General features: G+C 43.2%; 8 protein-coding genes and 1 non-coding gene across 25 annotated transcripts in view; 6 read left to right on the plus strand and 3 right to left on the minus strand.

Annotated features, from left to right (window-relative positions):
* The first annotated feature begins 17,704 nt into the window (after window positions 1-17,704).
* On the plus strand, window positions 17,705-17,777 carry TRNAV-AAC. Its single transcript has one exon. It is a non-coding gene; the product is annotated as a tRNA-Val (tRNA).
* Window positions 17,778-18,172: 395 nt separating this feature from the next.
* On the plus strand, window positions 18,173-28,527 carry MYNN (myoneurin). 2 transcript variants are annotated; one of them, XM_042820573.1, is made up of 8 exons: window positions 18,173-18,223; window positions 18,569-18,862; window positions 20,080-20,879; window positions 22,390-22,549; window positions 23,420-23,598; window positions 23,880-23,963; window positions 24,379-24,465; window positions 24,773-28,527. In XM_042820573.1, the coding sequence occupies exons 2-8, from the start codon at window positions 18,597-18,599 to the stop codon at window positions 25,039-25,041; spliced, it is 1,845 nt and encodes a 614-aa protein (XP_042676507.1). In that variant the 5' UTR covers window positions 18,173-18,223; window positions 18,569-18,596; the 3' UTR covers window positions 25,042-28,527. The 2 variants fall into 2 exon arrangements, with proteins under 2 accessions (XP_042676507.1, XP_042676506.1); XM_042820572.1 differs by lacking the exon at window positions 18,173-18,223 and having other exon boundaries at window positions 18,499-18,862.
* On the minus strand, window positions 23,151-39,420 carry LRRC34 (leucine rich repeat containing 34). 2 transcript variants are annotated; one of them, XM_042820581.1, is made up of 11 exons: window positions 38,382-39,420; window positions 37,434-37,558; window positions 37,163-37,227; window positions 36,405-36,488; window positions 35,474-35,602; window positions 33,916-34,011; window positions 32,306-32,460; window positions 32,054-32,209; window positions 30,846-30,972; window positions 30,527-30,731; window positions 23,151-28,006 (listed from the first exon to the last, which is right to left on the minus strand). In XM_042820581.1, exons 1-10 carry the CDS (start codon window positions 38,558-38,560, stop codon window positions 30,528-30,530), a joined length of 1,320 nt encoding a protein of 439 aa, XP_042676515.1. In that variant the 5' UTR covers window positions 38,561-39,420; the 3' UTR covers window positions 23,151-28,006; window position 30,527. The 2 variants fall into 2 exon arrangements, with proteins under 2 accessions (XP_042676515.1, XP_042676514.1); XM_042820580.1 differs by having other exon boundaries at window positions 37,118-37,227.
* Window positions 39,421-39,982: 562 nt separating this feature from the next.
* On the plus strand, window positions 39,983-44,254 carry LRRIQ4 (leucine rich repeats and IQ motif containing 4). The gene is made up of 5 exons (XM_042820579.1): window positions 39,983-41,068; window positions 41,944-42,117; window positions 42,439-42,577; window positions 43,110-43,375; window positions 44,114-44,254. Exons 1-5 carry the CDS (start codon window positions 39,983-39,985, stop codon window positions 44,252-44,254), a joined length of 1,806 nt encoding a protein of 601 aa, XP_042676513.1.
* On the minus strand, window positions 40,035-62,594 carry LRRC31 (leucine rich repeat containing 31). Of its 4 annotated transcripts, none has more exons than XM_042820576.1 (12): window positions 62,502-62,594; window positions 58,245-58,529; window positions 56,973-57,230; window positions 55,619-55,768; window positions 55,115-55,282; window positions 53,235-53,402; window positions 52,413-52,580; window positions 51,480-51,647; window positions 50,274-50,441; window positions 48,892-49,059; window positions 46,898-47,826; window positions 40,035-41,385 (listed from the first exon to the last, which is right to left on the minus strand). In XM_042820576.1, the coding sequence occupies exons 2-11, from the start codon at window positions 58,255-58,257 to the stop codon at window positions 47,507-47,509; spliced, it is 1,749 nt and encodes a 582-aa protein (XP_042676510.1). In that variant the 5' UTR covers window positions 58,258-58,529; window positions 62,502-62,594; the 3' UTR covers window positions 40,035-41,385; window positions 46,898-47,506. The 4 variants fall into 4 exon arrangements, with proteins under 4 accessions (XP_042676510.1, XP_042676511.1, XP_042676508.1 ...); XM_042820577.1 differs by lacking the exon at window positions 62,502-62,594 and having other exon boundaries at window positions 40,035-41,029; window positions 41,253-41,385; window positions 58,245-58,584; XM_042820578.1 differs by lacking the exon at window positions 62,502-62,594 and having other exon boundaries at window positions 41,032-41,044; window positions 41,253-41,385; window positions 58,245-58,584.
* An 8,496-nt stretch (window positions 62,595-71,090) lies between these two features.
* SAMD7 (sterile alpha motif domain containing 7) lies at window positions 71,091-77,503 on the plus strand. Its single transcript, XM_042820863.1, has 8 exons — window positions 71,091-71,193; window positions 71,834-71,960; window positions 72,102-72,238; window positions 72,564-72,642; window positions 74,354-75,033; window positions 75,923-76,044; window positions 76,463-76,573; window positions 77,231-77,503. The coding sequence occupies exons 1-8, from the start codon at window positions 71,091-71,093 to the stop codon at window positions 77,501-77,503; spliced, it is 1,632 nt and encodes a 543-aa protein (XP_042676797.1).
* Window positions 77,504-84,937: 7,434 nt separating this feature from the next.
* SEC62 (SEC62 homolog, preprotein translocation factor) lies at window positions 84,938-100,381 on the plus strand. The gene is made up of 8 exons (XM_042820724.1): window positions 84,938-85,012; window positions 91,077-91,185; window positions 91,550-91,655; window positions 94,205-94,409; window positions 95,850-95,942; window positions 97,268-97,328; window positions 98,139-98,258; window positions 98,795-100,381. The coding sequence occupies exons 1-8, from the start codon at window positions 84,977-84,979 to the stop codon at window positions 99,256-99,258; spliced, it is 1,194 nt and encodes a 397-aa protein (XP_042676658.1). The 5' UTR covers window positions 84,938-84,976; the 3' UTR covers window positions 99,259-100,381.
* A 7,069-nt stretch (window positions 100,382-107,450) lies between these two features.
* On the plus strand, window positions 107,451-111,272 carry GPR160 (G protein-coupled receptor 160). Of its 2 annotated transcripts, none has more exons than XM_042820463.1 (2): window positions 107,451-107,516; window positions 108,028-111,272. In XM_042820463.1, the coding sequence occupies exon 2, from the start codon at window positions 108,816-108,818 to the stop codon at window positions 109,833-109,835; it is 1,020 nt and encodes a 339-aa protein (XP_042676397.1). In that variant the 5' UTR covers window positions 107,451-107,516; window positions 108,028-108,815; the 3' UTR covers window positions 109,836-111,272. The 2 variants fall into 2 exon arrangements, with proteins under 2 accessions (XP_042676397.1, XP_042676398.1); XM_042820464.1 differs by having other exon boundaries at window positions 107,456-107,516; window positions 108,766-111,272.
* The window catches only part of PHC3 (polyhomeotic homolog 3), a 30,680-nt gene continuing 664 nt past the window's right edge, over window positions 110,812-140,827 (minus strand). For 2 of the 11 annotated variants that reach the window (XM_042820454.1, XM_042820453.1), the window contains 15 exons: window positions 139,936-140,827; window positions 138,072-138,219; window positions 137,132-137,290; window positions 135,624-135,701; window positions 133,966-134,124; window positions 132,673-132,771; window positions 131,864-132,104; window positions 129,774-130,651; window positions 129,187-129,337; window positions 128,677-128,930; window positions 127,750-127,906; window positions 123,785-123,899; window positions 122,349-122,499; window positions 122,026-122,257; window positions 110,812-118,821 (listed from right to left, as the gene is read on the minus strand). The exon at window positions 139,936-140,827 is cut by the window's right edge. In XM_042820454.1, coding sequence (XP_042676388.1) covers window positions 118,667-118,821; window positions 122,026-122,257; window positions 122,349-122,499; window positions 123,785-123,899; window positions 127,750-127,906; window positions 128,677-128,930; window positions 129,187-129,337; window positions 129,774-130,651; window positions 131,864-132,104; window positions 132,673-132,771; window positions 133,966-134,124; window positions 135,624-135,701; window positions 137,132-137,290; window positions 138,072-138,219; window positions 139,936-139,943 — 2,985 coding nt within the window. In that variant the 5' untranslated portion in view covers window positions 139,944-140,827 and the 3' untranslated portion in view covers window positions 110,812-118,666. The other 9 variants (XR_006169125.1, XM_042820458.1, XR_006169126.1 and 6 more) reach the window with 9 other exon arrangements.

Genomic DNA, 140,827 nt, shown 5'->3' on the forward strand with positions numbered 1-140,827 from the left:
GCGGCGTTGCGCGGAGCCCCGACGCGTCTGCGGGGAGCGCTGGGCAAAGCGGCGGCCGGCGCTGCGCTGCGCTGCCCGCTGCGCGAGGCCTCCCGCCCGCCTCCGCGCTGCGCGGCACCCCGCGGTCTGCGGCGCCCCCCTGCGGCCGTGCCGAGGAACTGCAGGGCGCGGGGACCGGAGCCGGAGTGGGGCTGGGGGGCCGGAGCCCAGCGCTGTGCGAGTGAACGCAGCTCTGGGGCTTGCGCTGAATTTTCAGTAGAGCTGGAGTTACGCTGCCCTGCCGAAAGACGCTGGAAACGGCTTCATCTAAAGCAGAGGCAGGCTTGACCAAACCGAGGACTCCGTCTCTAGGGAACACGCAGGGAGGTTTAAATCCCAAAAGCCCTACAAGACGCTCCAGAGAGGCACAGACAGCCCCTCTCTGGAGAACTGGCTCAGCACTGTCCTACAGGAAGGCGGCGGCAGGGCAAAGCCAGCCCCAAACGTGCAGCAGGGCTCCCGCATCACAGCCTAAACGTTAATTTCTCAGTTTACTCCAGGCACAACAAATGCCCTCAAGCCAAGCTCCCATCAAAGACTTAAACTTTTTTTTTTTTTTTTTTTTAGGTCAAAAAAGTCCTATATTCACATCCTCTAGGGATTATCCTTAGTCTGCCCTGCTCTTTAAGTAGCGGCAGTGGAGATGTAGGAAGAAAAACTAAAGAGGAGGAGGGGAAAATAATTACAGGCCACTAGAGAAAAACAAACATGTTCTGAATGTAGACAAAACATCGAACAGTGGGGAATTAATAGCATGACAAATCAAAAGGGAAAAATGCCAGCCAAGATCAGCCGAAAGTGAACATCCTATTAAAAGCAGAAATAGAACTAATCAAAATTGCAGAGCAACACAGAAAGGAATTCAAAAAGCGATCTGAAATCAAAACGAAAGGATGAAGTAAACTAGCCCAGCATTGGGCAATGGTTAAAGCTGACACATACAGGTTAAAAGAAGCCTCACTGTGCTGGGTGAAGGTTTGATGCCACAGCTGTGATTGATACCAAGAGGGCCAAGGCTGGCTCCCGCTATGCAAAATGCCTGGGCAAGGTGAGAAAAACCCTGCAGAAGGAGGGGGGCTCTCTGGATCCCCCAAGCCAGCAGCCTTCCAGGGCTCTGCAGAAGGAAGGAGCTGGGGGGGCTGGGCTGGAACTGGAGCCCCCCAGGTGGTGCCCACAAGGAAACGGTGTAACGAGCACCGAGTTGCTGCAACAGGGCAGCACTGCTGTGCTGGGAGGGCTCCTTCTGCTGGAACTGCATTGGGAGCATGCTGCTCAGTGCCAGGGAGGCTGGGGAAGCTTTCGGTTATCAAACTGAGTGAGATAATGGGACTAAATATAAGGGCACAACTGGAATGAGAGGAGAAAAACCTCTGGCTGGTAATGCTGAAAGAAATGAAATTTCAGAAGTCGGAAATAAAATCATCTCTTTGTGTCAGTGAGAGAAGGATCTGACCAAGGATTGTCAGCAAGAACGTGGGACTTCTCTTCGTTGGTCCTTTATCTGCTTTCATTCGTAGCAACACTGCCAGCAAAGAGGGCTTCCTTCTGCTTTTCTTTAAAGGAACTGCCAAGACAGGTGAACATATCAGCCCTTGTAATATCCACAAGCCCATTTTTCCCTTTAAAGCATAAAGAACACGTTCACATTTCACTCCCATTTCTTTCCAGTACAAAAGCACGGGGTCGGAATTAATGAGTAAAGCATTTGTGTGACGTTTTACATCGTATTGGCATTTATATAGTTCTTTTCACAGGCTTCGTGTCAAAACCCTTTACAGGGCAATAAATCATACACCTTTCCTGATGAAATTGTGTGTAGGCAATTGGGCACCTATCCTGCCCTCAGCAAGGTCCCACGTGCGAGACACGGGCAGTGTGATGAAACCTGCAGAAGTGAGGCTGAACAAATGGATGGAGGTCAGACTTTCCCCCCCTCAATATCCTGCAACATGTTCAAAAGTCTTCAGAGCCCACTTGAAGGGCCACAGGAAAGACCTAACCTTAACATGACAAAGCTGCTGTTACAGTCTGGATTACTCAACATGCAAATTGAATTGTGGGGCTTGCACTTAACCCCAGGATTTTTGCCTCTGAATTTAAACAAGATGTCTGTTTCCATTGAAAATAAGGATGTTTAAAACGAGTTTCTGTTTCTGAAAGCCACGTTCTCTCCCAAGACAGAACGCAAGTGCCAAGTGCCAGATTTTGGAACCCGTGCTTTCTGTTGGCATTCCCAAATATTTCTTTTAATATGAAGGGCAGGAAGTGACAATGCACCTCTGGGCTGCTGTCATTTACACCTGGACTTGCAGTTTTTTGGATAACAAAGAATAACGGAGTTCTGACAGCAGCATTCCTGATTAGACTGACTTGCACGTGTTTATTTGCATTGCTCCTGTGTTTCTAAAGCCTCTTTTGGGTACGCAAGAAAAATGGAAAGTCGTTAAAAAAACTGGGGGGAAAGATGTCAGAGATCAGTAAGAACAAGCCATAGGTCTGCTCAGTCCTGCCCAGTGCTTCATCCCATTAACAGCTTGTTTGGACCCCAGGGATGGAAGGAAGCTTTGCAGGGCTCCTCCTGGCAGTGCAGCTGGGTGCAGAGGCAGAAGGCAATGGCTGGGACACGAATGGAAATTAGCAGCAGCTCAAAGCAGCTCTGAAGCCACATTTCCACCTTCCCTATTTGCAAAGTATTAAAAGTGATAACATTCTGCACATACAGGCTGAGAATTAAAATGCGTTAGAAAGAAACTTGTATATTTATCAGCCGGAAGAACCGAAGGAATGATTTCTAAGCATGGCATTGAAGAATTAAAGAAACAAAACAAAACAAAACCTGTTCTCTACCAGACATTTAGATTGAGTGATTTAAAATTCAGGTGAATGAGAAGTAAAACAAAGGTGAACAGGTGGTAAAAGCACATTCGGGAGCCCTGTTTGGAGGCCCCCAGCACCCCGTGGAGCTGTGCAGCAGCCCAAGCACTGCCTGCAGCTCACACTGCCCTCTCCCAGCTCTGGGTACAGCACCGCAGGCTCCGAACTCCCAGAGCTCCAATTCCCTCTGCTGCCGTGCCCCGATGGTAACAGCGTTTGAAGAACGATCTGTAAATAATACACATGTGTGGACTTCACTGAGATGGATGACAAAGATAATTAAATTGGTCTTTTCAGTGGGAAATACTACCAGCAGCAATAGCTGAAGTTGAATTTTGTGAGTAACTAAAGCATTAAAGCCCGTAAAGTCTTTTCTTTCTGGCAGTAATACATTCACAGATTAAATCAGACTAAATGTTTGCTACAACAAACGGATTTATGTGAGCAGTCAGTGTTTATTATGCTTTTGGTCAGATTTATTCTAAAGGTCTCATTTTCCTACCTCCAAATTCTTCACCAGGTTTGTTTAAACCAGAAGCCTTTTATTTTCACTTTAAAAATCATTACTTCTTCTGGAAACTTCTCACAGGTTACGATATCTGAAATGAGCGCTAGGAAAAAGTAAACAGGCTAAAATGAACGAGTATCTAATCTAACCCATCTGCCTATTGCTGAGGCACCCATTGCTGCCGTGTCGAGGCACTGAATCTCTGATAGCAGGTGATCTTTGATCCTAAATCGGACCTCCAGTGACATTTTTTAATTAAACACTGCATTTGATGCCTGCTGTAGTTTACTTGCAAATCACAGCACAACGGAGCAAAAGTTAAGAGAACAGGGAAGGGAAAACGACGCTTAGATGCAGCATGCTGATTGCAACAGAACCCAGCGCCCAGTCCTCCAGTCCCTGCTGAATCAAGGCTATCGAAGGCTGAGGAAGAATTGTCCAGAATACATAAATAAACAAATAAAACTTTCAATCTATTAAAATTAAACATGAAATTAAGATTTCTGTCAGAGGCAAGTTTGAGATTCACAAATAATTCAGATTTCTTGGCTTGCTTTGCTCTCCAGCAAATATTCTGCTCTGTTGCAGCCCTTCACTCTGCTGTTAAGGCTGACATAAACCACATTCTTTCTTTGTTCTCTTTGAAAAATGTTTTTTAATCTTTTTTTTTTTTTTTTTTTTTTTTTTTTGGCATAGCATTCATTACAATGAGAGCATAAATGCATTGAAAACGTGGTGAGATTATATCCAACCTTGATTTAATAGGTAGTTCTAAGTGGTGTTAAGGAGGAAGACAAGGTTAGAGCAGTTCCTTCAGGTTGTGGAGGTTTGCATCAAGAGGCACATTGGGCAATGCATGACAGCAGTAAGGGCACACACAGACTGCACCTGCAGTGAGTTCCACTCCCTCCACCCCCAATAGGAATCACTCACACCTTCCAGCCTGCAGCATCAGTTTAGGAGGTCAGCACAGGTACCACTGCTCAGACCTGCTACTAAGGAACCCCAAAAGACTGGGTATCAACACCTCAGACGCAGTTAAACCCGACACATTTTCACGTTCCGTTCTCCTGCAGCATTTCACTACCAAGCCTTTTTCAAAATGCCATTGCAAATTTTCTAAAATATTCCCATTTGCTGCTCTACGTTGTCTCTTCCATTTGCACTCCTCACCATACCATGGGCACGCTGTTCAGCCGTTCCTTCCCCAGCACCTTCCCTGCAGGGGATGCTTCACCTGCACAGAGATCTGCAGGATTCCATCCAGCCTGAGCTCAGCTACCACCAGCAGTTCCCTGATGACTCTGGAGGAGCAGCCTTGTGGTAGAAGTGCCTGTGAGAAGGCAGGGTGCAGCCATCTCACACCTCTTTGATGTGTGCCCTCTATTTCAGCCTTCAGCTTTTCCTACAGCAACCAAGAAGCCCATGGAGCTGAAGAGACAAGTCAGCCTGTGGCTTCCTTGGGCAGGTGTGCTCCGTTTCTATTTTCTGATGAGAAAGAGCAGGCAGTCTGCAGCACCTGGATCTGGAATGAGTGATAAAACCCAAAAGAAGAGGCAGGAGAGCAAAGATCTCCTCTTTTCTCCCTCCTCACACTCCCTACAGTGCCTGCGGTCAAGCCTTTCGGTTTCTATGTTTCAGGGAAGTCCTTAAGTCTCTTCCACTGCAGCCTTTAAGGATGAGAGCTCATTCATCAAGAGCCAAATCTCAAATGCAAAGTTCATGACAGAGTGCCGAGGTATAAAGAAGAAAAACAATTTTTCCCATCCCAGAAATCATTTCAACATGTCAGAAGTTTTCCCAACTGCATGAAGATGAACTCAGACGTAGGTTCTGTTTGTGGGCTCTTTTTCTTTGCTTGTTTTGTCTCTCCAAAAGGACAGGATGCTGTGACCAGAGTTAGAGCTCTCTGGATGCATGAAGACTTCGGGGTGAAGCCCTGTTCTCAGACACACGCAGTCAGAGCACACTCCCTCTCAATTCTAGCCTGAAAACAATCTTTTTATTACAGAAGTTTCACTGAAACTGGCATGTTCCCACCAAATGTTTCAGTGGTGAGAAATAAAGAGTTCCCGAGTGAAAAGCACTGCCAAAAAAATTCTCAATCATTTCTAGCCTGAACAAATGTATTATTTTACCATCAGCAGAGAAGGGTCTCTCTGTCCCATGGTGCCATAAGCTCATGCCCCAACTCACCCCCAGCAACTTGCTTGTGCACCCACCCAGCTGGCTGCCTTAAACAACCAATGCTCATCTTCAAACATATTTGTGCATTTCACATTGTATGTGCTCAAAGCAAGGAGTTTGGTTACAGGGCACAGAAAACTACTGTGACATCCTAACGGCCCTGTTACAGCAATTCCTACCCTTTTTCTTTCATACCTACACATATATGTATGCATATGCACTCATTTATGATGTGTGAAGAGATTTTGGAACTAAATCTCTCATAAATATTTACAATTCAAACCTATATGCTTTTTAAGAGAGGTGGGATCCAGGGGAGGCATGAAGATCCTTGGTACCCTTCTCCAGAAACAGTTTATACAAACGTACGTATGCTTCTACCTTTAATTGCAAATAGTTTCCTTACAGAAGCAAGGGGTGAAAGATTAAAATTTATCAGTCAACTGCCCTTAATTGTGGTTTATTTTGTTGTTTTAAAAATAAAAAAAAAACTAAAAACAATGTCTGTTTAAACCATTTCATGGTAACTCCCCAGTATGTTGCAACTCGAGGTCTTTCTGGAGGAGGACTCCTGAAAAGGAGCTGGTTAATTTGGCACAACTGCAGCCGTGGATCTGATGAAAGATCTGGTGGATCTGAAAGAAAAGGGTAACGTGAGCCCTCAGATCAGCTGAGCTTGTTTCAAACCAGAGCAAGCAGATATTTTGGAGAAGGGGATTCTTTTCTTGATCAGATTTAGAGGGGTGGCCATTTGAGCAGTCGGGGTGCTGAGCCAGCCCTGCTCAGGAGCACCACTGCCTTCTATCCGCTGGGAACGCTGGCTGCAGTGAAGGATTTCACACTGACATCCCCATGCTGACGCACGCCACTCCTCATTAGAGTCGACCCACAGAACTAGCAGTGCTTTGCAGCCAGAATGCAGGATCCAACCCGTGCCATCTCCAGCTTTTTCCAAATGCTTTTTTCTCTCCCCAAACTCAGCACAGCACCTGCCACGATCCCATCAAAGCAGTTCCTCCAGGAAGGGAACAACTCCTGCACACAGGCAGAACTCCTCCCTCGGCTGCACCTGGAGACAGGCCAGCTGAGAAAAGAAGTCCTGCTTTCTCACTGAAGAGGCGTTGGTGCTCAAAACAAAACAAAAAAAATCAAGCACTTCAAGAATTAAGATCGAGTTAATTCAAAATAATACCTCAGACAGCAGTCTGAGAAGCTGCAGCATTACATACATATATCCTCCTTATGTTTCACTGTTTGCACCGTGTTGTTCTCTGGCTTTTTCCCAACTTTATTCACTCACCCTAGAGATCAATTTGTGCACCAAAATAAAGTATGATCTTATCTTCACACTGCACAGAGCAGCAGAGCACAGTTTCTCACGGGAGGCAGGGGTTAAGGCACAGCACTGGGTGTCGGAGAAGTGCTGTTCTATTCTTGGCTCTACCACTCACTTGCTGTGGGAGCTTGTAGAGCAAGATATAGAGCAGGAATGGAGACCGTAGCCAATAAATTCCTCCCCTGAAACTTTTCCTCTTTCATTATGCATGAGAGTGAGTCTTTCCAGCATTTGTGCATACGTCTGAATGCTGGGGAAATGCAACTCAACCAACATACAGAACCAACAGAGAAAGAAAAGGAGTGGAAAACATCAATTACAAAATTTCTGAGGAAGCTTCTAATGCACTGGGACGGGACACCGAGCCACACAGTGAGAACAGAGGAACAGACTCTGTGCTGGCACAAGGGCTGGCCTGCTGTGCCACTGCTGCTGCAGGCAAGTTTTCTGGGACAGCTAACAGCACAGACTCAGGGCTGAGTCCTTCATCATAAGAGATTTTGTTTTGTTTGTAAAAAAGAAAAAAAAGGAACTTATGCTTCGATTTTTAAGCATAGAAAACTGAAATAGTACAAACAGTAGTTAGGGTAACTTGGATTCAAAACCCCAATGTCCAGATCTGGAATTCAGGCAAAGTGCCTGAACCAAGAATGACAACTCAGCTGACTCCTAGTGGAGGCAGCACCTCCATGTGCTCCAGCAGAACCTGACCAGAGAGCAATTCCTGTCAGCAGCTGGGATGTAGTGCACAGCACTGCAGCATCCCTTACCGGTTTGGGCAAATGAAAGAACAAGCAAGCACACATGTCCAACTGGATGCGTGGCCGGGGAGGGCTCTTACATCACTGTCCCAGCTAGCGATTAAAGGGAGATTTTGGCAGCGATGGTGTTCTGTGTGTAAAATACACCACCATGGAACCAATCCATCCCAGCCATATTTATTTTCAGTGGTTTTACCACCTACTCAGCTCTGTGCCATCCTGCTCTGCACCACACTCTGGATGCTTGGTGCAGGCTCAGCTCGCTGGCTGACAGCTTTACCGCCTGCTCTTGGACCGTTTAGGTTGAGGGAAGAATATTAACCCAGATGTATGATGTTGCTCACTACTAACATTTCTGTAAATTTTGCATATGATATATGGGAATAGCACATACCTTATTTTAAAATGTTAGGAGTCATATGAAATCAAATGCTGACCAGTAACCTCCTAAAAGCAACTGCTGTGCAGCATCAGCTCTCAAATGCCAGTAACCCAGGTTCTATTCTATAACAGAATGAAATATTTTGGCCAAGATGGAAGAAAACTGATCAACCTGAGGCTTCCTCAAACCATCAAGTTTTCAGAAACATCTGGCCTGAAAGTCAGGCCAGCCAGGGCTCCACTAAGGCAACCAAATATCTCAAGTCAAGGCAACACTAGAAGCAAAGAGCCTCCTTACAAACAAAGCCCTCGTTCCCCCCTCCCTTGTTACACCCAATCTCTGGCTGTCTTTGTTTTGCAGGGCCCCTAACAAACCGAGCCACTTGCCCAGGAAAGAGAACTCATCTCTAGGTACTTAGGAGCAATCCTTTTGCTTTCATACTTCTGAACTTGTTCTGTATTCTAATTGCTGAAATATCAGCTGGCCACGGGCTTTGATTGCTAATCTCACTGCAGTGTGCATCTTGCATATAGCAGCTATTAATAAAAAATAGAGTCATAAAAAAAAAAAATCAAGGCAATCTCAGAGAACGTGCAACTGAAAGTGTCAATGTACAGCAGAGACATTATTTCAACACTTAGGTACATTAAGCATTGTATAAAACACAGGATTTCTTGGGACATATTCAGCAAAGGCAAATTTCTTTTAGACCTACTTTTTACTGATTGAATTATCAAATTCAATTTTATTAGCTTGAACTTTCTGGGAAGGAAATGATTTTAATAATGCATAAAAGGCTGGCCTAGGAGTTGGCTGTTGGCTTTTACTTGATACTTAATGTAATCTGTAATTACTACAGCAAGCTCCTACGCTGGCTGGAGCACTAAGGTCGCTGGAAAGCCGCACTGTGTTGTGCTTGGTGCACAAGAACATCCCTCTGCACATTGATGGCTACGCCCTACAGAAGCATTTCAGTCTGTCCTTGAAGCCACAGGGAGTGCTGTCAGTCCGTGTTCTTCCTTGGGAAGCAGCACATGGTACTGAGGGATCTGCTCACAGCCCCACACCTACGTCTTTCCACCAACACGCGTTCAGTTACATCTCCTTTGGGTTTCACATTTGGTTCCCAAGTCTCCAGCCAGTGAACTTACATACCTCTCTCTTATTTACTAGCTTAAAGGCACACTTATGACATGGAAATTCCCACGAAAAAGCAGCAACAGCTGCTAAACCACAGATCCAAATATCAGATTCCAAGAGGTTGTGTGCAACCTTCTCAGTTGGGTAAGTTGCTCACAGTTACTCAGTGCCTAAGCCACGGCCAGTGTCTTATCTCTGATGCTATTTGCTACAGCAATCAGCCCAAAAATCCAGTCAAACTGAATAGATGCATAGAAGGACCATGAGGAGAATAATAGCTAAGGCACTTGTGCTTAATCACTGATGTTTTACATCACACACTTATTAAGAAGGATAACACCAGAAGACATTGCTGCACTTATTAAAAAAAAAGTTACAGAACTTGGTTTGGAGAAGGCAGGATTTCACCTTTTTATGGATTGTTCCCTTTTGCAGTAACTTCTCTTTAAACTGCATTTCTGAGCAGTCTGGAGCACTTGGCCAGAACTCAGCATTGAGAGGCACAGTTAAAACACTACCTGAACTGCCTTATATTACAAGACTAAACTGCATCATAAAAGAGTTTAGCATTACTGCACTGTAGCCAAGTCCTACAACAAAGCAGGCTTGCAAGCCAGCAAGTCACCTGCAGCTTCACATCTCATCTGCTCCAGTGACAGCACAGAGATGAACTTGAAAATAGCAGCAAAGCACTGGAAATCTTCCAGCACTGCAGTATATCCCAAAGGTTATTAAGGCTGGACTTTGCACTCAGAAGATTTCCACAAAATAGATTGGCAATTAAAACGGTGGTCAATATTAATCACAGAATTGGTAGTTTAGCTATTAGTGCACATCTGTTTGTGATCCTCACTGGATGTAAACCAACATTTTGCCCTGGTGATACAACTTTGCTATATTAAATAAGGCATTCCCACGGGAAAAAATCAGTATGGAAAGTACTCTGCTGGGTGAATAAAAAACCAACTTGATAGAAGAGATAATTTTGAAAGGCTGATTAATTGGTAGGTTTTTTTTTTTTCTATATTTCATTGCAATTTCTGTACTGGATAACATCAGTTTGACATTCTATTAGATTTCTATACGTTTTTCAGGAAAGTTGATGAGTGAAAGGTCCCCATGCTTTCACAAGGAAAACCAGGAGCAAGGCTTCCCTTGCCATGCACTGCTGTTTGCCATTCCCTGTGCTGGATCCCTCTGTGGGTTCTGCTCCCTCCACAGGCAGTCAGAGCACTGATTGGTGAGCCAAAGGAACAGAAATGTCTTGGTATTAAAAGCACCAACAAAGAATTACCTTCACCTCCAATAAGACAAACAAGAGGCACTCTGAGATGGCTTTTTATCAAGTGTGGGGTTTTTTTCCTCCTCTTTTTGACCCTTTTGTAAGTGTGTGCGTGTGTAGAACTTCATGTTTTACCCTGTTGTTCACCTGTTTTCTCAGTGCAATTCACTCGTTTCATTTTTGTTGAATGATCCACTCCTCTATGGAGATGGCTGTCCCCACCTCCAGCCCTGCCCAGGGGTACCTGTGGTTCTGCTGCACCTTGCAGCTCCCAGTGACAATGATGGAGGTACTGCTGGGGACCAGATGCATTTCAATTGCAGGGAAGAGTTGGCAGCATTTATTATAGCATCGATCCCTCTGAGCATCTATTGCAAGTTCCAACCTGCTGCAAGACCAGCAGAGATGGAAATTAAACATTCTCATTCACGTCTAATGAAAGAGGAAGGAGCTTTTAAGCACCAATATGTGCAACTGCTAAATGAGACTGCCCTGTTCAGACAACAAACTGTCCCTGCACAAAGCCTCGTGCTTAGCTCTGCTGAAACTAACTTTGTTGTCAGCTCTACTGCATCACTTTTGTCACCAGAAAAACACAAGCTCGAGAAACTGAGTAACAAAGCTCACTGCATTTCTAGACCCTAAAGAGCCAAGTCTGCAAGTTAGCCTCCTTTTTCCTTTTATTTTTCCTGTAAATAAATTAAGAAGAAAAATTCACCACTGTAAATGAAGTAACATTAATACAGAATAAAGCTGCTATTGCATACGGCAATGAGCAGCCACCTGAAAGCCACTGCTGTAATCCCCAATAATTTTTGGGAGCCAAATCAAAGGGCTACAGAGTGCAACCTCTACAGCATGAAAAACCCAGCCAAAATAAACAGAGAAAACATGAAAACAGTGATTTTTTTGGCATTCCCCTTAAAAGGAAGAGTTAAATTAATACATGAAAAGATCCTATCGGCTCTGAGTCATCTGAGTTATTAATTGAACACCTTCTTGGAAGAGGGTAGATAAAAATGTGTGCCTTAGAGAAGGAGATAAAAGTGAAAAGAAAGGGAGAGAACTGAGCAGAGTTTTGCCAGTTCACTCCCCTAATTGTCAAGCTAAGCCTGCTCTAAGCTGCTTGGAGAAGCATAACATGAAGTGGTAACTAAAGTGCAGGCCGATGATGCAGAAGATAAAAACTTCAGGATTATACTTAAACATACTTATCTCTAGGCTCAGAAGAGGCCATAAAGCCAGCTGAATGATATAAAGCTGCTCAAAAAGACGACAAATGTATACTCCATGTGTTATAAGCAGTTCAAGCTGCTTCCTGTGATGAAAAACATGGACTGTACGGTAGACACAGCGTAGCTAAGCACAATAGATCCCATGATACAGTTGTTTAAAGGAATATTAGAGTGATGAAAGAAGTGATGGAATTCCACTCTTTAGGAGGCTCAGAGGCTGAAGCAGAAGAGAAGGTCTAAGCTAGCAGGGCTGCACTTTCCTGGCTTTACACTGCAGAGGACTGCATTATGCACGAGCAGCTTGCCATGCAGCCAGCCATGGAGCTGGGGGCTAAAGCCAGAGGGCTGGCAGCACTGCAGCCTCCTCCCCAGTGCCTCTGCTCTCCGTTCCATGGATGGGAACCTGTGCAGGGAATGCAGCCAGCACTGCACACCTGCAGCCAGCCTCAGCCTTGGGACAAACCTTCTGTCATTTGTGCCAGCTTCCATCCTTCCTGCTGTATTTTGTCCCCCACAGTGCACAGAGAGGCACCCAACTGTAGGGTTGGATACCCAGACGTTGGAAACAACTTCACTCAGATGCTAATTGCTGCACTGAAATGTTTCCTACCAAATTCTCACGGATGCAAATATTCCATCATTACTGTACAGAAGTCTGATTATCTTCTCAGCAGAACCAGAGAAACACCAGCCTTTAAACTCGTTATCATTGCAAACCAGAACGCTGCGATAAAGCAGAAAACTTTGGTTTGCAGCTGTGCAATCCCCCAAAGGCCCCTGACTTGGTTATAACATGGTTATAGGTGCCCACCTTCCTCAAGCACGTACCTCCCACGTTCACCTTTGGGAAACAAAACATACATTCCACAAAAGCAAGCAGCAAATAAGTGAGAAACGAGGAGGACAGTTTGCCTTGCAACACACCATTGTACATTGACAAGGCCAGTATTTGCACTTCTAGTTTCAAATCATACAGTGCTTTTCTAGAAGCAAAAATGAAATTAAGATCTCCAAATGCTGAGCTTATATGTATATATATATATATATATATATGCACACAATTTTCTTTTTTTTGGGGGGGGAGGGGGGGCGGCGAGGAGGAGGATGTAAAGATTTCAAATTCATCCCTAACATTTATGAAGAGGAACTGAAGTTCTTTAAGCCAACAAGACAATCTCTAATTAACTTCTAAAGCAAACACGACATGAACATTATGGCTGTTCTGAGCAAGCTTGTGAAGGAATGAAAATCGTTCACGTCACATTCTTTACTCACTTGAGCTTTGCTAGAATGTACATAAGAATGCATTTGTAATGCCTTCTCATGGAGGGGTGACAACTCCTTGCGGTACCTCATGTGTGTGTCTTTCACATGTTTTACTTTGAAGTGGATTTCACAACATTTTCATCAGCATTAAGCTAATTAGATTGCACGGGTTGCTATTTGACGGCAGTTCACCTGTACTTGAAAACAAGGAAGTTTTTCTATATAGTTCTGCTTAGGATCCTTAACCAGGAATGATCCAGCTTACCCCTTAAACTCCATAGTGCCCTGCTCAGCTCGTTTCACAAATGAATGGCTATTGCCATCTACTGTTGGGAAAAGATATTATCAGCAAGAGCAAACCTAGCAGACCTTCACAGCATTGACGAAAAGCAAAACGATTTTCATCAAGCCACAGGATAGCAGCTTTCTCAGCTTTCTCTACTGAAAGCTTCCAAACACGGTATTCAATCAAACAGAGACAGAAAAACTTAAATAGAGACTCCTAAGCCATTCTCATTTTAGGTCTGATATATAGAGAATGATACACACATCCCAACTTTACTCTCTGTTTCGCACAAGTCTGACTCTGTACAGCTTCCCCAGTCACTCTGGCTAGAGCTAAATCATGTAAAGAAAAGCTTAATGTTAAGATCCTGCTAGAGCCAAGCTATTATCACACCTGTGTGAGAACTGAGAATTACACCTTTCAGTGCAAGAGCCACACTCTGCAGAGCCCCTGCAAGCAGACAGCCCAGCTGCAGCCATCAGGCAGTCAGTGCCACCCAGCACGCACCAAAACCCACATCACTGCATTCTAGGAAGCTTCTTTTGGAAAAACCAACTTCCCAGTTCTGGAGTGTTGTGCTGAAAATGCTATGAACAGTGTAAAGAAAAGCACAGAAATTGATTCTGTGCTTAACCCTTCTTTGGTCCATGTTCTCAGCACAAAAAAGATTAGATGGCATTACTTCACGGTGCCATTGTGTTTCTTTAAGATGGCAGACCTGTGCTCCTCACTGATAAGCACTCCTAAAGCAGCATCCAACCACCTGCTGACAGTGCTCCTTGTTGAGGCAAGCGACAAACAGAATTAGGGGAGGTTCTATTAATGTTTGCCAGACTTGTCAGAAGTTAAACAGCCTTTGAATTAAACCATTCTTTACTCTTTGATAATTGTTATTTCTCCTTAAGACAGTTTTTGTTGTCTCTTAAGCAAGGTCAGCTTGAACTGTTGTGTTAGCCTCGGTGCTGCAGTTCAGTGTTAACTCCACTGTATTCTTCTTAACAGCTCTGCACACACTGTCATCATAATCTATACTACTGTACTGTGGCACCTCATCCCTTCCTCAGGGATTTAACCCACACCAAGCTACTGCTTTTAGGTTGTGGACAGAAAAGGAGCAATTTCCCAAAGCTACAAAGAACAAAAGCCCTCTTGGGCATTTTGAAAAAGCACACAATAGACACAACCACGCAGCAGGAATTCATCTCTATGCACATTTCAGTATGGTGACACCGTTTCTTAACACTAGCATGACAGAAATTGCTTTGTCACCTTTGGCCAAAGCATTTAGCACGTAACCTACCTGATAACACAAAAGTCATCTGAATGCCTTAAGTAGACGTGAGTAAGACATCCTTCAAAAGTTCCCCGTCTGTGTCTTCCTTAGAGAACAACCTGACTTCTCTGTGCTAAGTTCCAGACAGTGACACCCAACAACAGGTAAGCCAGGACAACCCCAGTGCCCAGGTCATCAAATGGCAGCCAGAGCCTGAGCTGCAATAAAGCACGCTCACAGTGAGCACAAGCACTCCTCCTGGACACCATCACCTTTCCACGTTGTGTTGTCTCTCAGAGAGCACTGGTAAACTCAACTCAAGCTTCAAGCAAACCATTAGATTTAAAAGCAAACAAATAAACAGACAAAAATCTATATATATATAAATAGAGATATATTAGTAGGATCACTCACGTTTTGCAGGGAAGAACATCTGCTGAACGCCACGTGGTCCAAGCGCTGGAACAGCTCTGCACCTCCAGGAGTCGCTTTTGCTGTTGGATGAGTTCTGCTCATAGGAGAGCCATTAGATGTGTTTCCTTTCACAGAGCCATAGACTACCTTGAGTTGAAGGGACCCATAAGGACCACGGAGTTCAAATCTGGGCTCAGTTCCTGGCTCAGCAGCAGCAGGGGGCAGATTCAGTTACATTTGTGGCGGCCTTCACAGCAAAACTATTGCACGAAGTTCTCCTCATTACCAGAGTCAAACAGTAATAAAGTAAACCAAGTTTTGAGTTTCTGAATATTCTGCGGTACACAAATAAGCAGAACACACCTTCACTTTTTCACATAGGATGGTAGTGGAAGCTCATCACCTCTTTCAGAAGCAACGGGGACGAAGTGTTGGAAATGCTGCAGGAGATCCGTTCTGGTAAAGCTTTTTTACGGGCCGATCAGAGGAGCAACGTTTGGAAAATGGCGGCCGGCACTCGGCCTCGCGCTGCCGGATTGCAGCCTCAAACAAAGTATCCGGTGCTGAGAGCTGCTCGGGAACAACGTTTCTGCTGCCGTTACTGGGCAAGCAGAAGGAGCGCTGCTCGATATCGCCCAGCTGCTACTACACTTCCAGCCCTATGGATTTAAGTGCCTCGACCCGCCGGACCGGCACATCTCCGAGCATATCGGACTTCTCCATCTCCACGTGGGCCGTGGCTTTCCGCCGCCCAATTAAAACATAATTAAGCACCCAAGTTCACCGATCCTTCGTGCGGAATGGGATAAAAGTGAAGCCGAGCCCAGCAGATGGCAGCGGCCACACGCACGTGGCGGGCGGAGGCATCGCGCCGCTCCCAGCGCCATCCGCAGGGCCGCCTTTTGTCTGTGCCGCCTTTTGTGCCGTCCCGTCCCCACGCGGCCGGGCACGGCTCAGCGTACGGAGCGGGTCGGCCTCCCCGAGCGGCCCCCTCGCGGTCCGCTCGTTCCACGCCTTCACCGAATGTCCCCCGCCGGGCGCCCGCGTGCTCCCTCGTGCGTTCCCTCGTGTTCACCTCTGCGCTTCTCGCCCCGAAGCGCGACACCGTCCGTCTCCCCGGGACGACGCGGGGCCGCCCGCCTCCTGAGGGGACGAAAGAGCGGCCCGGGCCCGCAGCCGCACGGCTGACGCCCGGCGGGCCGCACCTGCGCGCGGTCCTGGTCCGACCTCCCGCCCACCTCGGCGCGGGGCGGCCCCGCGGGTCTCCTCGCGGCGCCCAACGGCCCCAACGGCCGCTCGCGCGGGGCCGCGCGTGTCGGAGCGACGCCGTCCGCGCGCCCCACGGCGCGGGGGAGCGCGGGGGTTTCCCCGGGGGCGCCGCTCCCGTTTGCTCTGCTGGGGGCGCGGGGCCGCGCGCCGCACCTCCCGCGCGCCGCCGAGGCTGACAGAGGCGAACTCTTCGCGGCGGCAATGGCGGGTGCCGGCCGACCGCGGCCACGCGAGCGGGGACCCCAGGGCGGATCGGGGCGAGCGGACCCCTCGCTGACGTTTTTTTTTTTTCTTTGGTCGCGGAGCCTCTTTCGGCCCATTCTCTTCCCTTCCCCCCCTTCGCCCCCACCGCCGCGGCGCCCCGGCCCCCTCCCACCGCCCGCCTCCCCCTGGGGCGGCTCCCCTCGCCCGCTGAAAGTCAGCGAGTAAAACAGCGGGCGGGCGGAGGGAGCGCGGCGACAGCCACCATCAATTCCCCCGATTAGGGTTAGGCACAGCGGAGCCTTCCACCCGCCACGCGTGCCGGGGGAACCCCGCGTGGGGCTCTTGTAGCCTCCTCCGCCTACGCCCTCCGGGCGCCCATTGGCTGGGCTGCACGCTGCCGCCCCGCCATTGGCCGCGAGGAGCGGAGAGGGCGGAGAGGGGACGGCGGCGGGAGTTTGGAACTCCGCGCTCATTCGTCTCCCGCCGCACCGCGTGCCGCCGGGCCGGGCCTGGCCGCGCCCCCCGCACGCGCCCCCGCGAGCGCCCCGCCTCTTCCTGTGGGCCGGGGGCTGCGGGGTCCGATCCGGGGCTGAGCTTTACGGCCCCGAATTTCGCGAAGAACGTCGTTAAAACACGTCTCGTATCTGCCTGCACAAAGAGATGTGTGCTTGGGGTAAGGAGGAAATAACCTTGTCAAAAGTTATGATTTGAGCTGCGGATTTGCCCCGGACGCCATCATCCAGGTAGCTGTAATCTCAGCTTCTTCTCCGTGAAGCGTAAAGCTAAATACACGTTAAAGCGCGTTTAGTCCAGAAATGCGTTCTGTGCACCACGTGCGGCCCAGTCCCCATCCTTTGCTACCACGACTCGGGGATGTGAGGAGCTCCGGAGCCAAACTTGAGACCTTCCCTACGGGGCAGCACCGAGCTCACCTGGGACACACGGCCACCTCCCGGCCTCAGCCTGGCGAGGAGCCGAGCCCTCCAGAAAGGCTTATGCTGGAGCAGACACAACTCCTCGGGCCGATGGGCCGTTGTCACGGACGTCATCCATACAGCCCCCACCACTCCCAGGATGTGACGATCCGCGCACTTTATGTATCAAACAGAAGGAACGGCAAATCTCTTCAGCCCATTGAAATGCACACCTATGGTACCGCTGCCGTGTGCGGACCCGGAGCTGCGGGCGATCTTGGGCGGCGCGGCAGAACTTTCAGGAGAGCAGCTGGGAGACCAAGGCGCAAGCGGCGTTTCCGTAGTGTAGTGGTTATCACGTTCGCCTAACACGCGAAAGGTCCCCGGTTCGAAACCGGGCGGAAACAGCGGCCATGAGCGGTGATTTTGCTCCTGGAAAGTGATTGCGTGCTGCCGCTGTGGTTGCGGGCCGCAGCCTCTGCTCCGCTCTCGCGCTGTCCTTTTAACGCCACCGTTTTTATTACAAGAGGCGACAGGAGAAACGCTGCGGGTTCTCAGCGTTACCGCACCCACAGCCGCGCGCCCGCCACAACCGCGAGAGGCTGCGGGGACTGCGCGTCGCGGCACGCCCTTCGGCACAACAGAAGCCGCAGTCCGCGCCTCCCGACCTCCCGCAGCGTTCCTCGCTGCCCGGCCCCGCCGGGCACGCCGACCCCGCTCCTCCCCGCCGCCCCCGCTCGGCGATATCCAGGCTGAGAGGCACACCGGAAGTCCCTGGGCGGAAGCGGCGCGCGCGGCGTCACCGCAACATGGCGGCCTGAGGCGGGGGCGCCGCTCCGCCGCTTCTCCGCAGGTGCGTGGGACGCCGCTCCGCGCCCGCAGCGGAACCGCGGGATCGGGGCGGGCGGACGGCGCTCGGACGGCCGGGGCCGGGACGGCGCCGCGTGCGGGAGGCCCGTCGCGGGGCTGGGCGTGGGGGGCTCGCACGGCTCCGCTGCCGCGGCTCCTGGGCTCTGGCGGCGGATCGACCCCGCGGTCAGCGCTCCCGCGGGTGCGGGACCGTGCCGCGCGTCGGAGGCGCCGCATCAGCGCTGCGCCGCGGCCATCGTGAACGCCGAGCCCTTTGCAGTCGTTAATTCGCCCCGTTAGGGGGTGGAAGCGGAATCCCGCAGGTAAACCCGTCGCTTTCCTCTGGCAGGACGGGCAGGCCGCGGCTCGCTCTCGCCATGCAGTACTCCCACCACTGCGAGCACCTCCTGGAGCGGCTGAACAAGCAGCGCGAGGCCGGCTTCCTCTGCGATTGCACTGTGGTCATCGGAGAGTGCCAGTTCAAGGCGCACCGCAACGTGCTCGCCTCCTTCAGCGAGTTCTTCGGCGCCTTCTACAGAGACGCGACCGACAGCACCGTCGTTTTGGATCAGGCTCAAGTGAAGGCTGATGGATTCCAAAAGCTCCTGGAATTCATTTATACGGGAAACTTAAACCTTGACAGGTAATACGTGCTGCCAAAAGGGGAAGGCGATCGGGAAGTGCGCTGTTAAGGCAGCGCTGGGCTTCGTGTTCTTGTAATGCGTTCAGGAGGAACAAATAACAGCAGACGAGATGCACACTGACAACTGGAGGTGGGCTGTTTGCATGCTTTACAACAGCACGTGAGTGCCACAACAGAAACGTTCCCCGATATTTTGCTGATAGTTTCAGTCTATTTGAGTCTTTCTGTCTGGCTCCAGAAGGATGAAACCTCATGTGGGTACGGCAGGACAGAGGGACAGCTGTGTTCCTTCTGACATCGGGTTATAGGAGCCCATTTTTGCAGTGAGTGGAGGAGACTGAAGCCTGAGGAGCAGATGAGTGTCAGCGCTGATTAAAGAGGTGTTTGGTGGAGTTTTTGTTTGGTAGAGTTTACGAGGTCTGTTGTTCCAAAGCAAAGTTCCTTTTGGCAAAGCAGCCAGGTGCAGGAAAAGCTTTTTCCGTTGGCTGATTTTGTGCATGTTGTGTTACTTTGTGTGCAATGAGGATTTCTTGTAGCATACTGCTCTCACAGGGAAGGAAAGTATCTCTCAAGTGTGACCGCATCCAAGTGTGTATCCCAGAAGTGTAACTCCTTTTGCAACACCTGGTTCTAAGAGCACTTTAATAATAATCTTCCTTGTTATTGATACCTGAAAACTTCTATTTGATGGCTGAGTGCACAGGTGCGGGGTGTTTGCTTTTCTTTAAGATTAGCTGCAACTATTAACACTAGCAAAGCAATGTACGCAGCTACCTCTTAAGGTTGGCAATTTATGGCTTGCAAATTATGAAGTGTGCAGCATTCTTGGTGGGGCTACAGCAGGAGAGTTTCTGGATTCATTCTGAGCAGTTGAGGTCTGTGGAGGAAGTGGGATGTGAAAGCTCTGTTCTCACCCAGGAGAATTATTTGATAAACAACGACAGCAAGGTCTGACAGCGTGTCCCCATCATTTTGTATTGTGACCCTCAGGTGGCCGCCACAGCTTCTGCAGTTGTGTTGTGATGAGTGCATGAGTGAAACCAGGAGGGTTCACTTAGAGCTCAGTGCTAATATAATGCAAGATACTAAGCCAGCTGTCTTGTTTTGTCCAGCAGCATAGCTTTTCTTAGCTCTGCTGTTTGCATTTAACAGAAATGGTACAGAAGGAGTTTTTGCTTTGTCCAGAATATCGTCACCAAAGTCTGGTTTTCTTGCAGCTGGAATGTTAAGGAAATTCACCAGGCTGCTGACTATCTCAAAGTAGAAGAAGTGGTCACCAAATGCAAAATAAAGATGGAAGACTTTGCGTTTATTGCTAATCCCTCTTCTACAGAGACATCCAGCATCACTGGAAACATTGAAATGAACCAGCAGGCCTGCCTCCTGACCCTGCGAGATTACAATGACCGGGAGAAGCCAGATATTCCTCCTGCAGAGTTGGTTCAACCTCAAGCAAAGAAATCGGCTTTAGAAAAGAAATCTGCTCAAACCAAAAAGCGAAAAAAGAATTTCAGCTCCCCAAAAAGCGTGCAGAATAAATCAATACAATACCAGAACGATGTGACTGAGAACACATCCATTGAAATGTTTTTGGATGCAAATAAGCTGGCAGCACAGATAACAGAGCAGGCTGCCCAGGGCAGCGATAGCTCTGAACTGCAGCTGGCAGCCGTGGTGGAAAACGAAACGTTGGCAGCACAGGATATTTTAGTTCAGACTATTGCAGCAAAACAAAAACAGGGAAAGCCTCAGCAAAGCTGTGCACTGAAGGAGCACTGCATGTCTAACATAGCCAGCGAAAAGAACGCTTACCAGCTGGAAAGTTCAGAAGAGCTTGACCAGAAGTACTCCAAAGCAAAACCAGTGTGCAACACGTGTGGAAAAGTCTTCTCAGAAGCCAGCAGCCTCCGTCGCCACATGAGGATACACAAAGGAGTGAAACCTTATGTGTGCCAGCTCTGTGGGAAGGCGTTCACACAGTGCAATCAGCTGAAAACACATGTAAGAACTCACACAGGTAAGCTGTGGGCTTTGTCTTCCTGAGTTGTGTAATAGCAGCATGTGGATACAGCACTAAAAAGATCTTTGCGTTTCAGTTTTTCAGTACAAAATCACAGTTCCCACTCTGAAAAATCTGAAAGAGACTGGCTTAGTCTGAGCATCTTGATTCCTGGAAAGATGCAGAAGGGCTGGCTGCCCTTAGCTCTGTAAAGTGATTACATGGAATTGAGCACCAGAAACTATTGCCTGTAGAGCATGAAAAGCTCACGGTACCGGATAGCAGAATTTCTCTTGCTATTTTTGAATTCTGACATATATTTGATTACAAAGGTGGAAAAAGAACCTTGCTTGTTTTTTCTAAGTTATTCCCTAGAGAAGGAAGACTTAATACTGGTTTAGTTCTTTCTTTAGTCTGATCCAGCAGAGCTGTTCTGCTTCGGCTTTTGCTGCTGTACTTAACCCAGTGAGCAGCAGAGGGACACTGTTTGCATAGCTTTCTTCCTTTTATAGCTGGCATTCAGAACTCAGAGGTAACAGTGAAAGAGATTACAATTGTTTACTTTTGCTCTTTTTTGGAAAACGGTGAGCAGAGATCAGCAGTGGAGCTGCTTTCCAGCAAGCAGAGAAGATGCAGAAGAGGTGAAGTAGGAGTTGTTGAGGTACAGCTGCAGAAGAACACTGTGCTCATTCAGTAACCAAGAGAGAGGATTTCATATATTACCAGCTATTGGCAAACCAAAGTTGATATGCAAGATGAAGCTTGGGTGCAGTATTCCAGGACAGTGTTCTGGCAGGAATGTTAGCTGCTCTTTTGAGGTGCTGCTATTGGAATTTTTGCATGTATAAGCAGGGGATCTCACTGTGCTGGTTGCTAGATGGCAGGTGAGATGCTAGAACTTTGATTTTTTTGAAGTTTTTATGTGAACAATATGCTTAATAATTGTCCTTAGTTTGAATTTGCACTGCTGGGGCAGCCTCTTTTATGCTGTTGTCTGAATCTGAGTCACACAGTCCATTTGATGAGACTGTACTGATCAGTCAGAAATCCCAAGCAGTTGAAGAAGTGCATGTGGCATTCTACAGCAAACACTCGTGAGACATTCATGAACACTAGAGAGAACACTGAAGAATTTCTGAGATCACTGAAGACTGCTTGCTGTTTTACAGGCAAGAACAAGCACATGATTTAGAGGTTGTTCATCTCAAATACTCAGAATAGTGAATAGATATATAACCAGCAAAAAAGCCTGAAAATGTAGCAATAGCTCTCTCAAAATAATGTGGAGGAAGTGGCTTTATTAAGAGGTAATAACTATTACCTATTCTTCTTAAATGTTAGTATGTTCATAAACAGTGTGTTATCTGCTGTTTTCCTGGCACGTCCCACCTCAGCAGACGGGTACAGGATGTTACAAGATGTTATTTGTAAGAAGAGTTAGAACAGACACTTGAGCTTTGGTCAGGTAATGGATTGGAAAGCTTTCTTACGTAAATGCAGACAGTACAAAGGTTTTGTTCTTTGCTAGGAGAGAAGCCATACAAATGTGAGCTGTGTGACAAAGGCTTTGCTCAGAAGTGCCAGTTGGTGTTCCACAGTCGGATGCATCACGGAGAAGAGAAACCATACAAATGTGATGTGTGCAATCTGCAGTTTGCAACTTCAAGCAATCTGAAGATTCATGCCAGGTAGGCAGAAGTGAGATCCTGAAGGTGTTTATCCATACATTTATTTAAACTTTTATCATTTTAGAATGATTAACTCTGGTGTTAGCAGGAGTCACGTGTTCACATAACTTGGTCATTTCTGCATGTTTTATCTTGGGTCTTGCTTCACCCTGTGTAATAAATTGTGTATCTGTGTAGTCACTCATTAGGGTTTTGATTTACACATTTTATGAATTTATGAATGTTACAGTGTATGTACTGGTATCCTTATGGCAATGGTGGCTGTTTTGTTTTGTTTTTAATTGTCTGTAGTACTCGTAGAGGAAAGAGGATCTTGATAGGACGTGGTACAAAGTGAGTCTCTCTGCTGACTGCAGCCTGAATGGAGCTTTTGCATTTTTGGCAGGAGTACAAATTATGTTTCCTTGTTAGGAGGTCATTGTCCTGTCTTTAGGAGGAAGTTTTTCAGCCAGAGGGTGGTGAGGCACTGGCACAGGTTGCCCAAGGAGGCTGTGGATGCCCCATCCCTGCAGGCATTCAAGGCCAGGCTGGATGTGGCTCTGGGCAGCCTGGTCTGCTGGTTGGTGACCTGCACACAGCAGGGGGTTGGAACTGGATGAGCACTGTGGTCCTTTGCAACCCAGGCCATTCTATCATTCTATGAAGTAAGGAGGAAGAAGGAATGAAGAAGGAATCATTGATGCCCTCATTCCCAGTGAATTTCCCTCAGTGAGAAACTGCGGACTCAAAATCAGCTCCCAGTTGATGAGGTGTTTTAGTTCACAGAACACCACTGTGAGGAGAAAGCAGAAGAAACTTGAGGAAAATCACTGAGCAGTGAGGGTGAGTTCCCTTTGTGCCAGCAGACCCCTGATGTCTGTTTGTTCCCAGGAAGCACAGTGGTGAGAAGCCCTACGTGTGCGATCGCTGCGGTCAGCGCTTTGCTCAGGCCAGCACGCTCACCTACCACGTGCGTCGCCACACCGGGGAGAAGCCTTACGTGTGTGACACCTGTGGAAAAGCCTTTGCTGTCTCAAGTTCTCTCATCACCCATTCCCGAAAACACACAGGTAAGGGGAGACCTTGCATGGAGATACCCAACCAGGCCTGGCAGGAGATGGCTGCTGCAGAGGGGTTGGGGATGGGTAATGAGGAGGAAGTCAGCATTGGGAGGAGCTGGGGGTCACCTCTCGTGTTCTCAACCAGTTCTTTTCTCGTGTTCTTTCTCTTTGACTCTGGTTTAGGGAGCTCTTTCTCCCATTGGATATTATCTGTTTCATTTTAATTTGTTCTTTATACTGTATATTCTGGTTTATATGTTGAAATAACAAACTCCTTGTGTTTACTTTAGGAGAGAAGCCATATATCTGTGGCATCTGTGGAAAGAGTTTTATTTCCTCTGGAGAACTCAATAAACATTTTCGGTCCCATACAGGTCAGTTTCCAGACAGGCTGCTTCCTGCACAATAAATAAGATTCTACTTCTTCCCTTTTGCCTATAAAAAATACCATATTGTGTTGCACTTAAGAGTAGTAATTTCTTAATGTATGTATTTCAGCATGAAAGTAATTTAAAGAAAATGTCTGTGACTTTTTTAATTGCCTATTTCAGACACATGTCTGCATGTAACAGTGTAAGTGTTGATGTAAGGGCTTTACCTTGAGCATTGAGGCTTTTTTTGTTTTAATCTACTGTTCTGGAAACAATCTTATTCTGAATAATGGCACAGACAAAACAGCTTGCAGTTATGATGATGCATTTTTAAAATACAACTTAGAAACCCATTATCCTGTGTCAGCAACTGCGTCTTCTTTCACTTTTAAGATTATTCTGTCGAACTTTTTTTCAGGTGAAAGACCATTCATTTGTGAACTGTGTGGAAATTCTTACACAGATATAAAAAACCTTAAGAAGCACAAAACAAAAGTTCACACAGGTAAGTTCCTTGTGTAAAGAAAGGTTCAGAAGCAGCATCAACTATTGACTTGTCATCAACAGTCATCATCATGTCATCAACATCAACAAATTTGTCTGTTCATTTTTATTCCTCCATGTAAGGACACTTCTTTCTCTTGTAGAGTTTTGCCATCTGTAGCAAGACTTCTAATAGCAGTTGCTCATGCTCTCTGGAAACAAGTCCTCCTTAGCTCTTGCTAATAACAATTCCTGCATCATTTGCTAACTTGTTCCATATGCTAATTGCTGGGGAAAATAAATGATTGGGAATTTTTTTTTTTTGCCAGGATCTGAAACTCCCCCTGATTGCAATACACTTGATAATTCTTTCAATGATCAAGAATCCCTTCAGAGTCAGAAGAGTCCTTTATCAGAGTCTGTAGATGTGAAACCCTCTGAGATGTCTTTGCCGCTTCCTCTTCCCATTGGTACTGAAGACCATCAGATGCTTCTTCCTGTGGCAGGCAGTCAGTCCCCATCATCAGAAACATTACTGAGATCTGCTGTGACTGGATATTCAGAACCTCAGTTCATTTTCTTGCAGCAATTATACTGACACTGTAGAGCCAGCAAAGAAATCCAGCAGAGAACTCGCATACCTTTGGTAAAGATGAACGTAATCAATCAAGCAGTCACTTCTTGAATTTTCTTGGGTTTTTTTTTCCTTTCTGTAAAGGCAGTTGTAAGCTGTTTCCATTGTACTATGCTGTCTTTTTTTTTGGTTTTTTTTTGTCACTGTTGCATTGTGCTAATGTACAATCAACCTTCTGTTTGCAATTAACACTTCCAGGAGTTACGTGTTTTCCAGCAATGCCTGCCTTAAGTATTCTCTGTTAAATACTCTAATGCATTTTGGAGATCTCCTGTTATGTTTCTGTCCATCTGGTGTGTGACAGTATCACCTGAGCACTGGAGCAGGTAGCCAGGAGAGGTTGCTGGAGTCCCCTTGCTTGGGGATCTTCAAAAGCTGCTAGGATGTGGTCCTAGGCAACGTGCTGTTTGTTTGTTTGTTTTTAAGGGAAAGTCATAATCTGAATGTGCTAAAGAGCATCCTGAGGTCCTGTAATGGTACGTGATGGCAGGTAGGCCAGTGCTCAGTCAAGGTCCTCTCAAAGAATTACTGCTGTCTGTGAGAAGCAGTCCATCTTCAGCTGAAGTCTGACCAGAGGGACAGAAAGCTTTGTGTTTATGTCCCTGATGGGGCAAGTAAAGGAGAGTTTCTTTAGCATGATAACCCAGAGAGTTCTAATGGCATAGGTACTACTGTGTATTCTTTCCAAGAAGTCACTCGTTTTTGAAGTGAATCTAGTGTTGTAACTTGTCCAAGATTTTTTTTTCATATGTCTGAAATGTCCCAAATTTGGCACAAGCAGCAGCATTTGCTCACCAGAAGAGCTAGAACATGGGTGTTGTAGATGAGGTGAAAAGATGCATTGACTGAACTGTGATGTGTGATCCATAGCTTCATAATGATCATTTTTGTGCTTCTTGTGGTGCTGGTCAGTAGGTACAAAAGAAGAAACAAATGCAGCCCTTCACTGTGAAAATACTGCATGACTGCTATTGAGGGGGCATTGAGGAAGAATACAACAGGGCAGATTAACATTCTCCCAAGCAGGGATTTGTTTCAAATGAAGTATTTATGTATTCATTTACCTTTCGTGTTGCATATCCACAGTAACTGTAATTGGTATCTAGCAAGACTCTTGCAAAGGTATATTTTACTATTAGCAATTTATATTTTTTTTTAACAAAGCATTTTTAGGTTCTCTGTAGGATCATTAAAGACACTGGTTAAGAGTAGGAGTACCTTTTTTTATGCTCCATTTTGCCAGTTTGTGCCATTAACATGGTATAAATGTTACCTAAGTAATCATCAAATAGTAAGGAAGCAGTCTTATGACTGTGCCACAAATACGTTTAAAGATATCACTTGTTGGTTATTTCTTTGGTGCTAGCATTTTATTCCCACTGATGCCTTGTGTCCAGACATTGATAAATAGAAGGGCATAGGAGATACCTCTTAACTAACTGTGTTCTACATGGAGTAAAAATTAATCTGCCCCTTAATTAAACAGCCTTGTGAAAAAGTTCTTGGAGGATTTCATTTAAATGCTCTGCAGATGGTCCCTTGACTCCTGAGCATGACTACAGATTTTTTTCCTCCACATTTGTACTTGGGAAGTAACAGATCTTTCATTTCTTTGTGTTGGTCATCTTGGTATGGGGCACGGTTAGAACTCTGCTTCTTGATCATGTTTTAAGTCATAAGATATGGCCAATTTAATGATAAAATCTACCACAGGCAGCATGGAGTGGCCCAGGAACAGTTGAATGCAGGCATTTTTCACTTTGTTTGCTAATTACTGCCATACTTCTTGACATTTAATTTCTTTGCTTATCCATCCTGCACCATTTACGTACAGCTGATGCCCTTCATAAGGCTGGCACAGGGCAATAGATGAAGTTCTCAGATTTTGTTTGGCAGTTCCCTACTACTGCTTCTCCCATGGCTTTTTCTTCTTCCAAGTTGCTGTTGTTGATTAGGAGCTGAATGATTCTGTAGCCAACTAGCATTCAAGAACCACAAAGAGCAGAATCCTGACTCCATTTAACAAAGTGAACGCTGTACCTTGCTCTAAGATTCCTCTTTACTTTCACTTTCTGAAAACAGAGGAAGAGTCTTGGCATAGGCATAGACTTAGCCATGAGTATTGACAAAGTGCAGCACTGTATGCTCGATAAATTTCATGTTTAACCAACTCTGGAAGATAAACTAATGATACACTATTGTTATCTGAGGATTAATGTAAAATTCAGAATAAAGGACAAGAGCTGTTTTGCTCTAGGAAGAAGTAACTACATTCCTACTTAGAAAATGCATTCCATAACAGTGTTTGTTTGGACTGTTTTTATATTTCTACAATAATAGCTATTGCTGTATTCTTAGATTTTCAGGCTTTTTAAAACAGTACTTAGATTTATACAGGATTTGTTTAGATGCTTATAACAGTACCACTTTCTTTCGTAGTCATTTAGTTTTCTTTATAGACAAGAAAATAATCATTATTTTTTACAAAACAACACTTTTAGCCTTTCTTAGTAGAATACACAGGTCGTAATTTTGACTTAGAGCAATAATTTAGTGAACTGCACTCTTCAGTCCTCATCTGAGAACCTCGATTCTTACCCTCATCTTTTGTGCAGATATCTCAGCTGCTGAGGTATGATCTCTATCAACGGTATTCATTTAATAGAATATAGATTTTAAATATATATAGAAAGAGATATATATTGAATTTGTAGGAGTGTTCAGGCTGGGTGCTCCAGGGCCTGAAGAAGCAGCTCTGTACGGTACCTTGTGCCCATAGATGCATGGAAGTCAGCTGCACATTCATTCTTAGGCTTAAGGAGTTCATTTTGGAGGTACGTGGTGATTAACGATATTGGTAAGTTCCTTCAGAGATGAATGGGGGAAACTTGGAATTTTTGTAGGGATTCTTCTCATTCTTGAGACCTACCTGCAAAATGAAAGAGAATTTCAGTCCATCATTGGTAATTTACAGAAAATGACTTAATTTATCCGAGAAACATCATTGTTTCAGTAGCATTTCAGTTCTACCTGAACAGATTATTTGCAACTATAAATGTCTGAATCGGCCGTTTCAAATACTTATGTTAGAATCACTCCTTGTGTGGCATTTATCTGAATTGGTGCCTATCTGTAGGCACAGCATGAAAGTTTTCTTGAAACATATGGCTTAAGAAAAGTTGCCAAGTACAGACAAATCCCTCATCTAGGATTTCAGGGCTGTGATTTCGGAGAGGATGTCGATAAGCCTTGCAGCAGAGTTAAGGTTAATGACTGATTTTTGGGTTAAATTATTTTTGAAGTATCTTTCATGTATATACAGCCTTTCCTCTGTTATTTGTATATAGCTCAACTCTCAATTTTATAATCTCCTGGGCAGGGAGTTGTACATATTTAGCCTGAAGTGTTTTATGTTAGACTTTAATAAACTTGTTTTGTACTTTTCCCTCACCTCGTGTCTGCTGTTTAGAACTGCAAGGGGTAACAACAAAAGGAGGAGGGAAGCAGTCTAACATCACCACCACAGCACCCTGTCAGGAAGCACAGGACAGCACACACTGCAGGACACTGCATGCAACAAGGTTTACCACACTTCCTTGGCAGTAAGAAACACCTGATTTGCCTGATAAAAGATATTTTGGATCAGTTCAACGAAATTAAACACTTTGTTTCTAGATGCAGTTTAATATAAACACTCTTATGTTAGTACTTTTATTTTCCTGCTGGTAAGGTTTGAGGATTGGAGGTTTGGTTTTGTTTGTTTACTTAGACTGCTTTGAAAGTTCACTGTTTCTGCTGAAGATGATAGTCACTCAACTCCAAATTTGTATTTTGCCTACCTTATTTTTACTGAATAGTTCAACTGACAGAAGGTGGTATAAAGGCCAGAGCACTCAGCAGGGCTTTGTGGACCTGCACTGTACCACTGGCCTGCTGGATCAGTCATTTTCCTTCCCTTTACACTGGGGTCTAAATGCTGCCTTTCTGAAAGGTGCTTTGAGTTCAGGCAGCTGAAGAAATGATTTACAGAACAGGATTGTGCTTTTTTAGCTACTAGAATAGCACGGCAAGAAGGCCCAGCTATGTGAATTCTCTCCTTCAAAAGAACACAAGGATGCATCTTTTAAGAGTTTAAAGGAAAGCAGTGTTTCTGGCATAGGCCTTAATCTATACTCCTTTTTTTTTTTTTCCTTTTTTTTTTGCATAACAAGTTACTTCAGCTTGCATCCACTGACACAAAATTCAGTAAGAGTGATGCTGCTGCCCTTTCTTACAAAGCAAGGTGCAGCACCAGCTATTTCTACTGCTCTTGTCAATAATGCAGAGCGTTCCTGTGGGTCAAACACCCTGTTGTTAAAAACATTTCAGAAAGCATGCTAGCATTTTCAAAAGTAGATTCCATTTATCCTTATAACAACCACATACTGCAAGTGAATCAAAATACTGTTCCGATAAAAGTAAAGAGTTCGCTCTTCAAGTTCCTGCATTATTGCAGCTAACTGCTTAAATTCATCAAACTTGTTGAACAAAATATAAAATATTTTTGGATAAACAACAAAAGCTTGCTTTCTCTTTTTCCTCAGTAATGGCATATAGAGCCTAGTAGTGACACATGGACTTACTCAGACTCCTAACTCTAACAGGAATCTTGTTCCACCACATATCTGACTTGCTCTCAAGCAAATCTGCTGCTCAGCAGCAGTCCTAAATGGAAGTTTGAGCTTTCTGTTTGTTTTAATCAACACGGTCTGCCTAGCTGCACTTCAGCCCGCAGAGAGACAGTAGAAATTGCTGTGGGGAAACCTGGCTGCAGGAAGGGCAGCAGCAGCTCTTTCTCTGCAGCAGCCCAGGGGAAAAGGACACCATGGTCACAGTACCTGATCCATGGGCTCTGCTGCTGCTCTGATGCACTCCCTGCATCCTCTTTAAATAAGCACTTGGTAACTGCTGACTTGAGAAGGGCTCCCAAATACAGCTGAGCAGTGCAGCTGCTGGAAGCTCAGTTCATGCACTACTGATGTTCAGTCTTCACACCACTTCTTGTCAGTGACTGCTATATTCTGCATTGCTGCTAAGAATACCTGCTGTCACTTGTAGTGTGTCACACCATAGTGGAAGTTGTTCTCATCTCAGCACATCACTTACATGCATTCATCTGTCACCTGGCAACCAGGGAGCTCTACCCAACCATGGCACAGCAAAGCACATGCGTGCACAATAGTAATGACTACAGCAAAACAAACATGCTTTCATATTAATAGGCTTTTAATAGATTGGCCACTATTTAAAAACAAAGTTTACACTTATTGGTTTGATATTTCATCTCTAATGCTATTTTGAAGTATTTCTAGACTCGCAGGGTAAAGACACTGAAGAAACAACCAGCAGCGTGCTTGATATCTGTTGTACTAGAAGACAGGTAAACTATGTGAGCACACCAAGATCCTACCTTAGAAATATTCTGAAACAGCTGCAATTGCCAGACTGGCATTAGCAGCAGCGTTCTTCACCTCCCCATAGCTTGGTGTCCAGTAGTAATGCTTTTTAAGGCCATGGGAGAGCTCTGCAAGGTGAACGTGCCCGTCCACTTCGTACGGTTCCACATCTGTGCAATCAGGTTTCAAGCGGCCTGCCTGAATTAATTCTGAAAATGCCTGAAATGAACGAAACAAGAAGCTGCCATACAGTATTTCACTTTGATTGTAAGGAAGGGCCTAGAAGATAAAACACAGTGGGCAAGCACTTGGTCACTTCAGTCCAGTACTCACCGTACAGGCGGCTTCATCAAAGTTGTTCCCCCAAATATAAATGTAGGAGAGTTCCACATTTATTTTCATTGCTTGTGAGAGAGCTGCCAGCCCTTTGCCACTTATATTGTTGCTCACTACTGACAACCTAATAAACAGAAAATAGTTACGCAAGCATGCTAAGCCACTGCATTCCCATATCTTAGCTAAAACTCAGGGTTTTACTCAGTTAGACTTTTTATAACTGTATGTATAATGAAATCTTCTATTTGTCATAATGTAGTAAGATATTTGTATCAAGCCCATTCCTATTAAAAATATTTGTCAGGTTGCTACAGGCAGGTTGGACTCTGGAACTGTACTGTGTCTCAAGGCACTGCCATGACTCACGCAGCCAGGTTGCTCCCCGTTCAGTTGTTCAGTGTCAGTGGCTTACTGTGTGGTGGCCACATCTCATCTTCTGTCTGCTCTGAAGCCCAGGCCTTGGCGCCTGGCCAGCTTAAGCTTTGATCTTTATTGTGCGGCAGTTATTTTTATATTGGTGAGCCTGGAAGGCTTTCAGAGGCACCGAGCAGCCACCACCTCCTCAGTCTGCTACTTAACACTCATGGCTTCAGGTAACACCTTTGATCAGCTTTATACCTCCTGCTGGTGCACGGCTTAATGCGTGCTACAGAATGCACACTGATGGACAGATTACAGCTCTTTTGGGTTCACCCAGAAGCTAACTTAAACAGAGGATTTTCTTAAGTGTTGAAGATCAGAATCAACAAATATAGAGCCTTAGCCTTCTATGGAATCTGCTTGGCTTAAAATTCTGAAGATGTACAGATCCTAGTTTGTTTATGCTTGTGCAACACAGGGACCTGTGCTTTAAAGGTGGATAAAGAACAATAAAGATCTAATAGCCTCTCTCCTGCTCCTCGAAATGAATGTAAAAATGAGTCCCAGGTAAGATGCTTAGAACCATTGCAGAACCAATTTAACTTTCACCCTCACCCTTCCCCTCTCACCCTCCCACACCTATGGCTAGGCAAATGAATTCCATACTGTCACTCTTTTTTTTTCCTCAGCTGAACCAAGAAGTTTGGAGCTTTGTGTGTTTTCTGTTTTGACTGCTAATGTCAAAGCACAATTTTCACATCAGTTCAGCCACGGCAGAGTCTGAGTTTCTTAGATTTGGAGTGTTTTTTGTCTGCAATCCCTGAGGAAGTTACTGAAATACAAACGCCTTAAGAGTCCTGTTGTACAAAGCCAAAGCTTCACTCAAGTAGATAGCTCCATCATCTTCTATTCGGTTTGAATTAAGATCTAGGATTTCCAGAGTTTGGTTCTGTTTCAGTAGTTCTCCCAAAAATTTCACATCCTCACGAGTTACTTTATTACTGAAAAAGAGATATGCATATATATATTTATAAAAGAGATACTAAGAAAATGAGCATCTAATGTCAGTCAGGGTTAGGTCCTGTACTAACTCTTACCAGCTAAGATCAAGGTATCTCAGGCTGCAGTTTTCATACAACGCCTCACACAGTCGCTCTACACCAAATCTTTTAATTTCGTGCTTGCACAGATGTAGTTCCACAAGAGAAGAATTATTTTTCAGCATCAAAGCTATGTGGACTGTGGTCTCTTCCTACAAGTAAACACTCATTTTTATTGAACTATACTTTAGGATAAGATGTAGTCTTGCTTCAGTAAAAGACACGTACAACAGCTAACCCTGGTTGTCAGTGGTGGTCTATTTGTATGTTACAGCTTTGTATTGAAAATAGCCAGGCAGTGATGCACTATTACAACCAAAAAAAGTGAAAAATAACAGAAGTATTTGCAGATTTGCAGTACTGTACATCCCTGTAAATATCAGGAGCATCAATGCTTGAATGACTTATCTTATTTCCTTCCCAGTCATTGCTTTAACAAAACTGTAGCTGGATCAGCTTTCACCAACATTAGAAGTATTTTGTCATGCCACTTACTTTATGAAAAGAGACACTGCTAAGAAGAGAAATGTGCCGTCACCATAAGACACTGTACATCTACTTTGAGGTTTTGTTTATTACAAAATAACTGCATGAGATCTTTGAGTCAATAATGGAATAAGCCACAGGCCTCAGCAAATGACAGCAATGGCAAAGAGAAAGTTTCCCCCAGATACAGCCTAGGCCCTTATTTTCAATACCAGTGATGTAAATGGCCTTGTAAAACTGCAGATAGGTAGATCAGACCCCTGTCTCAGTAGAGAAGAAGCTCTCAGCTGTTTGAACTGTTGAAAACATCTCTGGGATATGGGAAGATCTACTTTAAATTTCACAACAATTTATTGTATTATCATGCAATTGGGAAAATAGAATATGCACCTGAAAACTGCTGACGCTGGTGAAACAGCAGGAGCAACGAGGCACAGGAGCTGCATGCCTGCAAGGCAGAAGCTCTGGTGCATGTACATACCCAGTGCCAGGGTGCTGCCTACAGCAAACACTGCCTCACTGATCTCTCTTCAGTGCTCGACTGTTTTGGAAGCTCTTGTGTCTTTGTTTTGGATAGAAAACACATCATAGGTTTTACATTGATGAGGCTCATTCACTTGTTAAATTCAAGCTACAAGTCCACATAGTGAAACAAAACCATGGCACTGTGAATAAGGGATATTGTTAAGTGTGCCTTTCTTTAGGCTGCAGCCTCTGGCAATCGCCCATGCTCTGCTCAGATAAAAAGCAGTCTTTTGTCCTTCCCTGAGTTTCTGCTAAACAGCTTTTGTCCCTCACTTTGCTGAATGATGCACAAAACTCTCCAAAGCGCTGGCAGCAAAATGAATATTTGGTTCAGTAATACCCAGCCATCTCCCTTTGCCCACTGCTTCATAAATGCATACCTACCAAGAAAAATAAAACAAAATTAACTTTCCAGTTAAACAAGGGCAGCCCGAGGCTGCATAAAACTTGGGATCAGGAAAAAAATAAAGTATTCCCACAACCAATTATCACTTCAAGAAAACCCAGAGTAGCCCAGATGTCCATAAACTTATCAGTAGTGACTTTGCTTGTGCTCCTCTCTTTGCCTGAGCTGGCACTGCAGTCTATTTCCTTACCTCCTGGCTGTACAGCAATGGACGATTGAGGTTTATTGCTTTGACTGCTTTGTTCTGAGTCAGGACTGATGCTATTGCTATTAGACACTGTGTACCCTGCAAATGAAAACAGACAAGTCTTGTAGATAAACCTGTCCGGTGAACAGGTCAAGCTCTCGTATTACCATGACTTCTTGGAATGGATTGTCAGAAGATCAGAACCACTAGGCAGGCTCTGGCTGGAAACAGTATTACTTCTGCCTCCTGTACCTTGGAGAAATACAAGTGCAGCCAGCAAGTGCCTGCTGGCACCAATGCAAATTTCTTGTAGAACAGCAGTGCAATGAGACTAAGAACTACAAACAGCTAGAAAATCCAGCAACTCAGAAAAAAAAAAGAAAGCAAATGTGATGGATCTCCAAGAGATACTTGTCCGTTTCATTGATCCTTACTTTGGTTTTCCTGATTTGAGAAGAAAAATCAACTTGGGAGTGTTCCCTGCAATCTTCAGTACAAGTCTCATCTAACACTTCTCCACTAGGTAAATGCACACTACATGTGAATTAACATGGTACAGAACAGTCAGCCTAGAATTCAGGCCAGTTTGGGATTTCTCAATTTCCTCATTTTGCTCACTAACTTTTGTTTATGTTTTTTTCTGATTAGCCTTGTCTACATTGAAAGACATTTCATTTTAAAACAGAACTGTTAACTCTCTACCAATCATACAGAGATGAAGCATCCAGGTAAGTTACTCTTGGGCAACACTTCCCTTGTTCATGTACTGGTAACATCCTCCCCAGTTTCTGGAAGGTATTTCCCCCTTCCAGTTTGGGAGAAAGTTCTGTAATTCCACAAAACAAATATTATATAATAACATCTTCATCTGACCCCCAGATCTCTCCCTGCCTCCAGGCGACAGTCACAGCTGTTATGTTACAGTCAAATTTACTCCTTGTGCCAGTTTCTATTCTCTATTTCCCCTTGAAGTTCAGGGGACTGCCAGCACTCAACTCCAGGAGGCAGCAAGTTATCTCAAATCGAGCTGGGGGCCTTTCTGCTCAGCTCAGCACTGCCACACCTATGGCATCAACGAGCTGAGCTCCAACATGAGCAACAGAACGGTGAGGAGGATAACTTGCAAGTTTCATAGTACTGCACACTTCAGAAGGAGAACACCACCTTTCTGCAGCATCACTCAGACAGGATTTGCATGCACACACAAATATACATATATTTACTATATATTTCATATAGTCACTTAAAAATATATGTGTATATATATATACACACATAAATAATGGGAACAGAAGAAACAATGCTGGAGCACATGAAAGCCAAGCACCTGAATTCCCAAGGGCAGTGGCTGCAATGTATCACTGGTTATGACCTCAGTGTTTTATACAACATGCCTTTCCAAGCACACACTACAATTTTATGTAATGTGTTACCTCCAGCCATCATAAAATGCAAAACCAATGGCAACAGATGACATTTTCTCATAATCAAGCACTGCAGCACCTTTGTGATACTCCTGAAATAATTATTTCATTGCTGATGATTCTACTGATTCACTCACCACATCACAGTCTCCAAGATCTAACTTCTCTAAGGTGCAATTAACTTGTAGCATTGAAGCAAAGTACATTCCACCCTTATTGCCTATTTTGTTTCCAGTCAATCTCAAATGCAGAAGAGTTTCATTGCTCTGGAACAAAATCAAAAGAAAAAGGTAAAATCATTTTCTTTCAATTCTCTTAATAAAAATATCACTGTCCTTTTTCCTGTGGATCCTGCTCATTGTCACACACAGACAAAAGGTCCCTCCAGAAAAACTGTGCCCAAGAGATAGCACTAAGCAGCTGAAAACAACCCAGGCAGGTATTTCTGCATTAACTGGCAATGCACAGTCCTATCACACAGTCTCAGCATTCCAGGCCTCTCAAATTTAGTTGAGATTAGAAGATTAGTTCAAAGACCACGAAGAAGGAAGGAAGAGCCCACATGAGTCTCACTTCATAGACAAAACAAACCTTACATGCTAGCCTCGTTTCCTTGGGAAACCATGTTAAAAATAACAGACATTTTCATGCTGCTGTGAGGCAAAGCTTTGAAAACCCATCTCAGGCATCTAGAATCAAGACATTTGTTGACATTAAGGTACAGGCAAATTTCACACCCAATTCTAAAAACTCATAACCCAAGGAAAACCTTGATGACATTCTACACCCTACAGCACAACAACGCTTTTCACACAGAAAATTATCACACAGTTGTGATAATTAAGTACTAACGGCAGCACAGGGCTACTTTCTCTTGTGTGAAATCTGATTTCTGAAGTCTGCCTTGGGAAAACAAGCAGTCGCTGTGTTACAGCAAAGAGCTGAGCAGCAGAGGACAGAGGGCTCTTTCAGCCAGCTTTATGTTGGCAGGACAGCTCGTGCTGCTCATCAGAAGCAGAAAATATCAAGCAAGATGCCACTGTCTAAATCTCCTAGATGAATACTCACATGGAGAGCATTTGCTATCAGCTCAGCTCCACTCGTGCCAATATCGTTAAACATCAGGTTAAGGTATCGCAGAGTTGAGTTTTCCTTCAGAAGAAATAAAGCAGAAAGCAATGAGAATTGCTTCTATTGCACCCTGCACTTTTCAAAAAGGAGACATGCTATACATGCACTTACAACCTCTGTCCTGCACCACATTACAGGCAGCCCCTGATGTGGAAAATAAAGAATGCTCAAGTACATCAGATGAGTAAATCCTCACAGTCCTATGAGAGCCACCTAGGAGCCCAGGGGATCAAACCAGGCAGGTGAAGCTCAGATACAGACCTGCAGGTATTTTGTGAATGCACAGATGCTGAATTTACAGTCACTGTTTTTGATCCACGTGCCAGTGCTTACAATTGTAAAAAGGCAGCATTAAAGTTTAGTAAGTTTAGACTCACAGAAAGGCTGAGAAGGGATAAAATACATAAAACAAAGGCCCTGGCACAATCCACGCTACCATTACATCCTTCATTGAACTGAATGTTAGCTTAAAAACTCCTGGCTTACTGTCTTGCTCTTTTTTCAGACATACTAATACATCTTATACTATCAGAAATTCAAAGACCACAATCTGAGATCCTAACAGGAGAGATTTGGTTGCAAAAGTCAAATTAATGGTATTCTGCCAAACCAATACAGTCTTGGTCTCCAATACACCACAGAAATATTACCATAGCCAAATAAACCACACTTCTGTAATAGAAACATTTTGGCACCTGGAGGAACGTTGCCACGTGCCTTACTCCAACATCAGTCAAATCATTATATCTCAGATCCAAACCTGAAAAAGATTGAGAATAATGCAAGAGGTGCATACCTACATTTAACTTATCTGTAAACAAAAAGAAATAAAGATGAGCTAAACTGAAATGGAGATTGCTTGTGTTTTCTTTTATATTTCTTCTATTTTTTTGTGTGTGATATTTGCTGCCTGGTGATAAACCAGCACAATATGAGCACTGACATCAGACATGTAAGGATACTTACCAGTGACAAATACAGCACGGCGTAAGACAGAGGCAAGAACTTGAACATCTCCATCTGTCACTCTCTGCACAGGCACTAAGTGATTATTTCCAGCTATTTTTAACGTGATCCCTTTTGTCTGTCTGCTGTAACAGAAAAGTGTAACCACATAAGAAAGAAAATATTAGTAAAAAGAATTCTTTCTTCAGGTTAAGAGATGCATTCCTATTCACCCTCCCCGGTGTGCCTGCATGTGGTCAGTTATCCATCTTGTTACTCTGAAGATACTGCACAGCTACACGACCACAAGTGCACAGAGAGCAGGAAGCAGAAAGACAAGAAAAGCAGAGATGAAAATAAAGAAGACTATCCCGAGGTAACCTCATCTGTTCCTTCTTTCCTTTACCTGTTCTATCCTGCCCCAAAGGCAGAACAGCTAACCCAAACTACTGCCCAACCTTGTCTTCTCCTGTGTTCTCTCTCCAAAAGACAATCAACTCCAACCCCAGGTGCATCCCTGAGAGAAAGGTCTATCTGATCACAAAAGGAGAAGCAATTTTTGTGGTCAGCACCTTGCCAGGACTCACAGACAGTTCAGGAAAGCACTATCAGCTGGAAGCTAACTGGATGCAGCTGAGCCTTTTTAAACGGGAGCGAGAAATCAGGAAGGGAGTTAGGATGGCTGAATAGTGAGTTGGGCTTCTCTAAGGGATGTAAAGTTACCATTCTTCCCATTTTTCACTTTTTTGATTTTATTGCTTGTAAAGCTGCCCAGGAGGGATATACAGTTACAGACTTGCCAAGATGATGTCAGGATGAGTCAAACCAGAACTTCTGCAGTAAATGTTAAGTGCAATTTGTGTTCAAGCCTGAAACTCCACAAACTTTCCCACTGCTCCAATTCTTGTCCTACCATCTTGTTTAAGGAGTTCAGAAGTATCTGAAACATGCTGATTGTTCTTTTCTTACATATTATCACTTTTATCAGCTTCTTGAAGCACACGAGCAACAAAGTGATTTTCAGGTTGGCTCAGGTTTTGGCAAGTCTGCAAATACTGCTGATGAAGATCTGGAGGAACAGACATGACGTGCCTGAAAACAAAGCAAACAGTTACTGCATCGCCATGGCAGCCTAACAACGTTGCCATGGACCCAGTTCTGTTGTGCCAGGGGGTGTGCAACAGTAAAAATGGGTCCTGCTATGAAAAGAATTGTAGTTATCAGAATAACTGAATTATGGACATACAGATGGAAAAAAGAAGGAAAAAACGTGGCCCTGATGTGGCATCACAGAGAATATGAACAACTAGAAGTAATGTTCATAAAGACAGGTCTCTTTCCCTTTTGTAAAAAGGGCAGCGTCCTGCAGTCTGTGATGAAAGTCGGTTCTGTGTGTGATGCTGCTATTTGAGAAAGCCCCAGCAAGAAGCTTCGGGACAAATCCCAGCCTCACAGAGTGCTGCAAGACCCCCAGCAAACTGCCCTCCTGCCCTGCTCTGCCTGAGGCAGCCGTGTCTGAGCTTACCAGCCAACATGAGACCGCCAGAGAGCCCGACTCCTCCATGCCCTCCCCACATACATCCACACTGCTGAGCTGAGCCCATTACCACACAGCTGATGTCCAACGCAGGGTCTGGGCGCCCAAGAGATCAGGAGCCACTCTGCTGCCCACCTCGGAGGGGAGGCCTGGTGCTGGGCAGGGCATCACACTTCCATGCTAACACCAGCCTCACTTATCCTTGCACTGTTTACTGAGTGCTCTGCCCACACCCTCCAAGGAGCTTTGGCACAAATCAGTGTGTTTACAGGGTTGTGTGCTTCAGAAGTGCACTTTCCACTCAGATCCTCCCCCTAACTCCCACATGACCCAAGGCTGAGCTGGGATCACACGCTCCCATCGCCCCACAGGATGCTCACTCCTTACCGCTGAAAGAACAAAAAAGAAACGCTGCTGTACAAGGCTCCAATGAGACCACAAAGCTTAGCATGGCTCTCCCCACACCTTCCTGACCTTTGGTTCTTTCCCCTCATTCTGGTCACCCCTGAGGTCCCAGGGGTTGGCAGCTTCCTCCTGACTGCAGCCCCCACTCCCTCCACTGTCAGCCCAAAGCTACCACCATTCACTCCCAGAGACAGCAGAGGTCAGCCAGGCCTTTCCATCTCTCACTCTTTTACAGTCCACATTCTGCAATTAAAGGGCTATTGAATATCAGGTTCTGGTATCTCCCTGTTATAGAAGAACCCTTTCCTAAGAATCTTTGCAAATGAAGACCCACGGAGGTTGTTTCGTTCAGCCCCACTGACTTCACAAAGGCCACCCTCTGATTTGGCATTTTGGGGTTCTGGATTCAAAGTCACAGTCACACTTGTACGTATTGCAGATGTCGACATCAAGGAATGTAAGCGGCTTTTGCAGGGGTACAACTGACAGTAGGTAGGACCTGTCCCTCAGTCTTAACTTCTTTCACTATTTATTTAGTGTTTGACTACTGTTGATTTTTATTTTTATTTTTTTTTTCTCTTCTGAAATATAAAAATAAGAATTACAGATGGCTGAGTCTCAGCACAGCATGGAGCTCAGTGCAAAGGACACTCATCACCCTAAACATGACCCCACTGGCTTTGAGGATAATCACGTTACCACTGCACAAGAAAAACCAATGAATGAAGTACCAGAGAATGAAGCTCTGATTCCCAAGCACGCCACAGATAGGATTTTTTTTATTGATTTAGCCAATAAGCAGCTGCAAATCATCCCACCTGAGGTCTTCAGTCTAGAGCATCTGGAAGAGCTGCACATGGAGAAGAACCTGATAGTGAACATCCCGAGAGAAATAAAACTCCTGAAGAACATGAAGGTTCTCTACTTGGATCACAACCACATACGGGAAATATGTGAAGAGCTGGGGATGTTGAAAAGTATTCTGAGCTTAGATTTAAGTAACAACCCCCTCTCTTACAGCTCTCTGCAGGTAATCAGCAACCTGCAGTCCCTTCACCAGCTCAGGCTCTATCAAATAAACTTGCATGAAATCCCAGTGCAGATCTGCAAATACCTCCATCTCATTGAACTTCTTGGGCTTTCTGACAATCATCTACAGTGTCTGCCAAAAGAAACAGTGAACCTGAAAAAACTCAAGGAAATTTACCTCAAAAACAATAGATTTGAAAAATTTCCCATCGAGCTTTGTAAAATTGTTAGTTTAGAAATAATAGATCTGGAACAAAATCTCATCAGTCACATCCCAGAAGAGATAGGCTCTCTAACAAACTTAGTTAAGCTATTTTTAGCTTTTAATAACTTATCTTCCATTCCTCCCACGCTGCAACACTGCCAGAAGCTGGCGGTGCTGGATCTGTCTCATAATCCCCTGCACAAGCTTCCCCCATTTTGGAACAATCTCACTGAAAAGAGTGAACTCAGCCTGTCTGATAACAGCTTGGAGGAGCTGCCAGCCCAGACATGCTCTTGGACATCACTTACCCATGTTTATCTGAGGAACACCGGGCTGCACAGAGTTCACCTGTCCTGCACCAGTCTAACCAGCGTCAGGGTACTCGATCTGAGTGAAAACTGCTTAGATGAAATTCCCAAAGGAATATGCTCCATGAAAAACCTGGAGATATTGAACCTGGATGACAATCAAATACAGGAGGTATTTGTTCCTATCTTTTCGTTCTTACTTCACTGAGACCTTCCTTTTGCAAAGTCTTACATTACAACCAAGAGCTGCCTTCTGCTCAAGTATGAAGATGCACTCCTGGCATGCACTGAGCCTGGGTAACACTGACACTGACAGCTGAGACAGAGAGGGAAAGCAAGAGCATGGAGACACTTACTTTTGTGCTGAATCATACAGATGAATACTGACTGGAGGAACTGCTGTCAGAGTTGGCTGCTTTATTTCATCATCTTTCTTTTTGTAAGCTGAAAAATAAGAGCTGCATTTCTGTAGAACCAATGCATCAAAAACTGAAACAGAGCAGAGGGCGACATTAAAATAGATGACATATTGTGAATGCCTTTAAAATCATTACTATCTGCTAATTACTTGATAATGAACAGTTAAGTACATTAAAGTATGACATACTCATTTGAGGGCTTATACCTCCCTTATTAAGTAATGCAACTCTTCTCCCCCTCCCAGGAGATTTTCATTTGTGTGATTTTCTCTGTGAAGGTTCCCTTTAGACAAGCAGTAATTCACACAGAAGAATCTCTTTCAGGTTTGATTCATTTCAATGACTCTCCCCTGCACTGAGCTTATAACAGAAGTGAAGAAGCAGACAAACACTTCTGCTAAGAATAAACCACATAAGAAATCTTTCCAGCAGAGGAAACAATGTGATTTTTCCCCCCACCTTTCCACCACACTGTGAGATATAATGTTATATTAATGAGTAGAACATTCTCTGCTCATCCATCACTAACAGTGAAGCTCCATAGCTTTTCCTAGAGATTTTTCCCTAAAGACAAATCCCTACGATTACTGTTTAATTGACATAATGTATCTTTAATGATTGTGTCCAGATACCAGCAGAAATACAAGAACTGACAAATTTAAAATGCCTCAGCCTGTCCAAAAATCAATTCAACAACTTTCCAATGGAAATCTTTCTTGTGGAGTCATTAGAGAAATTATATCTGGGACAAAATAAAGGAGTTAAACTGACGAGTCTGCCAGAAGATATCATCAAACTGCAGGTAGGGACAACAGGAGGAGGTGGGGGCTGAGTGTGTACTGTGGCTTGGCCCTTCAGCTGCTCCCAAATGCAGAACTGGAGGTTCTCCTTATTTTTTTAGGGCTGGTGCAGCATCAGGCCAGGTCTGACAGAACAGGAAGAACATCAATAGTCAGTGTTTAAAACTTAGGTTGTCTCTTTCTATCAGGCGGTTATCCCAACGATGCCTCAGCTTTTAAAGCTAATTTCTCCACTTGCTGATATTATCCGTACATTGATAATATAACCAGCTAAAGAAAAATCCTTTAATTATAAAAAGTTATTACGCACACATATTTTCCAGAATCTGAAAGAACTGCATTTGGAGAATAATTGTCTGGAGCACCTGCCCCCAGCTGTTGGCTTACTGACCCGCTTGAGAATACTCGACTGTCACAACAATCTCCTTAAGAAGCTCCCTGAGTCTCTAGGCCAAATGCAAGGTGAGAAATCATCTTTGTGTTAGCCCTACGGACCTAATTCTTCCGAAGGAGGGAGAGAAAGAAGGCAGAACACTGTTTGGTGCTGGCCCAGCAATCAGTAAGGGACAAATAGGAGAGAAGTCATGAGGCGAGAGGGTGAAGGAAATGCTGTGCCCAAGCTCAGAGGACTGGGGAGATTCCTGGGGCTCAGCTCCCAGCACACCACTGGCAGGAGAAGACCTGGCGGGCAGTGATGAGGAACATGCTTTCTGTCCTCCAGTTCAGTCTTTCTATCTTCCCCTGTTCTCCAATACATCTCTATGTATGGCAAGCTCAACAGTGCTGTCATGCACAGTATAGCAGATTTGGCAACCAGACTGGAAGTCTTCAACTATAAAGATGTGCCTTGCTAGGAGAGACTGAGTCCCATCCCTCCACACTTGGGAGAGGTACTCTGAATTTTATCCAGCGCCCTTGATGGGATGTTTAGTACTCAAACTCCTAATAAGCACAGACTGAATTGTTTATGCCTCCTCCATATGCTGTTCTACAGGGAGAATGCAGGGGTGCTTTGCATCATTCCTGTCCTTCGTATTGCAGCTGTCTGCTTTTGTGTGCTCAGGTTTGCAGAAACTGCTCCTTCAGAACAATCAGCTGTCCAGGCTGCCTGAGCATTTGAACAGCCTGAAGCAGCTGCAGGAGGTCCTTGTGGATGGGAACCCTATGACAGACCCTCCCATTGAAGTGTGCAGTCAGGGGACATCTGCTATTCTGCAGTACTTATGGCAAAAAAGACATAAAAAAGCCAAGGCTTCAAAGGTAGGTGTTTTAAAGCAACCACGATGTACGTATGTATGCAACAAAGCAGTGCTTTTAGTGATCAGAGATGCTTTAGAACAACCTACAGGGCACTCTGCAACACATCAGCCACCAGCTTCGTCCAGTGATAGGGGCATAGTCACTGTGCCTAAACTCAAAGTAGGTCCAACAAGTCTGGGCACTGCTTGAAGATGAATCTAACTGGCACCTTGCTGTGTTCTGACTGTAGAGAATTGAAGTTCTAGCGTGCAGACACACTGAACAAAACATATTTTGTTATCACATTCTGCTGTCGTTGTTTTGTTTTGTTTTCCCAAAAGATCAGTCTGCATCACTAATAGAACGTGAACTGAATTAGCTCAGAAAAAAACGAGGCAAGGAAAGAAAGGCAAACAGTCCTTGATTCTTCTGAAACTAAAAATCTCCCTCTCCTGCAGTGTCTGCTATTTCTTCATGAATTAATGTGTTTCTCCCAGACTATTCTTCCAAACTTAGTGGTGGCATTTAAAAATGTGAGGCCATTGCCATTTACTCCTCAGAGGATCTGGAGGATGACAGCGTTGGTCTCCTCCCTGATAAGGAATTCCTCTTGAAAAGCTAACACACGATAAAAGAAAAGTCAGGTGGCAAGTGGACAAGCTGCAAACAATGTACTCTAATGCAGAGTTGTTTTGGAGGCCATAACGTGCCTGGCTTTTATCCATTTCCTCAAGGTAACCAGACTATGTTCTCTCTCAGATCCGAAATATTTGGCATGGGCTGATTACAAAGAAGGGGATCAGACCTTTCTTGGCATTTAAAAGCATGGCAGACCAAAAAAAGGAAAAGAAAGGAAAAGAAAAACAGAAGTCTGGAAAAGAAGCAAAAGCCAAAAAGTGATTCTTGTGCAGTAAGCTGAACAGAACCCTGTCAGCTGCAAGAGAGAAGTGAGTACAAAACAGACAGCATTAAAGCATTCGCATCAGTGGATATTCTAATGAAAACTGGCGATTTTTTCAGGGCTGTTTCTGAACTTTCAGCTACTTCAGCTGAATAAGGCAGATCCTGAAACAGTCTGGGATTTCTCATCCTGAATGGATGTTATCTTGAAGCACAGAGGCAGATGATTAACTGGAAATTAATCTAATCTGTAGGAATCTAGTGCAATGAACTGTTTGTTGTTATGAATTCCAAGTATTTTACATGTAATCCTTAGAAAGTTGTTTTCCAGTTGGTGAGGTTTGTCCATATCTAGACTATAAACCATACCTGTAGCCTTATACATACTGGCACTTATTTACTGTCTTTCATGTTTATAAACAAAACCTTGTTTGGAAACATGGAGGAAGATTCCCAGCAGTCAGAACATACCCACACCTGCCACGATCTGCACAACACTTCTGCCTTACAGGAGTGTGAAGAGCTGTTTCAAAGTACCTCCAAGTATCTCCATCTTCTGCAAAAACGTTCCCTAACGTTTTGACAATCTGTAGTTGCAGTGTTGTGAATGACTACAAGCTGTCAAATCCTTAGTGCTACAGCCCATCTCTTACTCTTACAAGCTTACAGTTTGTAAGATGCCTGTGTACAACAGGTTTACTTGAAAACTGCGAGTGTGCAAAATGCAGCATTTCACAATGGCTCTGGATCCATGTAAGAACACGGTCACAATGCTCCCAAAGCACAGAGCTAAACTAGGCAAGCTGCTGTGCAGAGTCAAAATGCACAAGGGAGAAGGTCTCTCTACTTAAACTGGCAGAACTTCAGACCTGCTCTCCCTGCCCATGCCTGAGCTCTACCAGAGAATGAGGAGCTGGTGGCACCCTGAGGAAGGAGGCGAAGGCAGGCTCACTGAGATTCAGCTCTCCCAAGAGCTCCACCTCCAGGTCATGTTCTTCTGAGCCACATCTGCATCCAGGTCGAGGGTCTTATTTCTGTTTGGCTCTTGAGTCTGTTGTCACAGAAGTCTCACTAATAAGCTTCTTGGTAGGAGAGAACTGGGGACTATTAAGTGCAGAAAGGTGGGATTGCTCAGTTTTGGTTTTCCATCTCACTAGGAAACTGGTGTTGCTTTGACAGCAGAGGCAACTGAGGAGGAAAACGTTGGAAGGGGCACTTCTGGGAAGACTGACAGACAGGATAATCAAAATGATTTAGTAAAAGACTTTTGTGGCAGAACAGGCATGACAGATTCATGAGTGGGCAAAGGACTGGGAAGGGAAAATAAAAAAGCAAGTGAAGAAATTGCAAACAGTACATCCTTACTGTGCCCTGGAAATGAGAAAGAGCAGCCCAAGAGAGTGAAGTCCACCTCAGTCTGAATTAGAGAGGTTCAAGTGAGAGAGGAGTGATTCACAGAGATTCCCATTAAACAGACAAAGGATCATTTCTCCAGATGGATTTTGATGGATGGAATTGCAAAGGCAAATTGGAGAAGGAAAGTCCCATTAAGACAAGTGATTGAAAGAGAAGGTTGGTGAGCTGCTGTGAAACAGAGGTGATAGTGTTTCCACATTAAAATAACTCTCCTGCCTTGAATAACAGTTTGAAAGGCTCCTTTGTTAGCTCTGTACGAAACAGGGGCTCTTTGCTTCTCTTCAGGGGTTGAAGAAATCTGCACAAAATAACCAATCCCACTTTGCAGCAGTTCACTGCTACCTCTGACCACGACACTCTGGTTGATCTCGCTTTCCTCAGAGCTTGTGGGATCCAAGTGCACTTTTCAGTGGAACTGAAGCTGAAACCAGGAAGCCCGGGGAGACCCTCATGAAATCATGGATTAAACAATGGAGAGGCACCAGCACAACGTGGTTAGCTGCTACTGATAAACTCAGAACCAGTCAGAAGTTGTGTTAGAGGTGTCACCCAGATTGAAGGCTGAGTATCGTTCTGCACCTCTATGGGATAACATGCTGAAGGGATCTGGGCAAGCAAGCAAAGTGCCAGCTGATGATTCTCTTGTGCCTCACATCCAGGAGACTGCTGTAGAGTGAAGACAAACTCAGGGCTAATTGAGCAGTACTTTATCCCTCAGGATTTCTCTAAGACTCCTCACTCAGTGGGCAGATCTAATATCTTTACTTCCTAAAATACCTTACGGATGAATAATCCCAGTGCAGTCTCTGAGCTCACATGTGGGTTAAGATGTTCCATGACATAAACGAGTATGCCAGAATATGGTTCTGTGCAAGCAAATCCAATAAAACACCAAATAAGAAATCATCAAATGTAAAAAGAAGAGCCACTTATATGACCCAATACATTTTCTAACATTTTGGGTGCAAAGCAGGGTGGTCTGCTTCTAGCTAGAAGCTGCCCTGCGGCTTTTAATAACAGCTTTTGCTCCCCTGGATAGATTTCCTCCACATTTAGGATAAGAATAAGAACAGCTTATGCCACAAAGTGTTTTAAAAGCTAACGGATTAGTCTTGAATGCAGAAAGATTCAGATTGTTGCTAAGATAGCAGGACTTTCCTGATCTACCCCACTGCAGTATTTCCCTTGCCTGAGGCTTGCAAAGACACCAAACCAAATGTTTCTTACCTTGATTTTATGCTGATTCTGTATGCAGGATTCATCTATGCTATCAGATGGCACTGAGAGCCATAGCAGAGGCAGAACAACTCCTGCTGTTTTCTTCCTACTGGACTGACATATACTCCTGAGCTGCTGGGATGCTTTCCAAATCTCACAATTATGTAGCTTTAATGCATTCACAAAAATTAAAATGTATGGGGGAGGGGGAACAAAATTCTAAAACACAGAGTTTCAGATATTTTTGCATTAGAAACATCTTCCTGGTATGTGTAATTACACTGCCCATCCATCTGCATTAGTGCATACTCCACTCATTTCCTTGCACTGGCAAACCTGCCACGTGTCTATCTGACACTGTCATTGCTCCTTTGGTATCAGTCATTGCAGTATTCACAACTTAAGCACATTCAGTAGTGTCACAATAGCAGAGTAAGCATGGCCCAGAGAATCTGAAAGAATATGTTATCGAGGGGAGTAATCCACGTGTGTAGGAAGTTGAATAACTGTTTTTTATATAAATTTGGAACTATTTCAAGCAGTTTTCTAAGTGAGAGACACACAATACTTAGTTCATACGTTGCTTGTGAAAGGCTTTCCAGAAACCTCCAACCTCCATCAACAGTCAAAACGAATGTTTCTTTTGTGGTCTCGATTAAAGCCTTCCAGCTGTTTACGCTGCGATTCTGAAAGGACCCATCTTTGCATGCCCAGCTCTGCCAATGCAGGCAGCTTTGTCAGTGCTGCTAACAACTCACTGAACCACTTCCCACAGACACGGCAGGATGATGGACGAAGACTGACATCCAGCTCTGAGAGTTCTTTGAATACTGTTAAGCCTTGACAGAAAATCATCCACCCTTCATCAGAGATGGTGTTATTGTAACTCAAATCCAGCTTCTGTAACCTGGCTAGGTGGCCATCGTGTGACAGTAATGCTGCAAGAAATAACAAACATAATCAATACACCCTGGCAATTGCTTTAAAAGCTTGTAAGTAAGATGAGTATTTTAATACCATGTTATTTAGAGTCTTCAGACAGTCAAACAGTGGGACTCAAACATAAAACTGTATGGCAACCCGAAGACCCTGAAGTCAGTTGGAGGATATGACAGGTGCCAATTAAAATAGACAGGCAGGCTTTATAGGGAGATTTAGGAGAACAGCAAAACTCGGTGAGTTTACATGATTGCAACAGCCACCTCTCACTGTGGGAAGGTAATGGGCCTAATATACCCTAAAGGTAGCTGAGATCCTTAATGGATATTCAACAAAAGAGCCACCTGTCAAGGGTGATGTTTGTAAAGTCAAAAATATTCAGGCTTTTTCTCACCAGCCTCCAGGTTACAGGGCCTTGATAGCAATCACATAGCTATTGCCAACGTCAGACACTCAAAACCCACGAGTCAGGCCCACAGAATCATAAGGATGCCTTTAAAATAAACAGGTTTTCAAAACAGTTCCGAAATTCATTCCTCCATTGGGTTCCCATCTTCCAGCGTTTTTAGCAGCTGCTGAGAAGTGGGCTAAAATATTTCCATTTTAATTCTCCCACCACAGCTGGACTCCAGAAACACACCTAATGGACTGAGAGCTGGTAGAGCCTGCCTTACTGGCTGTCAGCATGTACATTTCTCATCAATCACTGACCCAAAAAGAGTAACTGAGCAAAACAGAACTCCTCAGAGGCAGGTTGAAAAACGTGATATAAAGAACAGGGTTGAACCATACATTTTTTCCATATGCTGCATTTTTGCATTAACACATAAGACTGCTAAGATGATTCTTTGCGTTTTTATCCATTTCAGTCTCTGCACTGTGCATGTTTGGGACACAAGCTTTCAGCAAAATGAAAATACTTTCCGGGAAAAACAGTGCTGTATTTTCCATCTTTTCACTTGATTTGTCCAAAAACGTGCTCAGCACATGGAACAAGTCCCTTCTGAACTGTGGTCTGTGTGCACTGGCTCCTTGACTGCTTGTAAATGCCATGTTATACGTACTTAGAAGCGCCAAATCTTCAGCCACCAAGTTACAGCTGCTCAGTCTTAACACTTGAATCTCCGTTGCAAGCTTTAGTGCTCCCAAAAGCAGCTTTAGGTTTCCACCAACGCACTTATTCCAAGAAAGGTCTAACATCTCCAGTTCAGGAAGGTGAAGGGCAGCCTCAGCTGAAAAGATTAAGACCAGCAACTTCTGCTTACTAAGAGAAAACAGCATGGCCTCAACAGACACCTCACCAGCAAGTCACCTGCCAATAGGCTCCTGACAGGCTGCCTATCTATGCTTAAAATGACTTATTTTGTCCTAATAAAAGTCAGACACAAAAAAAAAGTCTCTCCTGCATTCATTAAACAGTGTAACAAGGGCCTGTCTACAGACTCTTCAAGGAATCTCAGAAGAGCTTTCTTTCCTTTCTGTTTGCATTATTGACTTAACCTTGTTCCACTGAAGTCAATTTAATACAACAGCACACTTCAAAAACATTTTGAATTCACCTAAACCCAGAAATTTTTGGCAGTGAATTGGCCATTCAAGGCGAAATGCAGTGTATCTTTGACAGCACTGATTTCCATGTGCCATTCTTCCATAACTGGAATGACATAAACATGGTACTCTTTCTGCAGGGACCTCAGATCAGTTCAGCTTGATGCTGCTTCTGCTAAAGGCTGCCAAGTTTCACTGAGGGTTTAGTGTCACTAATAAAGGGTATCAAACGTACAGCAAATGCACAGTGCATTCTAACAGATCCCTCTGTAGTAGGTTTTGTGTGCCATATGAAACTCCTATCAAAGGAACAGTGCAGCCACTAATCCACTGAGATTTGCAATAAGTAAGCAAAAGAGGTTGCATTTACATATCCTGTGTTAGATTGGGCTTTTCTTCATTGGCTGTGCAGTATCTTTTCCACTACTGCAGTCATTTTCACAGCTCCTCCATTGCCCCACACTTCACTGTAAGTCAGAAAGTTTCTACTTTATCTGTAGTGAGAGCAAAAAAAACCCTTAAATCTTGACCTTAATAAACTGCAAATGCAGATTTACAGTAAAACTGCAATTCTAGCATAATATGAGTCTTGTTCTGCTGCCTTCTCTTCCAATAATAAGAAGTACATGAAAGCTCACTAACAGATAAAGGACTAAAAGCACTTCATTCAGTCAGGTGAAACGGGAAGACATACAACGATCTTCCCTTGCAACCAGGTCCCATGAAACACTGGCTTCCTCGTAAGGCAAAACCAGAGGAGAAAGCGACAATTACTTTTCCACTCAGGACCTGCACTGTAATGTAACCATTGTTTTTGGAGTTCAGCCAACAGAGAATGAAGTGTTTGGTCCCACAGGGAGACCCTGAGAACAGACACACTTTAAAAAAGCATTCCTACCCAGTGATGAAAAGGACTCCATGCCTAATCCACAATTGCTGATGGCTACAGACCTCAACTTCGGTAAAAATCTGAGTCTGCCGAGAAGAGGATCAGATGAGACTCCTATGTTTTTATTCCAGGATAAATTCAGCTCTTGAAGACTGGAGAGTAAAGGTATCACCTGGGCTTTGAAGACATGAAGTGTTTATGAGTCACTGATACAGAACTTGTATATTTGACTGACATCACTACTTGTCTTTAGAAATCAACCCAGAAGTCAAGGCCAAGTTTTGATACTCAAACATACTTTGAGTAATTCTTGCTTGTCATTTTCTGTAGGAATGCTTAAGAAATTAGGTATCATTAGATGCTGTGTGGAAGGTTGTCAGGACACAGTTTCCTGCCAGCATTTTCCAGGTGAAGTTGGGAATTGAATATTAAACGAGAGGGAGGATTATTTCTAAAAGTCTTCACTGCTAACCTCAACCACTTTGTATTAATGCGATTGTTCTCTATTGATTTTACTATGTGCAGAAGAAATATTAAAAATAACAATTGATTTTAATAATAATGATTCCCAGTACTTCATCAGCAGCTTTTCAAATCGCCTTCTTCACAATGGCAAATAAGATTTAGACAGTATAGATTCTGAGCCGTGATTTTTTGCTGTTCTAAAAAGTAAAAGCTTTTTATCAATAATATCAAAAAGTTATGATAATGCACACAATAAATAAGCTGTCCCACTGATTGAATGGGAGAAGTGTTTTCCTTCCTAACAGTACTTAGGAGTTAGAGACCAACATCATTCTCCACTTCTGAGCTCACTGAGGTAATTTTAGGCAGTTGTATTAGGATGCACATAAAAGCCTCGGATCCATGCCAATACCAGCAGTGAGACTGCTTGGACATTTCCCAAATTACTGATCCTCAGCAACAGGATTTGGGGGTGGTTCCTACCTTCACATCATGGGTCTGAATCATGGCAGTTTGAAGCCCTTAGTTCCGCATGGGATCAGCCACTGTGGGACTTCTTTTGATACAGAAAAAAACCCCCACACCACACTGAGCAAGGAAGCTATCCCCTGAGCTGCACTTCCAGAGCTGCCTCACAAAAAATGAGCTGAGATCTGCTAGACTGTGTTACACAGAATCTCTTATGCCTTTGAAGTATTTTCAGAAGTCAAAACCATACGTTCTTAAATCATTTCCTCAAGACATCCTTACACAAAACGGTCACATCTTCTTCTGTTACACAGCACTGGTGGAGGTCAAGGACTTCGAGATTTTTCAAGCTGGCCAAATGAGCTGCTGAGTCTTTAAAGCCACCACCAATCTCTTTGTTACACGATATGTCTAATTTTCTCAGTGCTGTAAGGTGCTGTAAAGCAGTGTCTGAAAAGGAAACGACAGCAGGCTGGTCACTGACTATTACAATAGTACGGGTCACAGCTTCAACATTCATTTACTTTAATGTCAAATTCTGCACAAAGTATCGAAGGCAAAGCTTTTAGACTAAGCTTCAGCATATAATCACAGCAGACACAGTAATACTGCAAAGCCTCTGCACCCACGCTACTCCATTCTTTTCTAAAAGAGCAGGTGAAGGTGAGGTTAATTCATCTCCAGATCCATTCAATCCTCAGCTTTTTGCTGAAAAGGCCATTGGAAGTGCTAATTAGTGCCAGTTGTTTTGTCTTACGGATAAGACCTCCAGGAGGGAGAGGCACAGATAATAAGCCCATTTCGTACGGCTTCACCGGACAGTCATTAAGTGATAATGGCAGGTTCGGATTCCCCTCTGAAAGTAGGATTAAGTCTTCAGAAGTTAGCTAGACTGTCTGTGCCCTTGTCTATGTTCTGTCTGCAGAGGGAGGAAGCGCGTCCAGAGAGCCATTAATCTACCCTAAGATGTGTCTCGGATAAATGGTGTGGAAGGTGACTCTCCCCACTGACTTTCACATGCTTGAACTCGGGGAAGATAAATGCTACTCCTGCAGAAAGTCTCTGTAGTCTTTTATCAATCCTCAAGCAGCAAATAACCATCGTCCATTGATACTGACAGACCATCAGCGAAAGTCTACCGCGCTGCCTTTCTGAAATGGGTTTCAGATGTACAGTTTATGCAGAATGAAAGACTTTCTGAGTCTAAAGTCTAACCTAAGCCCTGGAGGCTGTCCTGCTTTAATCCACACATGTGCAAGTTCAACTCCTTGAGGCCTGGTACATTTCTCAGATCCTGAGCAATGACCTTCATGCTGCAGCCAATGTGTTTGTTGATAGAGAGATCTAATACTTCAAGGTTTGGGAGCACATTTAGTATTTCAGCTGGCAAGAAAAAAAAAAGAAAACTAGAATTGGTAATTGTCTGGAACATACAGATGAGCCCTAGAAAAGAACAGCACTATGACAAACAGGAAAAGGCAGGCTGGATCTGCCTATACATGTGATTTAAACTTTCCAGGTTCCTATTCTACCAAAAATACAGCAAAACATTGATCAGATAGAAATCAAGAAAATCAGTCAAAACCCATATAGAAAAAGAAATCTGAAAAAAAAAAAAAATAGAAGACAGTAAGAAAAATGCAGGAGAATAAAAAGCAGGAGTACAAAGAGAAAGAAAAATTTCTAATGAGAAGATAAAGGACTGTATGTGGCATGGGAGCCATCTCCTACAGCAAAGATCAGAACAGAGCACAGGCACTTCTCTTGAGAGAATCTTTTAAGAAACTCCATCAGATCAAAAGACCACATAAGATTAAGATATGATAAGAAGAAAGAGGGGAGAGGTGGCAACTGGATGCCAACTCAAATTCCTATCCCTCAGGCCTTTTTTTACTGTCTGGTAAATACTGCTATAATGCAAAGCTTGAAATGAATAGCTTTCTACTAAGATGGACCTCCAACCAGCCATCATCTAACTCAACTGAGTTACATCTCTGTGAAGCCAGTCTTTCAGTCCAGCTATGTGGATGCACACACCGAGGGATTCTCCATCTCTGGCTGTCAGGTTACAATCTGTAATTTTCAGGAGTTTAATCTTGCATCCCTTCCGAAGTTTTTTTGTCAGGAGTGATAGCTTGCCACCTATGTTGCTGTTCCATGATAAATCCAGTTCTTCAAGCTGAGGAACAATTTCAAATGCCTCTCCTGTAACAGAAGTCCAAGATGATTCATTCTAGATATCTATTTCAGTGGAAAATAAAAATACAGCCTTGAATACATAGAGAAAAGTTACCCACTTGCTTCTCAAACTGTAATTTGGGTTATTTGATAGGTAAATTGGTGTATGGCATTCCAGTGCAGCCACGTTGTATAAATCCTCACTTTGTCCAAGGAGCAAAACAGAACACAAGTTACCATCACAGTGCACACAGACCTGGTATTTATCCAGGTTCCCAAACACTCATCAGACTGCATGACCAACACTGCAGACCTGTGCCATGGCCCAGAAAGTCTCATCTACAGGGAAATCAATACAGGTTACAAGCCTGAATTTACTGTCCTGTACAGTTCTGCCTTTTTTTACTTGGCATACTTCCAGTGTCTTCTACACTGTGTCCACAGGACATCTGGGATGGGATGAAAGAAGTCTTCTCACAGCTATTTCTCAGGGGTTTGTTTCCAGCAGGATTTTTCAAATCGCTTCATAAGGAATCAAGGGAAGCATCACTTTGAAACAAACCAGCTTCCCAAGATTTCAAGGCAGACAGCACTGATTCTTATTGCATTCTCAAAAACTGGCCTTTTCCAGGCCTGACACAGCAGCCAATTGGAACTGTGTTAGTGCTGCTTTCTAACATTAATGTCCCACTGCAAACTCCAACTTCCTAAATTCCTCTGCAGAGGTATGAGGCAGATGTGTATTTTGAAATAAATAATTCAATCAACCAATATGCAAATGCAGCTTACAGTACTTGATCCAAAGTCTCATAATTAACCCGGAAACCGTTAATTGTATTTAAATAATAATTTTTCATGTCTCTATGTTTTCTTAACTAATACTTCACAAAAGATTTACAATACAAAAATGTTTCTTTTCCCCAACAGATAGCATCACCTACTTTTGAGCTACTAGCATACGTGTTATGTCTGATCATTTCCTGAAAAAAGAAAAAAAGGATTCGAATGACAGGGAACAAGAAAGCTTTTAACCCAGACCAGTTTTTAGAACTTGCAAAATGAGCAGTGACCTTACAGAACAGTGCAGTTGGTTGAGTTTGCCCTTCTTTCAGACACGTATCACAGGCCCACCCCACCAGTAAATTCCAGGCCCAGAGGTGACTCAGCATCAGGAGCTGTGTGCACAGCACCAACTTCAAAACCTTTAAATCCGTGCTCTGCACAAAGCAGGGCTGCAAGCACTCCAAGCAAAGAAGTAAGCAGAGGAATAAGCTTATTCCAAACTTACAAAAACAAGTTACGAAGCTCTAAGACAGCACTGCTGGTTTTAAGACTCCTCCAAAAGACCAACAAATATTCTGTAATGAGCACTACATCTGTCCTGCAGCACAAAGTCCTAAACTGACCCTATGATCACTGAAAACTTTTTTCACTTTTGCTGTCTACCATTAGATATTAAAGACAGCAAAAAAAATCCTAATCCAGATGGGAAACATGTTCTTCTGCAAATGGGGCTGAATTCTGTTGCCTTCTGAATACAAAAGCTCTGTGCCCTGAGCTATGAGCTCAGTACAGCTGTTCAAATGTACCAGGTCACTCACAACCCCAAGTTCTTCCCAGTGTTTTGCAGTGGGACTTGATATTGCCCAGGGTGGAAGCAGCAGGGATAGGATGCAGGAAGAGACAAGATGGATTACATTACACCCAAGCTGTCTGAAAGCAAACATAAATGCCTGTACCTAAGGAGGTGACATCCTCAGCTGACAGCCTGCAGCTGTTAAGTCGAAGGACTTTTAGCAGGTTCACATGATGGAACTGAGCAGTGAGGGTTTTCAAAGTCCCTCCAACACAACCATTCCAGGACAGGCTGATCTCTTCCAGCTCTGGGAGAAATGGCAGTAAAGAAGCTGAGGAAAAAAGAAAAAAAAAGTACTGTTTGTACATCATGTGCAAATTCTGGATGTCCACACATCTTGATACTGCTTTCTAAAACATTAGAAAATCATGACAATCTGTATCTCAGCTTTCTTATCTGCAGCCTGAGAATGAAGGTATTCTCCTGCTGCACAGTCTTGCACGGTTTTAATATTTCTAATGTTCCTCAGGGACCTGGGACCACCAAATGAAATCTTAAATAAAGCCTGAGATAAAAGAAAGGGAAAGGAAAGGAGTGAACAGCTGAATAGGAAAATCAGAATCAAAGAAATACACAAAGTGTCTAGCTGAATAAAATACATACTTACCCAGCTCTGTTACATCTGCTGCACTTAATGCACAATTATTGAGATCCAGGTTCTTGCTGTTGGGTTTCTTTCCCAGTTTCTGCATGAACTGGTTCAATCTCTGCTCACCAGATGGTGACTCTGCTTCAGAAATCAGCTGTGAAGATTCATCTGAGTAACAAAGAAACACAGCCCTGGTTACCAATGCAACCAACCCAGAGCGCCAGGTGGAGACTTCAGGAAATGAACTAAAGCTGCCAGTAAACCAGCCTCTAATTTCGATCAGCATGGACCAACAACCTGAGTGATAAGATAGGTCAGATCAGTACAAAGCTCCTGCTGCTCAATGTGAAAAGAATCTTTTTTTCACGTCTCCACGCTGCCTTATGCCAGCGGCTCAGGATGTTTGCACTACTCGTTCAAGCACGTGAAATTCTTGCAAAACTCCAGACTGCAGCTGCTCTGGATACACAAGTCATTTAACCACCTCTGTGTGCCCCTGTGCCACACGGCTGGAGTACAGCCTGTACTGAATCAGTCAGAACAGAGTGGCCCTGCAATTGTGTGGTGATCGTCTCCTGCTTTATGACAGCCTGTGTTCACTTCATACATTGTCTGTGCAATGTGCTTCTTGCTTTTCTTACCTTCTTCCTCCATGCAGTTTGTACAGCAAGGAAAGTTTCATTTGTATTATTCACTAAACCCTTTAATAAATCAGCAGTTTCATCTAATGTCCGTAAATGAAAAGGAAAAAAACAACCCAACACCAAAAGGTACACAGAACAGTAATCTCACTCACAGTAGCTGTCCTCTCCTTGTTTTCCTAGAACTCTTAGATCAGAGAATGGGGTTCTAAACCTCACCTTCCAACAGCTTTGTAAGAATAGCCTCATTTTCTCTGGTGTGTAGAGAGTGCTCTTGTATGAACAAAATAACATTCACGATCAATTTCCATGCCCTCCCCCTCACAGGTGCCAAGGGGTAGGAAACATCTGCTCCGGCCGCTTTCAGATTGCTTCAGCAGCAGGGTGGGCAGAGAACAATCTTAAATACAAGAAGCCAAGCTACTGCTCAAAGCTTGGCTTTGAAACCAAATAAGCTCTGCAACTAATAAGCTGCCTCCAGCACTGACCTCTCACACTGGAGATCAAGAGGGAGGTCACACAAAAGCTTTGTGCCTCCTCGGCAGCACAGACCCCACTCCTTGCTCAGCACCTATCATGCTAGAGGGCACATCCTCAATAGTGTTTCAATCAGAAGCAAATTCTGGCTAAAGGATATATTGCAGGCAGTAAAATATAACTTTCTGTCCAGTAAGAAAAGCAAATGAAATTAAAATGCATCCACATGGATTTGTTCATTGTATCAGCATTACCTTCTACCGAGAGATTTTCCTTCTCACTCTGATCATCAGCTCTACAGTTGTTTATTTCTGTTTCTTCAATTTCTTGTCTTTCCTTGCCTTCTGATTTCCCAAAGTCAAAGCCACTGAAGAACTTCTGGATGGCTGAAGGCTGCTCTTTTCTCTTTCCAGAAGAGGATCTCTTCCCTTGGAATTGTTTTATAACAAAGTCAAATGGGGAACTCTTTGGGATGTCTTCCTCACTCTTGTTCTGGCAACTCTGTGTGTCTCCTTTCAGCAGATCAGCAGACATAGAAGGAATTATCTTTAGCAACACTCTTGCACACCCTCTTTCATAACAGCAGATGCACTGACCATTTCCCACCATTCCCTCCATGCCAATATCAGTGTCACTGTTTAGTGAACTAGTCTCTGAGCTCTTATCTCCTCCTTTGGAAGGGCCTGGTAATGCTCAGTATCCACACAGCAGACTCACTGGTCCCACTGTGAGATGGTCCAAGATTCACTTTCTGCTGCTTTGTTAACACAGACTGCTCTCAAGGCTACCCCACCTGGCTACTGGGAGACCCAGGGCTGAAGCTGCTGCATTCCCTATGGCCAAATTAAAGATTCCTCTGTCAGGTAAGTTTGGCACCCAAGTGACCCATGCCAAAGCCTACTCTGGCTGTCAGGAAGGTGAGGTGTGCAATAGGGACTACAAGGACTCCTGGGAGTGCACCAATGCTGGAAAAAACAAGGATCCCAGTCAGCTTGTTTGGAGAGTTCAGTGCTATGATGACCTCAGTCTCAATGACTAATTGACAGGTAAATTGAAGTTTGGCTTTGTAACAATTCATATGCATTCTTTCCTTCTTTCTTTATACCACACTTGCTGTATCATCATTTGCTGACTTTGAAGCTGCTGTGACCCCTTTCCCCAGCAGAGATCTGCTCACAGAACTCTTTGCACAACCCAGCGTCCCCAACAGAGCACACAACCTTGATCACTTTAGTAACTGTTACACACAATGTCACCAGTATCGACAATATGCATGTAGGCTTTTTCTCCTGCTATGATACAAGTGTTCAAGGGCAGAGCACTTGAAAAAAGCTGATGCATTCTTTTAAATCTTGCTCCTGTTAGCCTGTTGCAGCTGTATTGCTCATATGTAAAGTACAGAAATTGTACAAAGCAGTGCACAGAGATGTGAGTGCACATTTATTGAGCTGTAAAGCAATGCTCGTTACCCTGGTTGCTTTTCTTGCTGTAAAACTGCATTATTTGAAACAGACAAAAAGCCATACCTGTCTTTTCCATCGGTACACCTGTGGGTTTGTTTCACCTTTTACAGCACTTTCAGGGCTGGCAGAAGCGAGCCATGGCACGTGAACAAAACCTCACTTGTACCTGTCAGGACACTCCCGATGCTTTTCTTTTGAGTGTTCCCGTCTTCGCCAGCCTGACAGCGACAGCTCTGCACAACAGCTCTGCGGGTCCTTCCTGCTGCTCTGCTGCCCCAGCCTCGCTATTCCAGGGGGAGAGCTGAGTATCCACTTGCGTGCTCTCTGCTGGTGCCGCAGCTGAGCAACCTGGCAATGCAGAAAGGAGGAAGTGGCAGTGCAGGCTGAGAGCTGCACCCTGACCGCCCCACGTCCCGCACAGCTGCTGCCAGCTGAGTCACCTCGCAGGTCGGGTTACAGCAGCACCTGAAGAAAAGCTCTTTGTTTTCCCACCCCTTTTGTCCATACTTGTCAGGAGTGTTGGTGGAGGCTGAGCAAAGGCGGGTGTCAGTGGGCGTTGCAGTTTGGAGATGGAAGGGAACACAGAGGGGTAGCTCACTGCTGGGCACTTCATGGCACAGCATGCAGGAGAGGAGAGGTCCTGCTGTGCCACCCACCACAGTCTGCTTGTAGGCAACAGCATGATAGCACAGTACGACATCACAGAGCACATCAGGTGCATAAACCAAGCTACCCCATATTTGTGTGTTTGTGAATCTGATTTCCATGACAGTGAGAGTTACATTTTCTAGCTTCGATGCTCGTGGCCCATATCTGTGATGCTGTCACCCCCACAGCCTACATCAACCCAACACTTCTTGTCTCCCCTCATGTGCCAGATCAGTCTTCCTCATCGTTTCCTGCTCACCTTCACCTGTCCCTGTTCCAACACCGTTTATACATGGACCTCTCACTGCTATGTATACACTACAGACATATCCAAGCTGGAGTGCTTTTGGTGGGGAGTTATAAAGATGGTCAATAAAAGTAACGGCTGCTGTGCAAGCAGGGCAGACACTGGCTGAGGACAGCCCTGACTCAGTGTGTCAACGTACAGATGATTAAGACAGGGCTGAGTGCGGCACAGTGTGATGCTGGGAGTCAATAGCATAAGATCAGGAGAAGAAAACTTCAAATGAACAGCAGGGAAATCCTCCCACCCATGAGAAATACTACACAGAAAGATGTTCAGAAGGAAAAAATGCACAGAAACTGCTGTCATGGGCAGTGTTTACCTGCAAGAATGAATGGCACGTAACTGTTCCCAAACAGCAGGAATCTCCAAGCTGGTTGTAATGCCTCCTGAGCCCAGGGGTGGCTGTGCTGACCCAACCTCTGTATCCACAGGGAAAGGGCACTTATGTGAGTCCTACACCCCTACCTGGGTGTCTCAGTCACACAGCTGAGAACCCAAAGCAATCCTGTCAGTAAGGAACGCATTGAACTCGACAGCTTTCATCCACTTTCAATGTCGTGCTTAACAAGAGTGCCCAGGCATGAAACAGCCACAAGGCAACCCGCATCTGTGCCCATGTGCCAGGCTCTGCTGGGCTCAGGGCTCCGTGCCCACCATGCTTTGATGGGAAGGTGGAATGGGAGGGAATATCTGATAATCTCCGATCCCTGGAACTGGGGAAATCCTTAAGCACGTTAAGCACTGATTACAGTGGTTAGGCTTGGCTAGCTTCAGTGCTCTGACATCAGTGCATTAAGTGATGCATTGACCATTCAGAAATTCTATCACCACTTTAGGCCATTGAATGAGAGTAAAAATACCTCACGGCACCATGACAGCATCCCTGTAATCCAGTGAGAAGGGAACTGTATTTTCACAGCGACCTAATTTCTTCTTCCTAGAAAGCAAGCTATGCAGGATGAGGGGACAGCAAGGTTATCCTAAAGCATAGCAGGACGACCAGAGCAAGGGCTGAACGCATGGATGTTATTCTGCAGTAGCCCAGGCTGTGCCCTGCATGTGCAATACAGAATGGTGGGAATCATTAGCTGGTAGGCAGGGCGGTGCTGTTCTCTCCCTGCTCACTGGTGAACATTGCCCTGCTCCTGCCTCACAGAGCCGTACATCTACTTCCTGCAGTTCACCACAGACAGCATAGGGTAGGCTTAGCTTCTGCAGTTTAAAGATAATAAATGCCCACGCCTTTCCATCGAGTTAAATGGCTTGTGACCATCTGCTGAGCGCTCAGTGTCACATTTGTTTATATCTGTTCCTCCCTCTGTGTAGACCTGGGGCAAGGATAGGAACAGACCAGGTCTGGAAAAACACAGTTAAAGTTGCATCCCACACAGCATCCACTGGTGAGAGATTAATGTGGATTTTTGTACTTTGCCTCATTGTGACTCCTTAATCCGGCATATATTCCAAAGAAATAATGCCATTAGAGGATTAGTGCCACAAGTTCATTTGAAAAAAAGGATTTGCAAACACTGAAATCCTATATTCTATGTACTTAATCACTGAGTATCATTTTGGGGATTTCCTCTCCTTTTAGGAGTGCATCTTTCAATGAAACCCAAGCAAAGTAGCAACTCTGTATTTGATGGCCCTTATTATCCATCAAGTAAAATTAGTACCCCAAGCATCTGGATGAAATAATAAAGCACAATTGCTATAGTCAATGACTGCAGTTATATCAAAGAGACCCTTGGCCCAGTATTTATATAGAATATAACGATTTTGGATATTTATCTGCTAAGGATGTTCAACATTCTGAGCTCTGTAACACACAGTAGCACACCCTTGTTTACTTCTACCCATGTTCCCTTTCTCAGCTTTGCTCATCCCTAAGTGCAGCCAGCATTCTCCTTTCTGTATGAGGAGACTGAGTCAACATGATGTTATTCCTTCCCCCTTTCCCTAGCATGCATCTCTGCTTCCATTCCCACCTCCTGCATGAATGTCAATGTCTGCAGTAGCTTTTCAGATTGCTTGGCTCAATCTGCTGCAGGCTGCCTAGGTGCAGCAGGCATTTGAATGGGCTAAGAAATTGCTGGGAATGGAAAAATGCTTATTGGCATTGCTTATAGGCTCACAGACTCAGAAACACTGTGCAGCACTGACAACTCCCTGGACCAAACGCCTTCCAGACTTCCCCACAGTGTGCATGGCTGAGGACTAAGTTTGGTCCAAAGGACCTGTGAGAATCCACATTATTTCCTGTAAAATGAGTGTTTGACAGTCTAACATACCAGACACACAGCAGCTGTTTAAAACAGATTTCAATGTGCTATGAAAACCATAGCTGATCTTCTAGGTATTTAGGTCCAACCATAGACTGGTCACAGGATAAGTTTGAAAAGGCACAGATAACGTGCTAAACCAGCAAAAACCTTGGCTTCAGAAAAGCACATTCCTCTGAGAAACCTTACAACAGTTTCCCTAAACTCAGTGAGACTTTTCATGGGTGACATTTCTTTGTACTTTTATGCTACCACAGAATCACAGAACATCCCAGAAGGGACCCACAAGGATCACGAAGTCCAACACTCGACTCCACACAGGACCACCCAAAATTCAAACCCTGTGTCTGAGAACGGTGAACAAATGCTTTATATCTACCATGCTTGTATTTTTAATACTCTTCTGTCAAGTTCCTCTTTGTGAAATGGAACTACACAAATATCAACGTCTCACTCCCTATTAAAATCTACTAGCCTGTCAGCGAAGATTTTCAGGGCTAGAAAATAATTTTTAGTTGAACTTATGCCAGGATTAATCCCCTTTCAGTTAATCATTCACATGAATGGGTAATCTGCAGAGTTCATGCAAGGCCTGCAAACAATATTAATTACTAGAAACCTAATTAGAAATCAACAGAGTCAAAGGATCAGTGTTACTTCCATACGGTACCATCTGGTACAATGGGTCTGGATAGTTCAGGAAAACCCCATTGCATTCTGTGGAGATTGAACCTGAATACATACTGCTGGGTTTTGGTTGTGCTCTTCCAAATCCTTATGTTCTACAACGAAGTGATGCTGTGTTGACTACAGAGATAACCCTGGCAGTAAATCTGGGCAAGAGTGCACAGGAGAAGGTGTAGCTCCAGCCCTATCTTTCACATTAGTATATACTTAGTGTAGCTCAGGTGACCAACACCAAATATTGCATGGGAACTGTTCAACTACTGAATCACTCATCTTCAGATTCTGCGGTGCAAAGGGAATAAATAACATGGGAATACACTGTGCTAAATCATCTGAGCTAACAGTGATGCTGACTTACAAACCACGGTCTAGGACAAGCTGATACAGTCCACTCACCTCCTGCGTCCCTCTCTCTCACTCTCCATTGCTGCTTCACCATTTTTCCCATTGGAGAAGATGACCAGCAAAAACAAGACTGCTGAGATACATATGGATACATGTCTGATTCAGAAACACATCCCCAACACCTGTGAAATTCAGCCAAGAACAATTAGATCTTTCCAGAGCGGGACTGTCAAAGCACTGTGGTTGTCACACATCACTACAGCAAGCAGCAACCCTGCATCTGTGCCAGAAATCAAAGGCTGGATGCCAGGAATCCCGTGAAGTACCATTCTCCCTTTCCAATCTTCCCTCACTGGATAAAATAGAAGCAAATACATATATGTATACCTATTATATTGCTGGTTTTGTTTCTACCTCAGGAAGTACTCTCTCCTAGTGTTAAACTTTTCATAGTTTTCCTGAAATGTGGCACACACACGCTGAAACATCTGATGAAGAACACAAGCTGATGCAATACTTTGCTCTTAGTGTACTTGGGCAACCCCATATCTTACGAAGCATTTGCTTCAGCCTCGCTCAGACAATCCCAAAACATCCCAGCAGAGGAGCTTTCTTCAAGGCTGCTTTGGCTCATCACATTTGGAATGACAAGCTTCTGTAGGCAGTCACAGAATGAGTGGATTGAACACAAGCTGAGAATCATCTTGTAGCTGGCATGCTACTGAGATACCTTGTCTGCTTGCAAGTGGAATTTTTGTTAGACATTTCTCCAGGATTAGGTGCTGTGATGGTATCTGGGAAAGGACATGGGGCATTTGTTGTTGCAGTGAGCATTTGATGAGCTTCAGGAACGTGAGCAAGGGGAAAACAAACATCAACTCTGACGTCCCACGGGCTGACATGGATACCTGAAAAAATTCACCTCTCCCTGCAGTTTTAAACTTTGTGATATACTGGGCATTCATTCTGAGAGTTAACCCGCTGATGGTGAGAATTAAAGAGTAAACTGCTGGCTTGAGCAGTATAACCATCTGATCCTTGTGTTAGCCTCACAATATGCTTAACAGGATTTCCATCTTCTAGTTTTCCCCAGTCCAAGCGGATACACAGCCCTGGGATAACACAGCTGTGGGCTGACTGCTCTCCAACTGACAGAAATATGCTGTTCCTAGAAATCTGTGCAAACAGGCAACAATGCAGAGAGCCAGGCACTTCTTAACCTTCTCGCATATTTCTTTCTGGAACAGGAAGATTTTAAGTGAATGCAACAAGCATCTTACAAGCTAACAACAGCTTAGCAGGTTAAATGTGAAATAGGTTTATCAGATCAGCGTGCTGCTCTTCTTGTAATTACGTTTTTGCAGGCTGTTTAGAGGATGGTATTGGAGAAGGGCTTGTGATGTCAGAGTGGGTAGGGCTTAGAAGCAGGGATGAGGGCTAATCGAGATAAATTCAATTTGTATTTAAAGTAAACTCAGCGTTAGTTAAGGCAGTTTTTGACATGTTAATCTTGATGTGGTTTAAAAGCTGCCAATCACATTACTGAGGCAGCTTGAAAGGAAGACGTATGGTGAAGGCACAAACTTTTGGACGTTCACGGTGACTTCATTTTCCTCAAAACGAAGGCCTTCCCACTAGATGTAAGTATACATGAAATAATAGAAATAAACAGCACTAGTTTATAATACCAATAGCTATGCAACATCTTGCTAAGCAGCACCAAGAAGTGTATGATTTTCATGTTTTGGTAGCAAAGGCTCATCTCAGGAGGGAAACTGCACAGATCGAAGCAGGCTGTTTATTTGAAGAGCAGCATTGCACTGCAAAGAGCAAAGTATGGAGTAGTCATGAGAGATACAGAAAAAGTAAAGTCTGTGATGAACTCTGTACCAATTTCTCAGCCATCTGTCAGACGCATACCCAGGTGGAAATTGTATTTGCCTTATAGCATACGCTTGATAATTCTGCAACATTTAAAGACCGATTTCAGAAAAGGAAGCTTTTACTTTGTGAGGGCTTCTCACTGCATGCTCAGTAGTTTTTAAGAAAACTGGACATAAGTTGAGTTGTTTAATGTACATAAACCAATGCTCTGCTGTCTTTTCTAACTGTCTTAAAATACTCTTCGAAGCTAACTGGCTGTTACTCAGTACAACTGATTCGCTGTGCTAGCGTATACTTCTTAAAGTGCAATGGAAAAACCTCAGCATTTCACAGGTACTTCCTAGAGCAGTGAATTGCCTAAATTAGTGTGCAATTTGCATTGATCAGTGTCATAATGACGAGGATGCAGTTGGCTGGTTTAGTCTGATATACCTACATTACATTTGCCTAACCTAAATTTTGCTCATGTGCACAGTCGTTGTAGCAAACCTGTGGTAAGAGCTTTGTGGAACACCAATATACTGAGTGATATATTTTGTAAAAATAGCATCATCATATTATAAGAGTTCCTTATATCCTGTTCTTATCAGAAGTGTGGGTGGAATTAACTGCAGGCTGAGGAAAGCTTGGGCACTATTAGATTGCCTTTCAGCTAAAATTTCAAGCTCCTCAGTTACAGAATATGTGGATTTCCCATCTCTCCCGTGCTCCAGTGATAGAAAAAGATCAGTAGGGACAACCCTGACTCAGGTAACTTTGCCTTGGTCTGATCCTGCAAGCTGTGGAACTGAACATTCTGTCTGTTGAAGATGCTGACTTCTGAGTTTGTTTACACGATCAGCTCTGCAATGTCAGACTGCTCTTGTAAGGGGAATAAGTTTGTTAAAGCTTCTGACTTTCCATATGAATGCGGAAAATGTGATTTTAGTGTCCTACATCTGACTTTTGTAATCTGCAAACATTTTTAACACCAGTTTACCATCTTTAGTTTTGTAATGAAGAAAATTAGCCTGAAAAGATTAATAACACTAATTTCAAAAGCACCATCTTGTTTTACTTCAGTGCTCTCATACACAGTTTTCTCCATTTACTCAGAGATGTTGGGATGTCTGAAGGACACAGGTGCAATATCATATTCTAACCAGAAAAGGTACAGAGGATTCAGTACATGTTTTTGAGAGTCAAACTCTTAGTGGAAATTAGAGTTGTTAAGTATAAACAGATTTAAAGAGCCATCCTAAAACTCACTCACTTTTCTGCTGCCTGGTTTCTCTCAGTACTGGCAATGTTGTTGTTTGTACCACTATTTCAGCTTAGTTCAAAGCAAGACAAAAATCCCACTAAAAATTCAGATTTCATTTGAAAATACTCACCTTGCTCTCTGATCATGAGAATTCTCCATTCCCAAGACTTCTACTTCAAAAATATCTAGGAATAAAAAATAATGGGAAAAAAAAAATCCCTTCTTTATGTTTTAAAAGCAAACCATTACGAAGTAAACAACATAGTCTGGCTTCCTTTTAACTGATCCCACTCAACAACACTTTGCAATCTTCCATCCTCTAAAATAATCATACTGTTTCAATGAGAAGCTATTTTCATTGTCAATTATGAAATAAATCCACAAGGAAAACGAAATGCACTGTGCTTTTAACCCTTTGTATGTAAGCCCTGTAATAGAGACCATCCCTCATGAACAGCTGGTTAGGAGACAAGGGCAGGTGAACAACACTGCACACATACACACATGCATACCCACGTTTGCTCAGCCACGACCCCTATTTTCATTAATTGTTGCTCCAGTTTTTAACCAACATAGTGATAGGATGTTAAAGCCTCTGCTCAGTGTGACCTCAGATGGAGCCTTTGGGTGCTGCCACAACCACAGACGTACACCATTAGGGCTGTGCTGCAGGACGTGGCCCTGGGTTCCAGCTCCACAGAGCCCCACCTCAGAGCTCCCTGTCCTGTACCCACACAGCCCCACTGCTGCCCCAAAGGGGAGGAGGGCTGCTTTTCCCGCCACCACTCACCCGCATCACCCACAGGGGCTCCCGTTGTGCCTTTGTGATGCAACCCCACTTTTGGGTGCAATCAGGGCATGAAGCTGATAGCTGCCCTGGCAGCAGAAAGGAACGGCTCTACCTTCACCCCACTCCTAGAACGAGGTGCCAACCCAACTTAGCTCCTGAAGGACTGAATTTACTAATACTAGGCCTTGATCCATACCCCAAAGCAGCATGTTTAAAAGAACTCTGACTTGCTGCAATCTTAACTATTAACTAGATCAAAAATGGTGAACAATCCACACCTTCGTTTCATTAAAGGCACGCAAGTAAACTCACCAGATAACACCAGGTATAAATATAGTTATTTTCCTTTCTTTAAGGAATGTGTGGTTCTCAATCCAGTTTTAGGATTACACTCTAATCTCAGTCCCTGGACAGTCTGTGCCCACGTACCCAGGATTAGAATTTAGCCCTACAGCCTCTCCAGGAGTACCTCACCCAGTTAAGAAGACATATTTCATGGTCCTGGAGTCCATAATGTTGGTATCATCATCTTCTTCATTTCCAGAAGTCATTTATTTTACTGATTGTGGTTTCTTGAACAACTAGTCTCTAACTTTAGGACTCCTAGCATAGTTTAAGAACAAAATCTTTGATACAACAGTTAATAACACTAGAATGTTAGCAATATTTTTTGGCTTGTTTTTTTCAAACAAAATCTGATTTCTCAAGCAATCAGGACCTTTCTCTAAGAAGGGACTCAATGGGAACAGAAATGAGACTATGCATGAGTTGCTCCATATATTTCACCCAAAAGCTTGCATACGTGTTTATATTATATGTTCAACTGATTTCTCTGGCATAAATTTACTTGAATTTGAAGAAATACTCAGCTTCTCCCAAAAAGTCTGCAGATCCATTCATTGCAATGGTATACCAAAAACTGTTCTTTAAAAATGCTAATTATGTGTGTTTGATGTAGATAAAACCACTACTAGCTAATGAAACCTTAAAGCATTTAACTACAAAATAAGCCTTCCAACAAACCCACACCAGACATAAGATGCTGTTATGATATGGACACACTGCCCTGCTACAGACATTTTGAATCTGCACACCAAATAATGAGATTTCCAAACACTTGTGGTTCATGAAGTTCGTGTCTTGCCATGTCTTGTCTAATAAACTGAGACAGAATTAGTACTGGGTGAGTGGTTCTGCCTGCTGTCAAGAAGGGTTTGCTAAGGGTAAGACTCTAAAGGTAGAGATTAACTTGTCTTCATCCCTGTAATGTGCTGTACAGCCAGGATTTGTGCAATAGGATCAGAGAAGAGCCATATATGAATGCAACGCCAGACAGCTGGTGTGTATGAATTTATATGAACTTGGCTGTAGGATTCTGAGCTGCTCTCAAATCCCAGCTAATATATGTATCAGGTACTTTCCCTGCATCTGATCTTTTTGTTCCCTCTTCTCCCAGAGACAGCTTTTTTTTTTTTTTTTTGCTGAAGTTGGTTTCTAATTTGCTAATCACTGTGATAATAGTAAGAACCTCCATTAAATACCTTGATTTTGACCTGTCAATCACAGCCCCAGCTAGGTAGCTCAAAAAGGCATCAATCCAAACAGCGTAACATAAACCAGTATAGTTCAGCATCTCCTCCTGACACAAGGTCAAACAGGAGTCTTACCATTAGGATGTTAAGCCAGGTAAGTATCCTACCTGATCAGCTCAGTGCTTCCTTGAACAGGAAAATCAGGGAGGTAAGTAATTTAATACAGCTAACACACACATACAAAGTGTGTCATTTACGTAAGATGTGCATCACACGGATGTCCTGACATGAGCTTAGGAAAGCAGCATCATTTCAGTGGAAACAGCATCTGAGGACTTTTACCAGAAATACCAGAGGTTTTTTATACATTTGAGAAGAAATCCGAGAGAAGTTACATAGGGCTGACTGGCACAACAGAAAACAAGACAAGATAGAATGACTTTATGGAGCAACTCAGGTGAAAACCCTCCTCTTGGCACACGAGGGCTCCAGCACTGGGGCAGTGGAAGCAGTAACTGACTGCTTCAGTGGGAGAAGATGCAGATGAACTTTTGAGTCATACTGTTCCAAGGCTTTTTTGTTATAAGTTGCTGCTGTCATGAACGCTGCCTGAAAGTGATGCTCTATAAGTCTGGGTGTATCTCTATGAGATAATTATCAGTAATGGCTAACAAGCTACCAAAACATATGGATCAAGTGCACTATGGTGCTGCTGTATACGCTGCGTATGGAATCCCACTTTTAGTGGGAATTATAACATTTGAAAGAAAAAACCTCAATTTTTAAAAGAAAGAGTTTGAGAAAAGTCTCAGGTAGTCCCACTTCAGCTCTGAAAAGAGACTATGAGACAGAGTGTCAACAGGCAGCATACCACACAAAATCCATATTTGTGTGAGGAGCTGCACGGGCTGTACAGAAAACACCACCAAGATACTGATGCTAATGGTTTCACACCAGTTACCACCACTGATGTGAAAACAGGAGGGCTGTATTTGATCCCACATGGAGGCTGCAGTTTGGGATCAAAATAGATGGATCTTTTCCCAGCTGGTTTTCCATAATTCCACACTTTCAGAGTTGCACCAGGGGAGAATGAAGGGGTTTGCACTGCAACAGCAGATATGTAGAAGCTCCAGGAAGGCCTGATAAGGATTGTCTGATAACACTTGTACGTTTTTCCCCAAACTGGGACAGTTTCCCTAGAGCAAAGTGTGTCCCCAGCTGTTAACAGAACAAAGGACCGAATCATGCTAGCAGGTCCTAAATAGAACAAGCAGTACAGCTTATCAGTCATCTGACAGGTGAAACCTTATTAGTGCTAACACTGACTTTCTTTTTTTACCTTGATTTCATAAAACAGTAAGATAAAAACCTCCTGTTTCTTTCATGGCAACCACTCGGACCTTTAGTGGTTGCTTTGCACCTTCCTGCTCTGCAGCCAGCTGAATAGGGATTAGGATGAGGTTTATAACTGCAGCTTTGTTTTCCTGAGCATTCAGTACAGAGCTCTCATGGGTGAGCAGAAAGCACCTCAGTGACTCATGGATTGATACAGTATGGTAAATACCATCTCTGCAGTTGCCACCTATTTTTTGAGCTGTTGTAAAGTTTAGTTCAGCACTAAATCGCTTTAGTACTGAGCTTTAAAATGCTTTAGGAGCTCAGAAGCACTTTGGCAGCTCAAATGCTCTTCGTGAGGCACCCAGCATCCTAAACCGCTTTAAGTTTAAAGTACCCTAAAAAAAAAATCAAATGGAAACACGTCCAGCAGCACACGTTCAGATAGCTATGTCAAAAACAAAGGGCATCGTGGTGTTCTTCTTGGTTTGGATACGGTTATCTGCATCCAAAAAGGCCTCAATCTTGGCCAACACAGAATGTAGCACTTACAACATTTACAAACATAAGGAACATCTTTATTCTAAGGGGACTCAACAGGTTTGGTGCAAGTATGACCTCGATTCACAGTCAGTATGGTTGAAATGACTAACATGCTTACCCTTCAGAAAACTGACCTTAAGGCTGAGACCAAGGATATTCACCATGCCATGCATGCTCACTGGTTTAAAGGTAAAGCCTGTGGTGGCTGGACCAGCCTTGTGCTCACCCCTAACCGTGCCCACTTTTCACACCTTATTTGGTCTCAGTGGTGACTTTATAGCACTGCTGTCATTGTGGGGGGTCACCAAAATGAAACGGATCCCACAGTGGGATTTCATCATAGCAGCTCCGAGGAACACAGGTATTGACTCAGTAAGACCAAGAGCAGGCACAACAGAGTATAAGAACGAAAATACATTCCAGCCTGCAAAGCAAGCAAGTTTAACATAAATGTGAGGAAAAATAAAACAAGCCAATGGGCTAAAAGAGTTCCTGGAGAAGGCTGGCATTTACACTGATAATCCTGTGTAGATCACTGCCCCCAGATCCTGAGCAGGGTGCTTTGTGATTACTCATTCCCTCGCTATCAGGATCACTTGTAATCTAGCCACCTGCTTGTTTGGGCAGACTCAGAAATGCTGATGCAATCCACCTCAATGAAGTACAGCTGTTCAACGATGCACTAGTAGTGCAGTTTTCTGTCTAGATTTCTACTGTTCGTCTGACTTCATCTACCCATAAATCTGACTTTTTTAATCACTATTTTCATCACTACAAAGCACATACATTCTTTTACCTTTTTCATGTCACTTGGCAGTCTGAAGAGGCTAATGTGATTTGGAACTGCTTACTTCTGCCACTTATTTAGATCCCTTTCAGCTAGCAGACAGGGCCCTATACGATCACAATTCCCCATTCAGAACAGGGATATTTATCTTATAGGCTATGAGTTCATGTCACAGTTCTCAGGGCTGCAGTCAAATGATATTGGCCTCAAGACATCCTTCTGAACAGTTGATATTTCACAACATCCTGACTTGCCCCACACAGTAAGACCAAGAACACTGAACAACTCAGTATAAACAGAAACATTTGCACTGTTCTGAAAACTCAAAGTTTCTTTCTGATAACCAGTATAATCCCCAAGCACTGAAGGGCATGGTTGTGACTGCCAGAAGGACTACTTGCTTATCTGAGCAATAACTGGTATAACCTGCCAATTCCTTGCATCATTGAATGTCTCCTTCCTTTCTTTGGACTTGTCAATCCAGTTCTTTACCTTGGAAAAGTTGCTGCAGTCTCCTTGAAGTATGACTCCACGAGATCACATGAGAAAAATGTCTATCCTGGGGGAACAGGGAGCACTGGAAGAAAAGCACCTCTATCGTCTAGCAAGCGGCATGGCAGCAGGAGGTAAGCAGGAAGAAACCCAACTAACTCCATGTTCATTTACAGAACTGCTAATCTCTGCAGAGATACCTTTAAAAAGGTATCTCAAGTTTGTCTTAGGAATAATTGGAGGAATATTTCTCCATTAAGGTAGTTAAAAGTTAACATGGGAAATTCTTGGCATCAGAATTTGACCAAGAGATGCAAAGCAGCTGGAAGAGGGGTCAAGGCCACAGAGGAATTCAGCAACAGAAGTGTTACCTGGGCATTGTGAAGTTCTGCCATACAGCTGCAGGCTCTTTCCAGAGCTTCTGCCTCACTGCAGGTCCCAGCTAATACAACTACTTTAAAGGAAAATGGCATTAAGAATGAAACTCTCTCAAGCAGAGAACTTAACATTTCTGGCTGTTTAATAGTGATATGTGAATTATTGCTCGTTGTAAGTTGTCCTTTTATTCACTTGACAGTGCACATTCTGTTTAGTTTTGTGACTGACTGCATAAAACTGCATTATTTAAACAAAGTGGTTAAGGTGGCAGTGAAGTTGTCTTTTTCTTAGACGATGCTGCTAAGAAAAGCGTGATTTGCTAAATCATACAGAAACTATTTTTCTGCTAGAGTTTTACTACAGAAAGAATCACTTTCTGTGTGTGCTTTGTGCCAGAACTGCGGCAGCGACAAGAGATGCTCATGAGGAACCAGCTGATGGCAGTGAACCCTCAGCTGATGGGCACAGCCCAGCAGAGAATGCAGGCAATCCCCTCCCAGTTCGAGCCCCGGCTGGTTGACAGGTATTCTGCAACGCTTCTCTGTAGCAACACTGCAGATACAGAATAAACAGTCCTGTGCCGTCCTCGAGTGCCTACAAATCTCACATTACTATTAACTGAAGAATGTGCCCTTCTGTGTCTGAACGTGTGTTTGTCTTTCAGAGATCTGTTACCTTCAGCTGAAATGACGGCCACGGCCGACCCGAGGCAGATTCACATCGCGTCGCACCTGGGGCCCGCAGTCCCGCAGCACAGCAGCATGCCCAGCCTGCTGCCCAGCCGCATCTACCCAGGCCCAGGTAGCAAAGCATTGCCTGCAGCCAGGAGCTTTCTGAAGCTTTATCACCAGTGTCTACAACACAGCCCTGCTGTCCCTTTCCTTTACAGACACTGGCAGGTGCACCTAACTACACGCCTGGTGCCAGGCTTCATGCTTCTCCTACTTAATTCCCACAGAGGCAATGAACACAGATAGCATTTAATTTAACTCAAAGTTGTTCTGGCTTGCTGGCAAAGCACACAGTTTGAGTCTTGAAAAGCTCTTAAAGTGCTTTTGCACGGCTTTGGGCTTTGTGTGTTTGCTTGAGGAAAAAGACTGAAGACTTTTCTTCCTCTTCCTTTAAGGGTATGGCTTTCTCCAACCAGAATCCATGGAGGCTGTGGCCAGAAGACAGGAACTGGTTCAGAAGCAAAATATTGCCAGGTACTGCCTGCAAAAAGCTTTGCTGTGAGATGCAGCTGGGATTGGGGCAGCAGATGGAAGTGAGGAACTCACAGGCTTTGTTGGGGCTTATTGGGGATGACTGAGATTCTTTTTCACATCACCCAGCAAACCAGAGGGCACTCCTATCTCTGAAGCCATTGAAATTTCTGCTTGCCCCTACTCTCCTTTAGCCTCAAAAAGATACAAAGAAAAGAAACCAAATCCTCAGCCTGGTTAAAGAAACAAACACACTGCAGGTTTCAGACCCAGCCCTTGAACTCTGGATCCAAACGCCCCAAAGTTACAAAAAGTCAAAAACAAAATCAAATTCAAACTTTACAGCTGTGCTACTGTATGCAATATCTTCAGCCTCCACAGCTGGGCTGCAGGGATGACTGAGCTGCACCTCTGCCCTGCCAAGGTGGGTGGGCAGCCTTCCTGCTGCAGTCAATCTGACTGGCAGGTTACCACAGACAGGTTGTTTGAATAGCACCAGTGCAATCACTTGCTGGTAAGTAATCCCAAATGCCCTCCCTTACAGCCACACCATCTCCATCAACTCCAGCCCCAATCAGAGCCGTGCTGGGCTCCAGCGGTTGCAGCATCCCTCACACAGTAAGATTAAGATCAAAGAAGAGATACATCCTGATCACACATCTCAGAATTATGACAGGTGTGTCTAGAGCTCTTCAGTCAGCCAGACCTGATTACCAAACCCCCCATAGCACAGCACTTGAATCAGCACCGTGTTTCAGATAGCTTCTGCCACACGATAAACCCTGGAGAAAAACAAGCGAGGTGTCACACTCTGCTGTTTACCTCCACCTAAGAGCAGTGTGTGAGTAATGATAATTGGGCAAGATGTACAAGAAAATGGGGCACAGGCAAAACACCATCACACACTGAAAGCAGGAAGTTGAGGATGCAGACTGTGGCACAGCTGAAAAGAGGGTAGAGGGAAAAAAGAACTGGACTGTAAGGAGTGATGCAACAGTCACCTGCTGCCCAAGAGGTTTTCTTGACAGTTCTAAGGAGAAGTCCCCCAGAAGTCAGCCTCTCTGTCCTGGTACTCTTATTGCAGTGTTTAGAAGGCCATCTAAGCTCCCTTTATGGGCTATGTTGACCTCATAAACCCTTTTTCAAATAAGAATATAGAAATTCCACTGCAGATTTCTCAAAGCAAGAAAGGAAGCTGCAGCCCCTCTGCTCTGTGCTGTTAGATGGGCTCTGTTCTCCCATCTCTCAACTCCAGAATATTTACAAAATCACTGCCATTTTCCAGTTTTCAGTATAATTTCCTGATTGGAAATATTAATCATTTATTTTCTGTAGCCTTTGGCCCTTTGACCCCAGAGACACTTTTCCAAATCTGAAGAGAATGTAACCCCTTTTATAATGCCTGGAGTGCTGATACACAAACAACACTTCTCTTTTTCTTGTCTGAAATAGTGCACAGAGGTATCACATGACAAGTATATCTTATCTTCCTTTTAGTTTACTGTATGTACTTGGCAACATATTAAATATAGGCAAGCTCACCATTCCACCTGCAGTATTTATGACATCTCACAAATAGCAATACAGGGCAGAGGGATGAAAAGCAGTACTCTTTAATCTCTTCAACTATAGCTTGGTTTTAATCTGACATGAAAAAAAGAGGGGATCGAGGAACTGAGCTGCCCTGACTGCTCGTGCTCTGTGTGTCTCTTAGAATGGAGATGGAGATGAGTGCTATTTTTCAGCAAAAAGAAATGGAGAAAGCTCATCGGAAAGGACTGCTGAGCCTGGAAGCACCTTTCCTTTACCACGGGATGCCGGCCAGCCCCACTGCTTTCCGTGGAAGGCACAGGCTGCCCGAAGGACACCTTCCCAGTGACTTATATGTTCATCGTACCACCCTCGACGACATCCATGGTAACACCATGCTGATGGCCACCAGCCCCTACCCCCCCGTCAGCACCCTGCAAAGGGAGAGGAGCCGCCGGCCAGGGAGGAGAGCTGCAAACCACAAAGCTGCAGACTGCGGGGCCAACGGCACCAAGAGCCAAGCTGAAGACAAAAGTACAGACCCGGTTTCCACTGCAGCAGATGATGAGAAAGAAGACAAGAAAGAGGCGGAGGTGGAGACGCCAAACAAACACGAACAAAGCAAAAATCAGGTGGAGCTGTCAGCAGCTGCCAAAAACTGCAAAGAGTTGGAGCAAGACTTGAGAAAAAACTGTGCTAATCACGAAATTTCTGCTGAACCCAACAGCTGCAACAACACAAGTGAGAAGGAGTCTAATAGCTCCTGTGCTGCTTTTGATGACAAGTACATGTACCCGTCCGCCATCCCGTTCTCAGCGCTACCATATGGATTTCCAGTTCCCAGCAACCCACTGCTACCTCCAGGTTTGTCAGGTCTCCAGATTACAGTTAAAATGGCATGTCAATAGTCACTGTCTTTATTGAATTGCTCTTATGTCTTCAGCTTCTTTAAAGCAAATTTGGGTACAATAGTCATGGCAACTTAATATAGAACTCATATGCTGCAAAAAGACTTGGTAAGTCCATGTCAACAATGGTAAAGAGTGGCTTTCCCTACCTGCAGACCTGCAGCTTCCTGGCACAGTGGAGGTTTCAGGGTTTATTTGCAGGGCAATGCAATGACACAGTGAAGTTGGCAGCACCTTAGGGTTCCCCAGGGTTCTGCTGGATGGGACGAGGAATCCCATTCAAGCTGTACTGCTTTAGGAGAACCTTGCCTTCTTTAGGAGCTCTACATAAGAAACAGTCACAAGGTCACTGTACAACAATCACAGTTTGTAAAGCTTTGAGGCTTTTAAATGTACAAATGGCACAAAACATCCCAGTACCTGACATGAGAACAGGCTGGGATGTTTGTGCAGGATCATTTACCAAAGATACCATCTCACTGAAAAAACAAACGATGCATGTTAACTATTCAGTTCCTGTCTGCAACAGGAATTTAAACAAAATCTCTGGATGAAGGTAAAACAGTGGTAAAGTATAACGAATCAACAGCACTGGATAATGCTGTTGGAAATGCTGCAGTGTGCTTTGTACATTCAGTGACTGGTATGTACAGTGCATACAGCAAATAAAAGCAAACCCTCCAAGACCAGTTACAACTCTCAAGTCACTTTGGCATCAAGGATTACCGTATCGGTGACTGCACGGTGCTGTTCATGCAGTGTACATAACCTTACATCAACATTCTTCTCCTACTGGTTTGCCAGCAGAATTCTACAAAAATAACATCTGTGTTTCCTCCTTAAAGCAGCACATGGCCTGATCCTGAACGGAGAAGACATTTCCACCATTGAAGACATCCGCAAGTGGACGGTTGATGATGTGTACAGCTTCATCATTAGCCTCCCAGGCTGCTCCGATTATGCCCAGGTGATGACAAACACACCCAATGGTCACTGTCACATTTTAAGGTCTTTAGGATCATCTAGCTTTAAGATCAGCAAATAAATACAACAAATATAGAGGCTTACTAGTTGTCACCATCTTACAAAACAGCAACCAACCAACCAACCAAAAAACAACAAAACCAACAGATGCACCAAACCAACACTAAGTAACACCAAAAGATTACTAAGTCCCCACTAAAAACAAGTAGATAAGCTACAGGAAAATGTGCAGATGTCCATACATCTGAACAAAGGACACCACACTGCAGTTACGAGAGAAACATGAAGATAAAACACTGAAATGATTTCCTCTGTCTGTTGTCTACAGCTCAGGGTTAAGCATAAAGAATAACTGGTGAATTCTGTTTGGGCACACCTCGATGTTATTTTCTTTTCATCAGATATTCAAAGACCATGCTATCGATGGAGAAACCCTCCCACTGCTAACAGAAGAACATCTCCTAGATACCATGGGATTAAAACTTGGGCCAGCGTTAAAAATCCGTTCTCAGGTAATATCAAATGTACCAAAACTAGCAAGTCATGCAGATGCAAAAGGCTCAGAAGCAATCAAGATGTTTTTTTTCCAAACTAAACCACATTTTTTTCTCGCTCATAAGCTCACTGCTATAATAGTGGGGGAAAAGAAATTCCTCCAGCAGGGTTTGCTTTTGCATCTCTGCATGAAGCAGCAGAGGGTCAGTGGAGGTGGGGTGTCAGGACTGACAGTTTCAGAGATGCTCAGGGCAGATTCAGGACACAGCAGTGCTGGAGACTGGGCTGAGCCTGGTAATGCAAAGGTATTTGATGGATTTACTCCCTTGTATTCCTCTTTGTCCTTTCCCACCGGTAAGAACTATTCTGATACATACTTGCTTTAGCTCCAATCTGACCTTTAAAATCCACCATGTAAAGGTTTCTACAGTCTTCCTGGGAATAGAATCTTAAATGATTTGTAGACAGGCTGTCCCTCTATGTTTGAAATTTTCTGCTCTTACTTTCATCGTGGATTTTGTTTACTTTTGTTAACCACTGCTAATCCTTGGAGGGGACAAGGCAGCTTCCAGGCCACGTCTCTGGCACTGCTACACAACAGCCAACCTTGACACTTATTGACAGCAAAATCACCTCCTGAAACAACCACGGCGATTTTGTTTCTGTCTTTGAAGGTGTCTCGACGTCTGGGCAATGTGTTCTACATGATGAACCTTCCCCTGTCCGTGCCCCTGCCTCCTGCTCCAGGCAAACCCCCAGAGCAGCCCTCCGACATCACCTCTCCTCTTCGCTGCAACAGCAGCGGCGATGCGTTGGACAGCCCCTGCTCACAGGGCCTGGAGACTTCAAAAACAGTGGAACAGATTGTTTCAGAAAGCAGGGATCATCCCTGTGATGCAGATGGACCACAGGCTGATTTCCAGATGATCACCTTTCAGAAGAGTTGAGCTGGGCCCAACACGTAAAATGTTTCTAATAATACAGGAGCCTTCAGTTACCAGGTGTTTGAGAGGGTAGCTGCAGCCTGAAACCTCTGCATGGGATTGGGACTGAATGAAATCAGCTGCATTGTGGTATCTGAAAAGCACTTAAAAACATAGGACTACGTATTAGTGCAATTACTTTCAAGTGCAATTCATTGAATAGGGTATCAGCACAATTGACACTGCTGAAATCTGTCCGAGGCTCAGAGAACACTCCGTACAGCTGTGCAGGCTGCTGAGGAAAAATCTACAGCTTACTGCCAGGGTTGGAATCTGCTTTGTGTGACTGCATAGGTGAGCAGAGCTCAGAACAAAGCAGAAGCAGACTGCTGGGAAGCCACAGAGACAGCCACATCCTGGAGGCAGCAGCTCAAAGCACCCTTCCCCTCTGCTCACCTGGGCAAGCCATGGAAGTCTTTCCCCAGCAGCACACTCAGCATTCTTCACAAGATGAAATGTGCTTTCTGCTCACTCCTGCTACTGCTGGTTAAATATCTCACAGCAAACCACAAAGTGGAGTTTTTAGCTAGAGAAAAATCCCCAGCATTCCATAATGAACCCTGTGTGAATTATCTTTATTCCCTCATTAAGGGTTTTGTCACAGGCTGTTCTTTCACTGAGGTATTGGAACTGTCCTCCACCCTCCTCTTTGAAGAAAACTTGACTCTGAAGGGCACACAAATGGTTTTGAGAAAACTAAGTCTTGTAAACTGAGTGCTGACTGATCAGTGATCTGCTGTATATTGCCACTTTAGATTCCCTCTCCTTTGTTTCGTTTCTGTGCCCACAAGAAAAAAGACCAAGAGATGCACTGTTGTGCAGATGGCGAGTGCCTAAATGCACGAAGAGGAACGTTCTTGTATTTTAGACTGTGGGCACCTTTCTTCAGCTTCAGCCTGAGAAAAAACCTTTTATTATTTTTGATACTGTAAATCAAACATTTGTGCAGTAGATGAGATGAGGTTAGAAGTTAGCAGTAACTTACAGTGTTCATCTTACTGTGCTGTCTGAACTCCGTAGCCTTGAGAGGAGAGGCAGATACCTCTCATATTCCTTTCCTGAAACAGCAAAGTCTTGCTCTAAGAATTCAGCATGACTCTCCTTTGCTGAAAACTCTGCCACCACCACCAGTTACAGCAGTGCTGGGCTCTGTGCTTGTATCTTCAGATACTGTAAGTAGGTTTATGCTTTCAGGTTTCATTGATGAATTCCAGTTAGGCCCAAAGGAGAAGTGTGAATTGCTGTACAACAAAATACCCCGAAGATGCAGACAGGCCCTAAGGGAATCTCCTAAGTGAGGTGCTGACCTTTATGCCTGTGATCTGGTGAAATTAATGAGAGTCTTTCCATTACCATAAGAGTCTGGTTTATGTCTTATGCATCATCTATGAGCATCTTTCATACAAGCTACTGTTTATTGGATACTTAATAATATCCAGAAAACCAAAATCCCAAACTGGAAAGCCTAGATATAATTCCAAGACTGTCTAAAAAACAACTACAACAGCAGAAATAATCTTGGAATGGCCATTAGTTTGCTGTTTGCTTTGTCTCAGTGAATTTCAGTGTTAACATCTATTCTCTTCAATATTTTTTTCTGTTTTTCCAAGATTTTAAAATTTAGTAAGGTGGATAGAAGAGTTTTATAACAATTTGATAAATAAAAAAATGTTTACTTTTGCAGATTCTGGATAAAGCACAATTATCACTGTAAAGAAGTCACAGTCTGGTTGTAATGTTTTCACATGGTGTTTCAACATGTAATGTCTCAGATTACTGACACTAGAAGAAAAAGTTTCCTCTCACAGAAGGTGATTTTCCTCTTTCTGCAGCAGATTGTTCATGAGCCATCAATGAAAAAGAAAATACTAGAAAATATTTTTATATAGTCAACATGTTGTTAAGAAAAAAAAAAAGCATCAGAAGCATCAATACTGTTGGATGTCTGAAACAAGGTCTAACTCTTTTCTTTTGTAAAACTGACCAAAGCATCAACAATGCCACTTATCTAATTAAACACAATTCACTGTTGGTTTTCAGATGGTGTCCTGGCTCTCAAGCCCTCTTTGCTGCAGGACCAAACGCAGCTGGGGGCCCACAGGGCCACACGATGTCGCTGCCCAGCCACGAGCACTTTGCAGAGGCAGCCCCCAAGGGAACGGCAGCACAGCACACAGCTGGGTGTCCAGAGCAGGGATGTGAGCAAACAGGGCTTGTTTTCCTGAAGTAACAGCAGAGGAGCTTGAGTTCAAATCCTACGTGCTAGGGAAGAAAGACTGAAAACCGGTTCTGAAGAATGTGAGCGCTGGTTTTTTGTCAGTGGCTCAGACATGAACAGTTAGAAAAGCAGAGAAAGCTGGATCAAAGCATGACAAGCCTGACAGTGCTGCAATTAAAGAAGTATAGGATCCTCTGTATAGGATCCCGGGCTCTCCTTCCCAGAAATCCAAACAGGGGTGATGGTCAGAGCAGCCACAGTGCAGCGAGGCCCAGGCTGCACTCAGTGGCAGAGTGAAACTGAAAGAAATGGATTTACCTAAATGGACACAATCTGTTCTATTTCTAATGTAGGGAATATGACTAACAGTTCAACTTTCCCCTCTGACAAACACTTCTGAAAGAATGAAAAAAGTCAAAACACTAACAATACAGAATCAGTACAAACTGCCTTGCTTTCAGATTTTGAGGTGTTTTCATGAACTGTGCTTACAAGGAAACACTCAAGGCTTTGCTGATTCTCAGCAGCCATGTGAGCTTCATGGTTTTAATGCTTATTCCAGCTGCAAAAGGGTGCAGTTAGCTACTGCAAATATGTAACAGAGCTGGAACAACTGTGGAAGTCAGTAACGTTCTAGTGGCTACACCACCACTGCACTTGCTTTTTTCTGCAATGCTATTTAAATCACAGAGGAATGCATACGATGCCTTATAATAGCATATGATGCCTTATAATACACATGCCATCGAGAGAATTTTTGGACTCAACATCTACTGCGCAGTAGCAGTAAGCTGGATCAGAAAATAAATTTCTAATGGAAGTGGACAGATGTGAACATATGTGGATAGAAATCTTTACTTTTAAGAGTGCCATCCTTTGTTGCTGAGGAACATGAAAGGACATAATTGAGCTTTCTAACACAACCCAGATGCACAAACCAACTAAGAAAGGCTTTGGACTGCCATAGATATACAGTGCATTTTACAGGGCACGTAAATAGAACTCAAAGCCCTGTGCAGCTTTCAGATCACATAGCTGCAATAGAAAACTGTTGTGATAACCTTCCCTAAGGCCTCCTTTGTACATAAGCTGTTCATTCTACTCCTAATACAATATACAAAACTCAGCACTTTTTTTGCTGAATCAGTTTCTTCCATGCTTTAAAATTTGCTGTACTAGTTGCCATAGCAAATGGCATCAGCTCTAACTTCATCAAAGCAGGTGCTCACTTCAACCCCTTCCAAAACCTCTGGTCTGAGGAACAAGCATAATTCTCTATGAATCAGCCTATCTGACCTGATATTTTCATCTAAGCCATTCATTATTCACAGGGAAATAACAGCTCAGTGAGGCTGGGTGTTCACCACAGTTCTCTTTCCTGTGATGCCTTGTTTTGACTAAGCTCTTCATGCTGTAATATATGGCCATATTGCTACAGTAATTTAAATATAACATAAACATCTGTTATGGCAAAGGAAAAGCTCACCTCTTCTTTCTCATCTGAGGCCACAAGGATTACTCTGTTACTTGGCCTTTATGCATTCCTTTCCTTTGCCCACTGCCAAGTTTACCTATGCCTGTACTTACCCAAGCAGGTATTAGTTCTGCTACTCTCTGCGTGGTGCTCTTGAGCCAACAATCTCACTGTTGATAAGGGTACAAAATCTTATCTAGATCACAGAAAAGAAGAACTTATACCTAGATTCTTCTTAGCCCAGTGTTATACAGAGAACAATATTTTTCCCTGTAACACAATGAAGACATGAATAGATGCTTTTCTTACACAATATTTAAAAACCCACATGTGATGTCTGCATGAGTGAACTACTGAAATAAAAACCAACCAACCACAACAGCAAACAGAAGAACCCCTCACAACCAAGGGGAAAAGGAAAACATCAAGCCGACCTGAGTTTCATCTTCTAATTAACCTTCAGTTACAGGGTTAAAACAGCTCTGCTAGAGATGAGTGCTGCTCAGCCTGTGATTCATGGGCTTCCAACAGGCTGTTATTGAAAGACAGCCTGCAAAGCAACCACCCGCTCCTGGCTGAGTCTGTTAATTTGAGAGATGTAAACACCAGAATCACATTTTTATAGAACAAGGATTTTAAACTCAAATACTGGTAGTCATGTGGTTTTATAAAACAACATTTAGCTTTTCCTAATGCTATGTCCTTTGCTATTACCATTCCTCTCCTCCTCTTCTGCCACTGCCAAAAAATACAGAGTAGAAGCAAGCCTTTTTTTCCCCGACAGCCTCAGCTGGTTCTCCAGCAGAACTGATCTCATAGGGATCACCAGTCAGAGATAAAAGTACATTCTTGCAAGAAACAAAAAAAAAAGCTGGCTTTTGAAATTGATGAAACTAATTACATAAGGACCAGTATAAGAGGAAGTTCGTGTTTACTTCATGGTTTTTGGTAAGTTATGTCTGTCAAATAATTCTGAGTTATACAGAAGTGAAGAGCAACTGGCAAGAGTGGAAGTATTTAAGAAGAATCTTAGTGAAAGAAAACTCTGATGGTATTTCTAACGAATATTTGTTGCTCTGCTAAATTAAAAGCTAAATGGCTAACTCAAGCTTCTGCAAGCTTCTTTACAAGCTTCTGTGATGGAGGTGATTCAGGGTACGTCTACACTGTACTGTGCCTCTGAGTAATGGCTCGTGTTTGTGGGTGGATGCTAGCTAAACCTGCCTTGAAAGCACGTGTTGCTGTACATTACAAGGCACATATCCTTTACATTTTGAATCCATAACCAATGCTGAAGCTGGCTGGATAAGACAGGAGGTCACTCCAGAATGACCTCAGGCACGCTATCGCATGTAGATGTCGATGAAAAGGCCCCAAACATGCTGTGAGGGAATTTCTGCATCTTTCTTGACTCCCTCTACAGAAGCTCCTCCCTTCTGTCTTGCTCTTCCCCCTGTCTGCCTTCCTGCCTGTCAACACAACAGCTGAAGTAACTCTGACTTGTGTTTTCCTGTCTCTTCCCTCAACGCCAGAAGGATTAATAATGGGCCCAACTTCATAAAAGCAAATGGTTTGTTGAGCAGAACAGACATTTTGTCAGACTTTGTGTTACCTCAATTTCTGTATTACAGACGACAGTGTGACTCAAAGGGCAATTTGTGACATGCCTGCCAGTAACTCAGTTGCCAACATGTAGATTTGCACTTCTGGTGCATATTAACTATGTCATAGAGGTAAGGCTATATCATCTTACAGATCCAGGATGACCAACACTGGTCCAAGACGATGGGACTACCAATAGTGCACATGCCAATGAACTGCCAAGAACAAGTGAATATAAGGGTATAAGAAAAGAGAGAGTAGAACACACCTGACTCAGTGTCCTGCCTAACAAGCCAATGAAGGATACCCAAAAGCAGCATATAAGAACAAAAAAAAGACCACAGAAAACTCCTTTTGCCTCCGGGGCTCTTACACAGACAGCTAGAGATGATTTTTAGTTAATAGCTCATGATACATTTTTGTTTTGTGAATATATCCTTTTTCTGTCTTTCTTTTTAAAAACGTGTCCAGCATCCCTACTGCCACATTAAATCACACAGAGTAAAGAAGAGAGAAAAGAAGCTAATGAAATGCTGTGGGTTTTGCTTCAGTTGAAGGAAACCACTCCACTTGCACGCAATATCCTTCACAACAGCAACTCAAGTGGTCATGATTCTGAAACCCTACTCCAACAGAAATGGCAGCTGTCACTTAAGAGACTGTGAACATCTTGCAAGGCTCTGAAATGCTTCTTTTCTAGCCTGCCCCACAGTTAACAGGTACACTAACCTTAAACACAAGCAGCTGATCCTTCCCTTCCACTGCCTGGTTTTCTTCACTCTTTGCCACTTGCTTCTCCTTTGTCCTCTGGCTGTACTTGTGACTACAAACCATCTTGTTCCACATAAAATTCAGTCTTGACAGGCTCTGTGTTCAAAATGACAGTGACTGCTCCACTCAGCACCTCACACTGGAGGGTACTTCACCTGTATCACCCTCCCTTCCTGGTGCTTTCCAAAATCTGCTTGAGGTTGTCACTTTGCTCACTGTGCCGCTCCAACATGCAGCTCAATGCCCAACTGTCCTCAGAACCGCTCCTGCAAGTTACTGTTTCTCAAGCTTCAGATGAATCAAAAGATCTGTGAAGAAAATAAAATGGAGATGAAGCAGAAGCCCAAAGTGCTTTTTTGGAAGATAGCATCTTTCTGTGCTGGTGTCCTGTCATTAACACTTGGGTGCTTTGGCTGCCAAGCCACAGTTCAGCACCAATGGCAGGCTGTTATGATTAGTGAGCCACCAGCTATGAATGGCTGGAAGTCTCCCTGTAAGAAAGCCTCAGCCTGAGATGTGTCTTGTGCATCACTGTATGTGAAGCACATCAAGCTGCTGTTAAGATGATCGCCTTTTATAAACGCATCTTTGACTAAATGTATTCTGCCTACAGGTTACAGGAGGTTGTTTTATTGTCATCATAAAAGCCTTCAAATCCGTGTATTTGTCATTTTCGCTCTCCAGCAGTACTTTTTATAGTTCTCCCTGCAGTCAGACAGCTTAATTTGTAACTTGTGTAACCGTTCTGCCCAGCAACAGCACAGGGAAAGCGCCCGGGAGATGGAGTACCAAAAACAGCACTGGCACGGTGATTCAGGGCAAATTCTGGAAGCGATGTCGGGTTTTTAATTACCTCGTTTTCATCTCACAGCTTCCACCGCCACAAGGCCCGTACTTTTCCATCCCAAAGTGCCACGGCACGGATCGGGAACACGGAGCCAGGACAAATCGCCACACGCTTCACTAACTGCAGTGACCTCACGGCGAAAGCACGCGGGGCCGCCCCGACACAAAGCCTTTTTCTCTCCTAAAGGCCGCTTCGTGCACGGGACCGCACCTCGCGCCAAGCACCTCCAAGGGCGGCAACGAGGCGGGAGCGGCACGTGGCTGCCAGCGGCTGCACGTCGCTCCGCGGTGCGAAGGAACGGCCCCGAGGGAGGGAAGCGCGGCGGCGACGGACGGGCAGCGAGAGCCGCGTGGCGGAGCGCAGCCCCATCACCGCCCCCATCACCGCCCCCAGAGCAGCCCCCATCACCGCCCCGCTCCCGCCGCCGCGCGGCGCCGAAGGGCGCGGCCTCCCCTCCTCCCGCCGCCTCTCGCGAGGCCTCCGCCGCCGCCCGGCCCACGTCACCGCGGAGCAGACGGGGACAACATGGCGGAGCGGCGGCGGCACAGGAAGCGGATCCAGGTAGCCGAGCCTCCCCCCACCCTCCCCTCCCTCCTTCCCGGCGCTTTGTCCCCCCGCGCGCTGGCCCGTCGCTCCCTTCTCCCGTCGGGGCTGCCGGGTGCCGCCGGGCCGGCTCGGGGCTTTCCCCGTCCCGCGGCCTCCCCGCCTTGGTTCGGGCCGCGCGGCCGGGCCGTGCCTGCAGGCGGTTCCGCTCGGCGCTGCCGGCTGGAGCCCCGCGGGAGCCGGGCGCGTTCCGAGGGCTGCCCCGCGATCGGCGCGGCCGGTAGCAGGGCGGGAAGCGATGCGGCGGGGAAAGGAAAGTTGTTGTTGCGGAACGCTGAGGGGAGGCTTGGCCTCGGGCCGTGCTAAGATGCGGAGGCGACGCCGCGGTGCTCTGGGCTGCTCCGCAGGGCGGGACGGAGCTGCTGCTCCTGGAGCGTGCGGTGCAGGTGATGCTGCGCCGACGGCATCAGTTCCTATAACAACCGTCTGTGCCCTCCGTTGTTAACCCCACACTCGGCGGTGTTTGTTTAGGGTTTATGGCTATGCCGTAAGCAGAGATAATGTTTGTGATAGGAATCGTAGCGCCGTCCAACAGACTCAAACTCCGTACCTCGTCGCCGTGCCCGCTGAGCTCGTGCTCTCCTCCCGTCCTTCCCGTCCGCTTCCCGCTCCCCATGGAGGCACAGATGTGTCACTGCAGCAGTGCTTCCTTTTTGTGCTTTAATTCATGTTTCTGTGAGGGAAAAGCAAGGGGTAATTAATCAGGATCTTGTAATCTTGCTGAACCTCACCTATCGCAGGTGTTAGGCATCAGAGCTATCATTTCAGAGCTGTCGCAGACCGCCTGTTACCACACACAGCATCCATCAACATCCATCAAAATAGCCGAATGTGATCAAATGCCACGTGTGACATCCCGGGCCCTGGGCTTAGCACAAGCTTACTCCCAGCCTATGAGCAATAGATTTGTTAGTAATTGCATCCGTGCCTAGGTTAACGTGGTTTTAGATTGTGGCCTGGAGATGTGATATAATTATAACAGTAAACGTCTGTTGCTTCTTGGTAGTTTCCCAGTGTGTGTCAACAACAGTGGGGAGGCCAAACAATGAACAAAGAAGGCCATTGAATGCCCACAGGGTGTTCTTAATTGGGCAGAGTGAATAAAGCAATATGTATTTTTCTGGCTTAGTTTTCTTTCTAACCTTTTTAAGCTTTCTTGCCATGGTCCTGTGTAATTAAGGTGTTTCAGGATAGCTCTGCAAGGTTTTTCTTTCAAAAGGGAGAATGAGGCGTTTGTTACCAAGTGCTTGAGAAGTGAGTGCTTATCTTCCAGTGATCCCTGCCCCCTAATAATGAGACTGCTTGCTGTACTCTATGCAGGTCTGGCTTATGAGTGCCCCATTGTCATTAATGGAGCTGTAGGCCCTGAAAAGAGTGAGATTTTAACAGAAAACTATGTTTATAGCTGTTGGAAGGGTTGATGCTGTAGAGTTCAGTTACAACTGCTGTGTGCCCAGAAATGGGCTTCTGAACAACTTCATATCCTCCATCACAATAGAGATGATGATAAGTCAGTGAGGTGCGGAAAAGTCTCAGTAAAATCGTTCAGAATTCTTTCAAGCCTGCTTGATGTGTTTCCCATCGGAAGTGGTAACAGGAAGGATTTGTTATGAAAATGCATTCTGTAAAACAAAATACGTTGCCTAATCTGTATTGCACAGCTTAGGCTCTCCCTGTGGCAACAAGGTAAAAGTTACAGAAGTCACAGAGATCTGAACTTCAGAAGTCTGAATGAAGACATCTTACAGGTATAGTTTCCAGTGTCCTGACAGTAATTTATCTGTAATTAACACAGACATGCGGTGGAGAAATGAGTGTGTTCAGACAAATACCCCTCGAAAGAAGCAGGGTGTCTCTGAACGCCTTTTACTCCAGTAACCCAAGGAAAGATATTTCATCTCTTGGGCAAAGCAGTCGGTCCCACAATCCTCGCTTAAACACAGCATCTTCAGTCAGTTTCTTTGGCAGGTTGGTAACGTGTGGCACTTTGGCAGGTTTGCAATTTGATTGTTAAGTAGGCATTAAGTTTTAATTACGTTGGCCAGGTTCCATTGCACATGGTTTCATTCTGCCCGTGTGGAGCTGTGTTTGTGCACGATTAATAGCACTTGTGTAGCATCTTATGCCCTGCCCTCTGCTCTGGAGATGTTAATGTGTACAGATACCGCTTTTATAAATAGAGGAAACAGTGCTTAAGGCCGTGATTTGGCAAATGTCCCAACTGCAAATTGATGTCTGGATTCATGCTTTGAGATTCTCCTGCTGATGGACAGATAGATATCAGGATGAACAGCCCTGCCCGGTTGGTTTGGCTCTGCTGGAAGGAAGATGTGCAACAGCTGCATTGCTGCTTCCTGTGGGTTCGGGTTTTGTGTACGAATGTAAGGGATCTTCTGAGGTGACAGCGCGCCAGTTCCAGTAACACAGATTGCACTGCAACGGGTCTGTTGTTTCTTTTATCATAAATTCTGGTAGAGTCCCAAGAGTCTGATGCACCCGGCACCTTCTGAGATGCTGACGTCTGAGTCCTCAGCCCAGCAGAGCAGGAGGCACCACGGCTTGTCCCTGAGCAGTGGGGAAGTGCTGGCATTGCCATCCATGAGTTAGAAGTGATCTGTTCAGGGAGCTGCCCTGGTGTGATGGCCGTCCCCCACATCTCTTTCTTACTTGCAGAGGGTGATGCAGGGGAACCTTTTCTCCTTGGGGTTGGATTCGCTTTCCTAAGATGGTTAAAATGGTGATAGCTCCTCAGTGGAGTTCACCCAAGCGTTCCAGCCAGTGGGAATTCACTGCAGCTACTGCAGTGTAAGTTGGGTGTTAAGAAAAGTCTGGAAAATGTCTGTGCAGATTTGGATCTCTGCACTTCCTGATGAGTTAAGACTCAATGCTTTCTAGTCTGCGTGCATTTCATACGTGGTGCTGGCCATGTACCAAATGAATGTAGACTGCAGGAATCTTACATAAAAAACAAGGTTCTGAAAACCGAAGTTCACAGGTTTAGGAGCAAAGGAAGGTAATTAAACGCTTGCTTCATTGAAATCAAAGAATTTTCACAGCCCCTTTAAAACAAAGAAGCATAAATCCTTGTGATTTTTGTCTGCGCATGAAGTAACTTGTCCTGTTAGTGATAATCATCATTTACTCTGTTTTCCAGAAACCTTGTTTCTATTGCAGAAAGAAATCCTCTGGTCTTGGGTTGTGCCTGTGATGCAGAGCAGAAAAAAAATGAGTGAAATTTCAAACCACAGTTGTGTCTTTTGGCCTTCACTGAACGGTGCCAGGAGAACCTGAATAAGTCATACTCGGATAGAGATGAAAGGAAGAAAGAAGCTCTTGCCTACAGTGGTTTTCATAGCTCAGTTCAGATGTTCTGATTTTTAGTGTACACAGGCCTCTTTTGTTTCAGTCCCAATTAGAGGTTTAATTAAGTTGGGAGCTACAGCTGTGGATTGAAGGCTGTTCAGAAGGCACTGTGCTATGCTTTGATTTGGGAGATAATGGGGAAAAGTGAATTTGATCATTGCTTTCCATTCACTTTGAAAATCTCTGACCTGCTTTAAGGATTCCTATAGGACACAATTTTGATGGGAATGCTTGAGGGTTACTCCTAGAAATGCCTCGGTGTTGCAGTGCAGTTGGTAGTAAGTGGGCAGGCTGAGCTCTGCTCCTCCCGCCCTCCTGTAGCTGAAATTCTTCTGTCTGGCTGGATAAGAAATTGCTTTGGTTTTATTTTTAATGGCATTCTTCCAGATTGTGTAAATTATCAGGGATCTCAACTTCCCATGCATTTTTCAGTGCATAAAACTGGATGCAAGGGTCTAAAATAAAACCTCCTGCAGAAGTATTTGGAAACATTGCAGTGTCCTATTTTTCACTTACTGGAAAGCTTGGTGGTAGAATATTAACTGAGAGGACCTTTCACAGCATTCTGTAAATACATTGCTTGAAATGTTTCTCGAGTCTTTCTGTCTTTCCAATAAAAGCAAACTTGAAATACCAGAAAGTTTTCATACGCTTTTTAAGACCATCTCATCTATTTTAAAGCCTTATAATTTATTTCAGACTGCCCCCTGCTTAATCCACGTAATCCTTTTCTAAGTGCATGGGAAGGTTAGATGGCCTGGTGGTGGCTGGCTGTTGCCACATCTGAACATAAAGCTCAGTCGAAGTGCGTTGCTCAAAACGTGGGACACCGACATCCCCAGTGTGTCTGCTGAGTTCTTTAGGATGGAATGCAGTCATCTTTGCTGTCTTTCATCTCCATAACACTGTGGTGGAAACACAGGCATACAGATAAAGGGCTGAAATTAAGGTGACAAGTGGAGATGGGATTGCAGAGGAAGCTTTCTCAGAACAAGCTTGGTTCAGCTCGGGCAGCATCTCTCACAGGAGAATGGCTTTGCTTGGATTATGATGGAACTGTCCCACAGAAAGGGACAAAGCAAGAGATAGTAAGGAGCAATAAAAAACTGCTGGTGCCAAGCGCTGCCTGCACAGCACATCTCATGGCTGAGCAGAATCATAAATATTTAAAGAAGAAAAAAAAGTGCAGTGCTAGCAGAGGAGTTAAGTGGTGTGAATGTCTTCAGCTTCTCTGGCTGTTTTACAAACGGTTAGGAAGAATAACGTTTGCCTTGTGAATAGTAACGAGCTGGTAGGAAGTATTAGAAAAGCATTATTCTGGAATGCAGATGCTGCATTCAGTCTTTGGTATCCATGGCACCTTGGAGTGCCCTGGGCACTGAGCATGGCACACACCCAGTCATTTTCTTTAAGTGCCCGGGAATTTGTTTAGTTGCTGTTCAATCAGAGCTGGTCTGGGGCTGACATTGGTAAGGTAATTGGTGAGTTACAATGACTGGTACAACTGTACCATACACAGGGACATCAAACCAGTGTACCTCAGTTCTGTACGTATGTGCACTGCCAGGTGGTGAATGATCAGAGAATGGCCTGGGTTGCAAAGGAGCACAGTGCCCATCACTTCCAACCCCTGCTGTGTGCAGGTCGCCAACCAGCAGCCCAGGCTGCCCAGAGCCACATCCAGCCTGGCCTTGAATGCCTGCAGGGATGGGGCATCCACAGCCTCCTTGGGCAACCTGTTCCAGTGCCTCACCACCCCCTGGCTGAAAAACTTCCTCCTGATATCCAACCTAAACCTCCCATGAGCTGTCTGGTGTTTCATACAGACTTGTAAAATTACAGAGAAAGGACAGAGTGCATCTGGATGGAGGCTGTTAGGATCACCTGGTTGGGTTTTACACAGTTTTTACTGAGTTTGAAATAGTAGTCTCAGATGTAATAAACCACAGAGTGCTTTTGGTGGTTTGGAGGTCTGTTAAACCTGTGTTATGTTCTTGCAGTAAGATAGGAAAGGCAGGGATCTCTGCTAGAGGGTCATTAATTAACCAGTTGACTTTGAAAGTCAGCTGTGCAAACTGTTGAAAATTAACAGCTCTCACTGTCTGAAGTTTTTATTTTGGTGTAGCAGCATCTGCTTGACTTTGCATTTCCATTTCACAGGGCTTCTTTAAGTGCATGTTTGGAAGTTCCATGAGCTTCCAGCCGTGCTGGGTAGGGCTGCACCTGGCACCTCGATCCACAGAACCCTCGATGCTGCTCTGAAGTTTGTCGTTCTGTAGTCATGCAGTGGCACTGAAAACTTCTGCAGAAATGTTTCTACTTCTTTTCAACATGGTTTTCCCTCCTCCTTCACGTGAAAATTGAGCTGCTCTGTGTTCTGTCGATACACCTGCCTTGCTGTCATTTCATACACACTAATTCTTCTCTGTTGGTTTCCTTTGCTCTCAGCTTCACCGCTGTTTTCATCCAGCCTTGAAAGCAGTTCCCATTTCAGTCCCTCCTTTAATGTGCCCTTTCTCCAGCTGCTGAATGAGTTCACGGTCATCACCTCTGGATCGTTGCCATAAGATAATGAAGATGCTGCCATTTCTGACTTTTGAGCCCCAGATGAGTGCTTTCTGCATGTTTGAACCTTAATTTTGCACCTTTCCTGTTGCAGGAGGTGGGTGAGCCATTCAAAGAGGAGAAGGCTGTTGCTAAATACTTACGGTTCAACTGCCCGACAAAATCCACCAACATGATGGGCCACCGAGTGGATTACTTTATTGGTAGGTTACTTCTAACCAGAGAATGGTACTGCTTCTGCTAACATTGCACTGGGGAGGAGGGATTTTGTTTTCAGTATTAGTGCTTTATCTAGTAAGTCTTACAGTATGGAAAACTTACCTAGACATTCGATAGCTGTAAAATTAATCAGATCTGAAATAAACACAGTTAACTTTATCCTCTGTGGTTTAGAAGCAGGTAGTTGTCAAGTGCTTCAGAACAGTACCCACTTGTTTATCTTAAAAATGGAGAGGGTGCCAAACATCACCAGGATAGACTGACTGGCGTGGTGTGGTTCAAGGAATGTAGATGATGATCACACAAACGTTTAATGTTTGGGGATTTTTCCCCCACTTTTTCCTCCAGCCTCGAAAGCTGTGGATTGCCTCCTGGATTCCAAGTGGGCACGGGCCAAAAAAGGAGAGGAAGCTTTATTTACAACTCGAGAGTCTGTAGTTGATTACTGCAACAGGTATGACCTAATTCATCAACTTTAATAATGAGTACAGCTGTCAAGATGCCTGAGTTACTCAGAACCACTTTTGCTTAGGCTGCTTTGATGAAGGGAACTCACACACTGTAGGACGTTTGTGTTACTACGTAAAAATAAAGATTGCGTTTTTATTACTACGTTTGAGGGTGTGAGATGAGAAATAGACACAACGTAGCTTCATTATCTTTGTTCCCAGAACTCTCACGCTTTCATTAAGCTGTTTGGTGCAGCAAGTTCCTAAATGGTAAAGTTTTAAGTAGGTAGGATCAGAATTCTCACATCTCCTCCCTCTGTCTGCCATGATGGCAAAAGCAGAACTTTGAGGCTCTTGTTAAGCCTCTCTTGTGGTATGTCCATCACTCAGAGTGCTCAGAGTGCTTTGTTTAGATGAGCAGCATATTCTGACTTCTGCCCTTTTTTGGGGCTGCATCTTACTCTTGAAGAGCTTTGCAAAAGCCACTTAGAAATTAAGTTTATGGCTAATACTTAGTCTGTTCTTGGGACCCCTTTCACATAGCCATTCAGCAAGGTGAGATTCTGCCCTCGATTCTAGGGCTGAAGCAGAGCTGCTTCAGTGAACTTTAATCCCTGTGCTACTTTGTCAAGAAAATGTAGTGAAATACAAACATTATATTAATGCAAGCAGGAAAAATAAGTCTTCCTTTCAGGAATCTTTGGTCTGAGGTAAGTGCCTGTACATCTGTTCTTTGATTACTGAAGCCTCAGGTGAGACAGTAGTTGGCTAAGTCCTTCAGGCCCAGCAGTGCAATGAATGCCTACATAGTGTGCAAATAAAATGAATTTGACTCTGCTTTTTGCCACCAGCATCACTTGGTGCACTGATGATCTGCTGGGCACCATGCCATGGCTGCAACTCATCTTCTCTTGCAGACTCTTAAATCACTGATAATGATAAGACCACCTTTGGCCATCAAAACTGCTCTCGGGGTTTTGAATGTGAGCCCTGTAGTCCCTTCAGGATAAGGTTGTTTAGGCACTTATTCATATTAAAAGCAAGTGCTTTAACTCTCTTGGTGTAGCTGTTGCGATTGTTTTGCCCGTCCTGTCCAACAGAAAACAAGGATCAGATTCTGCTCCCTCATCCTGTGTCAACTGCATTGAATAGTTCCATATTTAAAGCACTTTACTGCCTGAATTCATTATACTCCTCTAGTGCATAAGGTCTCCCAGCACACTTAACATATTGATCTTAGTTCAGGAAGTTTTCCCAGGGATTTGGCACGGATAAACTGCAGCAATAATGCTGCATTCAGCAGATCTAAAGAGAGCTGAGAGGTTGGGAAAGAGCTGCCCTGAAGGCCATACCTGTGGGCTGCTCAGTACCTGAGCCACCCTAAGCATACAGCTGTGAAGAAAATAGCTGCTCCCAAGAAAGTGATTTTTCTGCTGCTAGAAACTACATAAACAGTTGTCTGAAGAAAGGTTTCTTTTTTCTGTGGTCGGATTGTTTTTCTTTTTAAGCATATCCGTGTCCTGGTTTTGTCTGGGATAGAGATGATGGTAGCTGGTATGGTGCTGTGTTTTGGATTTCAGATGAGAATTGTGCTGATAGCACGCTGATGTTTTAGTTGTTGCAGAGCAGCGCTGCACAGAACCAAGGACTTGTCAGATCCTCGTGCTGCCCTACCAGCAAGGAGCTGGGAGGTGACACAGCCAGCACAGCTGACCCAAACTGGCCAAAGGGATGTTCTGTACACACAGCATCATGCTGAATGATAGAGCTGGGGGAGTTGCCACTGCTCTGGGCGGTCAGTTTACCTAATTTAACAAGCAGTCCAGCATAAGGACTTGATCTGCAGCAAGAGATGAAAGAAATCAAGTACAAACCAAACGAGTCTGATGTATGGGGCCAGGCTTTCTGAGGTGAATTGGCCCTTGGATTTCATACGCCACTGTTTGCCCTCGGTCTGAAGAGCAGCATTCCTGCATGGAACTGGGGTATGGTCCTTTTGTGGACGTTACTTGTTGGTGACAGCTTTGAGACTGCCAAGTGCCACCTCCTTTGGCCCAGCCAGCTGAGTATGCTCATGCTGTAAGGTATGTCTGTAGCTGATGTGACTGGAATGCTTGCACAAGTGCCTCAGTTCCAATGGTACTTTTACTCAACGTGCATCTCTTACCAAGACCTCTATGTCCACTTCCTTATTTTTGCAATGAAAGACACTGACCTGCACTTGCAAATAAACATTGGATTAATGGGAAAGGTAGTTAAATTGGCCTGATGGCTTTCTCCTTCCTACGTCCCTACATCTCACGTATTCTTCTATGTCTGTTCAAAATGCAGCCACAGAAGAGTATGGGTTTTATTAAGTTTTGAACAGGTGAAAAACAGAGCCAAGCAAGGGATGAGACATGGTAGTTCACAGTGGTGATCAATGTCATTCAGTTCTGCTTTACAAGATTATTTTTGATAGGTAATCTAGTCTGGTATCTAATAACATAGTTGCATGTGAGCATGATTATTCCAGCCACCTTTAAATATGTCATTTAACCTTTTTCACTTTAAGACTCCTGAAAAAACAGTTCTTTCATCGAGCATTGAAAGTGATGAAAATGAAACCTGACAAGGATACAAAGAAAGAAAAGGAAAAAGGAAAGGCTGAGAGTGGGAAAGAAGAAGAGAAGAAAAGTAAGAAGGAAAGCAGCAAAGATGAAAAAACTAAGAAGGAGAAAGAAAAGAAAAAGGATGGTGAAAAAGAGGAGTGTAAGAAGGTAAGTGAGGTCTTTGAGAAAAGAGACAAAGCTGTCAACAGAGAATACAGTGAGTGATGTGAAGATTACATGGGCTTAAAAGTTCAGTTGGTTGTTCCAAAGTATGAGATGCTTTTTTTTTTTCCTTTGCCAATCTTAGTCTCTAAAAATACACCTTTTTACATTTTGGAGTTGTAGTTCTGATTCAGATCAAAGCAGACACTTCATTTGTGCCTCTGTGTACCTCATCATCTTGTAACTTGGGCTGAGTTAATAAAAAACTGTTTCTGTTCAGCTTGGGTGGGCACCGATGCTTTGTGCACATGTGCTGTAGCATAGATTGACAAGCGTGTATGTGACCTTACATCTCAAAGCAGTGCAGCTGCACACGTAAAACAAAGGAGCATTTTTGCCATGTTTGGTGGTAAGAAAGTTTGGGATGTGATACTTGGTGCTTGTGAATAGTTCTGTAGTGGCCATGTTGGTGTAAGGGAGATCCGTCTGTAATCTGCACAGTGCTTAGACTTCACAGACCTCTCCTCTCCTTTCTTTACAGTTGACACTCGGTGAAGAGGGGTGTGTTTTGTTGTGTGTTTTGTTAGGTGTTCAGTGGATCCAGCAGGAGTTGGTAGGATAGCCTCAGAAGTTAGTCCACCTCCAACGGTCTGAAGTGAGGTACTGGCACACAAAGAAAGGCGCAGTCTGCCTGCACAAAGGTCTGGATCTCAGAAGAAAGTTGCAGGGCCAGTAAGGGAATTATAAACAAAACCAACTTGCAGACAGCCTAAACAAAGAAGCCAGTATAAGATACCTTAAAATGCTGATACTGGAAGTTATGAACTCTTCCAGTTCCCTGTTATCTGAAGTATTACATTATTAAATGTTAATTTTTAATCACTAATTATCAAACTGATATTTTAGTAGCTGATGTAAGCCAGTGGATACTAACTTAGCAGAGGGCAAAAACTAGAAAGTTTATTTCTAGCAAAGAGAAAGGAGACAGGAGGTAGGGAAGAAAGAAGCACAAGACATGAAGAACTGAGGAAGGTAGAGAATAAAATGGCAGAAACTGATTCTGAAAGATGCCCGTGTGGTAAATGTGGCACCAAGCTACCAAATAATTGCAAGAGAGTTGGTGGTCTGTACACAGCCTGTTCTGTCAGTGGAGCTTTGATACGCATTTGAACACATGCTGCAGTCCTGGGGTTGTGGTCTTGTCCTTTGATACCATATAAAATAAAATGTCTCTGTCCTTATAGTATTCCTTTATCTTTAGCTACCCAGGAGCACAGAAGGAAATAAAACATCTTTAGTTATGATTATTATGATCATAGTTATGAGCATTTGATATATATTTATATATATTTAAGTTTGTGGAAAGCTATCAGATTCAATAAGTTCAAATACTGGAAGTTAAGACCCTGTGTGTGCTTTTTATGTATAGTTTGTGTTTGTCCTCAGGATGAGACCCCAGGCACACCGAAAAAAAAGGAAACTAAGAGGAAATTTAAGCTTGAGCCACACGAAGACCAAGTTTTCTTGGATGGAAATGAGGTAAGATCTGTGGGTACTTCCTAAATTTAATGTCAGTGTATTGTTGTCAGATAACCTAGTGGAATTCCACAGTCTCTCTCTTGTCTTGTTGAAGGAAGAAATAATAATATGATGGCTGATCTTGCAAGATCAAATTTTAGATATCTGCAAGGAGATTAGATGTCTGATAAAAACCATAATTCCCAGTGGTTTATGTTTGTGGCCATGAAGTGAAACAGAGTATTAAATACTTCTGGTCACGTCGCTCTGAAGTCTTACTGCCTTTTCTTAGGTGACCTTTGGTAGTTTGCATCAAGTCCTCCTCTGAAGGCTCCTGCTTACTGGTACTTGGTTTCTTCTTTGAATTGTGACTGTGAAAACAGTTTAGTTGGAGAATAAAAGTAAAACTAATTGAAAACACTACCAGGAAGCATCTTTCCTAAGGCTGAACAACGCTGGTTCGGATGGAGCCAGAATCCTCGTGCAAACATTTGGTATTGAGCATTGCAGCTGTATGAGCATGCTGTGGCAGAGGGTACAGATGTAGTTGAGGGCAGCAGATGGGACTTGAGCTGAGTTGAGCACTTCAGCTTGATGTCCAGACATTGTCTTGTTTGGTTGTTTTTGTTGGTGGTGGTTTTCTGTTTTCTTCCTCTTAAAGGAAGCTCTTCAAAGCAATTTATTTTTTTTATTTGGCAGACTTGAGAAGTGTTTTTATTTTTACAAAACTTTTTCTGTGCTTCATGCTGAGCAGTACTGATGCATAATGGAAAAACAAACAACAATACAAGAGAAATCACCTTGATTCAGTAATACTCTGAATCTTGCATTTCCTCCAGATTTACTGCTGGAATGTTCATGTCACCTGTAAATTAATCTGGGTAATAACTTATTTCTTAAGCTGTTATAACTTATGAAGTAATTCTTCAACAGCTGCATTTTGAAACTGCTCATGTTTTTCTTAACCAGCCCAGAGCTGCACTCCCTCCCAGCAGGAACCCTTCCCTTCCAGCCACTGCACTGCACAGTACCTTTGGCTCCTGCCCTCAGGCTCAGATTGTGATCAGTACATGCCGAGGCAATCAGTGTAGGCATGCAGGCATGCAGCCCCATGGCTGTCTGTTTTGGCAGCTTTCTCACTGACACAAACCTGTTTCAAGTGCTATCCAAAGTGCAGTGCTTCTTATGGCACAGTACCCCTTGTCCTCCTTTGGTACTGACTGAAGCACGGTTGGTTCAGTGCAAAGCAGGAGGGTGGCACTAAGAATTTGAGTGAGGGGAAAAAGAAATCCTGTATCAGAGAGCTTTTTTTTTTTCCCAAGTGTTAAACATGATTTCTGTTGTAGGTGTATGTGTGGATCTATGACCCTGTTCACTTTAAAACGTTTGCCATGGGACTTGTACTTGGTAAGTAAGAGCAGACCGTAAAAGCGAGCGCACCGTAAATGCAGGCATGTACCAAACAGGAGTGTCTCTCCTTGGAGAAATGTATCTTCTTCCTAGACAAAACTTTTTTCATTCTGTTGTAGCGTGATTTGACAGCAGTCACATTATGTGAAGTTTGATCTTGGGATGCAGGGAAAGAGCAAATAAAGTAAAACATACAGAAGATGACACGGCTGAAGTTTGCATTAGAAAATGTCTGAATTTGCACAAGGTTGCAAACTGTTCATTTCAGTTACTTTAAACTGTAAGTCTCCCCATAGGCAACTGTTGTGGATTATCTACAAATGTGAATATAGTAAAGCCATTAGTGAGGTCGCAGCTGATGGTGCTGCTAGTCCAGCACCCCGACCTGTACCTGTTAGTACCTGTTAGCTTTTCACAGCACAGAACCAGAAGTGTCACCTCCCGGGGCTGCATTCAGCCCTCTGATCAGTTGGTGGTGCCCAAGGACTGCACCCAGCTCACTCTGCCTTCTTCCTGCTGGGCAGGTTACAGGCAGCTCCCTGCTCACCTTTTTGCTTTTTGCCTTGTCAGAAATGTTCTCTCTGGTGCTCAGGTACTTGCTGCATGTGGTATTGTCCTAGATGTCTGCCTGCCCATAATGAAAGCAGCAGTGGGACTAGAAAAGGTTTCAGTCAAGGTGTAAAACAGTATTATCTAACTCACATGTTGCTAAGCCAGTGCCTTGAATAAACAGTAAGCCTGGAACTTTCATACGTGTGTCAGGAAGAACTAATTATGTTTCTCATACTTTTTTATCTTTCTATTCAGTGATTGCTGTTATAGCTGCAACTCTGTTTCCACTTTGGCCAGCAGAAATGCGTGTTGGTGTATATTACCTCAGCGTAGGTGCAGGCTGTTTTGTAGCCAGTATTCTTCTTCTTGCTGTTGGTAAGTGTCAGTAGCCTTCATTTCCTCAGTAGGTGAAATCTACAAGAGCAGAAACATACCGTGCACTAACATGTGCGAATCTCTGTTACATCTGATTAATTTGTTGTTAGCAACAGCTAGACTGATTCTGTGTCTGTATTTCCCAGGTGGCCACTGGGTGTCAGAGTTGTGCCACAGAAGGAAAGAAATCTCCAGTTCGTGTCACTTATTTGTGTTTCCTGTATAGCACAGATTTTACTTCCTCAGTTTAAAACCAAGCAAAAAATGAAACCAAGAAGCCCATGCAAAACCAAAGCCAGAGCATAAAAAGAGATTATGGAGTAGGAATGATATAACCAGGGTTTGAAAGCATTAAGAGCTAAATCATAGATGATATATGATTACTGGGGGCAGGGGAAAGGGCTTGGTAACAGAAATGAGAGACTTTTCCCAAAGCTTGTTGCTGTTGTGGCTTTGTGTGCATGTTAGCATGACTTACCAGACATCATTGTATGTCTTGAATGCTCCAATAACAAATCTTCAAACTGTTTTAACAGCTCGCTGCATCCTCTTCCTCATCATCTGGCTCATCACCGGGGGAAGGCATCACTTTTGGTTCCTGCCAAACCTTACGGCAGATGTGGGATTCATTGACTCCTTCAGGCCCCTGTACACACACGAATACAAAGGACCAAAAGCAGACTTAAAGAAAGAGGAAAAATCAGAATCCAAAAAGCAGCAAAAATATGACAGCGAGGAGAAATCAGACAGTGAGAAGAAGGAAGAAGAAGATGGGAAAACAGAAGCAACGAGGAACTCGGGAACGGAAGGCTCAGGAGGAGAGCGGCATTCGGACACAGACAGCGACAGGCGTGAAGACGACAGGTCCCAGCACAGTAGTGGAAATGGAAACGACTTTGAAATGATCACAAAAGAGGAACTTGAACAGCAAACAGATGAAGGGGATTGTGAAGAGGAAGAGGAAGATGACACTGAAAGCAGGCCTGCACAGAAGTCATAACTCGCTGTGCTTGTGGGACTAAGTATGTGCAAAGGGTTGGATTTTCTTTGTTGGCTGATCACCAAAACATAGACCGTACAGTAGCATCTTTGTTTGCTGAAATATACATGTTACCAAACAGTTTTATATCTAGTTCCTTCATTTTTTAACCATTAACTTGATTACTTGGTACTATGTTAATCATTAATATACATTTACAGAAGTTTTATCAACCTGACAAGTTTTCTATTGTTTAATAGATTGCCCAGATCGTCCTCAAACACTGAAAACCACAGCTGTCTGGTACTTGCATAGCTGGTCAATTAGTTCTGCTTCTCAGACTTCCTTTTGTAAAACAGGTAAAAGTTGAATGACCAAATCTCAGATTATTCCTAGTTCTACTCATTTGATAGCTAGTTAGATAAAGCCCTTCTTAGCCCACAGCTTTCTTGATACGTTTCTTGATTTCCTTTTCAAAAGATTGTGAAAACTTTCCTAAAGAAAAGTAGTTTTAGCAGAAGTATTTTGCTGAAAATATACAAGCTGGTAGTGCTGAATTTGGCTGCAGTGTTCTCTGTTTCTCCAGACTGTGTGCCAGCAACTTAGGAAATCCAAACTGTTTTTGTACATCTGGTTCAGAGAAAGATGTCATCTCCAGCAGGTGAAGGAAGCAGCATGGTTTGGAAGTAATGGCTGTTTTCTTCCTCCTGCTCCATCATAATTAAAAAAAAAATGTATTCTGTACATAATTTACAAATAAAGCAAACCATTTACTTTATCTGCTACTTATTATTTAGAGATTTGATCCAGCATTCAGTTTGTATTAATAAAGCCATTTTGTGGTGTGTCTATCAGAGAAAATGCAAGTCAAGAGGACCTCACAGAATATTTGTGTATGATCAGTAGCTGTTCCACAAGAGCTTTAGTTTTGTGCCAACATTCCATGTATTTGAGTATGAGTAAATTGATCCTTATTAAATGAAAGCAAACAACATAGCTGTATGTATGCCTTAATGTTAAAACTTTCTATTTTCTGGAACTGGAATACTTTTTAAACAGAAGAGACGGGAGAGTATTCGCTTGTTCAGAAACATAGATGATCAAAGCTACTATGAAGTGATGATAAATAATTTGTTTATAAATATCTTGGAGTAGTTTGTGCAGTTTCTCTTATGCATTCCTTATCTGTTGGATGTTTGGAGGATATGCTGTATGTTCTGGCTAACTAAACATTTAAGAAGTTAAAACTTGGCATCATTCCTCGAGATCACTTCAGCCCAAGCTGTAGCTTTCATTGTTTCCTGCACTAACTCACAGAAGATAAGGGTAACCTTATCTTAGTTGTACTAACTCAGCACTTCTTTTCACTCCTAAATTGCTTCCCCTTCCTTCCAGCGTTAGCATTTTGGATGAAGAGACCTATTTTTGTGCAAATACGTTTTAATGGGTGGATTGATGGCTCGTGGACATGGTGTCACTTGTTCCCTAAATCTAGATATTTGATCTATAAGAAAACAACAAATTGGACCACTTCTTAAATGAGTAGAACATAAAAATTAAAGGGCCCATTACAGAAATAGTTTGACTTTTGGACACTTGTTAGTTATTTTAATTAGTTCTGACTTACAAAGTCCTGTCCCCACCTTCATTACCTTACTGAGATCAACATTATGTGATGGTAAAGGTCTCAGCTAATTTCACTCATTTCAGCAGCTATTTTAAGATGCTCTTTATGCTTTGCTCATGCAGGTGCAGTTTTCTTTGTGCCTGCATTTTGCATCCTTACGCCTAGAGCTGAGAATAGAACTGCAGCCCTTTGTGCAAGAATCTTCAGCTGGCTGCCTCTGATTTACAGCACATCTGACCTTAAGAGCAACTCTAACTGCAGCTAACTTACTGTTTACCATACAAGAGCAGAATTATAAAGTCTTTTTTCTACTGCAGACATTCCTGCAGTTCATTTTGTTGGATTCCTGCTGCTGCCAACAGGAGCTGAAATAAGTTAGGCTGGTCTCTTGCATGTGCATCTTTCAGAAGGCATTTGCACTTTGTGCTTCAGAGAGCACTGCTGTGCACCAAATGCTGTGGAACGCTGATACTGGCAGCAGATCTAGCAGCAGGCAGCTGATTGGCACTTCTTGGAGGAACTAACACAGTGGATGTTCGTTGTTCTCTCATAAAAGTGGAAAATATTCTTGTTTTTACTCAGTGAGAAGTTGAAATGGCAAAATAGAACTTAATTTAGTAATATTGCCACGTGCTGCCTATTAGGTGGATGTGTGACATGGCAGTGATGTGCACCTGTGCCTGGAGACAGGGATCTAGCTTACCAAATGCATGAAAAATGTGTACTGTCACCCTAAGGGAGTTCCAGGCTTACACAGTGTAGAAATTGAATTAACCTGCAGCTCCTTCACTTGATCTGCTGTGAACAACTCTGAATAGCAAAGTAGCAGTGTGAAGGAAGAGACCTTGGTGGAGGTGCTCAGTGGTTGAGTAAAGGATTTGACGACCCATTACTGTAACCAAGCATTGTCCACAAACATTCCCCAAATACTTCCAAATCAGAATGAGATAATGACACAAGATCACAATATGCTCATAACAAAACTGTGAGTGCACTTACAAACAAGTCAGAGAAAATCAGAGGTGCTTACCCAGCGTGTAGCTCCCTGCTGGGCCACTGCTTCCATCACTTACTGCAAAGTAACTTCTGACTGGTACTGCCTTGACTGCCAGCAGTAGGTGCCCATAGCATGTACACTGTGTATAAACACACAGATATGTTAGAATGTTATTTAAACAACATCTGAACATCAGTGGCTATTAAAGGGCCATTGCAAGGACTGACAAAACACCCTTATGCAATAAAATTGTACAGTGGTCTCGCTGATTTTAAGCCCAACAGTCTGTGTGCCCAATGTAATTTTCTGATTGTTTTTCTGTGCAAGAAAATAGATTACACTTAGCTCCTGGAGGAATTAAATAATTACTGGCAAAACAGAAAATGGTACTTACTGCAGATCAGTTTCTGTGGGCACGTTTCAACCATGTAGCAGTTTTCTCTGACATTTTTGAAATACACATAAAGTCTCTGCATATATATGCACTGCTCGCTTATAGCCATTTCAGTTTCTGTTTGAAAGCAATGCTGAACTTTCACAGAGCAGCATACACCGTGAGGATGGCAAGAAAAATGAAGATTGCTTCAATTCTTCAATCAATTGCTAAACTACATTTTAACCATAACTTATCTCCTTTGGTTACAACAGGAGAAAGGCTGACAAGCACCTGCCTTGCTTAAAACTAAGCACAGAATATGCAAACATTACACGTAGAAATGTTGAAAATATTGCTGCCTGGCTTAGCCCCTTGTTTTCCTTCCTGCAACCACCTGCATATCTCAGCACATTATATACTGTGGAGCAAAGCTGTCTGAGCTTGAGGGGTTGCCCTCCAGCTGCTATGTGAATATGTCTTCTCTAGTAGGATCACACAGACAGCAAAGCAATATTCGGACCTCACAGTTGGCATCAGAAGCAATGGAGGAACATCTTCCAAATGCAGCTGTTCTACTGGCAGAAGTTGGACATCCCTGTCAGAATCCACCTCAGATCTGTTGGCAGACTCAGTTTGAGGAGCTCAATGTAGGCAGTAAATCCTTTCCACCTTCCACGCAGCTCTTCCCTGACCTTGATGTCCCTCATGCAGTTGCTGAGCTGCTTCCCCTCACTGTCCCTGCTCTGTCACTCTCTGTGCAGCAGCCACCAACCTAAGCAATTTACCAACTGAAACAAAAGTACCACCTGGAAAAAGGACCGTGGTGGAAAAGAGAAGCCTCAGTACCTCCTGCTCTCTTCACGGAGCTGTCACATGAGGACAGTCCAGCTCTTCCATCACGGGGTGGACCTGGCCGTATGCTGCACAGCCCGGCTCTTCATAACAGGGCTACAACCTTCCCCCCAAATTTCCCTCGTTCTGACCTATGCCCCCTATGCTGCTATGCACCGCCATTAGCTGGGGCTAAATACAGGTTTTCAGTCCACCCTAATTTGCACAACATCCTCCCTTTCATGGAGCAGACGCCTCGGCACGTGGCCTTTTGGGCCAGCTCTGCTGCAGGAGCTCGTGGCTTTGGCTCAACTTCTGGAAGGCCAGTATTGCTTTGCTTTCACGTACTCGAGTTTAAGTTCTTCACAATGGATCCACAAATACGTAACATCACAGATTACGATCAAATACTTTAAAAGGAACCTGAAGAGAGTGGTATGAAACACCCCAAGGCTCTGCTGCACACTAGGACTGCACTGTAGCTTCTTCACTTCACACGTAAGGAATGGGACAAAACAGCCTTATCGGTGTAAACAAACTCAGGCTGAGCAGCTGCTGGATGCTTTCAATAGACTTCCTGGTAATGGCTGGTACAATTTCATTAGGGCTTCTCGTTTTATTTAATAAAACACTGGATGATTTTATTTGTAGTACAGCAACAGGTGCAGGAAAACAAAGGACACATTTCCTGATCCGATTGTGTTCACAAAGAGGCCATTACTCATGGGCTCACACAGCGGGCATTCATTTTGCCATGTGTATTTCTTACGTGAAAGTAACGACCAGGCAAGAAAAACAACTGTTTTATGATAAAGGACTTTGGAGATGAGTTGGAGTTAGCAACAGTGCAATGCAAATAGCTTCAGTGTAAGTTCAAGCGAAGAGCGAGATAAAAGTATTCAGTTGACACTGATCATGCTTTAGGTACAGATTGAAATACATGGTACAGGTGGTATCCATCACTAATCCTCATCACGTAAAACAGAAACCAAACACAAAAAAAGCCTGAGTTTATGACCCTAAGGAGTGCTATGCAGCCAGGATCCCACAAAGGGTGCAGGTGCACTCCACCAGACAAGAACTGGGTTTTATGAAGTATTGCTGCCATGTAATTTTCGTATTACATGTAATTTTCAGAGCCTTGTACTTCTGTTTTTCTTTCAGTACTCTGAGATCCTCCTTATGACAAAGAAAGGTACAGAAAAGACTGCAGTGCCATGACGAGCACTGGGAAAATCATGCCTTTTGCAGTGAGAACATGCTGTGATCACACAAATCGAAATACTACTTCCAAAAAACACACCAAGGCCAGCATCAGCCAGCCAGCCAGAGCCACTTATTCTGACATGCTCGTGTCTTCTGAGTGGGAATAACATGCACATAACAGCAACAACAGAAAGAACCTTCCGTGCCTTCAGAAATCAAGCAAGAATATTTCTTCTCTTCTCTACACCTTCAGTAACAAAGCAATTTGTTACCTTTACCTATTCCTTACTTCTTCAGAGATGCAAAACCTAAGATGAGAAAGAAGGAATGCACATTGTGCTTTTAAAAGGCTCTTGAATACATAGAAATATCTTGTAAATGGGACTTTGGTCAAGTATTTTCTTCATTAAAAAAGAAGCTGTCCCTTAGCACACTTTTCTTAGTTAACGCCTTTATTAAAATCTTCATAAACACCCTCCTGTCCTGAGAGGTGGCATTTCAGGAACACCAAGTGCACAACTGCAGGAGACCTGCTCATCAGGTCATTGCAAAACTCAAATTGCCAATCCTGTGCTGACAAATCCTGGGATGATTAAGGATTAATCCTGTTCTGCTAGGTAACACCCAGCGAAAGGCATACCCGGGAAACAGAGAAGGATACAGGAAAGGCTCTATCAGATGGGCACCCATCTGCACATCTCCTGCAGCTGGTCTCCTGCTAGCTCTGCTCACGGCTCTTATGTCCATTCACACCACATTAACTTTGAGCCCAAACCTTTGGAGTTTCTCATAACAAACTTTTCCAGGAGTTCACAGCCGATACCTTTGCCCTCACATGACAGCAAAGTGCATAAATATACATTTGATCTCCCAGTTCCCACATGGCTTGAGGCATCCCAAACATCTACGTAAGACTTCTTGAAAAACACAAGGATGAGATGTACATTTCTGCCTTCCTGAATATAAGGGTGAGAAGGCAACCAGGTTTTGAAGCACAACAAAGCCCAGATAGGAAGAACTGGGGAAAAAGATTTGGGGCTGACTACCTAGGAATCATTACCACGATGTGATGAACACAGGTTAGGAAGCTGTGCTTGTTATCTGCATCTGCCCTTGTCTCAAGGGAACCTCGCAGCCCTCAGTCAGGCAGTGCTGTGGATGAAACAGATGCAGCAGAAACTCCACTGCAAAGAGAAACTTGTGAGCCATGGGGCTGAAGAGCTGAGCTCTGTCACAGGTGGAGGTAGAGAGCAGAGCACAACACCGTTCCTTGAGAAGGGTGCTGGCTGCATCCAGTCTCTCTCCTCTGTTTCTTTCAGAAATGGATCAAGTTAGATTTGAAGTTAAAGCTCTGTCTTGTTTCCTTTCCCATTCTCATAAAATCCTACACTCACAGCTAAGTTTAACAACAGAAACCAAACTACCATCAAACAGCAGAAGGAACCAGAACCTGAAGAAGCATCTACAAAAAATTTCTTTCAAGTACAGGGGACACAGAATCCCAACACGACCTTGCAAAGCAAGAGGTCAGCGGTGTCATTTCAAGCACCCACCTCCCAGAAAAGATCTTCAATGTTTTCACACACAGCTGCAAACACACATTCATTTCTCAACCTTTCTGGAGTTGTGCACACATGAATGCAGCTGCCTTCATCAAGCAGGATGGGCTCAAGTCATTATTTAAGAGGACAGCATTTGTCAAGTGCCTGTGAGTTTTCCTGCAGTTGTAAACTGAGCAGACACTGAAGATGAACCTGCCCTAATTCAATAGAGAGTGCAAAATGAGAAGGAACTGCTAATGCAAAAGCAATGCATTTGGTCTTGATGGCATCCATCTTGCATTACAGCCTGCTTGAAAAGTTCTAACATTAACGTGGAGATGCTTGGTGCAGTAAGGTTATCCCAAAGCACAGAGCGTGCAAAAGCAGCTGCCAATGCCTCCTTCCCACAAAAGAGCTACACTGCAAGGGTCTCTGTGAGCCTGTGGGGCACACAGAGCCTGCTCAGAAAGCTTGCAGGGCACTGAGCTGACACACGAGACTGTGCTAACATCTTTATCAGCAGAAAAGATTCCAGAGCACCTGAGAGGAAACTGCTCTCAGAACAGGTCTCACCAGCCACGTGGTGCTTTTGTACACACAGGCCAAACATGGACAGATTCAGCACTGATTTAGCCTGCAAGAAAGGCAATTAAAAATGCTTCCCTCTCAATGGACACCAAACACACTAAGAATACAGCCGCCCTGATGCTCTGACCCTATAAAAGATGTAAGTTAAATTGGGTTCAGCATCACATCCAGAATGCTCCCATTTAGCTCTCCTAGGCCTGACTACGGCCCAGAAACCACGTGTTCTGCCTACGTTTCTGCAGACTCATCTAACAGATGTCACTGACTCCTGCCAGCACCTCACTGAGGCCCGCTGGGCAGCAGCACTGCTGCTCTCTGATCAGCCCAGGACTCACCTCACCACCTCCCACACAGTGACCAGGCCCAGGCTCTGGATGCCGTCCTGCACATGGGGCAGGAGCTGCAGCAATGAACTCGCAGCCTCCACGTCTTGTCACTCATTAGATTTGTCTCCGAGTTACCAAACACATCATAGGAAAAAAAAAAAAAGAAAGAAGAGACAGCCTGGAGTTACAGCTGAACGCCGCAGTAGCGGGCAGCTGAGGGAACAGCACAGCCACAGCGGGACAGGCTCTGCTCCTACGTTTGCTGCTGGATGATGGGAATTAAAGCAACAAATGGAAAACCAAATTAGTAGGCTGATCTGGAAGAGGAGAAAAGCTGTTATTGCTTTTTTTTTTTTTTTTCTTTTTTCAATTGTATTAAGTAGATTGCTACAGGATGTCCAGGCTAAAACGCCAACCCATTTAGAAGGCTTCACGCTCTACCTTCAGGCTCATCTACATCATTATCTTTAGACAAACAGTAAGCCCTCTCTTAATCTCTTCCAAAGTTTTCTCAATTGCTGAAAGCCTCAGGGGAGGACAGAGCGGAGAGAACCCCCTGCAAAGAACCTTTTCGCTAAGACGACGCTTGCAGGGAAACATCCCTTCCCGCGCGCTGCGTTCCGGGGAGGGAATCCCCAGCGGGCAGACGGGGTCGGGCGGGGATTCCTCCGCCGGGCGGCGGGGCCGCACCCCGACACGCCTCAGCGAAGGGGCGGGCATGGCCGCCGGCTGAGAGCGCCGGGGAAAGTCCCCGCCGAGAGGCAGCGCGGAGGGCCCGCCGCGGCAGGTGGGTCCTCGGCGGGCGGGGAGCGGGCTGGCCTCTCACAGCCGCCGCCTCGGCCCGGGGAGCGCCGGCGGGAGGCTGCGGGAGCGGGAGTCCGGTAGGAGCGCGGGCGGGGGGCGCCGAGGAGCGTTAGGACACGTGCGTTACCGACAGGTGCGTTAGCGGAGCGCGGGACGGCGGCTCGAGCGGCTGAGCGCTGGGCCCGCTGCCTGCCTGCCTGCCTGCCTGCGGGAGGAGGGCGGGCGGCTCTCGGGGGGCTCTGCCGTGTGATCGCTGTGCGGGACGCCGCGGAGCGCCGAGCAGCGGTACTCGCTGTTTCTGACAGACCTCAGACTTTCCTCGCATCCACTTTTACCCGAGCGAGAAGGCAGAAGTGTTGAGCGCCTTACTGCAGATAAGGGGGAAGGGAGAAAACGAGCAAAGCCACAGAGGAGCAGAGCGAAAAGAGTGCTTTGCTTTCGTCTGCGGCTGTAAGAGCTGTGGAAACACTGGCCTCACCATCCTGTTTCTTCAGCAAAGAGAGAAGAAGGCACGCCTAGTTGTTGCTAATATGCTGCCATCCTGCCTGCGACTGTCCTGCCATCCCTGCCGCCTTGCATTCGCCTGGAGAATCAACAAATGGAAAGAGCTTTTATAAGGAAACTTCTGCCAACGTCCAGGGGAAGAGCAGCAACGGGAGGTGTGCAGTGCTGTAGCACCACGCTGCTGCACAGAAAGCCCCAACCAACAGACACAGCTTGGTTACATGGCATCTGCACAGTTAGATTTTAGCGACCGAAAAACCGATGTGTTGGTTTGCTGCCTTTCTGCTTTTGGGATATTCCCACAGTCTCAGTTCTATGTGGATTCTATGAGCGTAACAAACTGGAGGACCATAATGTAACACATCCCGCGTGTTGCACAATTTCTATCCTGTGTGGTTATGAAGGAGCTCTGAAATAGCCATCCTCTGCCCAGCCCGGCACAAAGACGGCCATGCTTCCTATGGGGAAGAAGCACCATCAACCTTATTGCAAAACCTGTCATTAGGAAAGTAGCTAGAAAAATAACTTAAGTTTGCACTGATCTTTTAACTTCCAAAAGAATATAATTTGAGGAATATTAGGCACTTCTTGACAATTTGAAGCTTTTTACCCTTACTTCAGGAAGCTGGAGAATTCAGGTGTAGCTTTGGTAGTTGCTGCGATATGGAACAACTCATTGGAAGAGCTGCCCCAGAAATGAATGTCTACAAACATTTTTTTCTTTCCAGATGTGAAGCGCTGTGCCCCGTGATACTGTGCTGCTTCTTACCGTTGGAGGATGGCTGCTCTACTCTGTGAGAACTGCTCCAGTCGGTACCACCAGCCCCAGCTCAACCAGCCCCTGGAGATCAGCCTCATGCTGCTTCTGGTCATGTTTGGAAAAGTGTGCCTGGATTTCTTCATGCTGCAAGTTAAGCACAAGAAAGTGAAAGTTAGTTTTATGGGATATTTTTGTGTCTCTTTGGCACTTCTTGATTTCATACTGCTGCTGAACATAGCTGTCATCCTCTCTTTGGAGGATTTTGCACTCTGGGGTGTCAGATTTACCCAGTACCACATCTGCCTGTTTACTCAGATCATTTCTCTCACTTACGGTACTTTGCATTACCCGGTGTATCTCGTGGCAGGTCTGGATTACTACATGACTATAGCCCAAACCTCTCAATTCCCCCGAAGAGGTCGAAGACTATTTTACATCTTTGTTGTGGTTTTCATATGGATCTCAGGCTTTTTTTGTGTTCTGCAAGTTCCTGCCATCTATGAAGAACTAGAAGTTCGGAACCATTTCTCTCCTTATCAGTGTCCCCTCTACATCAGCATGCAGAGCTACTCGGTCTCAGTTGCCATGCTGGTTCTCATAGGCATGGCTCTCGTGGTTTGCTGGAAGGAAATGATCACCATGCTGCTGTCTGTGAGGGTGGCCTCCTTTGCCAGCCAGCCCGTCCTGATGTTCTCCTATGTGCCCAACAACAACAGCACTTGTTTCAAGCGGCAGCTTCTGACCAGACTCCTCATCTGCTTCCTTGGCACTTGGGCACCTTTTGTTCTTCTCCAGTTTATCATCTTGTTTCTTGGTGCTTGGATTCCAGCCTACATGGAGATGAACGTCCCTTGGCTGTACTTCATCAACAGCTTTCTTATTGCAGTAGCATACTGGTGTCGATGTCACGACGTTGAATTGACAGAGGAGATGTGGTCTACAGATCCATTTGTCAGCTGGAAATTCTGCTTTATGCCATTTAACAATGAAAACACAGAGCCAGCTGAAAAGCCAGGCACAGTAATTGTGATCTGTTAACGAGCTGCTGACTGAAAAGACTGCTAGGGCTGTGTGTACTTTGATGCTCTGTGACCATGTCCTTTCAGATAATACAAGGAAGCATCTTCAGAGCTACAATCCACAGGAAGAAAATCCAACATTAAGTACAGTAAGGAATAGTGCACCAGAATGTGCCTCACTTCTACCCTGGGCTTTATTTCCATTTCAGAGTATTTAAGAGAAGGCCACTATTTACATAAAATAAGTTCTTGGTTAAAGCTGGTGTTTATTACTACAATTTTACAATTGTTTTAAAATTGAATGATCTCAGACTTTATAGTATAAAACGCATCAGCCTTTAATGGGCTGAAGCCTTTTATTATCAGTTACATTGAGGTGACCTACTGTCAAGTTCAAACTGCTGTGGTTTTTGTTGTTTTTTTTTTTTTTTTTTTTAAGTGTATTTTCTTGTTAAACATTGTGTTAGTTTATGGTTTTTTGCATGGTTAACGAGGAATACATTGTTTTAGTTAAAGCTATACCTCCTACAGAACCATAAACTTTGTTTACGGAAACGATTGCAAGATGTATACTAGCACAGCTATGAGAAAGGCAGTGTTTTGTTATTTCCTTGTTACTGTTCCTCTAAGGTATGTATGTGCACATTAAAAACTACTGAATTACAGTCACAGCAATAAGAGCTTTAATGCAAAAGAAACACAAACATGCTCAATTTGAACAGTTGGACCAGACCCCCTGTGCTAAGCAGATGCATCTACTCTTACAAGGTTACGTAAGTACATGCCAAAGGGCAAAGGATGGGTTGAACTAGAATAGAATCTGTGTTGGAGCCAAAGTCACACTGACATTAAAGTAGTTCAATTTGCTAAAGCGTGCCTAATGCAGTAAGGGAAAACCTGCTCAGACTTCCAAACTACTTCAATAATTTTCAAGTTCTTGAGGAAGCTCTCAAATTTACAGGGGATTGATAAATAAGTGATCCACAACCCAAGCAGACAAATGGAAGTAGTATTTATTTCTGAAGCACTGAACTCACAGTACAATATTGTATTGAAGTAGAAACTATAAGTAAATTATGTTGTAGGTTGGTTAATCATTCACTCAGACCCACAGGGAACAATGGTATCACATAAGAATACTAAAGAAAAATCTGCAGATAACCAAAGGTGCAATTACAAGCAAATTTAAGCAGCAAGTATAAGGTGCTTTGTTTCAGCATTTGTATAGTCAGTTTAAACATTGACAGATTAAAGAAATCTCACTTCTACTGATGATAACAAATGGGAGAATCTAAAATTCATTCACGTGCTAATTGGTAATAAGAAAGTGCTTTAAAAATGATTCACAAGGTGAAGATCATCTGTTTTACATAGTTCACTGTGCTCTTCAACTGCAGAATTTAATTTTGGGGCTACCAGTGACACTATTATATATTAATTATAGACAAGATTTAATTGCAAGATTTAGTGATACATCAGCAATACATGTGCTAGAAATCATTATAAAACAATATTCTAGTATATCATTCCGTGATAGGAATTCACAATCAAATATCATCTATTAAAGCTTATATTTCTGCCATGTATCAAAGTCCAATTTTCATTTTACTGCTTTACCCCACACAGTGCTTCTTGCACCATTCTCTAGGGCTCAGCTTCTTTGAGGTTTCAGTAACCAAAAGGACAGCATTTTTAAAGCAGCAGAAAATGGTTTCTGGAAAATCCATTAAAAAGGCCATAAAAAAAAAAAAGTAAAGGATAAAAACCTAAGTTTTCAAACTAAACTTATTACTATGTGTAATAAGAGGCAGCAATGTTTGCAGCAAACAAAGTTTGAGGAGTTTGGCATTACAAAGTGTTTCATCATTTATGCAGGATGATGTATTTGGAGGAAATTCTATTTCCACCTTAGAAGGAGGGAAGCATGTAAAATGAAACAGCCTTAAGGAATCATTCCCTGCCCCCTGTTCCCAGTCACTTCTGGGCAGCGTTTGACGTGCTGTAGGACAGATAAAGTATGTCTAAAGGTATCTTCCAGGTTTTACATCACCTGGACACCCACTGAGAGGGACTTGACAAAATACCAACAAAACCTAGCTCCAAATGTAGTTATGCACCAGGCATTTCAGAAGGTCATGAAGTAACTTATTTGTACCAACTCAGCCAGCAAGGGAAAATATCTCATTTTAGATTCACTTAAAGCCAGACGAAGGCAAGATTATTTCAGTAACATGCATTTCAGATCCCTTTTGTGTGGTTAGTCTCACCCTTCTGATTCACCAATGCAGACAGAACTGGAATTGCAAGAAGCTGGGTAAGGTTCAGACGTGTTTATCAGATTCTCAACTTGTTATTAACGTTTACACGTCTTCATCTATTCTGATGCTGCAGAATTCCCTCAGTTGCTGCACTGCTTCTAAAGCCATTTAAAGTTTTTAAGACTGTATTTTTACAGGGAAACCACAACAGGCAGGCAGGCAGATCAGTTATTAATGTACTGATGTTACATAAATGAGTTACCAAAGAACTCTTTCATACTCTGAGAGGAAAAAGTCAAAGAGGGTCAACCTGCAGGCTGCCATTTATAGCCTCCACGTAGGTAACAGCAGCACTGCAGGTCTACACATAGAGCCCAACTGTGGTGTCTAAGCTTCCTGACAAGTAACTGACTTAAAACAGATGAACAGCATCTCATTTTAAGCCCGTTTTTATCTTTGACATTTTATGCAGGGAAATACCTGATCCAGTTGTGATCTCATCCTATCATCCTCCTAACAGCCTCTTTTCCACTCTTGGTGCACTTCCTTTTATCTGGTGCTTCTGGGAAGTCTGAACACTGGACTTTGAGTCAAGCAATATAACCAAACACCATTACTCTGCAGAACAGGATTACAGTTTCACTGCAAGCCTGAAAGAGGAGAAGCAATGTCAGGAAGGTGGTAAGACCTGAAACAATAGGAATGATAGACAACCACTAAACTCTATACATCACTACTTGTGTCGTGACAGCAACTAATGACTTTATACCACACAAATGTTTTACACTCCTTCAATTCTTATAGGATTATATATTATCAGTGAGAACAGCGGGTAAAGTATTAACACTTGTGAGGAACTTCTGCACTGTCCTCATACCAGAGTCCCTTAAAAATCAACACTGATTTTAGAGAGCTGCTCTATCTCTTTAATGAAATTATTTGGCACTTATCAACAAAATCATCTTTACACATCTCTCCTGATCAGCACTGGTTTGCTAAGACTACAAAACACAGAGAATACTTGAAAGGAAAGCTGGCCTTGCAGAACGTTTCACTGCTTTTTCAACCACACACTTTGCAAAAAAGAAACAACTACCAGAGGATGTCAACATTCCAGCTGCAAACTACTGACCAGGTAGTGGAGGACAGCACAAGTGCTCCCACACACGGACAGGACTTCACCCACAGAACAGCTGTGTCACAAATTGTATTTGTGCTTCCAGTGCAGTTCCATTATCAGTAAGGACACCCTTCTTCAGAATCCACGGTCAACAACTTCAAGCCTCTCAACAACCTGATGTAAAAAGTGCTTTTTACACAAAACTAAAGTTTGTGTAAAACTAAAAACCCCTTAATTATTACATTCAATTCAAATATTGCATTCACAGCAGTATTTGTGATCATCACTCTACAAATGTACGTTTGTGCTCAAATTATAGTAAGATGGAGAAAGCTCAGAGAGCATCTATCTAGACCCTTCCTTAGATCAACGGCTGCAAAAGTCACACTGTAAGCCTACTACATATCTCCTATCACAAGAATATTCATACCTTTCATTTTTTTTCCCTGTCCTTAGCTGTAAGAGACCAGTTAGCAATAGATATAACCTCCAAGTGGACAAGCATCTGTATAAGCATAAGGTATAACAGAGGTTACACAAACCTACACAGCAGCCTAGGGTAGGGCCTTCACTACATGTGAAAGTGCTGACCATGAGACCCAGGAAACAAGCATGACACAAAATCCTCCAGCCAACACAGCTGAGACCCAAAAGTGGAAAAAGCACATTCACAAATCTATGAATGGAGAAGAAATGGCACATGGAAGAGCTCCATGTTCAGCTGTGTCCATCCCTGTTCCACCCAGCACTAACAGCAGTGTATTTAAAACAAAACACGCGAATGCCATCGTTTCTGTCCATCTCTGGTAAACTAAGGTTGGGAAAAGCTGGGAAAAAAATAAAAGCATCCTAGAAGGATTCTTCTGCAGAGTCATTACCTGCATCCTAGAACAAGAACCAGAAATCTGGTTAGATGACTCTATATCTAAATGTATGCTAACTCTCTATGCCATACTGGTAAGAGAAAATAACCCTGCATGCTTTTATGTACGTGATTTTAAGATGAATAGCCACAATCAAATCAGCAGAACTAGTTGTATTACAAATTATCTGCTTATTTATTTGTAAAACTCAGACTCACAGCTCAGCTGTCACTGCATTCTTTGATGGCCTAGAGCTATACAGTTGTTAATGTACAAGAAATCTCTTAATCTCTTATTGAGCTGTAAGTTTCTGCACTGAGATTGTGATGAGAGCAGTCATCTGCATCAGGCAGCACTTGGAACAGTAAGCCACGCAGCAGCACGCTACAGAGTCTCCATACTTCCCAAACTTCTGCTCAAACTACAGTTAAGCAACATCTGAACATTTCCTTACAGCCAAGATCAAGATAAAGAAGCGATCCAAGGCTATTATAAATCTGCTCAAATACTTATTTGTTCACATTTCTTTTCTCTTGTTGCCACATCTGCTGTTATGAAGGTCTCCTGTGCTATCCAAAAGGCTGGATTCTGAATCTGGCTTATTCAAGAAGTTATTAGAGAAAAAAAACCCATGTTTGCAGGGAAGTAATGAGGAAATGGATGCTTGCAGGACATCAGCTTGAGCAGCCATACTGACTGAAGTGTAACAAAGGTTTTGCCCTCCACCTTTTCTGAAAAAATGACAAAGATTAATGAATATAATGGGTTTACAACGTAGTCTGTTTAAAAACTCTCATTCTTGTGATCCAATCCAACTGAGTTTAAATTGACAAGATGATTTTTTTTAAATTCTCTTTATAAGCAAGGTGATAAAATCTTACAAATATGCCAAACGTGAGGCATGGGCCACGTATGCTGGGAGAAATTAGCAGTTCATTGGCAAGCCTCAATAAGCAGCAGCCTTAAGCTCCCAGAGCACTCAGCCACTACAAGTGGCTGAGCTTCCTCAGCACTTTGTTCCTACTACAAAGCAGGGCTGCTGAGTGATAGGAGCCAGAGGGCATGGGGCAATCTGCACACCCACTTCAACCATCCAGGTGCATTTCTGCAAAATATAAAATACATTTTGAATCTGAGACAAGTAATTGCTGTAATTCTATTGGAAGAAATTTTGATAGTCGGGTTCAGTTCAGTGCTCTGAGAAGGCTGCCCTGAGCTAATGCTGCACTTTCAATTACCAACTAAAGTAGGATGGAAGCTGATGGAAAAAAAGGGAAAAAGCCACCCAACACATCTCCATTTCAAGCTAAGATCCTACAGCAACCTGCATTCATTTCTATAGGAACTGAAATGTAGCAGGGATTACTGTGAGACAGCGCACAGAATGTGAACGCAGAATACAAAATCCCATGAAGTACAACAAACGAAAAGGATTTATAGCATCCACATCTGGTGTGATGGGAGCACCTTAATAAATCAATTAAAATCAGCAAGACTTGCTCTTCTGAGAGTGGGTTGAACTTCATTTGTGAGGAAAGCTATGCAAAATGGCATCACAAGCCTGGGAAAATCCCTCTGACCTAAACAGAAACAGAAGCAATTGGTGTGCAAAGTTGTTCTAGAGGAATATTGTTCCAAGTATTTTATTGCCCTTTTAAGTAAAAGTCCAAAGTTTCTGAAACAGACTGCAGTTGCACTTGAAAGTTTTTGTGCACAGGCATGATTTTTTAAGAATATATTTTAATGGCACAGCAATACTGGCAAACTCTAACATGGGTGCTGCTCTATCAGGGTAGGTTATTACAGTTGTATCTGACTTGAAATCCTAAGTAATGTGAAAACAGTTGAACGAAAAACCTTCCCATATGCATTAGGCCCACATCCTTAGCTGCATTCATGAATACTTAAAGCATAACTCATTATCCGTGGCTCTCCCAAACCCACAGAAAACGTAGTGCACCAGAAGAACCAGAGCAGGCGTGCGTTCATCATGTCTGCAATGGGCTGCTGGCATCTGTCAGTGATCAGCAAGAGCTGTGCATAAGCACTAGCTGCAGGTCTGGAAGCTGTCTCATAAAACAAAAATTAAAACAATCGTGGAATTCTCATGCACATAACACTGATTAACTGCAGGTTTAAATAAGACTCACAACATAAGTCCACATTTTTAAATATGCCTTTAGCTACTGTCAGTTCACACTGAGGGACACCTACTTTATACACCGCCAAATAACAGCACAATCAGAAGACAGGTTAAAAGTTAGCCAGTGACATTTTTATATAAAAATAATAAAACTTTCAGACAGAAGCCAAAAGATAAATATCTAAGATATCTTCAGTCTTCAATTAGCTCATTAAAACAGAACATATTCTTTAAGACTTATGTTACAAATATGCTACATGATGTATCTTACAGAAATGCTACAAATGGGAACCTCCTGCCTCCATCCTTTGAGAATCTTTCAAATGAACATTGCCAAACACTGAGCCTTCACAATTAAGTTTATTTGACAACAGTAACTGAAGACAGAAAAAAACCTCAAACAAATTAGCAACTTCCCTCCAAAACAAACCCAGACATCAATTAATTCTCCAAAGCCTTCAGTGCCATTTGGATTAGGGCTCTCATCATAAATTAACATGTAACAGCAATGGGCTGTCCTAACTTGGAGTTTCAGTGGTTGATAAAAATTAATAACATCCACTATCAGAAAGCTCCAGAGGTTGTAATTAAAAGGATCGACTCTAATGTTGATCTCTGAAACACAATGGTAGAAGGTCTCTTAAAAGAATGAAAAAATATCTGATTAAAGGAAAACAAAGCACAACTTATTCTGCAATCCTGACTCTTTAAGGTCATCAGTCCCATACTACATACTAGTCTAATTGCCACAAACCTTCCTTTCAGCCAGTGTAAGTGCATTTACCCCTTTTGATCTAGGTCAGCAGTTCTCAAATTTTAGATCAATTTTTTTTTTTTTTTTCAGGAATACTTAGGGAAACATTTAGGCAGACCCAACACACTCATGTATTATGCATCAATTTGCATAAAATATAAAATACATAATTTGCAGACACATACACATATTCCAATATATACACATAATTCTGTCAGCACACACGCCCTTCCTGCCCTCTAGGAGAGCTTAGGGAGCTAGGCGTGTACATAAGGGGAGTGGAGCTGCAAGAGGAAAGGAACACAAGGTGCAAAGTTTCTCCAAGAGCTTCTTCACACAGGTAATGGGGAAGCAAAGATTGAGAAGGTGCTGCTGCCTCAGAGCCCATCTCTGAGGGTGTCAGTAAATGGGGAAACATTTGTTCCACCTAAAACATAAGAGAGTGAAGAAAGAGACACACTGATCCCACTGCCTGGGTCTGCAGCATTCAAGCAAAAATCTCCTGCCAGAAGCACAAACAAGGCCTTAGAGATTTCTTCCAGAGCTGCCTAGAAGGGGCACATTCCTCCTGCTCACCTACAGCTCTAGGCTTCTTCCACTGCCATGGCATCTGCTCTTACACAGAGTTCCTCATCATGTTCCTTCCTCAGGCTACAGCAAGCCCAGCTCACACTAGTCAGTGGACAAAGAGGTGCCTGGAAGCTTCCAGTGAGGCAATGGGAATGCACTACAAGGAAAGACAAGTTAGAAGACGAAATGGTAACAGGCAAAAGAGGCTGTGAGCTATGCTGACCCTTCCCTCTACCTCCAGTCTTTAGGGTAGACTTCTCTCAGCATAAGTTGCAGCCTGAACTAACTAAACCACTCATGTCTAGGCACTGGGAACCTGAGTGTTCTCACACCAGGATCTGCATTTGAGAACTGCTGGTCTAGTTTAACTAGCAGCATGCAGAACTAGAAGCCTAACATCTTAATGCCCTCTTAGTGCACAGCAGCATACAAGAAGTAAAGTAATATATGTGCTTCAGTTAGCTCTGGCAAGAGTGTGATGCCATTGCATTTCAGTAGCCTGGTAATTAGGACTTTAATGAGAGCCTACATGGCTTATAGTATTCCCAAACAAAGAAAATACTACAGTGGCAGAGATGAAGGTAAGTCTGTACAAGGAAAACAGGCTGCCAACCTACTCCATAGAAATAATTTGCCCAAGACTAAAAGAAATTCAGAGAGCACAACTAAATGCATAGCATTTTACCACTATTAGTGCTTCCACAGGGTCTGTGGACTCTTCTCTTATTTCAGTCCAAAAACTGCTGTATGCGGGAAAAGTCGTAACAGACAATACAGCAAGAAAATGTAACTGGTGTTTAGGTTATGAGGGTGCTGGGGTGTTGATCTTAAACTTCCAAGTACATACTGGGGAATATTTAAAAGAATATTAACAGAATATTTCACTTCATGTTTTCCCATGAACTCCCAATTTAACTCAATGCATTATTTGGGCTTTACCACGAACTTATTAATTGCTGGAACCTGCAAAGGACTACGTGATATCATCAGCAGAATATTTTCTTTTTTTCCAAGTCTGTTGGGGGAAAAGCCCAGATGTTCAACAAAACATCACAGTAACACTCATGCCATGCTGAAGTCGTTGGCATATTACTGCTAGTTCAGTCACAGAGTAACTGTTGCTTAAACCTCCACGTTCACCCCTATGATTCTTTCAATGAATTGATACGTGCACAGATTTTTAAAGCAGGTCCAAGCTTAATATTCATTGCACTCATAAGGTGATCCTCCTTCAACAAGAGGAGAGCTTGTCCATCAATTTCTTGTGCTCTAAATTCATCCGCAATATCTTGACAACCTAAAGGGAACAGAAAAAGAATTGCTAGGTCAGAAGTGTGCATTCCTAGGCACAGTGACTGTCCATACTTGAGCTCTGCAGGTACACAATTCCAAGAGCTTACTTCTTTACCTTGTGGAACCCAGGGTATATGAAAGAGTTCAGTAACAACAAGAACTTCTAAGATAACATGAAAGTACTACAGTATCTAATTACACCATAACTACTTATGAATTACTTACTGGAAAGTTCAAGTCCTAGCACAGACAATTTTCTCATTTCATTAAGAAAAACAGTTGCCATGGTCTTGCAATCAGAAGAAACAGACGATATCACAAAAACAGCCACCATTCACATGGATTTGTTCAAACAATAGAAAGATGTGCTTCTACTACTGTTAGCTACACCTCTAAGAGAAAATTCACTTACCTACATCTTCCAAAAGATGCTAACTCCATTGAGATGAACAAACAATTCTGATTTGCAGGCTTTAGCACAACTATCTCACTAGTGCATTTATCAGTAGTTCATTTATCATCAAGCACAACTTTAAGTCGGTTGGATTTTTCCTTTAAATGGTAAACTCCTTCTGAGCACAAAGTACCGTGGGCTCAGACCACTGAGGCCTACAACATAATAAATGGAGCCAGATGGACTGCTCAAAGGAGCTGAAGGCCCCTTTCCATTGAACAACACTATGGAAACAAAAAGTTGCTCAAGAGCTGCCTTGCCTGCACCTCTGTTAAACAGACAAATGTTTAAATAATGTAAGAGCACTCATCCTTCACTATAGCCACACATTTCCTGGTTTCAATACCTTCATGTTGCTCAGTCCAATGAATGGTTCTTCCATACATCTGAAGCCTTTCATACACTTTAGTTTAGGCTCCACTTCCCATTCCTGTTTTCAGTTATTCCTCAAAGGCATTTTGGTTTTCTTTGTTGTTTTTTTGGGTTTTTTCTTTGGCATTTTTTGGAAGAACTTTTCCACCCCAGACAAGAGCAATCATTATAAAGGTTTGCTGACAATCCACAAAGCCTCTGTAGGCTAAGTATTTCCTGTGATAGGCATTGTGTTTTGTCTAACATGAGACTAGGACACGGCGATTGCCAGGGCACACCATTTACAAGAGAAGCTTTTATATTTAGAAACAAAAGTGCTCCTAAAAAACAGAATATTCTTTTTTTTTGAGGCCTTCTTTTCTTTTTAAACAGGACTTGCTTTATGCACTTGCTCTTCTTTAAAAACCCACAACCTTTCCTCAAAGTCACTTCGGAAAAACAAAAGATGGAAGTTGAATGCACTTCAGTACCCCCTCCAAGCTGACCTGGGTGTCTTTGCAATTAGCTGTGCAGTTACTTAAGAAAGAGGAGACACACAAGAGAACATCGACCTTGCAACTACAGAACGAAGGAAGGAGCTGCTCTGCTGGGGCTTAAACTGCTGCTGGCTCTTTCACTGGGAGGAAGTAACAGTAGAACCTCCCTGCTATCTACATTCTTCCAAGACTCCAGAGGCATTCAGAATTCTGATGAGGACACTTGATGCTCCAGCTAGAACTCAGCTTACAGACTGAAAACAAGCAGGGAATTAAAATGGATGTCCCTAACATTTCTGAAATAGATAAGCTGACAGAATAAAACTCCAAAGGGCCAAAATACGAATGTAGCTATGTAACAAAAAATTCTGGCAGGCTGTGAATATTTTAAAGATTTTTTTTTTTTTTTTTTTTTTTAAAGAGGAACTTGGTCTTAATGTGGATGGAAATTAGTAACTGTAATAATTTTTCATTGCATACATAAAAAAAAAAAATCAAGTGTTAAAATTCAATGATTAATTCATTTGCAGAACAAATAGAAGAGATTTAGCAGCTGACCAAACATTCTGTAAGTAACTGTTACGAAATAGAAACCACACTTTAAGGATAATATTTTTGTTATGCTTGCAAGTGAATTGTGTTTGTAACGTGTTACATTTTTAAGACACAAACAATCCTTTATTCTTTTGTAGAACCTGGGATCAGGGGGTTCTGGACATAACTGGAGCTTCCGAAGTATAGAGCCAGTAAAATACAGACAGCAGCAATGTCATCATGTTCCAGTAACACCAATAAAACACAGAAATACATTGCCTTAAACCTAAGCAACTCCACTTGTTTCTACAGACATCACAGAAGTCCCCAGATGCAGATAACATACCTTCACTGTAATTTATAAACCATCAGAAGAAAGATTGATTTAAAACATCTCTAATTCAATTTTTTGTGTGACCTGTATTAGAAAAAAATTAGCTGGCCATACACATGCAAGTGTTTCAGCAAATAAGGATACACTTCTTACAGGTTATTAGCCTAATGGGATACACAGCAAAATGGTTCAGCATTCCAGAAAATAGGAGAAAATTAGGAAAAAGTCTAAGCTAGGTTTCAGTGTTTAGACATGCGAGTTATATGGATAAACAACAAAGATTCTCAGATGACTGTTATTATGGAGACCTGTCTTGTCTTCTGGAAGGGTTGCCATATGTGATCAGATGGAATGGCATTCCTGGGAAAGGGTGGGGTGTAAAACTTTAAGGCTTATGATAATCAGGAAACAAATGCCAAATAACCTGAAGATGATAAAAAGACGAGCATGAATACTGAGCTAAGGAAAACGAGTGCAAATAAGGAGAAACAAGATGTTTTTCTGAGTCTCGGACACTACTTTTCTGTCTGCTATCCTAAGAGTATATAACCTATATAAGGAACTCTCCATTTCAGCAAAACAAAACAAAATTTAGCTTTACCGAAGAAACCTGGTTATTCTTTTTTAGTGATTTATATCGTGATAAGCCTTTCAAATTTTTCACTCGCACAAAAGGAAAGGACTTCCTTCTTGCTTCTTCTACTGAATAAGCAGTAAGGAGGGAAGTGAAGAAATAAATGCAAAGGGGAAGAAGCGTGTCTGATCTCTCTACTGACCTCTTGAGAGAAATCAGACTGAAGGGAAGAACACCTCTAGTCTCCATCAGCTGGGGTGCAACAGCAGAAGTGGGACTAGTTCTATCAACACGGGATTTGTGCTGAAGGAACAAGCAAGAGGAAACAAATCACATTCCAGTCTCTATCACAACTAACGAGTACACTCGTGCTGTTACCATACCAACCTTCCTCCTCACAGCAATGCTAAAAACCAGGAGATTTGCCGTTAAAAATCTGCAACAAGTAACTGCACATTACATACCAGGCAAAGAATGTATAAAGGCCCAAACTTCATCAACAGTCCATACCGAAGGGTCTGACTGCACCACTGGTAACAAGTTAATGCTCTCGGGCATTTTCCTAATTCTTAGCTCCCTTAGTTCACGTTCTCTCTCCCTCTCACTCTGTCTTCTCAGACGGGTGGTCATCGCAGTTGGAACAGCGTCTTCGTGAGAAGCCAGATCTTCTTCTGCGGACGGATAAGTAATCGGAAGCTGGAAAGTACAGTACAGATACACTACACTATTATATTTTATTTGCAATTCCCCAAACAATGCTGTAGTTTTAAGCAAATATTCCACAGACCTGTCTAAGAAAATGATCTCGTGGTGCCCCATCAGGGCCACTCGGTCGACGCCCGCGTCGCCCAAGACTTTGGCTATCTGATTTCCGATTCCAACGATTGGTCTTGTCTGATGCAAACAGCCCAAATTTCTTAGTGCAACTAAGGCTGTGCCTAAAGGAGTAAGATATATTCAATAATGCACTAATTGTTTTCTGGACTGAATTCAATCGACTTAGCAAGAAAATGACATCGTTGTCTACAGAAATGCTGCCTGATTCCAGACAACAGCAGGTGTCACGAACGTAAGAAAGAAAAGGCCCTGTACTCTAACCCCTTGTCTTGAAACAAGAGCATATACTTCCAGACACCCCCAGCAGACACCCATCCTTCCTGTTCTAGAAAAATTCCACGATAAAAACAGTTCTGCATTTTACCACACACTCAAATTCTACTTCTCCAACACATCCTCTGAGAGCGTAACGCCACGTTACATCTTTTGCTTTCGTTTTCTCTACCTAGCTGACGGCCAGTCGAGTGAAGACAGAGGAAAAAAGCCCAGCTCCCTCCTGAATAGAATTTCAATACTAGTCCCAACAACTGCCAAAGAAAATATACACATTTCCAGTGCTTAAAATGGGAATGTCTGAGGGAGAGTATGAAAAGAGCAGCTGACATAAGAGAAAGGTGGTTTCCAGGCACATCAGTACAGAATTAAGAGGCAACTTAAATCTGTTCCTCAGAGAACTATTCCCCACTTCTAAAACGCCTGGGATTAAATACCAATTTTCCATCTACAATGATGGAAGGATTTACTTTCAGATCCTGATTATAACTTGTTTCTCTCTTATCTACACATAATAAAAAAGTACAGTAACTCAAAGAGAAAGAGAAACCAACATTCATTTGCCTTTGCCAATGACATAAAAGCACAGGGCAGCATCATTTTCTAGAAAGGAGAAGCCTTCGAAAACATTAAATTATTTACATTTATAGCAATTACTTTTCTGCTCTACACAATGAATTTTACACCATTACTATAAACATTTAAGAACATTACTGACAGATGCATTTCAATCACATGAAGTTCAGTGTTTTTCTCCCCACGTTGCATAAAACCATAAGAAAGCCCACAGAGTAGTGTTCTGTCCCTGACACTGCCCAGCAGCAAAATACATCACAAAGACACAGTGACCTGTGGCCCAGAAACCACTGTCTAAGTCCCCAGACCTAACCAACCCTTCACAAATATCCATCAGCATTCCTACAAGCCCATCTGCATTCACTACATCCTCTGAAAGAGCTCCACAATTTACCTGTAAGTTGATCTTACAGGTAAACACATGACACTACCATGGTCATTTGTATCCCACATAGTCTGCTTCTTAATTTTTCTACATAAGACACTATTTGAGTGCTACTCCATTAATCAGATAACAATAAATAACAGGCAGAATACCTTTTAGCACAGGACGTAGAACAGAATCGTTTCGATCGTAGAAACTTGTTGGGATATCCCATTTTTCCACAGAATTCACATTTCAGGAGTTCATTTTCAATTTCATCCAGGCCCTCTAAGGAAGGAGTGATGCAGAAACAGATCAGATTTAATGACAAAGTTGCGTTCAAATTTTTCTTTTATTTCTTATTTTCAGAAACGCAGAAGGTCTAAAAATATATCTAATAATTAAGAACCTTGATTAACAGAAAATTATGCCAAACTACAAAAATCATGAATTTCACTCTCCACAAAAGAGGACTGAAGTAAATTGAACCATAGATTAAATTATTCAGTGAAGTTAGTCAGCACTGTTTGTTAAATTTCAAACCACCCATGAACAAGTATGCCCTCATCCATCAATTAGAAAGATCCAACACATTACAGTCCTTACAAATTGTTTTAAAAGCGTTTGTTAGGAGAACCAGCACTCCAAATTCAAGCTCTCCTGTAATGAAATGCTGCATTAAACCTGTAAATACTTTATTTGCATAAGCAACACCTACAAGCAAAAGGAGCACTTACAAAAGCAAATAATGCACTCAGTTTTATCCATTACAAAAGATAATGTGCATACAAGAAAGAAAAGGATTATAGCATCTACACCAGTTTAAGATCTGCTGTGACAGGGTATTTTTCATTATACTGGTGAGATGAGCAAGTGCTTCTGCTCCCTGGGAAGCACTCAAACTGCTGAGAGAAGCATTAGTAAAAGGAGACCTAGGAAAGCCCTGAAGTGAGGCACAGGCTGCCTTGCACTGACATGCTGAACGCCTACAGCCTCCTCCACTGCGAGAGCACAGCTGATACCTGCTTTAGAAGGATGCCACCATCTCTGCAAAATGATTTGATTTTTGGCAAGAGAAAAAAAAAAAAAAAAATAATCAAATACCACAAACTTGTACCTACGCTATAAGTCAATGAAATACAACGTCAGGAGCAAAACTGGCACAAAATGTAACATTTAGCTAAGTAAGGGAGCAGTGTGCCACATGGATGCAATCATGGACAAAATACATTTGTTCACAAGTTTAGTGAGCAAAGCAAACAGATTTCTTCCCCATTTCTCATTTACCTTCACCAATTTCACCTGCTTTGCCTTTTGCTATGCATTTTCTACATTTTTATTTTTAATTTTACATAACAAGATGCAAAAATGCAAACTATTTTTTGTTCAAAACTCGTTCATCAGCACTGGGGTCAGCTAATGCAGACGCACATAACAAGGTTTAAACAAAAGACTTTAACTATGAATTCATAGCATTGCTATGGCAACAGTGGCTCACTAACTACTGAGCTGACAAGGTGACAAATCAAAAAGCACTATAATGCAACGAAGTTTAAAAGGTTGAAGTGATTATTTGAATAACCTATCTGATGTACCAGGATTCAAAAGCATAAATGAAGTAAAAAAAATTCCACCAGCAGTGTCAGACTGAGGATTATCACACTGCAAGTCTCCACCTCGTGCCCCACGTTAGAACTGGGAACACGTCAAATCTGACCAAGTTTGCAGCCGAAGCTAAATAAAGACCAGATTTATCCTTCAAATTAATTGCTCTCTCCAAAAAAAAAAAAAAAACCCCCACAAACTATATAATGTAGGAAAACAGCAACAACACTTCAAAGCAATAACTGATGCTAAAAGCCTTTTCTTTTCTATATTAGGAGTTCCTACCATATGCACACAATCTAAATCTTTGTTTAGCATCGGAAAAACTCCTCTGCTTGTCTTCTGCAAATGTAGGTACCTCCCAATACTGGATATCTCCTAGCTCATCTAATGAATAACTGCAAATTGGGTACATAAATCTAACATCAACTACCAGGAGTGACAACTGGTAACAGAAACATGAGCGCTTGAATAATTCCATAAAACAACACACAAGCTGAGACAATGCAGCATTAATCCTGACAGGTTCTTCAGAACCACTAAAAGCAAAACTGAATTAATATCTACTATACTAAAGGCAAATCAGGTACTGCAACAGAGGTAGGAGCATTCTAAAAGATACTGAAGAACACCCCCAATTTCCCTTGCTCCACATAGGATGAAGCAAAATGAACAATAATCAAGTACTTGCAAAGAATTTACTAAGCTACCTGAGCTAAGATTGGCAAGTCTCACTTTGTCTAGAACAGTACAAACACACTGTGCTGTAACACAACCAAAAACGTCACATGAGGTCATGCAATTCATCTGATGACTTCCCCTGCCCTCCCCAAACCTCTTGTGCTTGATGGTTTCACATCACTGGACTTGACTCCCATAGAACTAATTAAATGGAAGCCCCATTAGGAAAGCAGGCCACCATTCAGGTTCAGAAAAAAAGTAACAGATTTTGAATTAAATGAAACAAAAGCTTAGAAAAAATTTAGTCGCACTGCATCCTTCTGCTGTTAGTATGCCAGATGCTTACTTTCTGAGACTTCACCTGCTATGCCTATGTGAAAAATGAGGTATGGGCCTCAAATTCTGGATGTCTGATATTAAGAAATGAACACTGCCTTAATTGTTTCTTCATTTTTCTATGCAGACATCTTAATTACAACACAATCAAAAGTTACAGAGCAGAGCACTTCAAATATCCCTTACCTAAATTAGGCTGTTACTGCAAAATATCGAGGGCTGCAGACTACACCAGTAAATGCAATCACACAATCTAGGAAATTAATGATCTCTTCTCAGGCATTGTCTCCACTGTTTCTTACTTCTTGCACAAATATGAATGCACAGGAAGACTGCAACCCATCATTTTTTCACTGATGAACTTTCAAGCTAAACCAGCTCTTACTAAAATCAGTGCTACAAACAATGCTCTTCATTTCAAGCAGAAACACACATTGCCAGAGCTGTGAAACAAAGCATCCTCAAGCAAAAGTCCAACAGTGATTATTTAACTTCACAGCAAACATTCTTCTCAGATTTAGAATCCATTGTAAAGCAAAGTTTTTGACTCGTTTTCAGTCCTTGCTCAGAAAGGTGTAAGAGATATAAATCATTAGAAAATAATTGACCAGAATTCAATGATCTGAAGGACTGAGTGTTGAGCTGATCTGTTTGCTGAGGCATATAACACAAGTCATTAATTTCTTCACCGTGTTTCATTACCATTTACCAAGGCAAGAACCACAGTAGCTAACAAAAGGTCACAGGTATGCCTATCTTGAAAGCTCCCATAAAAACTGTTTCAATTAGGTGAGAATGAATAACGCATGCTGTAGGTGGCAGCTGAAGCACAGCTATGGGCACAGCAGGCTCTGGATCAGTTCCTTCTTACTCTGCTCACTGTGGTTTTGATATATAAGAAGAAAAATAATTATTTTGAGACAATGAAACTAGGAGCTGTATTAACAAATTACAACACATTTTTAGCAGGTCACCAAAATCAGCCCCTGTGCAAACTCTCAAGATGTGGAAGAGAAGATACAGAGCTTGCAGAAAAATTCTGGACTTTCTAATCTTGGAAGAATTTAAACAGTGAAGTAAAGAATTACTTGGCTTTTCTGGGACAGTCCATGCTTTAATTTCTGTTCACTATCATTTATGAGGCTGCCTACACTTGGGCTTGAGCACTAATAGTGATATGACACTTAAAATACTTAATTACTGAGATCTAAAGAAACCCACAATGATGAGCACCCCAGGTACTGCATGGGGAACTTGGGTGCTTTAAGCACACGAGCCGTGTGTGCTAGAGACCACTGTATTCCAGGCAGGACAAGGGCACAGCTTCCTGATGTTCCTGTGTATCCACAGCAACTGCTGTTAGCCCTGTGTAGCTAGTTATAAACATTCTTAAACAGTTTGTATTAGAGATGGTGTAAAGGCCAGAGGAAGACTCCAGATGTAAAGACAAGATGGGTTTCTGTAATAGACACAGACCTAAGGGAAAAAAATGGATATTTAAACAAAAACTACAAACCTTCTGCAATCATATCCTCTATCTCTGTGTCCGATGAGTTGTCTGCATGCTTTGTATTCTGCAAGTCTGATTCAACACACATAACACTCATGATTTGACCCTCCACTAGCAATCTTTTTTCTGCAGGCTGTTCTACCAGCAAAGATGAACGACTTACCTATTGCAATAAAAGCAAAGCAACAATGGTTAACTGAAGAATGAATAACTGGAAATAGTATTTGTGAGTTAGCAGTTGTAATTGAGATCAGCACTATCATTTCTACTCTTTTATCAACAAGTCATCAATACACAGCATCAAAGTTCTACACACCTTTTCTCAAACAAATACAAAGACTGGCCTGCAGAGTTTGCAATTACATTCAACAAAGGAAGAAATATTACATCTATAGAGAAAGAGGAACAGGAAAAAAAAAGATAGATTCCATTTGTTAATAAGGCAGAAGATCCTTTAAAAGTGAAGGCTCAGTGCTTTAAAATTGGCCATTAGGGGATTTAAAGTTTTCCCACTAATTCTTACCAGACATTACTACTCGGTGAAGGGGTGCTTTATACAAGGAATCATCTCAGAGGTTTAATTTATCACTTAAATTGATATGTGTAGAAGACAGACAAGCATAATACAAAGTTACTGTAAATGTTAGCCTAAAATCACCCTCTGTAGTTATCCCTGGATAGCCTGTTTCACTTAGTACCTTGCCATCCAGTGATACCAGCAAGCCAAACAGTAGCACAATTTCTGATTAAATACGTAAGACAAGTCTACTGAAGTGCTGTAAGAAACAAGTTACCAAGCAGAAAAAAGGTCCATGCCAACATTTGGAAAAAATATTCAAAGTTTAATGGTGTAAACATCTAGAAAACCACCTTTAAAAATAGCTCATTTCAAGAATTAGTAGTTAAAAAATTCAAAGCAACTTTTACACTTACAGGAAATGGTTCCAAGCCCTCCTGAATCACAAAGCCTTCAATAACGTGAGTCAGGATCTGTGGTTTAACAATAGCCTGTGGAGGTTTATTTTCTAGACTAGGAATGCTATTGGGCATCGACGTGCTGCTACTCCTTGTTGTTGCAGCTGGAAGCAAAAGAGGTGGTGGTGGAATAGAGGCATGAGAAGGATCAGATGGAGATTTAATTACTGAGGCACTGACAGATGATGTCACTGAGGGCAGTCCTGCGTGGTCTGAAAAACAAAGTATGTGCTATTTTTGAGACGTAGGTCTACGCATGCACTCAGAGTTGTACAAAGAAGAGAGATAAACACACCCAGCCCCGTACCCAGAGTCCTGTAACACAGACTTATCTCTAAAGTTGATAGTTACCCTCAAAACCTGATTTTCCTTGACTGACTAGTCCACAACCCAACCGTTCTCAGGAACACATCATTTTACTCTAAGTTCTAAGCAAAACAGCTACCTTAGTTTTATGTTTGTTCTCACCCGACAAAGGCTCTTCTGAATTAAGTGCATCTCCATTCCCCAAGGTTATTGCTGGTGGAGACAAAGTCGGTGGCGTAGGTGTTCTAACCATATTGACACAATCAGACTCTTCAGGCATCTCTTCTTCACATACATTCTCCACTTGGTAAATCTACATTCAAACAGACTATCACTTTAGAGATATTTCCAGTCTACCTTAATACTTAGAGTCATATAAAAATAGTTTTGTTTTTTTAATTACTAGTTGAAGTACTAAAATATGCTCATTTAATAGATACAAGTTTTCACCTGCCTATGAGACCACAAACTCTGTGGGCATTGTGATGACAATGGAAAGAAAAATTATTTTGTTAAAAAGAACAGAATTCTAAGAGAGGCACAGGTTCTCCTATCAAATAGATCAGAGAATTCGACTTTTTCCAACAGCAGATATTTATAGCTCCCTGTAGTTTAATTTGCACACACCCTTGTAGCTACTTAAAGACTTCTGCGAAATGCAAGCTTTGTAGTTTAATGATAAGCCTGCAAATTGTTCTCCATCTTACACAGAAGCGTAATCAAACAGAAGATGGTTTCTGAGCACTTACCACTGGAGTTTCAATTGGTACTGACGGCTGAACTTGAAGATTTACTGCAACAGTCTGCGGTGGTGGAAGAGTTTGAAACGGCAGCTGGACCAAAGCTTCTGCAGCAGGAAGTTCTTCCTCAGAAACCAAAGTGTTTTGAACCAAAACTTGGCCCTGAGATAGAATTTCAGGCTGCACTTGCAAAGACTGTACAGATTGCAACGGCAGTTGTTGTATCTGGGTTGAAGATGTCGACAGCTGCGGAGGAGCCGCAAGAGGGATAGGCGTGGACTGCAAGGCTGAATACTGCTGGTGTGGCGTGGAGGACACGATCTGCTGGCCTGGGGAAACCAAGCTGGGCTGATCCACTGACCCTATGTGTACAGCAGGGGAAGGTGGAAGCGGGAGGTGCGACGGGAGGTTGAGTGGCTGTGCAATTGGCCGCACTGGACTGGTAGCAGTTTGCTGAGGGGCAGACTGCTCTGCCTGAAGAGCTGCTGGCACAAGGGAGTTTGCCTGTGACTGGATAAGTGCTTGAGGATGAATAATTATTGTGGGTGACTGACTAGGGGAGTGAGAAGGTGGAGGAGATACCACTACTGACTGCTGAGCTGCCTGGGATGGAGAGGGAGATAGCGTCAGAGGTGGAGGATGGATGTGAATAGGTGAGCAATGAGGCTGCACACTGCTAGGAGCTGGAGGAAGACTATGGCTTGGGAGTGGCAGACAGTGCTGTGATGGAGGGGGCTCCTGGCCTGACGGAGCCTGAAGTGCGATCGGCTGGACTTGCTGCTGCTGTTGCAGTATCAGCTGATGATGGGAAATTTTGGAAGGCGGTGAATGAAGTGGGATCTGCTGATGTTTTACTAGAGAATGGGGTTGTAGTGGAGAATACGAAGCTGTGAGGGGGGAAAAAAAAGTGACAATTAGCATTCACTTCCTTGGGTGCAGAGGACAGTATTAAAAAAATGAAAGAAAGGAAGTTTGTACTTTCAAGTATGCCCAGCACAACTTTTTCAGATCCAAGTTAAGAAATTCCTTATTTGACAGCATATAGCACACAAGAACTTACAGGAATATAACAATTTTGAAAGCAAACTGCAGCAATTACAGCCACTTTTTTTACATATATATGAAAGTTTGTTGTATGTATGCATATAAAGTATGTACACTTTTTTGGCTCTAGTTTTGAGATTATTGCTGATCCAGTCTTTTACGTAAGAATTTCACCCAATTTTAAATGGATTTAACCTCTGTTTCAGTAGAGACTGAAATGGAAGAGACACAATCAAAAGGATTTGTTCATAACTGCCAAGTTAAAATTTAGGTAATGATATTAAGGCACTCTATACAAAATGGTGAGAGCTCAGCATGAATCAAAACCAAAATACTTCCTGAACTTGAATCACAAACTGAAATGTACAAGTCTAAAACCAGCACAACTTCCAGAGACACGGCATCACATTTAAGTGAACCACTGACTCACCAGTAATTATTATTTATTCTGCTACAAAAAATGGACTTCATTCCATCCAGAAACAAGTTCTGTAAGTATTAGGGCTCAGTAACTGAAGCATGTCTTATTTCTCTAAAAGCTGCTACTAAGACAAGCTAAACCCCCACAATTAAAACCAATTCTCTATGCAACCCTTACTCTTTCAAAGTAAGAATACTAAAAAGCAAACATAAGGCCTGCACTGCAAATGCACAACTGACCAACTGCATGCTTTTCTCGATTTACTGCTTAATTAAGTTTCTGGGGAACTATTACCTATGGATTTTTAAAATTATCTGAAATCTAAAAAAAAAAAAAAAAAAAAAAAAAAAGCCAACAGAACAAAAACACTCTGACAACATAAAAGATGACCAACAAAATGTACTTTGGGGAAAACAATCCACATATGCTTTCACTGCTTCATCTTAAGTGTGCATGCACGGTGACCAGTAATGAGAACTATGCTTGCACGGAGATTCAGCTGTATATTGCCATTGCTATGTTGCATTTGTACTGTGACTGCAGAACACTAAAAGAACCTGGGCAGAAAGCATTAGACTCAGACATAACCACAACATCCAAACTACTTCAGTTCTACAGCTTGCTCTCAACCTACCTGGTGTCATCAACTGATGTATGCTCGATGTCCGTGTCACTGGGGCACTCCGACACTCCGGCGCTGGGCTGTCACCTTTTCTATTGCTGTCTGAGGATTCTGGTTGGATGCCCTTGGTGCTGGTTACAGGTTTGTTAGCACACAAAGACAACGACTGAGTTTGACTGCTGCTTTTTGGTGGACCGTTCTGTGAACTTGACAATACACCCAACTTCTGACTGCGCAACGTCAAGTTCTGAACCTGAGAAATTAGTAAATCATGAAGACAAGCACAGGTAAACATCTGTGATGAAAACAGCCAACAAGAGAACGTTCAAACCAGTGTCATTTACTTGGATTTCCAAAAGGATTCAAACAAAATCCATTGCTAATAGCTTCAAAAGAAACTGCTAAGAAAGAAGGGAAAATCTTTCTTGAAAACAAAAGTTAATTGGACAAATGTTTGCTTTTCACAGCAGGAGACAGTGACCAACATCCTGTGAGGAGCTGTGCTGTACCACGTTTTTCCAGACAGTGTATAATTTGAAACAACAATACTAGTTTAGCTGAAAGCATCAAGTTATTCATCATAATTACTTCTCATCCTTATTACCTCAAGCTGAAATTTTATACCCAGAATCCCAATCTTACATATAATGCAATCACCTCTAAATGCACAATGACAGAAAAGAGAGCACACTGTAAATGTACAGAAATAGAATAATCACTAATTTTTGTAGTTCAGTAAAACCTAACCATAAAGTTTCCCTACTTCCCAGTTTTGGCACACTTGGTTTGGACACAACCGTAAGAAATTTACACAAGCTCACCTGAGTAGCTGCAGACTGACAGGAAGATGAGGAAGATGATGAGACAACAGGAATGTCAGACTGAACAGCAGCCACAGTGGTAGCAGGGGTAAAAATCAGCTGTTAAGCAAGAAAAAATACCAGGTAACAGAATAAAACTTCTAAGAAAAGCAGTGCTGTACTTTTGAAGAGAAACACGTGTTACACATCATGATGTACAACTTCTAAGAGTTACTTTTTGTTTTTTTTTTCTCTTTAGATGAACTTTATTTGCTGTGCTATGTTAAGTAAATATAACTTAAAATGAATAAGGTAAAAATACTCGTTCTAAAGATTCAGAAAAGTAGAACAAATACACATTTTCAGCTTTTATATAAGAATTTTAAGAAGGATCTTCCTTCCAATTCTACAAGTGAGTGAAAAAAGGCAAAAAAAAAAGTCAACAGTAGCCCAATTCCTACAATATTAAAGCAAGAAAGCTTTGAATATCTTCCAATCTCTCAAAATGTGATTTAACAGTCATCAACTTTAACTATGCTAATTAAAGTTACACTGCAAGAATCAACCAACCTCAAGTTACTAATTTCAGTATATCAATAGGGCTAATTGCCACTGATTTCTTTGGCCACAGTACAACAAAGACAAGACTTATGGAAGGCATCGTGTAGAACGCTGGACATTCCTATGAAATTTCACACACTGCAGGCGGGGATCAGTTGGTACCAGACTGCCTACAGATAGTATTCAATAAAAAAAAACAGAAACATTACAAGATTTCTAGATGTTGCCCTTTAATAGAAATGCTACACTGATAGGAAATGAGAAGAACTAACGATTTTCATAAGAAAAGGAGAGATCTAAGGAGAATCAAAGCTATGCATTCAACTCAAATTCTAGAGAGAATCTCAGTTAAATGCAAGAAAGCGAACTCTTGATGTTACCAGCATATCAGAAAAAGCCATGTCCTGAAAATGGATAGACTCCAGCACGCCCCTCTCACACAGCCAGAAAAGAGGCACGTTCTGTTGCTATTTTTCCTATGCTTGATCCATTTCACAATCGTATAAAACCAGGCTACATGAGCAGACTTCAAATGGAGAACTGAGCTATAGCAACCTTTTGTTTCTCTGACTTCAGAAGTGTTCCAGAGTTTGATATTCATACATTAGTAACTAAACTCTTAACGCCACCTGAAAGTGAAGAAAAATACCAAAGCAATTCCCAGAAACAAAACAAGAACAGAAACAGCATCGTTTTGGGAGAAAAAACAGCCCAAGCCATCCATCAAGCCTAAGGACTGTAGCCAAAACCTACCATTTGTGCTCGGAGGTACATCTGAGCCTGGCTTGCACTCAGGGTAGGAGAGGTACTCCCTAGCAACATAGTCTGCTGGGTAATGCTGCTGCTGGTGGTGTTGGAGGTCTGTGAACGGCTTATTATCTGTGCAGGTGTAGGAGAGGTGGAGAGGTTAATCTAAGGAAACAAAAATATTGCTTCTGTCATGGAAATTCAATCATCCTAGGATTTAAAGCCAGAAAGCCTTTGACAAAAATGGCAGGGTCAGTTGAAAGCTCTGAACTGTAAAGATACCAAGAACATATTGAGCCAAATATCAAAAAACTGGTTTCTGGCAAGACCGTACATTTTCATTCTCAAACTAAAAGGAATATTTAGCAGTACATGATAACAAGCACTAACAAACATAAATGATGATGTTACAAAATCTGAAAAAAATACACCTCATAGAAATACATATTCATACAACACACAGCATAAGCTTGTCATTTTTTAAGAAAAACATTTGAATTTTATTATTAAAATATCTTGTTATCTGCCTGGACTGACAGCTACTGAGATGCTTGTTATTAAACTTGACCAGGATGCCTACTTGTGCTGACAAACACGGACTGATTCCTCATATACACATTAAAAAATGACTGGAAACTACAGCTCTTCATAATCTCACATTAAAGGCTCATAGAAAATTTCTTTTTGGCATCAGGCAAAAGCTGGTTTGTTTTTCTAACACATCTAACAGAGTTAAGTGCCCAGCTCTTTTCGATCATTTTAAGATTTCCTTGCAAATCCAAGCCCAATTATTCTGTTAGCTTAACATCAGATATCTTTTAAAACTTTCTCCCAAATTTAACGAATGAATAATTTGACTTCTAACAATTGTAAGCCAAAGCAATGCTATGAGAGCTTAAAAAAGCTGTACAGTTACATCACAGAAGCTATGCACTGAAGCCATGAACAGCTTGAGGGCATGATTAATAAGCAGGATGTCTGTAGGACTAACAAAGTCCTACTCAGGACAGCTGTAGAACTGCACATGGAGACTGTGCAAATCACACATCTGAAGATGTTATTTAAAGAAATGCAGCATGAACTGAACACAGAGCTGCTAACAACAAACCCGAACACATGATTAGAATATGGACAAAGTAAGTTAAAGTGCATAAAAGATGCATGATAAACGATGATAATAAAAGAATGAAAGCTACAAACACTTTAACCAGTTTCATATAAATGAGAAATGACTTGGATTCATTAGATTCAGTGCTCTGTAATCAGTGGCATACACTGTTGTGATTTCAATCTACAGCTGTGCCCCGACCAAAGAAACTAATGTGAAAAAAATCCATCAAGAAATGAGAGCTCAGGGAGGGATTCCTGCAGCAGTCTGAACAGTCACTCGCGCCCGTCGAGTGCGCGGCCGCCCCTTGAGAGCGGGCTGGGACCAGGGAAGCCTCCAACACCAACCAGCAACAACTGCTCACACCAGGCTTAGCGGCAGACACTGGAAGTGCAGCCAACACTTACTGCAGTCATCATTCTGCTATTTGGTGATCCCGCCGTACTCTGTTTAACCACACAAACTTAAATACTGAAGTATTCTCTGTGCTGCCAGATAGTTATAGAATAACCAAGAGGGGTTGAGAATGGATGGAGGGCTTTGTTCAGTTACGTACCGAGGTCTGCGACATGCTTGACTGCTGAGTGACACTCCCAGTGGGGGAAGTACATTGCCTCCCACCTGACAGGCTTGCCTAGATAGCAAGAATAGGCGTCAAATACTGAAATCAAAAAATGTTCAAGTGATGTTCACAATATTGCATAAACGGTCAGAAAAACTCCTCTCTACCACTAACTTTCTCCGAGCTAGCAGCAGGAATACTGCTCACAGGGACTGGTTTTCAAAGCGAACTCCACACTGGGAGCTGCCATCTGCAAGGTGTCAACTGCCTTGAACTCCTCCCAGCTTTCAGGCAGACTCTCACAGATCAAGACCTGAACAAAAACTACCAGAGGTGAAGTTTATCAAACTGCTAGCAATGGAGCCAACAGATCAGCTCATCACCTATGCTGTTCAGAACTTATAATAATACGACATCATTACAAACTGTTGTTTTCAAAACTCACATTGTAATTTTTATTATGATTAGAAGCCTCTAAAATTAAAACAAGTTTTATAAATGCTGCAAGGAACATCCTCATATCTTCTGGAATTATAGTTAATGGACACACAACAAGTATCTACAGCAGTACACTATTCCTGACCTTCAGCTGAATACAGAGACAGTGATTTAGATATAGATATTTTAATAGACTGCATACCAAAACTTCTTAGCCTTCCCCAATCTAAACCTCTTCACTGTATCTCCATAACAGCACATGTATAAATCTATCCCAAAAAATAAATCAATGTATTATCTTGACCTACTGGAGAAGGTATGTAAGTAGAAGCCAAGAAGACAGAAGAGTCCATCCTACTTCTGCCAGTGAACAGCTGTATCCCTGAAGTTTTTACCTGCATTAATGCTTCCTCACACAAAATAATTACCAGCCACCTATCTCTGCAAGACAGTATTGTCAGCCCACGGTCAGCTGAGGTCAAAGGAAGCCTTCCACTGCTTGAATTTTCAGAACAGATCTAATCCAATGTTCCGTGGCTATTAAAAGCTTTGCTTCAGAAATGCAATGTACCATTGTCATTTACTACCTATATTTCCACTCTTGGAGTTAAAATTGAATTTTGCCTTTACTTAAAACACAGCCAGATGAGTGGCAAGAAACACCAGATGTTCACCACTTGAATCAGACTCTACTAAAGCACATGGCTATTCACTGCTTTCCCCATTAACTTTCAGAAAAAAATCATGGGATGAAGACTGAAGCAGTCTATTTTTAATATACATATCTTTTCCTGTTTGATGATTTACATGATGCATTATAATGTATGCAGTAAAGCATGGAATGGACGCCTACTGGAGCACCTACAAGGCTGACTAAATCCACCAAATAGTTTGGAGGAAGATACAATTCAAAAGAACAAAATTATTAAAACATAACACTGAATTATTGTGAGACATTAAAAGCTCAGGCACTTAACCTGTTATTATGTTTGACAATGCTCTAGAATTGCAGTCCTACTCCAGAAAGTAGCAAACCACTATTTTTCAGCAATCTTCACTCTCACCTGTGGTACAGTTGCCAGACTCTGAAATTGGGTACTGCTTAAGTGCTGCTGCTGCAAAGCAGCAGTCTGCAGCATTAGATGCTGCTGCTGGGCTGCATACATCTGCTGGAGGTACTGAGCAGCTGAGCTAGGAGGACGATGCAAGGCCTGCTGAATAACCTGTGATGAATCAGTAGGTAATTATTACAATTATAAAGTACACACTGTGCTAACACGATGCTGAAGTTCACCTGTGTGAGGAAGTAAAGCCAAATAATGCCTCTCCACACCAATTAGACAATACTGAATTTGCTCCATCACCACTTTTCTCAACAATGTTACCAAACACAGTCACTATAAATACACCCAGGTTCACAAATAAAGCCTGGGCAATGCGTTGTTGTGTCACAAATGATATTGTACACATCTTACACTCTCAGATCACATCCCACACAGTGTTCCATCTTCTGGAAGATGAGTATAGTTCGTGAGATTCATTATCAAACCCAGCAGAACAGGCTATACAAAATTCCAGGTGATCTTAATTAAAGAACAATAAAATGGGGGTGGATCCAAGAAGCAGAGTTACACACACAAGGAGACCTCTGGATCCCTGTAGTCAACATAAGTGAAATGAAAACCTTTATACTGTACTATTACTGTGTAAAATTTTATGTTAATAATCTCTGCCTTTATGGAATACCGATAAAACCAAACTTTCACGTAAGATTTTTCTCTCATTATTTGGAAGACAGGCCTGTACCCTGTCCTATCCTTACATGATCTGATGTCATTTAGTGAACAGTAATGAAACAGCATGAAAACATTAAGCCAGACATTGAGAAAGAAGATGGCAATTAAGAACGGAAAGTTAATTTTGTGCACTAGTTTTGTGTAAAGTATTGTGCAAAATTTTGAGAGCATTGTACAGGACAGGAAACAACATCTGGTGTCCCAGTACCTGGACAGCATGCCTGTCAGAGCCACTGTAGACAGATATCTGTGGAAGCTGTGTCCGGGACGTGGAGGTGGTAGTAATGGTGGTTGTGGATGCAGAACATGTTGTCGTGCTTGGCTCATTCTCCATAGCTGAGCAGTGTTTGTCCAGCCTGCTAGAATTGAAATGGAAGCAGTTCACAAACAAAAGCCATTACATACTGATTTTGAAGGAGGAAATCTAAGCCTCACTGGGGAAGAACAACAGACAATTTGCAAATGGATGAACTCAGAGTGTCAGCTATTACTTGACGGAATTTATAGACAGATGTGGTCTAGTGGCTGGCAACCCTGCACACAACAGGGGGGTTGAAACTAGATGATCATTGTGGCCCTTTTCAACCCAGGCCATTCTATGATTCTATGTAGAACTTCTAAGTTGCATCACAGGGAGCAATAGGATCCCTGTGCAATAGCAATTCAGGAACACACACAGGACTTCCAGCACACTGCACAGTTGTACTGCCATGTCCTGCTTCCCCAGAGCACAGTGCAGAAGCCACTAGCTGCCCGTTGTGTGCCTTTAGCAAAACAATTCCTTGGCTAAAATCACTGGTGACACGCTCTAATTGGAAATAGAATGAGACTGTACTGAAAAGAGGCTTTTATTTCCTACAGCAATGCCTCCCAAAATACAGCAATAGTCACAGAAAAAAAATACCTAAAAGCATCTCTGACAACTTTTTCCTAACTTAACAAAACTGCATTCTGTTGCAGAATACAATCTCTCCCCCAAAATTTTCTCATTAGAACCAAAATGAATCTCATATCTCAATGTATAAGGGTTGTTTATCTTAGCTTTATTTTCCACTTTCAGTATTACAATTAACAGGAAATAGCTTAGTTACAGTTTATTGCTTTTTAAAGGATACTTAAAAAGAAGCAGGCAGGGAGAAATATTTCCTTTTTACAACAAAGAAGAGCTCGGATAAATAATCATTTAGAGAGTTGCAATGCACTAGGAAACAAAAAAGCAGCACTGCAAAGTGCTTAACAAAAGGCCCACCAGGTGCTTCATCTACCAGGAGCACACTTGGGAGTTCCACCTCACACTGCTGAAAACAGAACACAGAGCTGCCCCTCCAAAAACGTCTTACAGACACTTAGAGAAAACATCCTCCTTCCCAAAAAGTTCTCCATACTGACTTGCACTGCACATATTGCCAGTTACACGAAATGCCAAACTTCAGTGGATGCATGGTCCCCAGCAGACCTCATGCCCATCGCTGTATGGATATCTGCTCTCTTTTGACAATGAAGATTTGTGGCAATGAAGTTTGCTTTCAAAGCACAGAACCTACCACTAGAAGTGAAGGAAAGAACGGCTTCGTTGTAAAACAATCAGACCTGTTGTGTATTCCAGATGCCACTTATCCACCTGCAGGAGAGCACAAGCTAGCAGAGACAAATTAACTGCTTCAATCGTAACAAGAACAACATCACTTTTGAAACCACTTCAAATGAATTTTCACACAATGCTGATGAAAAGTGCCTTGAAAAAAAATTCTGTTTCCTCCAGAGGGCATTAAAGGCACATCAAAATATTTACACCTACAACTTGCCTAGCTTGTTTCAGCAGTTACGCAACTGTTTAAACTAGCCTAACAACATTGGATGTTTAATTTCCTTACCTCTTAGCCACATTTAAAGCTTATTATTGAGACGAGCAACGTATCTCTCTGCAGTAGCTGAATCAGATGCTCACCCCATACAAGCTGGTAACCTTTTGCCTGAAAGTGTCTTATTTTAAAACACACAATGGTGTGGCCTGGCACCCAGGTGCACATGCAGTCCTCCTCAGGCACCAACTGGCACCCCTCGGGTCCCACCTCAGCATGGCAAACAACGAGCTGCAGCTGGCAGCCCTGGCATGGGGACGTCCTGCCCTCTGTAGGCTGAAACAACACTCAGCTGCCTCAGTGCTGACATCGTTCAAAGCTTCTCCCTACATAAAGTGAAAGGCAGGTGCTTAAGGAAATCGACAAAGCACACTTCAAGTAATAAAACCCAGCATCCATTAACAATTCAACAGACAGATCTTTTATAACAGAAAGCACGAAAACCATTATGGAATTCTCAGGCTACCTTTCCAGCAACGAAAAGTACATCAAGACAATGCTGTATTTGTAACCGTAGCCAGTTCTCAGACAGAATTAAATACAACCTTCTGAAATTGTTCATTAACTCCTCAAAAACATCAAAAAGGCAAAACTCCCAGCTTACAGAGTCTGATAAACGAGCCAGGACTGTTCACAACACTCTGTGCAGCTGCATCTCAAAGGTCCTCGCTGAGGGATGAGCTTTAGCACAACTCTGGCTTTGAACAGTCACTGTGCATATAAAGGCAAGTCTAATATATAAAGCACAACAGAAAACTGCATTTAGAAGTATTTATTCAAATAGTGACCATATTAAACAGCACATAATTTCAAGATGCACCACACACAATGGAAACATTCGAAAAGTTTTTGTTCTCTCCCTGTTCTGAGACTTGAAGACCAAATACCCCAAAAAAGGTTAGAGAGCATCCGCTGCTGCACACCACGAAGCCACCAGCACAGCGCATGCACATGGCACAGCTCCAACCTGAGAAACTTCAGCTTTCTTTAAGCAACACAGTAAAAGCCAACACTGTTGACGTTCTGCAGTTACTATGGGGAAAACAGTATGCTTTTTCACGTTTAAAATATTTACTCATTTCATTCATCACCTCTCCCTAGA

Source organism: Centrocercus urophasianus, unplaced genomic scaffold (assembly GCF_019232065.1).
Source record: "Centrocercus urophasianus isolate 14NV4802_14NV808 unplaced genomic scaffold, USGS_Curo_1.0 seq_19, whole genome shotgun sequence".
Taxonomy (NCBI): Eukaryota; Metazoa; Chordata; class Aves; order Galliformes; family Phasianidae; genus Centrocercus; species Centrocercus urophasianus.

What these genes read in the sequence shown, in the direction of transcription:
- MYNN (XM_042820573.1), top strand. Translation starts at nt 18,597, where the DNA reads ATGCAGTACTCCCACCACTGCGAGCACCTCCTGGAGCGGCTGAACAAG. An exon ending in AATCTGAAGATTCATGCCAG is followed by an intron (nt 22,550 to 23,419) that starts GTAGGCAGAAGT and finishes GTTTGTTCCCAG; the next exon opens with GAAGCACAGTGGTGAGAAGC. An exon ending in CCATTCCCGAAAACACACAG is followed by an intron (nt 23,599 to 23,879) that starts GTAAGGGGAGAC and finishes TGTTTACTTTAG; the next exon opens with GAGAGAAGCCATATATCTGT.
- LRRC34 (XM_042820580.1), bottom strand. Translation starts at nt 38,560, where the DNA reads ATGGCAACGTTGTTAGGCTGCCATGGCGATGCAGTAACTGTTTGCTTT. An exon ending in GCTGATAAAAGTGATAATAT is followed by an intron (nt 37,559 to 38,381) that starts GTAAGAAAAGAA and finishes TTTCTGTTACAG; the next exon opens with CAGACAGACAAAAGGGATCA. An exon ending in GTGTGGTTTATTTGGCTATG is followed by an intron (nt 36,489 to 37,117) that starts GTAATATTTCTG and finishes TTTCTTCTGAAG; the next exon opens with GAAAACTCAACTCTGCGATA.
- LRRIQ4 (XM_042820579.1), top strand. Translation starts at nt 39,983, where the DNA reads ATGGAGCTCAGTGCAAAGGACACTCATCACCCTAAACATGACCCCACT. An exon ending in ATGACAATCAAATACAGGAG is followed by an intron (nt 41,069 to 41,943) that starts GTATTTGTTCCT and finishes GATTGTGTCCAG; the next exon opens with ATACCAGCAGAAATACAAGA. An exon ending in AAGATATCATCAAACTGCAG is followed by an intron (nt 42,118 to 42,438) that starts GTAGGGACAACA and finishes CATATTTTCCAG; the next exon opens with AATCTGAAAGAACTGCATTT.
- LRRC31 (XM_042820576.1), bottom strand. An exon ending in CAGAGATGGAGAATCCCTCG is followed by an intron (nt 52,581 to 53,234) that starts GTGTGTGCATCC and finishes TTTTCTTGCCAG; the next exon opens with CTGAAATACTAAATGTGCTC. An exon ending in GGAGTCCTTTTCATCACTGG is followed by an intron (nt 49,060 to 50,273) that starts GTAGGAATGCTT and finishes TAATCTTTTCAG; the next exon opens with CTGAGGCTGCCCTTCACCTT.
- SAMD7 (XM_042820863.1), top strand. Translation starts at nt 71,091, where the DNA reads ATGACTCCACGAGATCACATGAGAAAAATGTCTATCCTGGGGGAACAG. An exon ending in AAGCGGCATGGCAGCAGGAG is followed by an intron (nt 71,194 to 71,833) that starts GTAAGCAGGAAG and finishes GCTTTGTGCCAG; the next exon opens with AACTGCGGCAGCGACAAGAG. An exon ending in CAGAAGCAAAATATTGCCAG is followed by an intron (nt 72,643 to 74,353) that starts GTACTGCCTGCA and finishes TGTGTCTCTTAG; the next exon opens with AATGGAGATGGAGATGAGTG.
- SEC62 (XM_042820724.1), top strand. Translation starts at nt 84,977, where the DNA reads ATGGCGGAGCGGCGGCGGCACAGGAAGCGGATCCAG. An exon ending in GGCACAGGAAGCGGATCCAG is followed by an intron (nt 85,013 to 91,076) that starts GTAGCCGAGCCT and finishes TTCCTGTTGCAG; the next exon opens with GAGGTGGGTGAGCCATTCAA. An exon ending in TATTCTTCTTCTTGCTGTTG is followed by an intron (nt 98,259 to 98,794) that starts GTAAGTGTCAGT and finishes CTGTTTTAACAG; the next exon opens with CTCGCTGCATCCTCTTCCTC.
- GPR160 (XM_042820463.1), top strand. Translation starts at nt 108,816, where the DNA reads ATGGCTGCTCTACTCTGTGAGAACTGCTCCAGTCGGTACCACCAGCCC.